The 144,179-nt window shown below is 48.4% G+C and overlaps 1 protein-coding gene across 2 annotated transcripts; it reads left to right on the plus strand.

Moving 5' to 3' along the window:
* The first annotated feature begins 32,890 nt into the window (after nucleotides 1-32,890).
* Nucleotides 32,891-113,746, plus strand: LOC140409169 (coiled-coil domain-containing protein 68-like). 2 transcript variants are annotated; one of them, XM_072497394.1, is made up of 11 exons: nucleotides 32,891-33,124; nucleotides 47,092-47,230; nucleotides 48,224-48,310; nucleotides 63,700-63,849; nucleotides 78,302-78,427; nucleotides 79,830-79,958; nucleotides 83,838-83,932; nucleotides 108,446-108,551; nucleotides 110,407-110,490; nucleotides 112,634-112,710; nucleotides 113,144-113,746. In XM_072497394.1, exons 2-11 carry the CDS (start codon nucleotides 47,114-47,116, stop codon nucleotides 113,205-113,207), a joined length of 1,035 nt encoding a protein of 344 aa, XP_072353495.1. In that variant the 5' UTR covers nucleotides 32,891-33,124; nucleotides 47,092-47,113; the 3' UTR covers nucleotides 113,208-113,746. The 2 variants fall into 2 exon arrangements, with proteins under 2 accessions (XP_072353495.1, XP_072353496.1); XM_072497395.1 differs by having other exon boundaries at nucleotides 32,891-33,085.
* The last annotated feature ends 30,433 nt before the right edge of the window (nucleotides 113,747-144,179 follow it).

Consider the following 144,179-nt stretch of genomic DNA (forward strand, 5'->3'; position numbering starts at 1 on the left):
CAGCTAGCGTCGAACATTAGGCACCTGCTGAACGTGATAATGACCCCCATCCAGAGAGCGATCACCATAGGTGATCATCTTATTGGAGGCAGAAAAGGCCTTCGACAGAGTCGAGTGGAAGTACCTCATAGAGGTAATGGAACATTTTGGGCTTGGGACAGGATTCACCACCTGGGTTAAACGACTGTACAGTGCTCCCATAGCACTAACTGCACCAGCTCTAAATACTTCCAGCTGCACAGGGGTATGAGACAGGAATGTCCCCTATCCCTGCTGCTGTTCGCTCTGGCAATTGAGCCACGTGCAATCGCCCTCAGAGCGGAGAAGGGTGGAGAGCTATCCATAGGGGAGGCAGAAAGCACAGAGTCTCACTCTATGCAGATGACCTGCTCCTCTACATCTCAAACCCCCCGAGCAGCGTGGAAGGGATAACGAAGCTCCTAAAGGGGTTTGGAGCCTTCTTGAGCTACAAACTCAAACTAAGCAAAACTGAAATCTTCCCGGTGAACCTGCAATGGGGAGGGACAGAGTTGGAGGAACTGCGATCCAAATAGCCCACGACTGGACACAGGTCCACAAATGGACCCTGCTGGAGGAAGTCAAAAGGAACCTACAGACGTGGGGCACACCACCACTCTCACTGGCGGGGAGAGTGCAGATGATCAAAATGAACGTACTGCCCAGGTTCCTCTTCCTGTTCAGATCCCTCCCGATCTACATCCCCAAGGCCCTCTTCAACAAGGTAGAGAAACTAATCATGGTGTTTGTGTGGGGGGTGAGGAGGGAGAACCCGTGGATTCAAAAAATACCCTACAGGGAGGAGAAACATGGGAGGCCTGGCCCTCCAAAACCTATAGTTCTACAACTGGGCAGCCACAGCAAAAAGAGTGAGGGGATGGGTGAAGGAACCAGTAGCAGAATAGTTGAAGATGGAGGAGAGTTCCGACATAGGGACATCGCTCTGAGCTCTAGTCACAAATGCATTCCCAACCCCCTTCGCCCCCACCCCCCCACCCTCACCGACCAAGTACTCAAGAAGCCCACTGGTGGTAGCCACACTCCGAACGTGATACCAGATGACACAAAAATGTCTACTATGGCCCCCATCTGCAACAACCACAGGTTTACTCCCACAATAATGGATGCCACCTTCAAAAGGTAGAGACAGAATGAGGGAACTCTGACGGTTAGGACATGTACACAGATGACGGAGCAGCAACCCTGGAGGAACTCAACTACCAAAGGAAACAAACTGAGGCACATACAGGCCAAAAATGTTCTCTGCAATGAAACAATGACGTACCCACAAATATCAGTTGAGGAACTGTTGGACGTGGGCAAACTCGGGAGGGGGACCTTTGGGAACTTGTACGGGCGACTCTTGGATGTGGTGCGCTACCCCCTGGATGAAACAAGGGAAAAATGGGAGGAAGAACTATGCATAGAAGTAGGGGGAGGACTCTGGATCAAAGCACTGCACAGGGCAAACTCCAGCTCCACATGCGCAGGATTGAACCTAACGCAGCTAAAGGTGCGCAAATATCCAGAAGCCGAATGAGGAGGCTCTTTCTGGAGGTGGAGAACAAATGCAAACGATGCCAGGGAATACCATCCACCCACAGCCACCTGTTTTGGGTCTAACCCAGACTTGTTGGGTTCCAGACAACCTTCTTTGAGGCAATGCCCAAGATTGTGGAGGTGAGGGTGGGGCCCTGTACAAAAGTGGCGGTCTTTGGGACTTCAGAGCAGCTAGAACTCTTTATGGGAGGGGTGTCAGTGCCCTAGCCTTTACCTCCTTAATTGCCCACCGGAGAATCCTGCTCAGCTAGTGATCGGCAGCACCACCCAAAGCTGTAGACTGGCCATCCGACCTGATGGAATTTCTCAGGCTGGAATAGCTAAATTTTAGCATTGGGGGGGTCAGAAGAGAGCTTTCACAGGGCATGGAAGCCGTTCACCAACTTGTTCTAAGATCTGTTCGTAGCCAGCAACCGGGGAGCCGCAACAAGCCACGGGACAAATGGAAGAAGGGGAGGGGGGTGGAAATGGCGGGGGGAGGGGAGCGAAAGCACACTAAGTAGGCGAGAGAGACAAGAGACAAAACCGCAGGGGGTGGGCCCACGGGCACGCTGAAAACCAAAGTAAACGGTAAAGATGCATCTGTAAGTAGGCGCTCGGGTCATGCACGGAAGCATAACTGAGGCAGACCAGCGAAAGGCGGACTACGGCTGCAGCGGGAGGGGAGACAATGACCGGTGAATATATGTGAGGATTTCTGCTTGTCTTTGTCTTCCCTTTTATCTTAGTTTTCGAGGGGCTGGTTTAGCACAGCGGGCTAAACAGCTGACGTGCAATGCAGAAAAAGGCCAGCAGCGCATGTTGAATTCCCGCACCAGCCTCCCCGAACAGACGGCGGAATGTGGCGACTAGGGTCTTTTCACAGTAACTTCATTGAAGCCTACTTCTGACAATAAGCAATTATTATTATTTTGTGGTCTTTGTTCTTGTTTCATAACTTCAATATGTTCCCTTTTTTTGGTCGGTGGGGGGGGAGGGGTGTAGGGTTAGGGGTGTGTCATTCAGTTCAGGAAGGTGTTGTTCGGGTCATGGGGGTGTTGGGTCGGGGGGATCTGTTGTTTGGGTCGGGGGATATAGTTCAGGTAGGGACAGATCAGGGTGTTCGGGTCTGAGGGATTGGGCTTGAGGTGTGGGGGGGGGGGGGTGGATCAGGTCTGTGAGGGGTCAGGTCGGGCGGCAGGGGTTTGGGCCAGGCCGGTTCAGGGGGTCGGGCCCGAGGATGGGGAGCGTGGAGAATCCAAAGAGAGTGGGGTGGGGTGCGGGTCGGGAATATTGTGGAGGCGGCGTGCTTACTTGTCAGCGGGGGGTCCCTGGGGAGTTCATGGATGCGGGGGTGGGGTCCCTGGGGAGGTCATGGATGCGGGGGGTATATCATGCGGCACTCACTCTGGGTGTTTAAAATAGTCAGTCTGAAGTTAGAAGTGCTCTTTTGTCCTTCTAACTCTTCCAGTGTAACTGTATTTATAAAACTGACAGAACCATCAAGTTAGCGATTTAAATCGGTTTGTCAGATAGCTTCCAGCCCAGTGCAATAGTCTATGGGTAGTTCGCACATCTGGGCAATTGCCAGGTGAACCCTTTTGTGGGAACTTCCAAGAGGACTCCCCAGCGTATCATTGGGATGCTCGCTTAGATCCAACACTGGGAAACCAGAAAGTTATAGCCCAGCATTTCAGAGAAAAAAAACCTATTAGAGCTGCTGGCACTCGAAAGGTTAATTGAATCAATTGGCTGCACCCAGCCACAGCCTGACCTAACTGAGTATACAAAACAGACAAAATGTCCTCGAGCCTATTAGTATTCATCTGTAAGGGTGTGTTAGAAGTGTTGGAACTTTGTACAGGGAGTTCACCCTTGCCTATTCATTCGCACTTGTTACAGGCAAGATTACATCTTTGATGTTTTTTCAAGTTTATACCCCGGTCTTCCACAAATAATACAAAATAACCTTTCATGAAATGGCAGTAATAACCTTGAATATCACTGTAACTCTTAAGTTAAAGCTTTATCTGGTAATTACCCCGTCCTGTGGAAAACTGAACTGAACAGACAGGAAAGATGAGTAAAACCATTCTAGATGGAAGAGGAAATACAGAACTTTGGGTGTGAGCAGGGGCTGAGAGATTAGATTGGAAAGGCTCCACGAAAGAGGCAGAGCAAAATGCTTCCTTCTGTGTTGCTGATCTCGCTGCCTCTACTGTGTGTACTGAGTTACTTGTTTCTAGTCATGGTATTGGGACAGAATCTACTATTCATTTCAGCCCCCCTCAGCTACAGGAGGATAAACATCTTCCAAAGTTTCCATCGCGATTATTACCGATGAACCCTGGTGATAGTGCAATTCCGTGGATGACAGGTGATGATCCCTGTGCCTCTCCCCCAGTGGACAAAACAGCCTGCAATGCATGCGCAACCATCAAGCTTGGGTGAGATTCTCGGTGGTTTATTGCACTGTTAAAGTTTCAGGGGAAAGCTTATAGAAAATTTCAGCAAGAGATTGTGAAAATATCACAACAGTGGCAAAAAATGTGCAACAGCATAAAAAAAACCAATGGTTTGGGTCAGCCATGCTCCCACTGCAAGCTAAAACGGATATCTAAGGGAAGAATCTTTCCATTTAAGTTCCATTGAGAAAACAACAGTGGTACCAAGAACAATGATCAAAAAGGAAGTTCTGAAATAGGTCCATCTCGTACCTGAAATGAAGAATGTTAATTCTCATCATTGTGTGTTTAGTTAGATTGCTCTCTGGGTGGGCAGCAGAGCCAGCTTCCATATTAGGGAGAAGAACTCTTGGCAGCATTCAGGTTTCACCCTGGAACTTTTCCATTGGAAAGGTGCCAACTGACCACATGCAGAAACCCAAATAGTGCGCATTTTCAGGGAGAGAAATTATTCCCAATTTTGTGGCTAATCCTTCCAATAGCAGAGAAGAATTGTTCTGGCCACCATGCATACAGCAACTTAAAGGCTTTGAAAAATAATGCATTTCTGATATCAATTACAATATCGCAAACTGCAGTGGATGGCAGCTGCAAAAGAGAGAGCAGCAAAAGCAGCAAAATATGAGTCAAAGGTAGTTACTCAGCCTGCCAAATGGTGGGAAGAGTGTTCGACAAGAAACGGTGCTCGGAGGACAGGGCCGGGATTCTCCCCTACCCAGCGGGGCAGAGGGTCCCGACAGGATGGGGTGGCGGGAACCACTCCGGCGTCGGGCTGCCCCAAAGATGCGGAGAATCCGCACCTTTAGGGGCCAAGCCCTCACCTTGAGGCGCTAGGCCCGCGCCGGAGTGGTTGGCGCGCCGCCGACCGGCGGGAAAGGCCTTTGGCACTACGCCAGCCGGGGCCGAAAGGATTCCGCTAGCCGGCAGAAGTCCGTGCATGCGCGGGAGCGTCAGCGGCTGCTGACATCATCCCCGCGCATGCGCAGGGGGGGTCACTTCCGCATCGGCCATCGCGGAGGCTATGGCCAAGGCGGAAGGAAAAGAATGCCCCCACGGCACAGGCCCGCCCGCGGATCGGTGGGCCCTGATCGCGGGCCAGGCCACCTTGGGGGCACCCACCGGGGCCAGATCACCCCGTGGCCGCCCCCCCCCCCCCCCCCCAGGACCCCGGAGCCCGCCCGCGCCACCAGTCCCGCCAGTAAGGTAGGTGGTTTGCTTCACTCCGGCAGGACTGGCATGACAGCAGCAGGACTTCAGCCATTGCGGGCTGAAGAATCGCCGGGGGGGGGGAGAATTCGGCGTCCGGCGGCGGGATTCACGCCGCCCCCCCCGGCGATTCTCCGACCCGGCGGGGGGTCGGAGAATCCCGCCCCAGTTGTTCACCATTTACATTAATGATTCTGACTCAGGGATCAGAAGTACAATTTCAAAATTTACTGATGACACTAACATTGTGAGGCATGTTTAATACAAAAGAAGGCTGAAACAAAAATGCAGAAGGTCATTAATAAATTTGCAGAGTGGGCATGCAATTGGCAGATTAATACAGATAAGCATGAGTGGCACATTTTGGTAGGAAGAATAATGGGGTCACATAGTCCTTGGAAAACAAATGTCTAACTGGGAAAGGAAAGTAGGAGGCTGGGTGGTGGGTTGGGGGAGTGGATAGAGGAATACAAATCGATAAAAGTAGCGATGCAGTTTAATGAGGTCATAAAGCATTTCTAGAGGGATAGCTCTGGAAAGCTGGGAAGTTATTACAGACTAGTGTAGAATCTTGGTCAGATCACACCTGGAGTACTGTGAACAGCTATGGTCTCCAAACTATACGAAAGAAACTAAGGCACTAGAGAATGTGCAAAAAAGGATTTACTAGAATGATAGCAGAGCAGAGAGGCTACTGCTGTCAGGAAAGATCGAAATAGCTTGAAAAAATGGAAGACTGAGGGGTGACTTAATAGAAATATTTAAGTTCATGAATGGTTAGAGAGAGTGAGATGTTTCACTTGGAGGCAAACCATTCTGTTTAAACAATCCCAGTATTGGCCATGTCACCAAAAGTGATTGGAGATAATTGGTTTTGATCTAAAGATCCAGAAAAGTCCCGGGTAGTCTGCAGAAAAACACTGAAGAGTGTTCCAAACAGGAGAGAGTTAAACAAAGTGCACTGACTTCCTCTTACCACCTGTCCATAAGCAGAGGGTGCCTTGAATTAAAAAAAAAAATGCAATGGCATGTTTTTCAAATCCCTTAGTTTTTGTGATCCAATTTATGTATAGTCCACATCAATTTTGAGTGAGGATTAACTCAGAAGTTTACGTTTATTTCACATTCAAAAACATGGTAAGGAGTGTCCATAACATTGTGGCGCACAAAGACTCCGTGAGACAAACAGAGTGAAGTCGATGAGGCTTTATTAAGCGTGTCTGTTCCCCAGCAGCCCGATAGTAAACTGGCATGCGGGGGAAGGCACCGGCTTCTTATACTTCGCCTTCAGGGCGGAGTATGAGGTCAACGGCCAACCAGGACCCGGGATCTGTCAGCCAATGACATTAGGGCTTCCAGTCCCACATGACCCCCAATACATACTACCACATTATCGGGCTGCTGGGGAACAGACACGCTTAATAAATTGTGGCGCACAAAGACTCCGTGAGACAAACAGAGTGAAGTCGATGAGGCTTTATTAAGCGTGTCTGTTCCCCAGCAGCCCGATAGTAAACTGGCATGCGGGGGAAGGCACCGGCTTCTTATACTTCGCCTTCAGGGCGGAGTATGAGGTCAACGGCCAACCAGGACCCGGGATCTGTCAGCCAATGACATTAGGGCTTCCAGTCCCACATGACCCCCAATACATACTACCACAAACATCCCACTCCAAACATCACACGGTCAGTGAGAGAGATGTTTTCACTTGGAGGCAGACCAGAATTAGGGACCAGTGATGTAAGATGGTTACAAGATCGGGAGGTTGGAGGGTGGAGTAAAGAAAATTTGTTTGACAGTTAAAGGACCACAGAGATTAATATTAGTTCACGTGACTTCCAGAGTGTCAAGTCAGAGGGCGCGATTCAGTGAAATAAATTAAATGTCCCGTTTAGGGTGTAGTTAGCGGAGTATTTTTTGGCGCAAGACTCCACTATTCAACGGCACTTTGCCGGGTGTTTTTGGCCTCGGCGAGGAATGCCCGTTGAGATGCACTTTTGTTATTTCCTGCACTGACGAGTTCAGCTTGCCAGTGCTGAAAAACTACTCTCAGATCGGGCCACCATTTTTAAAGGCAGCCCCGATCTTTCAACCCCCTCTCAGCACCCCTACCGCAGCCTCTCACGAGATTCCGTTGAATCTCGCAAAATGTTTTGAGTGTCGTGAATATCCTGAGAGGCCTCTCGGGAGATTCAACAGCGTGGTGCCTCGTCCCGACACCAAGCCGTGTGCGGCAGGCCATTGAATTGTGCCCAGAGTCTGAAGAGCAATTCCTTCACATAGGAGTTCAAATTCAGCTGGCTGAAGACCGGCGTTGTCGAATTTGCTTCTTAGTTGATGCTGACTGGAAGATCAAGTATGTACACAGAGACTGTGTTGGTTTTGTAAGTGGAGGACAGAATCTTCCAGCAGAGACAGGCTTCAAGGTAGTATTTGTCATAATATACACCAGTATATCATGATACAGACCCACACTGATGGACACACAGTGGGACCAATCAACATACACAACACCGCAGCCAATCACCAGTGAGAGCACACGCACTATCAAGACAGGGGACATCAGAGTTCCCGCCCATTCGAGTAGCAGCTAGCTAGGAGCACAGAGCTCACAGCCTGCAATACAGACATTCACCATGTGCTGAGTGCACCAACTGGTTAGGACAAGGCAAAGGTCTTTAGTTAAGGATGGTATCGTATTTACCCACAGTTCAAGAATGTTTAAATAGTTAATCTTTTAATAAAATAGTGTTGCACTACTTCAAGTGTTGGTGACCTGTATGTGATCCAGAACACCCTACACATCAGTATTCAGCCTGGACGGACCTGCTTCTTGGTGGCTCAGCAGTCGGATGTTCAAACAGCAGACTCACTCGTTCGAGGTTCTCAAAGGCATATAGGGATTTCAAAATGATCACCTGCATCATGTAATCTCCCTTGTCAAATGTCTTCAAAAGGAATGTTTATCTAGTGCCTGGTATTGGCTTTGATTTCAGGACTAATAATGTCCCAGTTATTAGCAGTTGAAAGAGCTCCTATCACCCTGGAAGAAGAGACAGCAGCTGCAGAAAAGGCAGTGTCACCTTTACCTTTTAAGCACCTGGAGTTGTAAAGTCTTTAAAACTCTTTAGTCTTTCAAGTCTTTAAAAAGTCCAGAATCAGGAGTCACAGTAGACCATTTAGGACAGAGATGAGGAGAAATTTCTTCACCCAGAGAGCAGTCGTCCTGTGGAATTTGCTGATAAGAGAATGCAGTTGAGGCAAAAACACTGTGGTATGTTTTCAAGAAGCAGTTAAATGCATCACTTGGGGCGAAGGGGATCAAAGGATATGGGGGACGGCGGGAACAGGCTATTGAGTTGGATGATCAGCCATGATCATAATGAATGGCGGAGCAGTCTTGAAGGACCAAATGACCTCCTTCTGATCCTATTTTCTATGTTTCTATATAAAAGCTTCCCAGCCAGGTTCCTAAATCCATGTCCAACTGTAAATAAATTGGGCCTCCTGATACAAAAGACATCAGCGCCTAGCTTCATGATCTGCTGAACATTCCTCTCTTCAAGGGAATTCTACAATAACCTGATATCCAACTCCAGCTATCTGAGCTCATCTGAACTACAATTCAAGAGTGGAAAAGACTCCCTTCTTCATCGGGCCCCGAAAAACTATTTTCCTACAATGAACTAGACATGTGAACTATGAACTATTCTTTTTAACTGTATTGTTCTTGGGTCCGTCTACAAGCAAGACCCAGACCTCCCTGTCTCTTGACATTTTAACTCACCGCCCTGCTCTCATATCACATGTCCATCCTTGGCCTGCTGCAATGTTCCAATGAAGTCCTACAGAAACTGAAGGAACAGCACCTCATCTTCCGATTAGGCATGTTACAACCTTCTGGACTAAACATTGAGTTCAAGAACTTCAGATTAGGAATTCTCTCCTCCATCTTCACCCCATTTTTATTTCCTTTATTTAAAAGAATTTTTATTCTAATTTTTCAACATTTTTACAATTTACAACAAGCACAAAAAAACCCCAATCCATTACGCCCCCCTAACCTCCCTCCCTCCCCTCTCCTACCCCTCCTTCAGCAGTCAACGGTAACCAACTCTCCAAAATACAAAATGAACAAATCCCAACTATTGTAGAACCAATCACTCGCCGCCACCGCCCCCCCCCCCCCCGCAGTACCTGACACCACAGTCCCTACTCCAGCGTCGCCTCCAGCTCTTCCTCTCACTTCACCTTAACCCCCTCCATAGACACCCTATTCTCCTCCAAAATCCTCCCATAAATCGGCGAGATGATCCCCATATTCAACCGCGCCCTCTGACAGCACCACCTCCAACAGCAAGGAGGCAGGTGCTATCGGGAAGTTGGGGAAGAACTTCTTCGCAAAGTCACGCACCTGCATATACCTGCAGCTTTCACCCCACACCAACCCAAACTTCTCACGCAGCACCTCCGAGCTTGCAAACCGCCCTCACAGAAACAGATCCTTACCCCATTTTTATTTCTATCAATTTATTTCCATTTCTTCCATCGATCCCTTTCCCCTCACCATTGACACTCCACCCCAGCCTACCTCACTAGGGCCATCTATTCCCTGTTCCAAGTTGTCCTTTGACACACTGCTTATCTCTGTTTTGCCATTAACGCATTTTGATCTTTTAATGTGCCACTATCAGCACCCTTCTTAGCCTTGTTCACAACCATTCCCATTGTCTTTCCGTCCACGATATCCTTGTCAATCTTCACCTAATAATCTTTTATTATTGTCACCAGTAGGCTTACATTGACACCGCAATGAAGTTACTGTAAAAATCCCTTAGTCGCCATAGTCCGTCGCCTGTTCGGGTACACGGGGAGAATTCAGAATGTCCAAATTACCTAACAGCACATCTTTCGGGACTATCGCTGGCCCTCTATTCAGCCCCACTGCTCCACCCCCCTCCCCCACCAACAACAGAATAAATTTCATCCTATTTCCAGTTCTCTCTAGCTTTGACAAAGATTAATCCAGATTCAAAATGTTAGCTCTGTTTTTTCTGTTGAGATTATCCAGCATTTTCATTTTTTGTTTCAGATTCCAGAGGGGCTGGTTTAGCACAGGGCTAAATAGCTGGCTTTTAAAGCAGACAAAGGCAGGCCAGCAGCGCGGGTTCAATTCCCGTACCAGCCTCCCCGAACAGGCGCCGGAATGTGGCGACTAGGGGCTTTTCACAGTAACTTCATTTGAAGCCTACTTGTGACAATAAGCGATTTTCATTTCATTTCATCTGCTTTTATAATAAGGGAAGGGGATTGGGGGTTTCAATTTATCTTTCCTCGCCTGTCCGTGGCAGTACATGTATGGAACTGTTGAGCCAAATGGACTGTTTCTGTGTTGGAAATGCTTGGTAATACTGCGTAATATAGAGCGTAGAGACATTCTCTCCATTTCCCTTTTAAATAAAATATGTTGGGCGAGGAAGGGAATTTTATATTGAATGGCTTTTGTTCCCAATTATCTCAATAATCCTTTCCTGTTTGCATTCGCTGCTGTGATTATTTTGAATAATTTGCTTTGAATATGTAGGTGATGTCAGTGAGTGAATTATTTGCAAGAAATGATTGCGTACTGCAGCCTCAGGGATGAATTATTTTACCTAGTCAACAATCAAATGGCTAACATAAACTTGATTAGAGGCTGTGCACTGATAGGTTTGTTCCACACGGTCTGGTCTGGTATCACCTTTCTGTCAGAAGTGAAACGAAAAAAATCTGTAAGTCAATCATTGTTCGTATTCTTCAAAAAAACTATGCAGTGTTAGCCACTCTTTAAATATTGTAGTGACATTCCTTCTAGTAAATCTAGGATTTACCTGTCTTAAACCTTGGTTCTCAAAGTACCAATAGTGTATCCTTCCTTGTGCTGGCATCAGAGTACAGAAAGATGAAGAATGTTGATGGAAAATGTTCACCTCTGAGCCCCCTAGACCTGACCCATCAACACCCCACCATCCTGTTAGAAACAACTGATTATCAATAAAAATAAATAATCAGGTCAAGATTTGGTTGTCAACCCTCCAGAAACTGAAGATCAATCTCCAGGACACTGTTGTGCGCAAACCTAGAGAAATATTTATTATCATGACATGATTTTTTTTTTCATTTTATTTGAACATTTCCCTCTATCAAATATGAATTTTTTGAAAATGGAAAATAAAGAATATTTGGCTGACAATCAAGCTTCATCCAATTGGGTAATAAGTCTTTTGGCTTTCCATTTGGCATAGGAAGGCAGTGCATCACACAAATGGACGTGTTGGCCGACTAATGGCTGGAGCGTAAGGAAAGTCATGTGGTGAAACCTCCTGGAATACATTTAGACCCAGTTAGATCGAGAACCCTGCCAAAATTCTTTGGGAGTACACACACTGCTTCAGGCAATGTTGCCAGCCGAGACTTGCAGTCTGGTTTTGAAACCAGCATTATCATTCCAGTACCTCTGTTTTTGGTCTGCCACTCTGATTGGTTGCTGTGAAGCATATGATTGTGAAATTCAGAATTTGCAATTAGACAGACAGGAGGAAGGAATTCTATTATTTATTGATTTGCACAGGAACATTTCATAGACTAACTCAGTACAAAAGGAGATCATTTGGCCCATATATTTCCATGTCAGCTCTTTGAAAATTCTTAATCCGTTCTTAGCCATAACCTAGAAAAAAATTCAACTTTAAGTATTCATCTAATTTTCTTTTGAAAGTTAGTATTGCACTTGTTTTAGCACATTTCATGCACTGTATTCCAGTGACTATTCGCTACAACTTTTTTTTCCAGATGTTGCCTCTGGCCCTTTTGCCAAAGTCGGTCCTTCGGTTATTGACCCTTCTGCAATGGAATTTCTTTTGGCTTTTTTACTCTGTCAAAAGTCTTTATAAGTTTGAACATTTTTATTAAATCCTCCCTTAACCTCCTCTACTCCAATTTCTCTAGTCTCTCTACATAACTGAAGTCTCACATCTCTGGTACTATTCCAGTAAACCATTCAGCTAGATGTCAATATTATGACAATGGCGAGATGAACCATTAGCTCAAACAACCTTCACCCATGGGGAGAGAAACAGAATTAATGGGCCATATTTTACCTGGCGGCCTGGGAGGTGGGGAAGGGATGCCAGGTGAAATGGTGAGAGAAGGTGGGGTAGGGTGCCCATCGTCCTCCGGCCGCCATGCCATTCTGTCAATGGCGACGAAGGTGGAGAACAATGGTATCACTTAAATGGCTAATTAATGGCCTTTACCACCGTCAGCATTTTACCAGTGTAAAGGTGGAGAGCGGGAAAACTAGTGCCCCCTGGTTATATAGTGGCTGAGTCCTGCCTGGTGATTGGCTGCTGTGTTCTGTATGTTCATTGGTCATCCTTTGTGTCACTCAATGTCTGTGTGTGCGCCATCATATACTTGTGTGTACATTGTGACATCTCCCCCCCTTTCAAAAAATGTGTGCATGTGTCAATAAATAGTGGGTGTGTGTATGAGCCTGACTATGTACAAAGTATCTGAGCGTATTTACATGAGTAGGAGCTGAACTATATACAAAATAAGTGAACGTATTTACATGGGAAGGTGTCTAGTGCAGATCGAGTGCATACAACAAATTAGGAAGAAACAATATGTACAGATGTGTAAACTAAGCACAAGGCAATGCAACATTCAGTCTATAAGTTCAGTCTCTGTGGCGGGCGATAAATTCTAGTTGACCATAAGGGTGGCACACCACTCGTCGTCCGGATAAGTGCTCAGCACTGGGAGTGGATTAGCCTTTATTTTGGAAAGCATCGTATGCTTGGTGATGATTCCCACCCGGACGGAATGGGCATCCACCGTGAGATCCTCGGTGTCGGGATCAGGAACCATGTCGGAGTCGGAGTCTGCAACGGGTTGCTGCACTGACCGGATGTTCCTGCGCTGCGGCTGGGATCGCTGTGTGGTGGGCAGTTGAGCAGATCTGCACAGGGCTGCGTAGTGGCCAAGCTTGCCACACTGGAGACAGCATCGAGATTTCGCGGAACATTACTGCTTTAAGTGGGCGGAACCACAGTTGTTGCATGTCATGACGCCAACGTCAGGAGGTTCCGTGCGCCACCGCGCATGCGCGGTGCGATCAAAAGATGTGCGCACCTGCGCAGTTCGATCCTCGGCCTCGCCGTCCCCTCGGTCGTTGTGCGCGTGTGCAGGAGCCCGGGAAAAGCGCGCAAAATGGCTGCCCTCATCCAGACTCAGGCCCTGGAGCTGTTTTACGGCCTGCACCCGCTCCGCATCGTGGGGGCCTTGCCGTGCCGTCTCTGCCGCCTTGATATGGGAGTACCGGTCAATAGCGTGCTCATGTAGGACGCAGGTTTCGATGGCGATGGTGAGGGTGAGCTGTTAACTTTGAGGAGTTGCTGGTGAAGGGGCTCGGAATGGACCCCGAAAACGATCTGGTCACGGATCATGGAGTCGGAAGTGCTGCTCGTTTTAGCCTTAGTTTAATTGCTCTTATTCTACACCTTTGCTCTTGAGTCGCCAGGTATCTTTCTGATACCGCCACGTGGTTCAAGTCCGAGTAATGATTAATAATCCAACACACCGCTTCGTAAGAGTTAAATCAACGCTCATTTATTATACACAGCAATTAATACTTATACATTAATTCTACTTCTAAGCTACTTCCTACAACTAACAGGCCAATACTTAACTTTGGAAATGGCCCACCAGGTCAGGGAAACGAATGGCCTTTCGAATGGGTTCTGAGCCTGCGGGATTCAAAAGCTGGTACAGGTTGATAGTCAGGAGTGCCTACCTCGTAGAGATCGTTGGAGTAAAACTTACGTTGTCTGCAGAAGGGTCGCGAAGGGTGCGGAGAGGAGAAGAAGGGTCGAGTTGAACTTGGCCCCTATTCTTATAGTCCCCAGGGGCTTCCCGCCTCTCGGGGCGGACCTTGTACCTGGTTCCAAGTGATTGGACTTGGTCCCAATTACTTGGTTCGATATTCTCCAATGCTGGAGTGATTCCTTGATCGAGGGGTGGTTGTTTACCTCTCTTTGTGTCAGCTCCTGCTGGCGCCGAAAGGTCTGTTGGCTTTGTGTGTCTATTTTGTATCAATTGTTCCCGGGGATTGCTGATTAACATGCAGATGGCTGGGGTGTTGTTATGTTGATGGCTGCAGGTATCGATTCGGTTTGGCTTCCCCAGAGACGAATACACTGTTTTACCTGCAGCTGTCTGTTTGAGTCCTGTTGGCTGATTTTCCCATCAGCCTCTTCCGTTCGCCATTTTAAATCGGGGTTTGGCCATTCTAATCAGGAGTTAGCCATTTTACATGGCTACATTAGTGGAGCAGCAGTTGCAGGATTACGCGAGGATACAGAGATGGGTTAAGAAGGACTGAAAAGGTTCAACCTTACCATGAAGCCTCTGATGGAACACATAGCGTTCAAAGCTCTTGTTGACTTCGATGTCACAGTGGCTGTCGAACTTCAGCAGGACTGTTTTGAACTTTGTCTTGTCCTCACATTCAGCAAAGGTGAGGGAGTTAAAAATGTGGATAGCGTGGTCCCCGGCTGTAGAGAGGAAGAGGGCAATCTTTCTGCCATCCGATGCAGCCTCGCGGTCGATGGCTTCAAGATACAGCTGAAACTTCTGCTTAAAAATCTTCCAGTTCGCACCGAGGTTGCCGGCGATGCGGAGCTGCGGGGAGGGCGGACACTGTCCTTGTTACCAGATGGCTGATCGCTGGTCAAAGGCAGACTATCTCAAGGTGGGTCCGTCAAACTCAAACATAACTCACTGGTACCATGATGTGTTGGGTCAGCTGGGTCTGCGAGAACTGCGTTTACTGTAGCAGAGAGAGAGACAGGCTTACAACACTTGAGGAAATGCAACTCTATTTTATTAAACTCTTAACTACTAAACATGCTTGAACTGTGGATTGACACTATGCTGAGTTGACTGGGGACCTGAGGCTAACCTGACCAGACTATCTTATTACCACATGATGTATGTTCTAGTTGTTGCTCACAGGCTCTGACTGTCTCAGAGTCTGCATCCCAAGAGAGCGGGAAAACTAATGCCCCCTGGTTATATAGTGGTTGTGTCCTGTCTGGTGATTGGCTGCTGTGTTCTGTATGTTCATTGGTCATCCTTTGTGTCACTCATTGTCTGTCTGTGCACCATCATATACTTGTGTGTATATTATGACAGCCTCCTCCTTCCACCTCTCAGCATCAGAACATCCATCCGTTATTGCCTCCACCAGGATTAGGAAGCAGTCACCAGAGAAATGAGGTGCCTGCTGGCTGCTGGATATCTCCTCCCACCTGCTGTGTCCTCCTGCAGTTGCTGCCAGGGATTATTCAACGGCCTGTGGATGCTGCTTTGAAAATTTGTGGAGGGCTGCCATTGGACACAGCACCTGCCGCTCACCTGTCCCCTGCCTGCCCCACTCACACTATACGGATGTAATAAGTGGCAAGTCAGCGAAATGTTATCAGTTTTAATTGGAGTCGGGTGGAACTGGGATTCGTGGACACTTCCAGTACCACCTGCCAATCCAGCACGGTAACCATTAAATTCTACCCTTGGATTATAACATGCATGTGATGGTGCATGTTGCCACAGCACTTTAGACTTTTTGAGCGGATAGCGATGAGGACTGTCAGAGGATACAGCAGGATTTAGATTGTGTGGAGACTTGGGCGGAGAAATGGCAGATGGAGTTTAATCTGGAAAAATGTGAGGTAATGCATTTTCAAAGGTCTAATACAGGTAGGGAATATACAAAGAATGGTGGAACGCTCAAGAGTATTGACAGCCAGAGAGATCTAGGTGTACAGGTACAACGGAGATTGAGGGGTGACCTGATAGAAGTCTACAAAATTATGAGGGGCATAGACATGGTGGATAGTCAGAGACTTTTTCCCAGGGTAGAGGGGTCAATTACTAGGGAGCATAGGTTTAAGGTGCGAGGGGCAAGGTATAGAGGAGATGTACGAAGCAAGTTTTTTACACAGAGGGTAGTGGGTGCCTGCCGGAGGAGGTGGTGGAAACAGGGACGATAGTGACGTTTAAGGGGCAACTTGACAAATACATGGATAGGATCGGAATAGAGGGATACGGAACCCGGAAGTGTAGAAGATTTTAGTTTAGACGGCATAGTCGGCGCAGGCTTGGAGGGCCTGTTCCTGCGCTGTACTTTTCTTTGTTCTTTGTATCCCACCATTACCACTGCATTATTACAGATTTTAGGACAATCTAAGGCACAGACTGTGTAATTACATCCTTTCAAGGAAATGTTGTTGAGGGAGGCTGAAGGAGATAGAGCTTCGAACTTATCAATCTTTATCTAGCAGAGCAAAATGATAAAATAATGGCAATTCTGTTCCACGTTTCAGTCAATTTGCATACTGGAATTAGATACTGACATTTCCCACCTTGTCTCTCGGACACCACGTGTGATGGATGGGCGCCGCCATCTTGTGCACCCCCAGCCATGTGCGACCAGTGGGCGCCGTCATCTTGGCTGGACTCTCAGGACCCCGACTCGGATGACCACACACCGCCCGAGGAGAACATCCAACTTCTGCCACGACTAGCCTCGGTGACCCTGGACCAGTCTCGGCCCCGAACACTCTCGACTGCAACGACTACCGTGCTCATCAATGGGCATGAAACATCCTGTCTGATCGACTCTGAGAGCACGGAGAGCTTCACACACCCCAACACGGTAAGGCGCTGTTCTCTCCCCGTTCACCCAGTTAACCAAAAAATCTCCCTGGCCTCCGGATCTCATTCAGTGGAGATCAAGGGGTTCTGCATAGCGAACCTCACGGTCCAAGGAAGGGAGTTTAAAAATTACTGGCTCTACGTCCTTCCCCACCTCTGCACTGCCACTCTCCTAGGGTAGATTTCAATGCAACCGCCAAAGCTTAACCTTTAAATTCGGCGTCCCTATACCCCACTTCACTGTCTGCAGCCTTGCGACCCTCAAGGTCGATCCTCTATCCCTGTTTGCGAACCTCACCCCGGATTGCAAACCCGTCGCCACCAGGAGCAGACGGTACAGTGCCCAGGACTGGACCTTTATTAGGTCGGAGGTCCAGCGCTTACTGAGGGAAGTTGTCATTGAGGCTAGCAACAGTCCCTGGAGAGCTAAAGTAGTGGTTGTAAAGACCGGGGAGAAGCATAGCATGGTCATCGATTATAGCCAGACCATCAACAGGTATACGGAGCTTGACGCGTATCCTCTCCCCCGCATATCCGATCTGGTCAACAGGATCGCACAATACAAGGTCTTTTCCATGGTGGATCTAAAGTCCGCCTACCACCAGCTCCCCATCCACCCTAGCGACTGCAAATACACTGCTTTTGAAGCAGAAGGGCGGCTCTACCACTTCCTAAGGGTTCCCTTCGGTGTCACTAATGGAGTCTCGGTCTTCCAACGAGAGATGGACCGAATGGTTGACCGGTACGGTTTGCGGGCCACGTTTCCGTACCTCGATAATGTCACCATCTGCGGCCATGACCAGCAGGACCACCACACCAACCTCCGAAAATTCCTCCAGACCGCAAAAATCCTTAATCTCACGTATAACAAGGATAAATGCGTGTTCAGCACCGACCGTCTAGCCATCCTCGGCTACGTAGTGCATGATGGAGTTATAGGCCCAGACCTTGAACGCATGCGCCTCCTCATGGAGTACCCCCTCCCTCACTGCTCCAAGGCCCTGAAACGCTGCCTGGGATTTTTGTCTTATTATGCGCAGTGGGTCCCCAACTATGCGGACAAGGCCCGCCTGCTTATCCAATCCACGTTTTTTCCCCTGTCGACAGAGGCCCGCCAGGCCTTCAGACGCATCAAAGCGGACATCGCAAAGGCCACAATGCATGCCATCGATGAGTCCCTCCCCTTCCAAGTCGAGAGCGACGCGTCCGACGTAGCTCTGGCGGCCACCCTCAACCAAGCGGGCAGACCCGTGGCCTTCTCCTCACGCACCCTCCACGCTTCAGAAATCCAGCATTCCTCAGTTGAAAAGGAGGCCCAGGCCATAGTAGAAGCTGTGCGGCATTGGAGGCATTACCTGGCCAGCAGGAGATTCACTCTCCTCACTGACCAACGGTCAGTGGCCTTCATGTTCGATAATGCACAGCGGGGCAAGATAAAGAACGCCAAGGTCTTACGGTGGAGGATCGAACTCTCCACCTACAACTATGAGATCTTATATCGTCCCGGGAAGTTAAATGAGCCTCCTGATGCCCTATCCCGCGGCACATGTGCCAATGCAGAAGTGGACCGACTCCGAGCCCTCAACGAGGATCTCTGCCACCCGGGGGTCACTTGATTCTTCCATTTCATTAAAACCCGCAATCTGCCCTACTCCATCGAGGAGGTCAGAACAGCCACCAGGAACTGGCAAATCTGCACAGAGTGCAAGGCGCACTTCTACAGGCCAGAGAAAGCGCACCTGACAAAGGCTTCCCGTCCCTTTGAACACCTCAGTATGGATTTCAAAGGGACCCTCCCCTCCACCGACCGCAACACGTACTTCCTGGACGTGATTGACGAGTACTCCCGGTTCTCATTCGCCATTCCCTGCCCCGACATGACCGCAGCCACCGTCATAAAAGCCCTCCACAGTACCTTTACGCTGTTCGGTTTCCCCGCCTACATACACAACAATGGGGGTCCTCCTTTATGAGCGACGAACTGCGTCAATTCCTGTTCAGCAAGGGCATTGCCTCGAGCAGGACGACCAGTTACAACCCCCGGGGTAACGGACAGGTAGAGAGGGAGAACGGAACGGTCTGGAAGACCTTCCTACTGGCCCTACGGTCCAGGTATCTCCCAGTCTCCCGCTGGCAAGAGGTCCACCCGGATGCCCTCCACTCCATCCGGTCACTGCTGTGTACCACAACCAACCAAACCCCTCACGAACGTCTCCTTGTCTTCCCTAGGAAGTCCTCCTCTGGGACATCGCTCCTAACCTGGCTGGCAGCTCCTGGACCCATCCTGCTCCTCAAACACGTGTGGGCGCACAAGTTGGACCCAATCGGGTCCATCTCCTCCACGCTAACCCTCAGTACGCCTACGTGACGTACCCCGACGGCCGACAGGATACGGTCTCTCTACGGGACCTGGCGCCCGCTGGATCCCCACACACACCCCCACCACCAATCCCACCCTCCCTCCCACCGGCGCACCCCACAGCTGCCCCCTTCCCAGGTGGATCGGTCCTCCCACATGTCCCGTCTATTGGTGATGAAGCTGCTGAAGAAGCCGAAGCCACGCTCCCAGAGCCACAGATGCCCGAGCCGGCGCCTGCATCACCACCGAAGCTACGACGATCGCAGAGGACGACCAGGGCCCCCGATCGACTAATTGCTTAATTCTGAACTGTAAATAAATTTTGTAAATAGTTGCGATGTAGCGAGGCAAAACCACTGTACTGATGTATACCGGGTACCTCCATAACCTTAATCTCTACCACTGTGTAATGCGAGGCCACCACCTCCGCTGGAATCTTGTTTAACAGGGGGTGAATGTGGTAGTCGGTATTAGAGGTATTAAAGTACCCTGTAATGCTGTAAGACCATTGGTGTAGGAGGTACTGTTTTCATTGATTAAGCCTATCTGCTGGTTCCACCCAGTAAGGCGGAGCATAAGAGCCTGTGTCTCCCCAGCAGCTGCCTTCTGTACCTGCACTGCTGGGGGAAACATCTAATGTAATAAAGCCTTCAATTGTCTCCAATCTCGCTTCTGGAGTTATTGGTCGAGCATCAGCCCTCTCTACCTTTCTAGTTATATGGCCCACAAGAACACTTGTCCTACCTGGTTCAGATGTAGGCCATCCCCAATGGTACAGCCCTCACTTTCCCCAGTGGGAGTATGTCCCACACACCAATACCCACTTCTTCCACACCAGTCTTTGTGCCACGTATTCATCTCTCGAATTTTATGTACACTTTGCAAAGTTGTTCAGGTAAAATCCAAACATAATAACCTTGGAGGTTCTTTCCTTTAATTTAGCCCCTAACTCCTCAAGCTGCCTACACAGAACCTCCTTCCTCGCTCATTCTCCCTCCAGTCTGTAATATAAAATTGGAGAAATATGACATTTGAAACATGAAAGTAACACTGAGAATACCTGAGACTTTTAATGAAAGGGAGGAGTCCCACAAGGGGTTAACAGCAGCAGCTTGTTGAAATGCAGACAGCTTCACAGACGGGAAGGAAAACAGGAACAATTCATTCTGATTTACAAGCTAAAAAAGTCATTTGATTGACTTAAATTCTTAAGTTATATGAAAGGGAACAGTATTTTACAATTCTTTAAGCAATGAATTGTTTTATTGAACAATTAAGAAAAACAGCCCGAATTTAAAGTTTAAAATAACGAACAACTGTTAAGCATGAAAACTTGCTGACACCAGTAATAAGATGGTAGCCATGATGTGGAGATGCCGGCGTTGGACTGGGGTGAGCACAGTACGAAGTCTTACAACACCAGGTTAAAGTCCAACAGGTTTGTTTCGATGTCACTAGCTTTCGGAGCGCTGCTCCTTCCTCAGGTGAATGAAGAGGTCTGTTCCAGAAACACATATATAGACAAATTCAAAGATGCCAGACAATGCTCGGAATGTGAGCATTAGCAGGTGATTAAATCTTTACAGATCCAGAGATGGGGTAACCCCAGGTTAAATTCTGGACAGGCTTAAAATAGATAAGTCCCCGGGACCTGATGGGATTTATCCTAGGATTCTCTGGGAGGCCAGGGAAGAGATTGCTGGACCTTTGGCTTTGATTTTTATGTCATCATTGGCTACAGGAATAGTGCCAGAGGACTGGAGGACAGCAAATGTGGTCCCTTTGTTCAAAAAGGGGAGCAGAGACAACCCCGGCAACTATAGACCGGTGAGCCTCACGTCTGTAGTGGGTAAAGTCTTGGAGGGGATTTTAAGAGACAAGATTTATAATCATCTAGATAGGAATAATATGATCAGGGATAGTCAGCGTGGCTTTGTGAAGGGTAGGTCATGCGTCACAAACCTTATTGAGTTCTTTGAGAAGGTGACTGAACAGGTAGACGAGGGTAGAGCAGTTGATGTGGTGTATATGGATTTCAGCAAAGCGTTTGATAAGGTTCCCCACGGTAGGCTATTGCAAAAAATACGGAGGCTGGGGATTGAGGGTGATTTAGAGATGTGGATCAGAAATTGGCTAGCTGAAAGAAGACAGAGGGTGGTGGTTGATGGGAAATGTTCAGAATGGAGTACAGTCACAAGTGGAGTACCACAAGGATCTGTTCTGGGGCCGTTGCTGTTTGTCATTTTTATCAATGACCTAGAGGAAGGCGCAGAAGGGTGGGTGAGTAAATTTGCAGACGATACTAAAGTCGGTAGTGTTGTCGATAGTGTGGAAGGATGTAGCAGGTTACAGAGGGATATAGATAAGCTGCAGAGCTGGGCTGAGAGGTGGCAAATGGAGTTTAATGTAGAGAAGTGTGAGGTGATTCACTTTGGAAGGAATAACAGGAATGCGGAATATTTGGCTAATGGTAAAGTTCTTGAAAGTGTGGATGAGCAGAGGGATCAAGGTGTCCATGTACATAGATCCCTGAAAGTTGCCACCCAGGTTGATAGGGTTGTGAAGAAGGCCTATGGAGTGTTGGCCTTTATTGGTAGAGGGATTGAGTTCCGGAGTTGGGAGGTCATGTTGCAGCTGTACAGAACTCTGGTACGGCCGCATTTGGAGTATTGCGTACAGTTCTGGTCACCGCACTATAGGAAGGACGTGGAGGCTTTGGAGCGGGTGCAGAGGAGATTTACCAGGATGTTGCCTGGTATGGAGGGAAAATCTTATGAGGAAAGGCTGATGGACTTGAGGTTGTTTTCGTTGGAGAGAAGAAGGTTAAGAGGAGACTTAATAGAGGCATACAAAATGATCAGGGGGTTGGATAGGGTGGACAGTGAGAGCCTTCTCCCGCGGATGGATATGGCTGGCACGAGGGGACATAACTTTAAACTGAGGGGTAATAGATATAGGACAGAGGTCAGAGGTAGGTTCTTTACGCAAAGAGTAGTGAGGCCGTGGAATGCCCTACCTGCTACAGTAGTGAACTCGCCAACATTGAGGGCATTTAAAAGTTTATTGGATAAACATATGGATGATAATGGCATAGTGTAGGTTAGATGGCTTTTGTTTCGGTGCAACATCGTGGGCCGAAGGGCCTGTACTGCGCTGTATTGTTCTATGTTCTATGTATGTTCTAAAGAGGTGTGAATTGTATCAAGCCAGGACAGTTGGTAGGATTTTGCAGGCCAGATGGTGGGGGATGAATGTAATGTGACATGAATCCCAGGTCCCGGTTGAGGCCGCACTCATGTGTGCGGAACTTGGCTATAAGTCTCTGCTCGGCGATTCTGCGTTGTCGCGGGTCCTGAAGGCCGCCTTGGAGAATGCTTACCCGGAGATCAGAGGCTGAATGCCCTTGACTGCTGAAGTGTTCCCCGACTGGAAGGGAACATTCCTGCCTGGTGATTGTTGCACGATGTCCGTTCATTCGTTGTCGCAGCGTCTGCATGGTCTCGCCAATGTACCACGCTTCGGGACATCCTTTCCTGCAGCGTATGAGGTAGACAACGTTGGCCGAGTCGCACGAGTATGTACCGCGTACCTGGTGGGTGGTGTTCTCATGTGTAATAGTGGTATCCATGTCGATGATCTGGCACGTCTTGCAGAGATTGCCATGGCAGGGTTGTGTGGTGTCGTGGTCACTGTTCTGAAGACTGGGTAGTTTGCTGCAAACAATGGTTCGTTTGAGGTTGCGCGGTTGTTTGAAGGCAAGTAGTGGGGGTGTGGGGATGACCTTGGCAAGATGTTCATCGTCATCAATGACGTGTTGAAGGCTGTGAAGAAGATGACGTAGTTTCTCCGCTCCGGGGAAGTACTGGACGACGAAGGGTATTCTGTCGGTTGTGTCCCATGTTTGTCTTCTGAGGATGTTGGTCCGGTTTTTCGCTGTGGCGCGTTGGAACTGTCGATGGATGAGTCGAGTGCCATATCCCGTTCGTACGAGGGCATCTTTCAACGTCTGTAGATGTCTGTTACGCTCCTCCTCGTCTGAGCAGATCCTGTGTATACGGAGTGCTTGTCCATAGGCGCTGGCTTATTTAATGTGTTTAGGGTGGAAGCTGGAGAAGTGGAGCATCATGAGGTTATCCGTGGGTTTGCGGTAAAGCGAAGTGCTGAGGTGACCGTCCTTGATGGAGACGAGTGTGTCCAAGAATGCAACTGATTTTGGAGAGTAGTGCATGGTGAGTCTGATGGTTGGATGGAACTTATTAATGTCATCGTGTAGTCGTTTCAGTGATTCTTCGCCATGGGTCCAAAGGAAAAAAATGTCATTGATGTATCTGGTGTATAACGTCGGTTAAAGGTCCTGTGCGGTGAGTAGGTCCTGTTCAAACTTGTGCATGAAGATGTTGGCGTATTGGGGTGCGAATTTGGTCCCCATGGCTGTTCCGTGCGTCTGGATGAAGAACTTGTTGTCGAAGGTGAAGACGTTGTGATCCAGAATGAAGCGGATGAGTTGCAGAATTGCGTCTGGAGATTGGCAGTTGTCGGTGTTGAGTACTGAGGCTGTTGCAGCAATGCCGTCGTCATGGGGGATGCTGGTGTAGAGTGCCGAGTCGTCCATTGTGACGAGGAATGTTCCTGGTTCAACTGGTCCATGGGTGCTGAGTTTCTGTAGGAAGTCCGTCGTGTCGCGACAGAAGCTGGGTGTACCTTGTACGATGGGTTTCAAGATGCCCTCGATGTAGCCAGAGAGGTTCTCACACAGGGTCCCATTGCCTGAAACGATAGGGCGGCCTGGTGTGTTGGCCTTATGTATTTTCGGGAGGCAGTAGAGATCTCCAATGCGGGGAGTACGTGGGATGAAAGCACGTAGGGACCTGGGATTCATGTCGCATTACATTCATCCCCCACCATCTGGCCTGCAAAACCCTACCAACTGTCCTGGCTTGATACAATTCACACCTCTTTAACCTGGGGTTACCCCATCTCTGGATCTGTAAAGATTTAATCACCTGCTAATGCTCACATTCCGAGCATTGTCTGGCATCTTTGAATTTGTCTATATATGTGTTTCTGGAACAGACCTCTGCATTCACCTGAGGAAGGAGCAGCGCTCCGAAAGCTAGTGACATCGAAACAAACCTGTTGGACTTTAACCTGGTGTTGTAAGACTTCGTATCAGTAATAAGATGAGACAACTGATTTACAAATAAAGAAAACTAGAAGGTGACAAGGTTACACAATAACATACACCATTTTGACGTTAAAACCTTTTAGAAAATGGCCGAGCCAGATAAGGATAGAGTCAAAGGGGGTAACCTGAACATGACATTAGCTTAACCCAAAGATGACCCAGACTGAGACTGAAAGAATCATTATAAAAGACATAAATCTGAAAGGGTACTGACGAAGACACAGACAAATTTATTACATGTCAAGCAAAGTGAGCAAGTTCAAAGTAAGTAATGGCGCGCTGGTGGAATGAAGCCGCGCTGTTGTAAAGGTGCCACGTTTCTAACCAATAGAAACTAACCTTCAGCTGTTAGGCTCAAACAGCAGAAGGATGTCATTTGTAAAGGTCAGGCTGCACAAATTGCTATAAAAACTCTGAAAAGTGAGCAGAAACACACATTCTTCCTCGGTGATAGCTAAAAAGTTGTGGTTGTTGGAGGTCAATCGTCTCAGCTTCAGGACAGCACTGCAGGAGTTCCTCAGGTTAGGCCCAACCATCTTCAGCTGCTTCATCAATGACCTTCTTACCATTATAAGGACAGAAGTGGTGATGTTAGCTGATGACTGCACAATGTTCAGCACTGACTCCTTAAATACTAAAGCAGTCCATGTCCAAATGCAGCAAGAACTAGAAAATATTCAGGCTTGGGCTGACAAGTAACATGCATGCCACACAAGTGTCAGGCAATCACCATCTCCACAAGAGAGAATCCAACCAAAACTCCTTGACATTCAATAGCAGTACCATCACTGAATCTCCCATTATCAACATCCTGGGGGGGTTACCATCGACCATAAATTGAACTGGACGAGCCATATAAATACTGTGGCTACAGGAATAAGTCAGGGGCTAGGAATCCTGCAACAGATATTTCCCCTCCTCATTCCTCAAAGCCTGTCCACCGTCTACAAGTCACAAGTCAGCAGTGTGATGGAATTCTCTCCACTTGCCTGGGTGAGCACAGCTCTAACAACACTCTAGCGGCTTGATACCATCCAGGACAATGCAGCCCACTTGTTGGACATCCCTTCCTCAAAAATTCACTCCCTCCATCCCTGACACAGTGGCAGCCATGTGTCCATATTACAAGATGCACTGCAGGAAATCAGCAAGGTTCCTTAGGCAGCACTTTCCAAACCCACAACCATTATCATCGAAAAGAGAAAGGGCAGCAGACACTTGGGAACACCACGAACTCCAAATTCCCCATCAAGCCACTCACCATTCTGACTTGGTAAAAAAGCACTGTCATGGCGCTCCCTCCCTGACCCTCCATATTGGGGCTGGTTTAGCACAGTGGGCTAAATAGCTGGCTTGTAGTGTGGGTTCAATTCCCGTACCAGCCTCTGCAAACAGGCACTGCAATATGGCCACCAGGCGCTTTTCACAGTAACTTCATTGAAACTTACTTGTGACAATAAGTGATTATTATTATTATTGCTCATACCACCCCATTTTTCAGTAGAAAATTTGCTCAGCAGCTCACCGACATTCAAAAGAGCAGCCCCATCTCAATAATAGGCTGGCGCTGGCTTAACAAGTTGAGAGTGCGACTTCCACCCCTCATGAACAGGAAGTCCTACCTTTGAGTGCAGCCAGCCAATCTGATTGACCAGCAACTGACTGACAAGTTCCTACAGCACCAGAACATAGAACATTACAGCACAGCACAGGCCCTTCGGCCCTCGATGTTGCGCCGACCTGTGAAACCACTCTAAAGTCCATCTACACTATTCCCTTATCGTCCAGATGTCTATCCAATGACCATTTGAATGCCCTTAGTGTTGGCGAGTCCACTACTGTTGCAGGCAGGGCATTCCACGCCCTTACTACTCTCTGAGTAAAGAACCTACCTCTGACATCTGTCCTATATCTATCTCCCCTCAATTTAAAGCTATGTCCCCTCGTGCTAGACATCACCATCCGAGGAAAAAGGCTCTCACTGTCCACCCTATCCAATCCTCTGATCATCTTGTATGCCTCAATTAAGTCACCTCTTAACCTTCTTCTCTCGAACAAAAACAGCCTCAAGTCCCTCAGCCTTTCCTCATAAGATCTTCCCTCCATACCAGGCAACATTCTGGTAAATCTCCTCTGCACCCTTCCAATGCTTCCACATCCTTCCTATAATGCGGCGACCAGAATTGCACGCAATACTCCAAATGCGGCCGCACCAGAGTTTTGTACAGCTGCAACATGACCTCATGGCTCCGAAACTCAATCCCTCTACCAATAAAACCTAACACACCGAACGCCTTCTTAACAACCTTCTGAACCTGGGTGGCAACTTTCAGGGATCTATGTACATGGATACCGAGATCTCTCTGCTCATCCACACTGCCAAGAATCTTACCATTAGCCCAGTACTCTGTCTTCCTGTTATTCCTTCCAAAATGAATCACCTCACACTTTTCTGCATTAAACTCCATTTGCCACCTCTCAGCCCAGCGCTGCAGCTTATCTATGTCCCTTTGTAACTTGTAACATCCTTCCGCACTGTCCACAACTCCACCTACTTTAGTGTCATCTGCAAATTTACTCACCCATCCTTCTACGGCCTCCTCCAGGTCATTTATAAAAATAACAAACAGCAGTGGCCCCAAAACAGATCCTTGTAGTACACCACTAGTAACTGGACTCCAGTCTGAACATTTCCCATCAACCACCACCCTTTGACTTCTTCCAGCTAGCCAATTTCTGATCCAAACTGCTAAATCACCCTGAATCCCATGCCTCCGTATTTTCTGCAGTAGCCTACCGTGGGGAACCTTATCAAACGCTTTGCTGAAATCCATATACACCACATCAACTGTTTTACCCTCATCCACCTGTTTGGTCACCTTCTCAAAGAACTCAATAAGGTTTGTGAGGCACGACCTACCCTTCACAAAACCATGTTGACTATCTCTAATCAAATTATTCCTTTCCAGATGATAATACATCCTATCTCTTATAAACCTTTTTGCCCACAACAGAAGTAAGACTCACTGGTCAATAGTTACCGGGGTTGTCTCTACTCCCCTTCTTGAACAAGGGGACAACATTTGCTATCCTCCAGTCTTCTGGCACTATTCCTGTAGACAAAGATGACTTAAAGATCAAAGCCAAAGGCTCAGCAACCTCCTCCCTAGCTTCCCAGAGAATCCGAGGATAAATCCCATCTGGCCCAGGGGACTTGTCTATTTTCACACTTTCCAGAATTGCTAACACCTCCTCCTTATGAACCTCAAGCCCTTCTAGTCTAGTAGCCTGAATCTCAGTATTCTCCTCGACAACATTGTCTTTTTCCTGTGTGAATACTGACAAAAAAAAATTCATTTAGCACCTCGCCTATCTCCTCGGACTCCAAGCACAACTTTCCACTACTCTTACCCTAGTCATTCGTTTATTCCTGACATATCTATAGAAAGCTTTAGGGTTATCCTTGATCCTACCTGCCAAAGACTTCTCATGTCCCTTCCTGGCTCTTCTTAGCTCTCTCTTTAGGTCCTTCCTAGCTAATTTGTATACTCGAGTGCCCTAACTGAACCTTCATGTCTCATCTTTACATAAGCCTCCTTCTTCCTCTTGACAAGTTTTTCAACTGATTTAGTAAACCACGGTGCCCTTGCTCGACCACTTCCTCCCTGCCCGACAGATACATACTTATCAAGGACACGCAGTAGCTGTTCCTTGAACAAGCTCCACATTTCCATTTTGCCCATCCCCTGCAGTTTTGCTCTCTACCCGATGCATCCTAAGTCTTGCCTCATCATATCATAATTGCCTTACCCCCAGATATAACTCTTGCCCTGTGGTATATATCTATCCCTTTCCATCACTAAAGTAAACGTAATCAAATTGTGGTCACTATCACCAAAGTGCTCACCTACCTCCAGATCTAACACCTGTCCTGGTTCATTGCCCAGTACCAAATCCAATATGGCCTCGCCTCTCGTTGGCCTATCTACATACTGTGTCAGGAAACCCTCCTGCACACATTGGACAAAAACTGACCCATCTAAAGTACTCAAACTATAGCGTTTCCAGTCAATATTTGGAAAGTTAAAGTCCCCCATAACAACTACCCTGTTGCTTTCGTTCCTATCCAGAATCATCTTTGCAATCCTTTCCTCTACATCTCTGGAACTTTTTGGAGGCCTATAGAAAACCCCTAACAGGGTGACCTCTCCTTTCCTGTTTCTAACCTCAGCCCATACTACCTCAGTAGACGAGTCCTCATCAAACGTCCTTTCTGGCACCGTAATACTGTCCTTGACTAACAATGCCACCCCTCCCCCTCTTTTACCACCTTCCCTGAGCTTACTGAAATATCTAAACCTTAGCACCTGCAACAACCATTCCTGTCCCTGCTCTATCCATGTTTCCAAAATGGCCACAACATCAAAGTCCCAGGTACCAACCCATGCCGCAAGTTCACCCACCTTATTCCGGATGCTCCTGGCATTGAAGAAGACACACTTTAAACCACCTTCCTGCCTGCCGGTACACTCCTGCAACTTTGAAACCTTACTCATGACCTCACTACTCTCAACCTACTGTATACTGGAGCTACAATTCAGGTTACCAAGGCCCTGCTGAACTAGTTTAAACCCTCCCGAAGAGCATTAGCAAATTTCCCCCCCAGGATATTGGTACCCCTCTGGTCCAGGTGTAGACCATCCCGTTTGTAGAGGTCCCACTGACCCCAGAATGAGTCCCAATTATCCAAAAATCTGAAACCCTCCCTCCTGCACCATCCCTGTAGCCACGTGTTCAACTCCTCTCTCTCCCTATTCCTCGTCTCACTATCACGTGGCACGGGTAACAACCCAGAGATAATAACTCTGTCCTAGACCTAAGTTTCCACCCTAGCTCCCTGAATTCCTGCCTTACATCCCTATCCCTTTTCCTACCTATGTTGTTGGTACCTATGTGGACCACGACTTGGGGCTACTCCCCCTCCCCCTTAAGGATCCCGAAAACTCGATCCGAGACATCATGCACCCTGGCACCTGGGAGGCAACACACCAACCGCGAGTCTCTCTCAATCCCACAGAATCTCCTATCTACCCCCCCTAACTATGGAGTCTCCAATGACTAATGCTCTACTCCTCTCCCCCCTTCCCTTCTGAGCAACAGGGACTGACACTGTGCCAGAGACCTGTACCCCATGGCTTACCCCTGGTAAGTCACCCCCCCAACAGTATCCAAATCGGTATACTTGTTACTAAGGGGAATGACCACAGGGGATCCCTGTACTGACTGCTTCCTCCCAGCCCCTCTCACTGTCACGCATCTATCTTTATTCTTCGGAGTAACTACATCCCTGAAGCTTCTATCTATGACCACTCTGTCTCCGGAATGATCCGAAGTTCATCCAGCTCCAGTTCCCTAATGCGATTTCTGAGGAGTTGGAGATGGGTGCACTTCCCCAGATGAAATCAGCAGGGACACTGATGGCGCCCCTCACGTCAAACATTCTGCAGGAGGAACATTGTACTACCTTCCCTGCCATCCCCTCTGGATAAAAAAAGAAAAAGAAAGAAAGAGCTTACCTGTTATTCACTCCCCTTCTCAGCAAGCACTCACTCAGCAACCTCTGCGCCCCGCACGATAACACCCGAGGGAAAAGAATAGAAAAACTACTTACCAGTCACCAGCCAATCCCTTACCTGCAGGCTGTGACATCATGGTTCAACTTCTTTCTATTTCTACCTGTCCTCAAACCTTCCTCTTGATCTTTACAGTGTTTTTTTTGGGTCAGAGGAGGGGGTAGGGAGGGAAACACTGAAGAAGTGTTTTGGGTTTAAGTGTCACTTGACAACAGCTCCTCCACAAACCACCTTCAAGTTAGGGTGAGCACACATACGTATGCAAATTTCCCCCGCAACAGCCAATCAGCAGCTCCACTCTACTGCCCTCTGCTGGATGCTTGTCTTCACTTGAACAGCTAGGGTCTCTTGCTCAGATACACCTTCAAGTTAGGGTGAGCACACGGACATATGCAAACTTCCCCCGCAACAGCCAATCAGCAGCTCCACTCTACTGCCCTCTGCTGGATGCTTGTCTTCACTTGAACAGCTCGGGAATCTTGCTCAGGTACACTTTCAAATTAGGGTGAGCACACGGACGTATGCAAATCTCCCCCGCAACAGCCAATCAGCATCTCCGCTCTACTGCCCTCTGCTGGATGCTTGTCTTCACTTGAACAGCTAGGGTATCTTGCTCAGGTACACCTTCAAGTTAGGGTGAGCTCACGGACGTATGCAAATTTCCCACGCAACAGCCGATCAGCAACTCCGCTCTACTTCCCTCTGCTGGATGCTTGTCTTCACTTGAACAGCTAGGGTCTCTTGCTCAGGTACACCTTCAAGTTAGGGTGAGCACACAGATGTGTGCAAATTTCCCCCGCAACAGCCAATCAGCAGCTCTGCTCTACTGCCCTCTGCTGGATGGTACATGGTAGTGGCCACTGCTGGGACTACAAGGGAGCCAAAGAAGAAGGTCGCACATACTGGAGTGAAAGTTGAATCCGTTTTTTTTGGTCGGGGAGGGATCAGGGACCCTAGTGGGGGCTCAGCTTCAAGAGGCAAGGGAGGAGGCACTAAAAGTGGTGCCATCTGGAGGGGGTGCACCAATGGGCACAGGGAACTCTCTCCCAAAGGAGTTACCTCCTTTTTTTCGGCCCTTTACCTCAAGTTGGAAGAGTAGTGGGCTGTCCACCTTCCTTCAGCCTTCCACGTCAATAAATTATGGTAGTGGAGGCCGAAAGAGCGGCCTAAATCGGCCTAAGTGGTGGTGGCTGGCTGACACATTACTGTAATTTTGCAGGGCATTTTGTGGGCGAGCAGGTAGGTGGAGGGCTGGCCACCCACTTTGTTTTATCTGCTCCCCCTCCCCCATATCCTCAAATACGTTTGTGGGAGACCCTAAAATTCCCTAATTAAGTCTGAAACAGAGTTGATGGTTTTGAGTTTTACAAATGTGGTCATCAGCCGAACTGAGATCGGCAGTCTGAGGCACGCCACAGACAAGTGACAATATTGGAGGGAAGAGAGGTGCTTTCAGCAATTGCTTGGAGCAACTTTGGTAATGTCTTGGTGACGATTCCATGGAGGCAATAGCACTAGTTGAATGAGTAGACATGTAAAAGAAAACTTCAATAAATGCAGGTGGTATGCTGCGAACTTAATAAGATCATAGATCATAGAATTTACAGTGCAGAAGGGGGCCATTCGGCCCATTGAGTCTGCACCAGCTCTTGGGAAGAGCACCCCACCCAAGGTCAACACCTCCACCCTATCCCCATAACCCAGTAACCCCACCCAACACTAAGGGCAATTTTGGACACTAAGGGCAATTTATCATGGCCAATCCACCTAACCTGCACATCTTTGGACTGTGGGAGGAAACCGGAGGACCCAGAGGAAACCCACGCACACACAGGGAGGATGTGCAGACTCCGCACAGACAGTGACCCAAGCCGGAATCGAACCTGGGACCCTGGAGCTCTGAAACAATTGTGCTATCCACAATGCTACTGTGCTGCCCTATCATTATCATTAATATAATTCATTGAGTAAACATATATACATAGCTCAATATTTGACCCTTTAAAATTCACGAATGAGATAGTATATTGGAGTCACGGTTGGCTTCCTTCATTGCCACAGGCTGTTAGGTGGCTTTGGGTTTCAGAGACTGAATATTGTGCGCAGGTCTGATTTAAATGTCATTTTCCCAATAGGTTTATTGGACAGTGGGTCTTACCAAAATGGTTTTGCTTGATAACAGCATCCTAGTGCACAATATCAGAGGAATGAAGATGCTCTGATCTTTTAATTCTGTGTCTGGAGCATTATCATAAAAGTGAGGGGTGGAGTCAGTGATGCTGTGTTTAAATTAACCTGACACAGGGAGTACAGAAGTTGTTGCCATGTGAACATAAATTTAAAAACAAATAGTGTGCAGAGGATTGAGTCATCTTCCTTGTTGTCTATGTACACCTTAATTATACTTGCAGTTTTTTTTCATTCATGTGGCAACTCTGTGCTGGTCATGATTGTAATATTAAAACATCACATGCTGTTATGCTAATATTAACTAGGATACAGTAGTTAAATTACCCCAGGATGTCTTAAATCATGACCTTCAGAGTTGAATTTGGATACCATTGTGATGGCCACATTATTTTCTCAAAGATACTTGCCAGTGGGAGGGCAATTCTATCTTTTCAATCCAATTATTGGAGAAGGTAATTTTTTATGTGTTAACCATGCTACCTGTACGACAGTCTACCTTTAAGTAATGTCACAGGTGGCAGAGTGCCAATAAGGAAGTACAAAAATACAGCTTTGAGTTTCAGGGACAATTAACAAGCTGTGCAGCCTGGACCGGAACTAATGGGTCTCTACAGATCATCAACTGAAAAATACTCCAACTAACTGCATTGATAAATATGACCATGCTGCTTGGTTTGGATAATCTGCCTTCAAACGTTTTATGTCGGTAGCACCTCATTGCGAGGAATTACAGGTATATCTGGTTTACAAAGCTTTCATCCACCTTAGAAAGGTGAGTGAGACGTCCGTTTTAGTTATTTTTTTCTGAAAAAGCTAACAATCGTTGCACATACATAAATTTTCCCCCTAAAGAGCATGGCTTGTGTTTTGTGGCTTAAATGAAACATTAAGAAAAGAAGAAAGCTATCAAGTGTAATTTTAATTCCTGTTAGAAAATAGCTACAATTTATTTTTTTAATCAGCAGGAATTTCTGAATTGGAATTCAAACACTCCAGTGCACAATAGGGTATATCTGCAAAACAAACCATTAGAAGCTGGGACATTGTGTTGCTGTCCAGGTGTAGCTTTGGGTCTGGTCTTACATGCCGTTCAATTAAACTCTTGTGGCCAAAGGGTAAGTGGGTGGATGAGGGAGGGCACACGAGTACGGCCTCCCTAATGTTTCTGACACAGGTCTGGTGCTTAAGGGCTCCTGATGTGGCTGGGGTTGACTGTGCAGAGCAAGGTTTGCCAGCACAACTGGCTCGCTGAAATACACTCTGAGAGAAGGCGGGAGAGTCCTGGTAGGAATGGGGGTGACTGGGGGGTGTTTGGGGGTCCCGGGATGGAAACCTTAACTGATTGTTGGTCTCTCTCCTTCTCCAATTCTGTCCAGGTAAAACAATATTTCCTGCTGGTGATCCCACAGAGGCTGCCCTCAGTTGTCTTGTGGCAGCCAAGGCAGGCAGATGCTGTAGAAGGCAGCAACACAACTCAGGCTGGAGGCAGCATCCCGTGTTCAGGGGGCCGGCCACCTGTCAGGCTGAGGATGGACCCAGAGGGGGGTCCAGTGACAGCCAAGGTGTACAGGTGCCTGTGGTCATTCCATGAACTGATGGACAGCATATGCCGGAGAACCGGCAGCACGGCAGCACAAGTGGATAGCACAGTTGCTTCACAGCGCCAGGGTCCCAGGTTCGATTCCCCACTGGGTCACTGTCTGTGCGGAGTCTGCACGTTCTCCCCGTGTCTGCATGGGTTTCCTCCGGGTGCTCCGGTTTCCTCCCACAGTCCAAAGATGTGCAGGTTAGGCGGATTGGCCATGATAAATTGCCCTTAGTGACCAAAAATGTGAGGAGGGGTTATTGTTTTACGGGGATAGGGTGGAAGTGAGGGCTGAAGCGGGTCGGTGCAGACTCGATGGGCTGAATGACCTCCTTCTGCACTGTTTGTTCTATGTTCTATAACCTCATAGAGGAGGAGGACACCCGATCCCAGCCCTGAACCTCCATCGTCGGGATGCCCCAGGCCCATGGGGCAATCAATGGCATGCATGTAGCCATGGAAGCACCGAGTCATCAGGGAGTATTCTATATTAACCAGAAGGGGTTCCACTCCCTGAATGTTCAGATCGTGTGCGAACACCGCCTCACCGCGAACATGTGTGCCCGCTACTCTGGTGACGTGCATGACAGCGACATCCTGGGGCACTTGGAGCTCCCAGGTGTCTTCGAGGGCCACCCCAGGATGATGCGATGGCTCGTGGGGGACAAGGGATACCCACTGAGGACATGGCTAATGATGCAGGTCGGAAGCCTGAGACTGAGACAGAGACCCGATACCCATGAGGCCCATGTTTGCTCCCATGCAGTCATTGAGTAGTGCATCGCTCTGCTCAAGATGTGGTTCCGATACTGTGACCACTCTGGTGGCGCCCTGCAGTATACCCCTGTAGTACCCTCAATAACGACACAAGAGTGTGGAATGGTAAATGAAGGCTTTAATAAGCAGAGAACTAGCCAGCTACAGAGACGTGTGCTTACTGAGTGCCACCTACAGGGCGTCACCTTATATACGGCTCCCTGGTGGGCAGAACCGCAGGCGGAGTCCCCCAGGGTTCCAAACCCGGTCTTAAAGGGTCATCACCTACATTCATCACATTCACCCCCTGTTTAAAAACAACGCAAAGTCCGTCAGGGGTGAAGTGGAATTACATGCCTATTCTTTTCGGCGGCCTGATCGTCCTCGTCGACCTTCTCAGGTCGGGCGGTAGTGCGGAGACACGGACGTCTTTGGTGAGGGTACATCCGGGAGCACGGTGGTCGGAGCTTTCATCCGGGTCGGGGAAGGGGGTCGGGGGGCAGGGGGGATAGCTGGGGGAAGAGCTGGGGCTGGGGGTAGCAGTGCCGGCGCCGGCAGGGAATGTCGAGGGGGGGACGCTAGGGGGGTCGCAGTCGGTCTCTACCGACGGAGTGGGGGTCCAGGGGGGGGGGCATCAGTGGGGGAACCAGCGGGTGCCAGGTCCCATAGGGAAACAGCGAGGGGGGGCATCAGTGGGGGAGCCAGCGGGTGCCAGATACCGGAGGGAAACCGTGTCTTGCCTGCCTTCGGGGTGCGCGATGTAGGCGTATCGGGGGTTCGCATGTAGCAGTTGGACCCTCTCCACCAGGGGGTCCGTTTTATGGCTCCACGAGTTTCTCCGGAGAAGAACAGGTCCCGGAGTCGTCAGCCAAGGTGGAAGCGAGACCCCAGAGGTGGACTTCCTGGGGAAGACAAACAAGCGGTTGTGAGGGGTTCATTCGTGGCCGTGCAGAAGAGCGACCTAATAGAGTGGAGGGCATCGGGTAAGACCTCCTGCCAGCGGGTGGTTGGGAGACTTCTTGACCGTAGGGCCAGAAGGACAGTCTTCCAAACTGTCGCGTTCTCCCTCTCCACCTGCCTGTTTCTCCGCGGGTTATAACTGGTCGCTCTGCTCGAGGCGATGCCCTTGCTGAGCAGATACTGACGCAGCTCATCGCTCATGAACGATGTACCCCGGTCGCTGTGGATATTAGGAGGGAAACAAAACAGGGTGAAGATGCTGTGCAGTGCCTTTATCATGGTGGCCGAGGTCATGTCGGGACAGGGAACGGCGAATGGGAAGCGGGAGAACTCGTCGATGACGGTTAGGAAGTAGATATTGCGGTTGGTGGACGGGAGGGGACCTTTGAAGTCCACGCTTAGTCACTCAAAGGGCCCCGAGGCCTTTATAAGGCGAGCCTTGTCTGGCCGGTAGAAGTGCAGTTTGCACTCTGCGCAGATCTGGCAAGGCGTGGTCATGGCCTTGACCTCCTTGGTGGAGTAAGGTAGGTTGTGGGACTTGATAAAGTGGGCGAGCCGGATAACCTCCGGGAGACAGAGGTCATTGTGGATGGCCTGCAGGTGATCCTCCTGCGCGTTGGCGCATGTGCTGCTGGACAGGGCATCTGGGGGCTCGTTGAGCTCCCCTGGACGAAACTTAATATCGTACGCGTAGGTGGAGAGTTCAATCCTCCACCTCACGATTTTATCATTTTTAATTTTGCGCCGTTGTGCATTATCAAACATGAAGGCTACCGACCGTTGGTCGGTAACGAGGGTGAACCTCCTACCAGCTAGGTAGTGCCTCCAGTGCCGCACAGCCTTCGCAATGGCTTGTGCCTCCTGTTCGACTGCAGAGTGCCGAATCTCGGAGGCGGTGAGGGTCCGGAAGAAGAACGCTACTGGCCTGCCTGCCTGGTTGAGGGTAGCAGCCAAGGCGATATCTGATGCATCGCTCTCTACCTGGAAAGGGATGGTTTTGTCCACCGCGTGCATAGCGGCCTTGATGATGTCGGTCTTGATGTGACTGAAGGCCGACCGGGCCTCAGCCGTCAGGGGAATTGTCGTGGTCTTTATGAGTGGGTGGGCTTTGTCCGCATATCTGGGGACCCACTGGGCGTAATAGGAGAAAAGCCCCAAGCACCGTTTGAGGGCCTTGAGGCGACGGGGGAGGGGGAGTTCCTTAAGGGGGCGCATGCAGTCGGGATTTAGGACCCCGGTTTCCACGACGTAGCCGAGGGTGGCTAGTCGGGTTGTGTGGGAAACGCATTTTTCCTTCCTGTAGGTCAGGTTAAGGGCTCGGGCGGTCTGGCGGAACCTTTCAAGGTTCGGGTCATGGTCCTGCTGATCATGGCCGCAGATGGTGACATTGCCCAAGTACGGGTAAGTAGCCCGCAGGCTGTACTGGTCCATCATTTGGTCCATCGCCCTCTGGAAGACGGAGACCCCATTTGTGACGCCGAAGGGGACCCTGAGGAAGTGGAAAAGCCGGCCGGCTGCTTCGAAAGCAGTATAGAGGCGGTCTTTCGGTCAGATAGGGAGCTGATGGTAGGTGGATTTTAGGTATTGAGCAATCCAATTGACCATCTCTGCTATGCGGGGAAGGGGGTACGCATCGAGCTGCGTGAAGCGGTTTATGGTCTGGCTATAGTCCACGACCATCCGTTTCTTTTCCCCGGACCGTACTACCACCATTTGTGCTCTCCAGGGGCTGTTGCTAGCCTCGATGACCCCCTCTCCCAGTAAACGCTGGACCTCTGACTTGATAAAAGTCATATCTTGGGCACTGTACCGCCGGCCCCTAGTGGCGACGGGCTTACTGTCGGGGGTGAGGTTCGCGAATAGTGAGGGGGGTGCAACTTTCATTGTTGCAAGGCTGCATACCGTGAGGGGGGGCAAGGGTCCGCCGAACTTCAGGGTCAGCCTTTGGTGACTGCATTGGAAATCCATAACGAGCAGCAGGGGGGCGCAGAGGTGAGGGAGGATATAGAGTTTGAAACGTGCGTATTCGGCGCCCTGGATCACAAAATTTGCAATACAATGCCCCTTGATTTGGACCGAGTGGGACCCGGAGGCGAGGGCTATGGTTTGGGAAGCTGGATAGATGCGCAAGGAGCAGCGCCTTACCGTTTCTGGGTGGACAAAGCTCTCCGTGCTTCCAGAGTCAAAGAGGCAGGGAGTGTGTGGTGGTATGTATTAGGGGTAATACGGTACACCATGAATGCCGAGGAGCTATTGGAGGACAGATGCTGGGTCCCGATTAGATCTGCCGCCTACTGGGCTCCACCCAGATAGGCAGGGTATAAGAACCCGGTTTACTCCCCACAGCTGCATTCTGTGACTGAGCTGCTGGGGAACAAGTCTGAACAAGTCTGCTCAATAAAGCCTCGATTGAAGTTCTCTACGTCTCGCCTCGTGTGTGAGCGATGGTGCTACAGAGTGTCGCGCCCGTTGATCTGGACCTGCACCATGGAGTTCCACAGGTGCTTTGGCCGCGATTGTTGGTCGAGGGTGATCGCTCCCAGTTGCGGGGTAGTCCGAGTCCTCAGCCGAGTCGGATTCACAAAATGGCTGCCGCTGTCGGTCACATGTGTCGGGTCTAGAAGATGGCCACCACCAAATGGCCGCCCCCATGACTCGCACAAGGCCCTTGACGCGTGAGAAAGGGGCGTGTCCGGCCAGTGCGCAGCCGCGTTGTGGGGCCTGCGGGCCTGTGAGCTCGATTTTCGGGCCTGGTGACCTTTTTGTTTCTGGGCCTTGGGCCTGGCCAGGCAGACCCTCATGAAATGCCTCTTCTTTCCGCAGTTGCTGCAGATGGCGGAGCGGACTGGGCAGCATTGACGTGGATGCTGGCCCTGCCCACAGAAATAGCACGTTGTGCCCCCGGTCTGGGCGGGTCACCGCGTGGCACAGGCCCGTAGCGTGGCCGAGTCTGGGGAAGTCCGAGGGGGGCTCACAGGGTCCGCGGGGTACGTGCCTAGGTTGTGGAGGGCCACTTCCAGTGAGGTAGCGAGCTTTACCTTGTCCTGAAGGTCTTTAGCTCCATTTTCGAGGAGTCGCTGCCTGATATAGGTCGGACGGATGCCGGACACGAAGATGTCTCAGATGTGAAGGTTAATGTGGACTTCCCCCGTCACATCCTGATGGTTGCAGTTCCTGGCGAGCGCGGTGAGCTTTTCCACGTACTCGTCCAGCGTTTCCCCTGATCGCTGCCGGCAGGTAGAGAGCAGGTACCGTGCATGTACCTCATTTATGAGTTTGACGCAACGCTTTCACAGGATCTCGATCGCCTCGTCGTAAGTGGTCGCCTTCTCGATCATGGCGGAGATTCTATGGCTCACCCGGGCGTGGAGTAGGCGCAGCTTGCGAGGCCCTAGGACGGGAGCTTCTGAAGATTCCAGGTAGGCCTCAAAGCAGCGGAGCCAGTACTTAAAAATGTCTTTGGCCTCCGGTGTCTGTGCTTCCAGGTTGAGCTTTTCTGGCTTGAGACCGGCGTCCATCCTAACGTAGTCTGCTTATTAAATTGTAGTACCCTCAATAACAACACGAGAGTGTGGAATGGTGAATGAAGACTTTAATAAGCAGAGAACTAGCCAGCTACAGAGATGTGTGCTTACTGAGTGCCGCCTACAGGGCGTCACCTTATATACGGCTCTCTGGTGGGTGGAGCCGGAGGTGGAGTCCCCCAGGGTTCCAAACCCGGTCTTAAAGGGGCATCACCTACATGGTGTTAAGGGTACAGTAACCATTCATCACAACCCCTGAGAGGGCCCCCCTGCCCCTTCTTTGTGGTGGTCTGCTGTGCCCTCCACAGTGTGTTTTGGGGAATAAGCTGAGAAGGAAGGTTGCTCTGTGTAGCGCACAAAGACTCCGAGAGACGAATAGAGTGAAGTCGATGAGGCTTTGTTAAGCGTGACTGTTTCCCCCGCAGTTCAGTAGTAGACTACCTGCGGGGGAGGGCTCCAGGTACTTATACTCCGCCTTCAGGGCGGAGCTAGAGGTCAACGTCCAACCAGGACCCGGGATCTGTCAGCCAATGACATCATGGCTTCACAGTCCCACATGACCCCTAATGCATACTACCACATTCACCCCTTGTTAAAAATGAACCCGGCGGGGTGATGCTTCGCATGGTGGTAAGGGTTTACAAGGCTGGTCCTGGGACGAAAACTTTCACATGTTATAACAGTATGTACAAGGTTTTTTTTTTGTGTCAAACTATTTACAGTAATCGTCAGGAAAAGACAAAATGTTCTCGTTAAAAGTCCACATTGTACTGTTAGATCGACGCCACGAGTCGGTTGGGCGGTCTGGTCGTCCGTGTCGATCGCCTCGGCCCCGGTGGTGGTGGTGCTTGTTCCGGTGTTGTCTTCTCCGGGAGCCTTACGGTTTCAGCTTGGGCTTTATTCCTGGTCGGGCCTGGGAGGAGGACTGATCCTCCTGGGAAGGGGGCGGTCGCGGGGTGCAGCGGTGGCAGGAAGGGGGGGGTTGGGTGATTGGTGTCGGGGTGGTGTGTGTGTTGCCGGCGGGCGCCAGATCTCGCAGGGAGACCGTGTCCTGTCGGCCGTCGGGGTACTCCACGTAGGCGTACTGCGGGTTCGCGTGAAGGAGGTGAACCCTTTCGACCAACGGATCCGACTTGTGCGCCCGCACGTGCTTTCGGAGCAAGATGGGTCCTGGGGCCGCCAGCCAGGTCGGCAGCGACTTTCCAGAGGAGGACTTCCTGGGGAAGACAAGGAGGCGCTCATGAGGCGTTTGATTAGTGCTAGTACACAGTAGTGACCGGATGGAGTGGAGGGCGTCCGGAAGGACCTCCTGCCACAGGGATACTGGGAGGTCCCTGGACCGTAGGGCCAGTAGGACGGTCTTCCAGACCGTGCCGTTCTCCCTCTCTAATTGCCCGTTCCCCCGGGGGTTGTAGCTGGTCGTCCTGCTCGAGGCTATCCCGTTGCTGAGCAGGAACTGGCGCAGCTCGTCACTCATGAAAGAGGACCCCCGTCGCTGTGGACTTATGCGGGGCAACCGAACAGTGTGAATATGGTGTTCAGGGCTTTAATGACTGTGGCCGCGGTCATGTCAGAACAGGGGATGGCGAATGGGAAGCGGGAGTACTCGTCCACCACATTAAGGAAGTATATGTTGCGGTCGGTGGAGGGGAGGGGTCCTTTGAAATCCAGACTAAGGCGTTCAAAGGGGCGGGAAGCCTTAATGAGGTGCGCACCATCCGGCCTGAAAAAATGCGGTTTGCACTCTGCGCAGATGTGGCAGTTCCTTGTGACTGTACGGACCTCCTCTAAGGAGTATGGGAGGTTGCGGGACTTGATAAAGTGGAAAAACCGAGTGACCCCCGGGTGGCAGAGGTCCTCGTGGAGGGCTTGGAGGCAGTTAATTTGTGCGTTGGCACATGTGCCGCGGGATAGGGCATCGGACGGCTCGTTCAGCTTTCCGGGACGATACAAGATCTCGGAGTTGAAGGTGGAGAGCTCGATCCTCCATCTTAAGATCTTGTCGTTTTTGATTTTGCCCCGCTGTGCATTATCGAACATGAAGGCTACCGACCGTTGGTCCGTGAGGAGAGTGAATCTCCTGCCGGCCAGATAATGCCTCCAATGTCGCACAGCTTCCACTATGGCTTGGGCTTCCTTTTCCACTGAGGAGTGCCAGATTTCTGAAGCGTGGAGGGTTCGGGAGAAAAAGGCCACGGGTCTGCCCGTTTGGTTAAGGGTGGCCGCTAGAGCTACGTCGGAGGCGTCGCTCTCGACCTGGAAGGGGAGGGACTCGTCGATGGCGCACATCGTGGCCTTTGCGATATCCGCTTTGATGCGGCTGAAGGCCTGGCAAGCCTCTGTCGACAGCGGGAAGGTCGTGGTCTGTATTAGGGGGCGGGCCTTGTCTGCGTACTGGGGGACCCATTGGGCGTAGTATGAAAAAAACCCCAGGCAGCGTTTCAGGGCTTTTGAGCAGTGCGGGAGGGGAAATTCCATGAGGGCGCGCATACGTTCGGGGTCGGGGCCTATTATCCCATTGCGCACTACGTAGCCCAGGATGGCTAGCCGGTTGGTGCTAAAAACGCACTTGTCCTCGTTGTACGTGAGGTTCAAGGCTTTAGCGGTCTGGAGGAATTTTTGGAGGTTGGCGTCGTGGTCCTGCTGATCGTGGCCGCAGATGGTTACATTGTCGAGATACGGGAACGTGGCCCGCAACCCGTGTTGATCAACCATTCGGTCCATCTCTCGTTGGAAGACCGAGACCCCGTTTGTGACGCCAAATGGGACCCTTAGGAAATGGTATAATCGCCCGTCTGCCTCGAAGGCTGTGTACTTGCGGTCACTTGGGCGGATGGGGAGCTGATGGTAGGCGGACTTGAGGTCCACGGTGGAGAAGACTTTATATTGGGCAATCCGATTGACCATGTCGGATATGCGGGGGAGAGGGTACGCGTCTAGTTGTGTGTACTTGTTGATGGTCTGGCTATAGTCTATGACCATCCTTTGCTTCTCCCCTGTCTTTACTACTACCACCTGTGCTCTCCAGGGATTATTGCTGGCCTGGATTATGCCTTCCTTTAGTAGCCACTGGACTTCGGACCGAATGAAGGTCCGGTCCTGGGCGCTGTACCGTCTGCTCCTAGTGGCGACGGGTTTGCAATCCGGGGTGAGGTTTGCAAACAAGGCCGGGGGTTGCACCTTGAGGGTTGCAAGGCCGCAGATAGTGAGTGGGGGTATTGGGCCGCCGAATTTGAAGGTAAGGCTCTGTAGATTGCACTGGAAGTCTAATCCCAGTAATGTGGGGGCGCAGAGTTGGGGAAGGACGTAGAGCCTGTAGTTTTTGAACTCCCTCCCCTGCACCGTTAGGGTAACTATGCAGAAGCCTTTGATCTGTACGGAGTGGGATCCTGCAGCTACGGAAATCTTTTGTGCGCTGGGGTGGGTGGTCAAAGAACAGCGTCTTACCGTGTCGGGGTGGATAAAGCTCTCCGTGCGACTAGGCATGGTGTCTCGTGCCCGTTTATCAGCACCGTTGTCGTCGTCGTCTGGAGTGTCCGGGGCAGAGTTTGGTCCAGCGTTATTGAAGTGAGACGTGGTTGGAGTAGTTGAGCATCTTCTTCGAAACCCGTGGAGCCGTCGACACTGGGGTCCGTAGTTGCCATCCAAGATGGCGTCGGGGTTGAACAAAATGGCTGCCCCCATGCATCGCACATGGCTGGGGGGCTCACAAGATGGCGGCGGGGGTGGACAAAATGGCCGCCCCCATGCGTCGTACAGGTCTGGGGTGGTCCAAGATGGTGGCGCCCTTCCTCCCCTCGTGGTGGCCGGGACCCAAAATGGCTGCGCCTGTGGGTCGCACATGGGGTGCTGGGGGGGTTGGGGAGCGTTAAGAACGCGCGGGGCTCCCTCATCTCTGGGGACAGCGGTGGTCGGGACCCAAATTGGTAGCGCCGGCGGGTCATACGTGGGGCGCGGGGGGGGGTTTGGGGGGCGTTAGAGCCGCGCAGAACTCCCTCTTCTCCGGGGAGAGCGGTGGTCGGGACCCAAAGTGGTAGCGCCGGCGGGTCATACATGGGGCGCGGGGGGGGGGTTGGGGAACGTAAGCGGCGTGCAGGGCTCCCTGTTCTCCCGGGACTGCGGTGGTCGGGACCCAGAGTGGCTGCGCCTGCGGGTCGTACATGGGGCGCAGGGGGGGTTGGGGAGCGTAAGCGGCGTGCAGGGCTCCCTGTTCTCCCGGGACAGCGGCGACCTCGCGGGACCGGCACACAACCGCGAAATGGCCCATTTTCCCGCAGCTCTTGCAGATCGCTGTGCGGGCCGGGCAGCGCTGCCTGGGGTGTTTCGCCTGGCCGCAGAAATAGCAGCGGGCGCCCCCGGTGCGACTTGGCGTTTGGACCGCGCAAGCCTGTGGGGTGTCCGGGGGGGGGGTGGGTTTGTCGCGACGGGTACGTACGGAGCCCAATGGGCTGCCGCGCGGTCGGGGCCGTAGGCGCGGGTATTTCACGCGGCCACGTCTAGGGAGGCTGCTAGGGCCCGTGCCTCTGAGAGTCCTAGCGACTCTTTTTCTAGAAGTCTTTGGCGGATTTGGGAGGAAAAGCATCGCGCATTAACATGTCCGTGTGTTCAATTGTGTTCACCGACGGGCAGCTGCAGGCTCGTCCCAAAATTAGTAGCGCGGCGTAGAATTCATCTATCGATTCTCCGGGACTTTGCCGTCTCGTTGCGAGTTGATAGCGAGCGTAGATCTGGTTTACTGGGCGGACATAGAGACTTTTCAGTGCTGTGAACGCCGTCTGGAAATCCTCTGCGTCTTCGATGAAAGAGAAAATCTCCGTGCTTAACCTCGAGTGCAGGACCTGTAGTTTTTGGTCTTCTGTGACCCGGCCGGTGGCCGTTCTGAGGTAGGCCTCGAAACAAGTCTGCCAGTGCTTGAAAGCTGCTGCCGCGTTCACTGCGTGGGGGCTGATCCTCAGGCATTCCGGGATGATCCTGAGCTCCATAGTCCTTTTTAGTCACGCTTAATAAATTGTAGCGCACAAAGACTCCGAGAGACGAATAGAGTGAAGTCGATGAGGCTTTATTAAGCGTGACTGTTTCCCCCGCAGTTCAGTAGTAGACTACCTGCGGGGGAGGGCTCCAGGTACTTATACTCCGCCTTCAGGGCGGAGCTAGAGGTCAACGTCCAACCAGGACCCGGGATCTGTCAGCCAATGACATCATGGCTTCACAGTCCCACATGACCCCTAATGCATACTACCTCAGTCTGACTCGCTCTCTTCCTGTCATGCCTGAAATTCAGAGTGTGGTTCTTAACCTGCAGCCAGAGAATCCTCACCTGGGTAAAATCTGTCTGCAATTAAAAACCTGGAAAGCTGAGATGAGAGAATTGATCCAGTTCTATATTCTCCTCCACACCAAGACACGATTGTCGAGGGCCTCCAGGCATCTACTGGGACCAGTGGCCCAGCCTCACATGAGGGATCTCCAGATCGACAGCATCGAAACCCTGCAAATTTCATCCTCCATTTTATAAAGCCTATCCTCCAACATCGATCCCTGCAGAGACCCCGGGCGAGTTCTCCGTCACCCCAGCCCCGTTTTCTGATGCGCCGGTAGCGGCATCCTCCGTTCCAACAGCCGGTCAATGGGGTTTTCCATTGCAGCCATCCCACTCCATCAGGAAACCCACGGGTGTGGGTGTGCTGTCAGTGAAGCGGAGGATCCTACTGACGGAGAATCTCGCAGCCTATGTGTTTGGCCTTTGATTGTCTGTTTGTGTGTGTATGCATTCTGGTTTTTCATTTTTAAGAAGGAATAGGCAGTTATACTTCCAGAGTACAATTGTAGTCATATGCCAGCTCATGTAACCTGTTTTCAAAAAGACATTTAATTTTATAATACATCAATCATTCAGAGTTTATTGAAAGAAGCCAGGTCAAATTTTCTTTTATTGTGGTTCGAACAGTGGTGAACGTAAATAATTGGCCATATTGGTAATTAAATTAAACTTTTAGACTAATGGTGTGACCTGCATAGTCGTGGGGCAAGATCAACTGTGCATTCCTCCCATCCCAGTCATAACAAGATTGATAAGCTTCATATTTTTAATTTGTTCTTGGTATATGGGCAGCACTTGCATGTGCTGCCTTTATTGTCCTTCTCCAATTGGCCATGAGAAGACGATGGTGAGCTGTATTCTTTAAGAGCTGCAGCAAGTGTGGTCAACTTGCCCCCACTGTGCTCTTAGAGAGGGAGGTACATGATTTTGACTCAATGATGATGCAGGAACATTGATATATTTCCAAATCAGGATAGTGTGTGATTTGCAGGCGATGGTGTTCCCATTCGTCTGCTGCCCCCTTGCAGATGGTACAACTTTTGGTGATACGTCTGTGAATAAGATTGTATGCAGATGGCAATGCGATTTCCAACCAGCTGGTGGCGCCAGACCTTGGTCACATGATGTGGCAGACTCATCAGTTGGTAGTAAGACGTACACAAGGACAGTCGCACATCGGGCAGCTCTAGAGCAATCTAGTTTGTATAGCATTCTGCATGTTATCCTGCCAAGTGTTAAATAATAAATTATCAATCCAAGTAACTCATTAACAGTTCTGGATTTGGATTTGGATTTTGTTTATTGTCACGTGTACCGGGGTACAGTGAAAAGTATTTTTCTGCGAGCAGCTCAACAGATCATTAAGTACATGAAAATAAAAGAAAATACAAAGTAGGGCAACACAAGGTACACAATGTAACTACATAGCACTGGCATCAGGTGAAGCATACAGCGGTGTAGTGTTAATCAGGCCAGTCCATAAGAGGGTCGTTTAGGAGTCTGGTAACAGCGGGGAAGAAGCTGTTTTTGAGTCTGTTTGTGCATGTTCTCAGACTTTGTATCTCCCGCCCAATGGAAGAAGTTGGAAGACTGAGTAAGCCGGGTGGGAGGGATCTTTGATTATGCTGCCCGCTTTCCCCAGGTAGCGGGAGGTATAGATGGAGTCAATAGATGGGAGGCAGGTTTGTGCGATGGGCTGGGCGGTGTTCACGATCTCTGAAGTTTCTTGCGGTCCTGGGCCGAGTAGTTGCCATACCAGGCTGTGATACAGCCAGATAGGATGCTTTCTATGGTGCATCTGTAAAAGTTGGTCAGAGTTAATGTGGACATGCTGAAATTCCTTAGTTTCCTGAGGTAGTAGAGGCGCTGTTGTGCTTTCTTAGTGATAGCGTCGACGTGGGTGGACCAGGACAGATTTTTGGAGATGTGTACCCCTAAGAATTTGAAGCTGCTAACCATCTCCACCTCGGCCCTATTAATGCTGACAGGGATGTGTACAGTACTTTGCTTCCTGAAGTCAATGATCAGCTCCTTAGTTTTACTGGCATTGAGGGATAGATTGCTGTCGCTGCACCACTCCACTAGGTTCTCTATCTCCCTCCTGTTTTCTGACTCGTCGTTATTCGAGATCCGTGAGTTTTCTGTGATTATGTGAGTATCATTGCGGCAAGGCCACAGAACACAACTCAGCTTGTAGGTTTAAAAAGTATTGCCAAAGGTGCCTTGGTGAGTTGTTGCAATGCATCTTATAGATTGGACACACTGCAGCCAATGTGCACCTGTGCTGGAAGGAGGGGATGATTGAGGTATAGGTGGATTGCAGAACAAGTGTGCTGCTTAGTTCTAGTTGGCGTTGAGCTTCTTCTGTGTTGTTCCAACTGCATTTGTCCAGGCAAGTAGAAAATATTCAAAGAAGCTGCAAGATTTCCCAGTGATGGGATAAAAAGTGGACTAAACATTTCCTGTGTGAGAAAATAATTTCTATTAACCTGAACAAACACAAGCACTAGTTACGCTTATAAAACAACAAACTAATTAAGGAATCATATAACAAAACGATGATAAAAATTTTCCTTTCTTTGTCATCTAAAAAGGTTACATCTTTATTGCACTACAATGTACTGCACCAAACCTAGAATGGTGGAAAGCAACAGCCATGAAGAAGGAGGAAGAAAACTGTACTATGGTTCTGCCACGGCTCAAATTAAAGAAGAGACAGAATATATAAAAAAGGTGAAATAATAATCGTAATGACTCAAACTACTGTGTGCAGATGTACTGATTTCTCATCACTTAAAACATCCAATTGCGACTCCTATGATGATTTATTTGGTTAATCCATGGAACATCAACATTGCCCACCACAATGAAACTGATGTGCAAGAAGATCAGGCAAAAATTGTCCCTCTTACGCCTTCAGGGCCTGACTGTATGAAAGTCAGCTGCTGTACGTTTGGGAGCAGTGTGGAGATTTGGGAGCAGGGGAGTGGCGGGGGATCAGCAAGAGTAAAGTTACTGCAACACAGGCAGCGCATGCGACAGTCAGTCTCACTTCACTATCTCGAAGGGGCTTCAAATGGGCCTATTGGCGCTCCATAGCCTGAGTGCATTGGAGGCACTCCACTGATGGGCTGCGGAATAAAGGCACTAGGTACATTTCTCCCTTAGAGGACCAGCACAGACGCAATGGGCTGAATTACCTCCTACTGTGCCGTAATCATTCTATGATTCCACGATTTTCATAAACAAGAGTTTTGGGTTGGCACCCTAGTAGATCTAGAATGTAATGCTCTCCCAAGTCCAAGACCAATGTGCCTGCCTTTAAATAATGGCTGCTGAATGTTCCAATTTCTAGGGGCACATCTCCACAGATTTGTGGGTACTGTGCTACTGCAATATTGAACTGATAAGCATCTTCCATTTAGTAACATGTTCTGCTCAGGCAACAATTGAAATCTGAATAACCTCAGGGTATTGTAGCCATTAGATTTGATTGTCTTGAAAGGAAAGGCTACCTTAACAACAAATTATTATAAAATAATACATTGTTCAATGCATAGTGCAGTACTCCTACATTAGAAAACAATGCATTGCCTCAGGAGGTCTGCTTATTCTAACTGAAATATTTAATATGAATGCGTGAGACCACGTCAAGGCAAAGGCCCCCAGAAAAACCTGGAGCTTAATTTATGTGTCAGTTGTTCAGACTTTGCTCTTTCTATCTAGATGCGAATTACATTACAAAAAATGCGACAACAACTCTTTGGGAATGAGGATGGAGTGATTGACAGCCAACAAACTCAAGAGATTAAGGTACTCTGAGCTACATTATTTGCATTTTCTGGTTTAAATGTTACTAAGTGTGAATCTCTGGACTGAGCACTATCCATAGACCATAAGATACAGGAGTAGGATTTGGCCACTTGGTCCATCACGTCTGCTCCGCCGTTCGATCATGGCTGATATGTTTCTCATCCCCACTCTCCTGCCATAACTCCTGATCTCCATATTAATCAAGAAATCTACTGTAAACAATTACCAGTGGGTTCCCGTACCGGTCTCCTCGAACAGGTACCGGAATGTGGTGACTATACGCTTTTCACAGTAACTTGTGACAATAAGCAATTATTATTATTATTTGTTCATATAAGAGCTTATTTTTAATCAAGCCACCTGGACAGTCAAATGGGTAATTGAGTTTTAACACGTGGCCAGCAGATTGGATTTCTCTTCATTGCAAATATGGCGGATGTAAGGTTGTTGGGGGCAGGCTTTGTAGCCACCTGCCCAGTCGCTTGCAAATTATTTTGGCGTTCCCCCAGTGATGGTTCCACCTGTACTATGGATTGTGTCATAGTATATGGGGTAGGATGATAGCTACAACAACAGTGTCGTGCCAACTGTTACCCAGGTGTAGGGCCTTGAAGGCTGACCGACCAAACCTGCAGGTGGAGGAGAGCGAGTCTGCCCCTTCAATTGAAGCCTCTTCCCTCAGTTCTAGCAAAGAATGGGTGCCAGCAAAACACGAGTGGAAGTAATATCCATCACCTTCTCAAGGTGGTCAACACAGAACTTGTGATGAATGATCCCATTCTGGTATTTATTAACTTATTTGAATGTGCTTTCAATGGCATCGCTTCCAGAGGGAAATGCAACATATGCAAAAACAGGCAGAAATCCAGCATAGACACATAGAAAATAGAAGCAGGGGGAGCCCATTCGGCCCTTCAAACTTGCTCCACCATTCATTGTGATCATGGCCAATCATCCAACTGAATAACCTAATCCTGCCTCCGCCCATATCCTTTGATCGCCTTCACCCCAAGTGCTGTATCTAACTGTTTCTTGCAAACATACCATGTTGTGGCCTCAACTACTTTCTGTGATAATGAATTCCACAGGCTTACCACTCTCTGAGTGTAGAGGTTTCTCCTCATCTCTGTCCTGAATGGTGTACCCCGTATCCTCGACCGAATCCCTGGTTCTGGACACACCCACCATCGGGAGCATTCTTCCTGCATCTAGCCTGTCTCGTCCTGTTCGAATTTTATCGGTTTCTATGAGATCCACCCTCATTCTTCTGAACTCCAGTGAATATACAATCCTAAACGACTCAATCTCTCCTCATATGTCCGTCCTGCCCTCCCAGGAATCAGTCTGGTAAATCTTCGCTGTGCTCCCTCTAGAGCAAGAACATCCTTCCTTAGATAAGGAGAGCAAAACTGCACATAATATTCCAGATGTGGTCTCACCAAGGCCCTGTATAATTCCAGCAAGACATCGCTGCTCCAGTACTCAAATCCTCTCGCGATGAAGGCCAACAAACTATTTGCCTCCTTTTTAAAAAAATGTATTTTATTCCATACTTATTCAAAAATATAAAAGCATATATAAATCAAAGAACATTCTCCACATCTCACAGTTCATGTCCCAAAGCCCTCCGCTGATCCCCTCAATTCTAACTTAATCTTCCCCAGCCGGAGAAAGTCGTACAGGTCCCCCAGCTAGGCCGCCATTCCAGCAGAGTCATCCGCTGGGCAACTAGAGAGGCGAAGGCCACAACGTTGGCCTTCCTTCCCTCCATTAGCTCCGGCATTTCTGACACCCCAAAAATCGCCACCATTGGGTCCGGCCGGGCCTCTACCCCCACAATCTTTGATAAAATCCCAAACACCTCCTCCCAGCATCTCTCCAATTTCTCACAGCCCAGAATATATGCGCGTGATTTGCTGGCCCTCGCCCACACTTCTCATACTCCTCTGCCACCCCCGGGAAGAGCCCACTCATCCTCGCCCGGGTCATATGCACCCTGTGCACCACCTTAAACTAAATCAAACTCATCCTCGCTCACGAGGAGGTTGAAATCACCCGGTGCATCGCCTCACTCCACACTCCCCATCCTATCTCCTCCCCCAGCTCCTCCTCCCATTTCTCCTTAATCCTCACCACCTGCGCTCCTCCCTGCTCCCCCAGCCACCCAGGGCAGTACGGTGGCGCAGTGGGTTAGCCCTGCTGCCTCACGGCGCTGAGGTCCCAGGTTCGATCCCGGCTCTGGGTCACTGTCCGTGTGGAGTTTAGGGGCTGGTTTAGCACACTGGGCTAAATAGCTGGCTTTTAAAGCAGACTAAGGCAGGCCAGCAGCACGGTTCAATTTCCGTACCAGCCTCCCCGAACAGGCGCCGGAATGTGGCGACTAGGGGCTTTTCACAGTAACTTCATTGAAGCCGACTTGTGACAATAAGCAATTTTCATTTTCATTTTCATATATATTCCCGATCTTACCCTTCCCTTCCATGTCCAGGAGCAGCAACAGCTCCAATAGGGTGTATTCTGGCAGCTTGGAAAACCCTCTCCATTACTTTCACACAAAGACCCTTACTTGCATATACCTGAACTCGCTTCCCTTCAGCAGCTCCACCCTCTCCCGCAGCTCTTCCAGACTTGTAAACCTCTTCCAGGTATAGACCCCTCGCCCTCACCAGCCTCACCTAACTCCACTTCCTATACATGTCACACGTCTCCCCTGGTTTGAACCCATGTTTCTCACACAACAGTCCATCCTGGAGTGTCTCCTCAACTAGTTCCAACCCTAATCGTGGACTGTACCACCGGGCTCTCCGTGTATCTCCTCGGTGCCAGCGGTATTAGCACCATCACCATGACACTCAGGCTGGACCCCGTACAGGATTACTCCTCCATCCTAACCCATTTTACCCCCTCTCCTTCCTACTATTGCCTCACCTTCTCCACATTTGCCGCCCAATAATAATGCAGTAGATTTGGTAATGCCAACACCCCCTTTCTGCCTCTGCCTCTGTAGCAGGGCCCTCTTCACCCTAGGTTACTTTAAAAAAAAATAATCTTTATTGTCACAAGTAGGCTTACATTAACACTGCGATGAAGTTACACCCCCCATATAAACTCCAAAATTGCTGCATCCAGTTTCCGGAAAAAGGTCTTCGGAATGAAGATCAGGAGGATCTGGAATACAAATAGGAACCTTGGCAGTACATCTATTTTTACCACCTGGACCCTTCCCGCCAGTGTCAGGTGTAATGTATCCCATCTCCTAATGTCCTCCCTTACCTCCTCCACCAACTTTGTTAGATTCCAGTTGTGCATCGTCACCGACTCCCCCGTCACCTAAACCCCCAAATACCTGAACTTGTCCCTGGAAACTCTAAATGGCACCACGCCCCAATTGGCTGCCCGACCTGCCTCATTCACCGGAAACACCTCACTTTTTCTGACATTCCGCTTATAGCCTGAGAAGCCCAAGACCTCGCTAGCATCTACATAATTCTCTCTATACTCTCCAATGGATATGAACAGCAGCAGGTCGTCTGCATACAGTGACACCCGGTGTTCCCTACTCCCCCTCACAATCTCCTGCCACTCCTAAGGGCCTTTGGCAAGGGCTCTATCGCCAGGGCGAACAGCAGCAGTGACAGCAGTCAGCTCGAAGCTCCGTGCACTCTAGTTTATCCGTACGCTCGCCAGCGAGGCCACGTATAGCAGACGCACCCATGCCACAAACATTGGCCCAACCCAAAACATTCCCAGAACCTCGAACAGGTACCTCCACTCCACCCCGTCGAAAGCGTTCTCCGCATCCATAGAGACCACTACCTCTGGTACCTGTCCCTTCGATGGGGTTATGATCACATTTAACAACCTGTTGCTGCGACACATCAGGGAGGGGGAGAGGTACCTGGACACTGTGTCGCAGGAGACAGTCACACCCGTTCGATTAACTACATTGAAATTGGCCAGTGGTCAGGGACAGGAGGGTGTAGCTGTGAGTGAGGTAGGTAGAGGGATCTAGCAGGAAGGGTTGCAGGAGCCTCAGCCCTTGACCCTGTCCAACAGGTTTGAGATTCTTGCTCCCTGTGTGGAAGGGAACGGAACTGCAGGGAGGATCAGCAAACTGAACAAGATGCCGTGGTACAGGAAGCCGTTCAAGTTGGGGGGAGAGAAACAAAATGTTGTCCTAACTGGGGTGTGATGAATGATATCTGAATACATATGTGCCTTTAATGCGTAGGCCCCTTTAAGACTGGCTTTGGAACCCTGGGGGACTCCGCCTCCGGCACTGCCCCCAGGAAGCTGTATATAAGGTTACGTTCAGTAGGCAGCGTGCAGTGAGCACACTTCTCAGCAGCTGTCTGGTTTTCTGGTTATTAAAGCCTTTGTATTATCAAACTCCTCTCCTGAGCCGTAATTGAGGGTATCTCATGGGGGCAGTATTGTTAGGAGTACTGACACAGTTCTCTCAGACCAGGATTGAGAGTCCCAAATGTTCTGTTGCCTACCTGGTGCTTGGATTTGGAATTTCTCACCTGGGCTGCAGCAGAACTTGGATTGGGAGGATAAAGATCCAGTTGTTGTTTTCCACATGGGTACATCGACATAGGTAGAACAAAGACAGAGGTTCTGCTAAGGGTGTATAAACAGCTAGGAGCTAAATTAAAAAGCAGAACCTGAGCCACAAACAAATTGGCATAACATCAATAAGATTAATAATCTTGTGTCACAAGTAAGTTTACATTACACTGCAATGAAGTTACTGTGAAAATCCACTAGTCACCACACTCCGGCACCTGTTCGGGTACACTGAGGGAGAATTCAGAATGTCTAATTCACCTAACAAGCACATCTGTCTGGACTTGTGTGGGAAAACCAGAGCACATGGAGGAAACGCACGCAGACACAGGGAGAACGTGCAGACTCCGCACAGATAGACCCAAGCCAGGAATCGAACCTGGGTCTCAGGCACTGTAAAGCAACAGTGCTAAGGCAAGGCTCAAAGAGTGATGTGGGAGAAATGTGTTTGAATTCATGGGACATTGGCACCAGTAGTGGGGAAGTGGGGACATGTTTCGATGGGGCGATCTTCATCTGAATCATGCTGGGACCAGAGTCCTGGTGAATCGCATAACTATGGTTGTAGATAGGGCTTTAAACTAATTAGTGGGGGGGGGGGGGATTCAGTTGCATGGAAAATTAGAAAATCCAAGTTAAAGGAGAAGGTAGAAGTGCAGGTTAATGACGAGGACTTTAAATTAGTTAAAGGGATCGAGGGCTCAGGAAAGTTTAGTGAAGTTTCCAGAACAAGTAATAGAACAGAGAGTCTGGAAGGTGGCAAGAATCTAACATTTAAGCAGAGCAAAAAAGGTGGCAAATATGAAAAGGGAGGTCAATGCAGGACTGAGCGTGTTGTACCTTAATGCACGCAGTGCACAAAACAAGCTAAATGAGCTTGTTGCGCATCTTGAAATTGGCCAGTACGATGTTGTGGCCGTCACAGAGATGTGGCTTCAAGGGGATCAGGGCTGGATCTAAATATCCAAGGATATGTGTGCTATCGAAAGAACAGACAGATAGGCAGAGGGGGCAGGGTTGCATTGTTAGTAGGGAATTAAGTTAAATCGATAGCAAGGAGCGATATAGGATCAAAAGGCATAGAATCTGTGTGGGTAGCGTTGAAGAATCACAAAGGAAAAAAGGCCCTGATAGTAGTTAAGCACAGGGCCCCTAGCAGTAGTCCCGCACCCAACATTTTTCACTGTGGCCCTGTTTGGATTTGGCTCTTGGTTTCTTTGCCTATCACTTTTCTTATTCCCTTCTCTGCTTTTTTGTTTTTCTCCTTGATTCCCCCTCCTCTGACTCCTTGCATAGATTCCCATTCCCCTGCCTTTTTAGTTTAAACCCTCCCCAGCCACTCTAGCCAATACTTCCGCTAGGACATCAGCCTCTCTCCTACCCGGGTGTAATCCATCCAGTTTGTACTGGTCCCACCTCCCCCAGAACCGGTCCCAATGCTCCGGGAATCTGAAATCCTCCCCCTCACATCATCTCTTCAGCTACATATTCATCCAATGTATCCTGTTATTTTTACTCTGACTATCGCGTGGCACTGGTAGTAATCCGGAGATCACTAGCTTAGAGGTCTGACTTCTCAACTTTCTTCCTAACTCCCTATATTCTGCTTTTAGGACCTCATCCCATTTTTTACCTCTGCCATTTGTAGCAATGTATACCACCCTCCCCCTCCAGAATGTCCTGTAATCGCTCCGAGATATCCTTGACAATAGCACCCGGGAGGCAACATACCATCCTGGAGACCCGTTTGTGGCCACAGAAATGCCTGTCTATTCTCCTTACAATTAAATCCCTATAACTATTGCATTCTCACACTTCTTACTCCTCCCCTCTGCAGCAGAACCAACTGTGGTGCGATGAATTTGTCTGTTGCTGCTTTCCCTTGAGAGGTCATTCCCCTCAACAGTATCCAAGACAGTATATCTGTTTTGCAGGGGAATGGCCACAGGAGATTCCTCCACTGCCTGCCTAGCTCTCTTGCTCTGCGTTGTGGTCACCCATTCCCTGCCTACCTGTGGAATCTGAGCCTGCAATGTGACCACGTCTCTAGACGTGCTATCCACAACATTCTCCACCTCACAGATACTTACAGTGTCCCCAGCTTCCGCTCCAGCTCCAAAGCCTGGCTCCCAGGAGCTGCAGCTGGAGACACTTCCTGCACATATGCTGGCCCATGGGTACTGAAAATGTTCTTGGCTTCCTACATAGAACAAGAGGAGCAATCTATGCTTTGCGCTCTCCTGCCATGACTTACGTCTTTAAATTAAACCTTTGGAAGATGCTTGATATTAGATTATATTCAATTCTCTATGGCTCATCTTTCCTTGCCCTTGTTTTATAGCCCTTACAGGTTATAAACCACAAAAAGTATTTTCAAACAATAAGTGATAAAAGTTTTAAAGGCTTACCGACTTTATCCACCACTCACCAATCAGCGCTTGTAGACTCACCTGCTGCAGCAGGGCAAGACCACTCTGAAGATTTAAAAAGTTACAAAGCAAGGAGGAGAAGCAAAAAATATCTATTCCCGTTCTGTATCGAATTCTCACTCTTTCAAATAATAAATTTCCATCCAACTTTCCACCGCTTGTTGACACACTTCCATGCTACTGTAGACTAAACAGAGAGAAAACTTTTCGAATGTGCCATGGCTGGGCCATTAGTCTGTACGGAGTTAGCTGGTTTTAGTCAAAGCAGCAATAGGTGGGGTTATTGTTGACCACATATCCTGGGATAGGGGAAGGAAAAATCTGCCAAGATCCAGTTGATCATAACTCAATGACCTCTGTTGGAAAGGGTGTGTTTGCATGTAGACTTTGATTGAGGACATTTAGGTTGATATACTTCAGGGCAGAACAACCTACAGTACACCAACCCTATAGATGAAGAAAGATCGCTTGGTCAGTAAAGAATGAAATAACTTGCACTGATATAGCCTTACAGGAAACTTCAGTCAGACGTAGTATCTTTCAGATGAGACATTAGACTAAGGCGGTCTCAGGCAGAGGTAAATGATCCCTTGGCATTAATTTGCAGAGGAGCATAGGAGTGGCTCATGTTGTTCCCTTGAGTAACAACACTAAAATAGATTGAAATGAGAGCTGACTAGTGATGATTTAAATTGAGGCTCACCACACCTCAGGCGAGGGGCAAGATTGAGATGGCAGGGCCTTCATGAATAACCTCAGTGGGTATAGGAATTGAAGCTGTGCTGTTGGCATTGCTCCGGATCACAGGCCAGCAATCTAACAGGCAACTGGTCGAACCGACCCCCGAAATTATCTGCCCATTTTCGCACTTCTCGTTGTTGGAATTTGCTGTGTATACACTTTCAAAATACTGTATTGGCTGGAAAGTGTTTTGGGATGCCCTGAAGTTGTGAAAGGTGCTATACAAATGCAAGTCTTTCATTCTTTTGTTGGAACTATAATATCATTATTGTATGAAACCTTTTTTGAGTTGATACAGTGCTCTGGAACACATTCCAGAGCGTGACTGTACAAACACATTGTCTGACTCATTCACTGATACTGCCCAGTGATAACTTTACCCTGAGTGAGACATCAGTTGTTCACAATGCCCCACCTAACATGATACATTTTGTTATAATCCTTCAAGTGTTTCTTTATACTATTGTACTGTGATAATGGTAATATCACTAGCTATTTTGGTAGCGATTGCTCAGCCGTCTACTACATTTACTAAATAATTTTGATAGGAATTTCAAAAGGCTCTGACATTAAATCATGAACACTTAACACATTCACGTGAAATTCTTCCATCTTCTATTTTAGCAGAAGAATTTAACTCTTTAAAATAACTGGGTGAATCACTATTAAAATAGTGAACAGAGTGGAATTTGGAAAAACATGCAGTTCTCTTTTCCAGTTCAATGCTCGGGAAATTTTCAAGTAAAATTATGGTTCATTTTAGTGCTGTATTCTGATATTCCATGCGACAGGTTAATTATTTCAAATCTATTTTCCATGTCGATGTAATTGTTCATGTGATGTAAGATTTTATACATCAACAAAGTAGCAAGAGGGTGATTTTTAAAATTATTTTCACGGGGCATGGGTGTCACTGGTGAGGCCAGCATATATTTTTAATTGCCCATCTCTAATTGCCCCTTGTGAAAGTGACAGCCAGCTGCCTTCATAGAACCATATAATCATAGAAAGGTTACGGTGCAGAAAGAGGCCATTCAGCCCATCATATCTGTGTCGGCCAAAAAAAAGAAAAATGAAATGAGCCTCTCATTTTAATCCCACTTTCCAGCACATGGCCCACAGTAGTTTTGGTTTTATTGTCACATGTACCGAGGTACAGTGAAAAGTATTGTTTTGCATACAGTCCAGTTGGATCGTTCCATACATGAAAAATATAGGACATATGTTAGATACACAATGTAAATACAGAGACACAAATATTGGGTGAAGCACACAGGAGTGCAGTACTACTCAAAGAAGATGTGTGATTAGATCAGATCAGTCCATAAGAGGGTCATTTAGGAGTCTGGTAGCAGCCCACCACTGTGTTTCGGCCATTAGCACCATTAAGGGAGATTAAGACCTGTTGAGGCTTTCCTTTGTTAACTGGAACAAGCTCACTGTCCCTGACCACTGTTACTTTGAAATGGCTGCAAGGCATCATGTGACTATCTGAACCATTTTGTCATCTCAGCCATTGTCCATTTTGAAAAAGCACAAAAAGATTACTTTATAAAATAGTCCAGCTGATGAACTTAGAGATATTTTTATCTTTAATTTCTGGAGTGGGGAAAAATAAAACTTAAAAGCACAACAAGATTACATTTACACAGTTAACAGTATGTCTACAAACATTTCCTCCAAGATTTCTGCTTAATTAACTCAGAGCTAAACATCACTTTTAGGCAACAGTCCTCATATATTTTAATCTATAAAGATTCCAGTAACATTACCATAAATCTGACGTTGCTAAAGGGGAGGTCTTACACAGCTTTGCTATCTCTTTCATTCGATACTGGGAGCCAAAGCTTGTTTTAAAGCCTTGCAGACACGAACACTTTTCTCTGAGGTAGATGGCAGCTGCTTCTTTGCAGGTCTGTTTCCAGCACATGCTGCTTCAGAACCTTATAACTGCATCTACCAATACAATCTTCATCTCTCTTTAAATACAACTTTTCTCTTCCATTTTTAACTCAAAATTTGAAGATCATGAAGGTACAAGCAAATAAGGGCTTTATTGGAAAGATGTTCACTCTACAGGCTGTTAGGATAGACTGGACATTTGCTCATGCAAACTGCTGATGACATCATCAATACATCACGTGATTGGATTCTTAAAGTGACCTTGTTCCAATTAGGAACAACCATGAAACACAATATAATGTTAACGATCAAAATTTTCTATATGAACAATTAATAAACACAACATTCAATAAGTTAGATGTTTTGGATTACATTGATTTCTGTGTGGTTGTTGGCGAACCTCAGGGATTTGCTTTCTCGTGTTGACTGCATCCTTTGTTTCTTTTTGGTTCAGTTTGGACGTCGCCTGTAATTGTCACAACAAGAGTTGACATAATGTTCAGAGCTTGACTCGATGTTGAAGTGTCCTCAGCTGGGTACTGTCTTCCACAGTTGTTTCTCGTATTGTCAGGTTCTCAGGAATGTCTAGGTCTTCACTTGGCACAGTTTGTTGCAGACTCTCGGTTGACTCTGTCTCTGGCAAACTAGTTCTAGTTGCTAAAAGTTCATCAGCATGTCTTCGCAACACTACATTGTCCTGAGTTTGAATGGTGGAGGAGACCAGTCCTAACTGTGCTAAGACGATGGCAGATATCCAATCTCATGGGTGGTATAATTCCTTGCCAATACTCCCTGACCTTTCTGAAAAACACGACGTTTAGTCCTGTTGTCATGTCGCAAAACTTGGCTTTTCTGTTTCCTCCCCAACAATTTCTCTTGTCATAGAAGGCTTCAGCAAACCAAACTCTGTGCGTAACTGACATTTTACCATGAGTAATGCCGGAGGGCCTTGGGTTGTAGAATGTGTTGTATTCCTGAATATCATCAGGAATTAGCTCAGTCATTTAGACAATGATCCTTGCTCACGAGTTACCTTCAATGAATTCTTCATTGTCCTTTTTGTCAGTCCAATTGATTGACAATATTTTATCGTGTATGTCCTTGCTGACAACAGCAATGCCCATCTCTGCATCCAGCTCACTGCTAGAGATTAAATACCGGTATGCGGCCCAAGTATTGTTGTCAGTGGTCGATGACCCGTTAGTAAAGTAAATTTCCTTCCATGTAGGTATTGGTAAAAACATTTGATTTCAATGATGCCTAGAGCTTCCTTCTCTATCTGTGCATAGTTCGTTCTACTTTCATGGATCTTTATGCAAACGCTTTTGGCTTCACTTCACCATTGGGCATTATGTGTGAAAGCACTGCTTCCACCCCATAAGGCAATGTGTCACAACCCAATTGCAAGGGTAACTTCAGATCAAAGTGTGTCGGGACTTCTAACTTTAGACGTGCCTCTTTTGCTTTTATAGAGGTCTTGTTGCACTGATCCACCACTTACATTTTCTGTTTTGATAAAATAAGTTGTATAAAGGCTAGATGTGGGACACCTTCCATAATTGTTTAATAAACCCAATAATGATCGGAGTTGATTTACATTGTGAGGTACAGACGCCTCAGTTATGGCTTTTACTTTTGAAGGCAATTTGTGCAGTCCCTTTGCATCAATGATGTGCCCCCAGGTATTCAATAGAAGATTTGAAGAAATCACAATTATTCTTTTGTACTCGTAATCTGTAATCTGATCTTCTAGTCTCTGGAGTGTGGCATCTAAACTTTGAAGATGCTTTTCTTAATTCTTTCCAGTAATGAAGCTATTATCTAAATCAGTGTTTTTTTAAAAACAATTTCCCGGGACCCACATTTTCCAACTGGCTGACGTTTGGGACCTACATCACGTTCCCTTACCTGTAATGTGACAGGTGAGCCAACTTGAACCCCACAATCTCGCCCCAATCAGATTCATAGGAGGAGAGGGCAATCTGTATATCAGGTTCAGAATTCAGCTGGTTCCTTTGTACCATCTTCACCTTTGTGAGAATGGAAAATCCAACCGAGCACATTTGGGTCATTGTGAAGAGCAATAGCAACAAAATGCTTGCTTTACTCAGCACTCAATATTCCTGGGAGCTGACAGTCCAGAATGCTGCCAACCTCATGCACATCTGAAATGTTTTTAATGTTTGGTCACAGGTCAGATGGAGCAGCTCAGACTGCTCTTTGCACTCAGCTGTAAGTTAATAATTGACTCTGGCGTCTCAAACTCAAATGGACTTTTCACTCACCTCTCCCCTTTCAAAATCTGAATTTTCTCCTCTGGAAAATAGCGAAAGTTGATCAGCGCATTCAGATATGACTGAATAAGGCTTTTCGGTCTATTCACAGTTCCCTTACTAACATTCCCTTACTTTCTCACAGTGCCGAAAGTAATCACCATACTTTCCTTGCAATTTGAGTTCAGTTCGTGAGCCGTGTCTAATGTTGCAAGCAGAATAAATCCCTCTGCAACGGTGTGGGGCATTTTCTTTACAGCTACGCAGTAATCTACCATAGAAGAAGCTAATTGTACTTTGTCATTCAATATTAAATTTCTGCTGTGGACTTCAGCTGATGATTTCAGTTTTCTTTACATCCTTTGAAAAAAACTCAAGAGGTTTGTCCCTCAGCTTGCAATGCTTAGTCTTCAGAAGCCTTTGCAGTTTTTAGGGTGTTAAACTCCGATTCGCCAATGCTTTCCTGTATATAAAACACTATTGTCCCTCAGCTTGCCATGCTTAGTCATCAGAAGCCTTTACAGTTTTTAGGGTGTTAAACTCTTATTTGCCAATGCTTTCCTGCATATAAAATACTATTGGTTAACAGAATTATACTTCAAGAAATCATCTTTATACGGCTTTGTTCCAGATTTAAGTTTCCTCTTGTAGAATGTTCACCAGAGGACCTAGAGCTCTGTGCAGAGCTAACACCTTGCACTGATCTGTCCTGTTGTGGACTCTCCTGGGCAGCTCTGTCCAGCAGATTCCAATGTGAAATCCTATCTAGTAGTTAGACTGCCTATTTGCGGCTCTCGCTGTCTCTTTCTTGCAAGTGAAAGAATCCGCCCCAAAAGCCGGTACCTACGGGGTACTTGACACCAAGTAAACATGCAAGACGTGCTGACCTGCTCACTGTTGCCATTTATGGTCAGAGACGGCGCAGTTGATTATACAGCTGGTCTCAGTCTACGTACCATTAGCGACTGATGTGCACAGCGAGAAGCAACTCAATCAATCGGGAACACCGCAACCCTTAACTCCGTGACCCTTCTGACACCAGCCTGTGACCCACGGGTCACAACCCGTACTTTAAAAAACTCTGGTCTAAGAAGCACTAGATTCTTCCTAGTCCGCTTAGAATTTGATCCATGGCACATTAGAACAATACAGTTACGGACGTGATGCCTTTTACATTTGAATAGCCGTTGTGTGTCACAATTGTCAAATATTGTTGGGAATCTGGATCCACATTTATCTGGAACCAACCCAGCAATTAAAGGCAGAGTATGCTGCTCTGCACACGGTATTGGAATGATAGTGACTTTAAAATCGCCTCTTTTGCGTATTGAACCATCTTTCTTCAATACAGGTAGTATCGGCGTGGCACAATCACTTACATTAATGGATTTGAGGACTTCACTCACTTACATTAATGGATTTGAGGACCAACCTCTCTAATTTTGCCTTGACCTCAGGCCTGATGGCGTACAGTACTGACCTAGCCTTTAAGAATCTTGCTTGGCTTTCATTCTTAATCTTTAGCGTGACTGAGATCTTGCTCATGCTCTCCATTAAAGACAATGACTTGTTTCTTTAATAATCTTTGGCAGATTTGCTTCAGACTCTAACATGAGATTCACCTCAGCCCAGCTGGGCTTGATTCTTTCCAGCCAGGTTCTCCCTTTAGGACCTTTAACGATGTGCAGGGCCAAATATACGGTCTGTCTGTTTAGCTGTCATTTACCTCGATACGGCCCCTCAATGAAACCACTTCCCCAGTAGAGGTTTTTTGAATTACCTTTGCAGGTTTTAAGGCAATATGTTGATCATACATTCATAAGCTATAGGAGCAGAATTAGGCCATTCGGCCCATCGAGTCTACTCCGCCATTCTATCATGGCTGGTATGTTCCTCTTCTGTTATCTACAATACTACAGACCAAGGACTGGATTACAAAATCAGCCAGAGCATCTCCTCCATGGAACACATGACCCAGGAGCAAGAGTAAACAATTTAGCCTCCCGAGCCTAAATACCTTCAATGTGATCATGGCTGATCCAATCATGGCCTCAACTCCACTTTCCTGCCCATTCTCCATAACCCTTCAACCCATTACCAATTAAAAATCTGTCTAATTCCTCCTTAAATTTACTCACTGTCCCAGCATCCACCACACTCTGAAGTAGCGAATTCCACAGATTCACAACCATTTGGGAGAAGTAGTTCCTCCTCAAATCTGTTTTAAATTTGCTACCTCTTATTCTAAGATTATGACCTCTCATTTTAGAATGGCCTCATCTCCGAATCTATCTATATCCATTTGTCAGGTTCTTATTCCCTCATTGCAACCTGCTGTCCAACCTATTTTTATGTCATCCACAAATTTGGCTGTAGAACCTTCTATCCCTGTATCTAAGTTGTTAATAAAGATTGTAAATAGCTGGGGCCCAAGGACCGAACACCACGGCACCCCACTAATTACATCTTGCCATCCAGAAAAAGACCCATTTGTCCCAACTCTCTGACTCCTGTCTGTCAGTCAGTCTTCTATCCAAGCTAATAAGTTACTCCTAATCCCATGTGATCTCACCTTGTGAATTAACCTTCTGTCCAGCACCTTATCAAACGTCTTCTGGATGTCCAGCCATACTACACTTACAAGATCCCGATTATCCACCTTACTTGATACAGCCTCAATGAACTCTAGCAAATTAGTCAAACATAATTTTCCGTTTATAAAACCATGCTGACCCTGATGGGTAGTGCTTTGGCTTTCCAAATGTCCTGATATTATGTCCTTGATAATTGATTCTAACAATTTTCCAAAAACAGATGTTAAACTAACTGGTCTGTAATTTCCCGCATTATACCTCCCCCTCTTTTTGAATAAAGGTGTTACGTTAGCACTCCGTCTAAGTCCTTAACGGGAATCGCGCCATGCCGGTTGGCGCCCCCCCCCCGGCGATTCTCCGGCGCGGATGGGCCGAAGTCCCGCTGCTGGAATGCCTGTCCCGCCGGCGTGGATTAAACCACCCATTGTCTTCGATTAAGCCGGTCCGCTTTAACCGTGGTGTCACTTTTGAACTTAAGATGAGTTTCCCAGCTTATATTTGTGCCATTGCTAAACCTGCCCGTTTGCACTTTCTGGACATTGTCTGACTTTGCCCCTATTTTAGCTTCTCTGCTGCTGAAACCTTCATTCACACTAGACTTGACTAGCCTAACACACTTCTGGCTGGTCTCCCAAATGTCTCTTGTGCATCTCCAATCTTAATTGCTCCATCATCGGTGGCTGGATCTTCAGTTGCCTCGACCCCAAGCTCTGGAATTCCTTTCATGCACCTCTCTGCCCGTCTTTCTTTCTATAAGACATTCCTTAAAGCTATCTTTTTGGTGATTTGATCTAATATCTCTTTATGTGGCTCAGTATCATATTTTGGGATACATTATACATTTTAAAGGCACTATTTAAATACAAGTCGTTGTTTTATAGAGGCCAGCTATGGAATCATCTGAAGTTAATGAATCTGAGCCTTGTGTGGTCGACCTCTGTTCCAAGTATCGCCAGACCCTGGATCAGATCAAAGCAAAGGATGCCCAGCTCCGTGCTATTCAATGGGAAAACAAGGAACTATTAATAAAGGTATGGAATATTAATCATTTTGACAGACATTTTGTTGTAATGGAAAGCCAAGGTGACTGCAGGTCTAGAACACATAATCTAAATTGATTGCTGAGTGCAACATAGAGGAAGTGCAGTATTGTTGGATGGCTATCAAACTGTAGTCTTGTCTGCCTATGTATTTGGGAGTTAAAGATGCCATGGTTCTCGTACAGCCATGGTCAATTTTCCCTCCCAACCAACATCACCAAAAACAAAAAAATCAGACTAACCGTTCACAGTGATCAAACAAAATGCAATGTGGAAAAGTGTGAGGTTATGCACTTTGGAAGGAGGAATTTAGGCATAGACTATTTTCTAAATGGGGAAATGCTTCGGAAATCAGAAGTACAAAGGGACTTGGGAGTCCTTGTTCATGATTCTCTTAAGGTTAATGTGCAGGTTCAGTCAGAAGTTAAGAAGGCAAATGCAGTGTTGTCATTCATGTCAAGAGGGCTAGAATACAAGAGCAGGGATGTACTTCTGAGGCTGTATAAGGCTCTGGTCAGACCCCATTTGGAATATTGTGAGCAGTTTTGGGCCCCCTGTTTAGCACAGGGCTAAATCGCTGGCTTTGAAAGCAGACCAAGGCAGGCCAGCAGCACGGTTCGATTCCCGTAACAGCCTCCCTGAACAGGCGCTGGAATGTGGTGACTAGAGGCTTTTCACAGTAACTTCATTTGAAGCCTACTTGTGACAATAAGCAATTTTCATTTAATTTCATTTCATTTCTTATCTAAAGAAGGATGTGCTGGCCTTGGAAAGGGTCCAGAGGAGGTTCACAAGAATGATCCCTGGAATGAAGAACTTGTCGTATGAGGAACGGTTGAGGAGCCTGGGTCTGTACTCATTGGAGTTTAGAAGGATGAGGGGGGATCTTATTGAAACTTACAGGATACTGCGAGGCCTGGATAGAGTGGACGTGGAGAGGATGTTTCCACTTGTAGGAAAAACTAGAAGCAGAGGACACCATCTCAGACTAAAGGGACGATCCTTTAAAGCAGAGATGAGGAGGAATTTTTTCAGCCAGAGGGTGGTGAATCTGTGCCGCAGAAGGCTATGGAGGCCAAATCACTGAGTGTCTTTAAGACAGAGAAAGATAGGTTCTTGATTAATAAGGGGATCAGGGGTTATGGGGAGAAGGCAGGAGAATGGGGAAGAGAAAATATCTGTCATGATTGAATGGCGGAGCAGACCCGATGGGTCGAGTGGCCTAATTCTGCTCCTATATCTTTTACAGATTTTTTTTTAACAGATATCTTATGGTCTTATTTCATTAATTGTAAGAAGAACCTTGTGCAAAATGAGTGCATGCCTGCTATACTTCAGCATACTTTAAAGTAATTTATTGTATGAGAGACTTTTCTGAGATATGATAATATGCCAAATAAATATGTATTCCTTCCTGTATTATTCAACTAGGGGACAATCATATTATTGTTCCATAATTCTGCTGTTCTGCAAAAATTACAGGATCTTTTTATAATAACTATTTTAACTACAAATCTATTCTAGTTTGCACTGTGCCATTTGAAGTCAATGCACTCCACATATGCAATACAGCTTTGTTTTCAAAAGTATGACATGAATCTTTTGGATTCATTGCTAATTGCCCAGAATCAGTATCCATCAAATTTCCATTCTTAAGGTAAACCATACACACTTTTCAATCTGAAATAGAAACAGCATTTGCTGAAAACAAACAGCAGGTCAGCAAGCAGCTGAAAGAAGAAAAACAATTCTTGTTCAGAAACGGAAGGAGGTACACAGTGAATTTTTTGTTTCCCATTCTTAGATAATTTACTGCAAATCTCTGGTGCGAACCTCATGCAAGATATTGTAATAGGTCCACACCCAGAAGAATGGGAAAATATTATATGTGCATTGTGAGTGTCAATAGAAGTTATTGTAAAACATTTGTGAATTCAGCTGCCATAATCTATATCCAGATATGAAAATGTTAGACCTATCACTAATATCATATTTTTATGGCAGCCTAGAAATCGGAGACAATTTTCCAGGTATGTGGCTTCTGGTGGGAACCTTGTCTTCCATCTGTTCATAATTGAAAATTGCCCCTGTAGCCTCAGAGAAAACCTGATGGGGAATATCTCAATATGTTTGGTGGAAGATCTACCAACACCTGCCAGCTCAGGACTTGCTATATGTTGGCATGTGATTTTACACTGTCAGAGGAGTTGTTCATGGAGATGAAGATTATGAAATAGTCAGAGAATAGGCATATTTCTAATCTTATGGTTGGATGTTAATGAGGCAGAAAATGGTTGTGTTAGGCCTACCTCCCTGTGAAGGTGTTGGCGAGCCACCTCCTTGAACCTCTGCAGCCCACCTGATGTAGGTACACCCACAGTGCTGCTGGGGAGGGAGTTCCAGGAATTTGACCCAGTGACAGTGAAGGAACGGCGATGTACTTCCAAGTCAGGATGATGACTGACTTGGAGGGGAACTTGCAGGTGGTGGCGTTCCCTTGCACCTGCTTCCTTTGTCCTATTAGGTGGTAGAGGTCACGGGTTTGGAAAGTGCTGTCTTCATATCACAGACAGTGTCGCTTCCCCTCTGTCATTTAGCTCCTATGTCTATGCCTGGATTAACTTTCTGATGAGTTCTGGAGCTCAGTGATTCTGTTGGAATTTGAATTGAGCATATTGTGAGACAGGCGACATGTGTCAGCTGAACTGGGTAAATTGGGATTTTAGAATATTGAAGGAAGATAGGGACAGGACGGGCCCATTTAGCCTTCACACTTTTCTCCCATTCAGTTAGGTCGTGGCTGGTTTGTGTTGGAGCCTGCTCCCAGCCCCCTATTCTCCCGCCCCGGGGGGCTAGGAGCGGCGTCGCGTATTTTACGTGTGCTGGTCCTTGGCGCCGCGTAAAAAGCGACGCCACGTCAATGACGCGGCCGGCGTCGCGTAAGTGACGTCACCCGCGCATGCACGGTTGCCGTCCTCCCCGAGGCCGCCCCGCAAGAAGGTGGCGGATGGATCTTGCGGGGTGGCGGAGGAAAGGAGGTCCTCCTTTAGCGAGGCCGGCCCGCCAATCGGTGGGCACTGATCGCGGGCCAGACCCCATCGGAGGCCCCCCCGGTGCAGGAATGCCTCTCCCCCCCACAGGCCGCACCCCCAGCGTTCCCGCACAGATCCCGCTGGCAGCGACCAGGGGCGAGATTCTCCGACCCCCCGCCGGGTCGGAGAATCGCCGGGGGCTGGCGTGAATCCCGCCCCCGCCGGTTGCCGAATTCTCCGGCACCGGATATTCGGTGGGGGCGGGAATCGCGCCGCGCCGGTTGGCCCCGCGATTCTCCGGCCCGGATGGGCCGAAGTCCCGCTGCTAAAATGCCTGTCCCGCCGGCTTAGATTGAACCACCTACCTTACCGGTGGGACAAGGCGGCGCGGGCGGGCTCCGGGGTCCTGGGGGGGGCGCGGGGCGATCTGGCCCCGGTGGGTGCCCCCACAGTGGCCTGGCCCGCGATCGGGGCCCACCGATCCGCGGGTGGGTCTGTGCCGTGGGGGCACTCTTTCCCTTCCGCGTTCGCCATGGTCTCCACCATGGTGGAGGCGGAACAGACTCCCTCCACTGCGCATGCGTGGGAATGCCGTGAGTGGCCGCTAACGCTCACGCGCATGCGCCACCCGGAGATGTCATTGCCGCGCCAGCTGGCGGGGCACCAAAGGCCTTTTCCGCCAGCTGGCAGGGCGGAAATTCGTCCGGCACGGGCCTAGCCCCGTAAGGTTGGGGCTCGGCCCCCAAAGATGCGGAGCCTTCCGCTTTTGGGGCGGCACGATGCCCGACTGATTGCGCCGTTTTGGGCGCCAGTCGGCGGACATTGCGCCGATACCGGAGAATTTCGCCCTTGGTGTGGACAACGTTGTGTTGGGACGGCCGCTCGGCCCATCCGGGCCGGAGAATCGCCGCTCGCCTTTTGCAAACGGCGAGCAGCGATTCTCTGAGCGGACAGGCCTGATTCTCACAGCGCTGATTTGGGGGTGTGGGAGAATCGCATGCGGGTGTCAGGGCGGCGTGGCGGGACTCACGCGGCGCCCCGGCGATTCTCCCACCCTGCGTGGGGGGGGAGAATTCCGCCCGCTGTTTCCAATTCTGATCACCTCACTACCGGAAGGACATGGAGGCTTTGGAGAGAGGACAGAAAAGGTTTACCAGGATGTTGCCTGGTATGGAGGGTATTTGCTATAAGGAGAGATTGAATAAACTGGGATTGTTCTCCCTGGAGAGACGGAGGCTGAGGGGCGACCTGATCGAAGTTTAAAAAATTATTAATGGTATAGATCGGGTGAACAGGTGGAGGCTTTTTCCCAGGGCGGAAATGACAATTACAAGGAAGCGCAAGTTCATGGTGAGGGTGGAAAGATTCAGTGGAGATGTGCGGGGGACGTTTGTTACACAGAGGGTGTTGGTGGCCTGGAATGCACTACCAAGTGAGGTGGTTGAGGCAGATACATTAGCGACCTTTAAGACTTATCTAGATAGGCACATGAACAGACGAGGTATAGAAGGATACAGGCGGCTGGTCTAGATAGGACACATGATCGGCGCAGGCTTGGAGGGCCTATTCCTGTGCTGTATTGTTCTTTGTTTTTTGATACATACAGAACAGAATTGAAATGATGATTTATTGGCAAACAACAGATTATTGTATGGACAAAGTTACTCGAATTCCTCAGGAGCTACCCTAAGTGCAACTATCCTGTTGTACGTCCTACGACCAACTGGCAAGTCACTCCAGTCATGTGATAGATATCTGGCACCACCCGCTGGCCAGAGGTCATACCGATAGATACATGCACAGATATGCAACTATATACATTTATGTGTGCATGCATATCATCACATCCCTCTTCCTTTGGGGACATTGATATTTACAAATATAACTGTTCTTTAAGCAACGTGATATGCATGATGGTTTGAAATATGTTGTATGCATTTTGTTACAAGTTCAGTCTATCAGGCTTGCACCGTAATCAGGTCGACCTCCTGAGTCATGGCTGAATCGGCGAATGCGTCCAACCTTCATCTGTTGCAGATGTTTCTGCTCGTTCCACGTTCACTGCTGCGGATGCGCATTGATCACTGACTCTATTGAGTGGTCTGTGTCTTCTTCAAATTTGGGATTGCACCCCAGCTCTTCAACTGGACTCAGCACGTAAGGTCATTGCACTTTTAATAACGCTCTTCGGTTCCTTCGCAGGACTGACCCATCCTCAGTAATCACCATTAACGACTGTTTTATCCACCCATTGCCATTGGCATTCTCGAGCCTGATGGTGTTCCAGGTTGCAGTGGTTGGAGCTTCCTTGTAGACCTATCATATACCTCTTTCTCCCTCCTTTTTTGAAAAAGCAATTTCTGCTTTAGCCATCGATTTACAGGGGGAGCCATCATGGAAAGCAGTGTCGTCATACTGCCTGTTCATGAGCAGCAGTGCTGGTTTCAGACCATTGATGAGTGGCACCGAACAATAGCTTAGAAGCAGCAAATAGATATCTTCCCAGCTATCAATGGCCTTCTTTCGCAGCTGCTTTATGATATGCACAGCCTTTTCCACCTTCCCGTTTGACTGGGGATATAGAGGACTGGAGGTGATGTGCCTAATATCATAAGTGACGGGCAAATTTATCTATTCATGATTTTTGAAACAAGGCCCATTAACTGACATGACAATAGACGGTATACCATGTTGGGCAAAAATCGCTTTGGCATGCTGTATGTCGCACCGAGCAGTCGAGTTCACCAACTGTGCAACCTCTGGATAGTTCAAGAAGTAGTCAATAGCTACAAGATAGTCTCTCCCATTGAAGTGGAACAGATCCATGCCCACTTTCTGCCACGGACTTGCGATAATGTCACCCACATGCATCGGCTCTTTGCTTAGCCTGCAGCGGAATTTCTGACATGTATTCTGACCATACCTGCAATGTCATGGGTGATGCCTGGCCAATAGATCATCTCCCTGGCCGGCGCTTGCACTTCTCAATACCCAGATGCCCTTCATGAAGCTTCTTAAACGTGAGCGGCCTCAACGAATGTGAGATGACGATTCTGAGCTGCCGCAGAAGACCATTCACCTCACTCAGTTCTGACCGTACATTGTAGTACGCAGAGCAGGAACCTTTAGGCCAATCCTCTCTGAGACATTTGACTATTTTCTGCAGGACTTCGTCCTTGGCTGTTTCTGCCTTTATCAGACACGACTTCTCATCGGAGACTGGAAGCGACCCAGCGACAAGATTGACATGAAGTTGAACATCGTTATCAACCAGGCGTACCTCACTGATGCCCGAGGCTCGGGAAAGTGTGTCAGCTGTTGCAAGGTACTTGCCTGAGGCGTATAGATGAGGTCAAAGTCGTAGCGCTGGAGCTTCATCGTTAGGCATTGTATCCTCAGGGAAATTTGACACAAGCTCTTTTACACAATAGAAACAAATGGCCTATGGTCAGTCTCAACCAGAAACGGAGGCAGCCTGTACACATGGTCATGGAATTTGTCTGGACCCATGACTGGCCCAAGGCATTCCTTTTCAATCTGCGCATACCTGCGCTCTGTTTGAGACATCGCTCTGCAGTCACACGCCACCAGCAGCCAGCTGTCATCAGCACCCTGCTGCAGCAGTACCACACCAAGGCTATCCTGGGATGCAGCAGTCGAAATCTTCGTCTTTTTTGTCGGGTCAAAGAAGGCAAGGTCTGGCGCTGTCATCAGCGAGATACGTAGTACTTGCCACTCCTGCTCATGTTTGGGAGACCACCGAAACACTACGTCCTTTTTTATCGATTCTCGTAGCTGGGACGTTTTGGAGGCCAGGTTGGGAGTAAACTTGCCCACAAAGTTGATCATCCCAGGTATGCGTAAGACGCATTTTTTGCCTGTGGGTCGCGGCATCGTTAGAATGGCTTTAATCTTTTCGTCATCCGGCTGCACACCTTTTGCCAAGAGCCTGACCCCTAAAAAGGTGATGGTATCAACTCTGATTTGACATTTTGTTTAATTGAGCTTGAGGCCATTTTCTCTTACCCATTGTAGGACTCGAAGAAGCCTTTCATCATGTTCCTCACGTGTGGACCCCCAGATATATCATCGACATAAACGCGGACGCCTGGTAATCCTTCCACTACGTGCTCCATGGCACGATGAAAATTTTCAGATGCCAAAATTATGCCGAACGGCATTCTCAGGGAGATGTAGCGCCCAAGGAGTATGTTGAAGGTACACAACCTTGTGCTCGATTTGTCGAGCTTAAGCTGCCAGAAGCCTTGCAACTTGCTGAAACACGTCACTCCAGCCATCTCACATGCTATCTCTTCCCTCTTCGGAATTGGGTAGTGCTCTCTTTTGATGTTCAGGTTGAGATCCTTGGGGTTCCTACACATCCTCAGGTCACCGTTCCTCCTTTTCACACACACCATGGAGTTAACCCAGTCGGTGGGTTCCTCTATGTGCCTGATGACTCCTAGAGCCATCATTGTGTGTAACTCAGCCTTCAGTTTGTCCTTCAGGAGCAGGCACATGTCTGGGCATTGGCACAATTGGATTTTCATTCTCCTTCAGCTGGATGCAATATGTAAAAGGCAGAGTGCCAAATCCTTAAAACACCTCCAGATAGTCCTTCATGATTGATTCAGCAGACATATACCCGTGGGGTGCGTTGCTTTCTGCAATGTACACCCGCTTGACGAGCTCACCTCTTCACACACCTCCAGCCCAATGAGCGATTCACGCTCTGTCTCCACTATAGAGAATATTATCCTGCACCTTCTGTCCCTGACAGTAACTTGGAGCTCGCATGCTCCTAAGGTCGTGATCTGATGACCATTGTAATCCTTCAGGAGTACTGCTCCTGGGTCCATTTTTGGCTTGATTTTTGTCGTCCCACCATTGACAATGTGATCAGATTGGTCCTTGCTCCCATGTCAAGCTTACAGTTGATCGGCGTACCATTAACCATTAACGGGATTATCCATCTGTCCTCTATTGTCCCCGCATTCACCTCACTGTGGCTGCTAATTTTCAGAATTATTTTTTCGATTTGGCTGGTCGGACTATTTGTGTCCCTTTTTGAGATCATGCTCACAGCAGCCCAGTCGTCGATGCATCTATCCTTATCCACACTCATTGATTCTGTTCGGTCAACTGTTGGACGTAAGGTGCATTGCCTAGCAAAATGACCCGTCATGCCACATGACAAACTTTTCCAAGTGCAAGACATTGTTGTGGCAAATGTCTATCGCTGCATTTCTGGCACAAAATGGTGGATCGGATCGGTCGCACAAAATAGTTGGCACTGGGACCATGTTTCTTTTTTGACTGCGCACAATGCTCTCAAAATGGCCGCTCATACTGAGACCACGTTCCTTTATCAACTGCTCACAATGCTTATGGCGCCAGCGTCTTCTTCGAGATTGGCGCCAACATTTTAAAAATTGAGCATACCGATCTGCTGCACCTGGCAGATCTTGATAGCATTTTCTAATGTGGGGTTGTCTTCCCGCAACAATCTCTCACGGAGTTTATCATTCGGTGTCCCAAACACTATCTGGTCATGAATCATCGATGACTGCAGATTATCGAAATTACAAGACTGGACCTTCAACCTCAAGACTGTTGCAAAACTATCGAATGGTTCATCTGCTTTTTTGGATGGGGTACAAAATAGGTATCTTTCAAATGTTTCATTTTTTGTGGGGGAGCAATGCTAATCGAAGTAATTTATCATCTCCTTGTAGCTCTTGCTTTCCTCTTCACTATCAAAAGTGAAGGTATTGTAAATTTTGATTGCTTGAGGTCCTACTACCGTGAGCAGCATCGCAAAGTGCCTCTCATCTGCCTGCACCCGCAGGCCAAGGGCTGAAACATAGAGTCCAAACTGTTGTTTGCAAATGCGCCAGTTTTCATTTACGTTACCCGAGATTTGAGGCTGGTGGGGTGCCTTTAAATCTTCCATCTTGAACTTCACCGCCATTTGTCGTGTTGAGGTGCAAATAGTTGTATGTCGCCAGGTCGGTGGAAGAATTCCCTTTTTTTCATTCTTCGGCCTATTTCGTCTCATCTCTTCTGTTGTTGCCTCTTTATGTTCTGCACACCTGGTACCATGTTGTGTTCTGTGGTTTCACCGTTGCAATGATATACACAGAACATATAGGTGTTTAACTGAAACAATGATTTATTGCAAACACGTAGAAAGTAACTGACAGATTTCTGTACAGACAAAGATACTCAAATTTCTGGGGAGCTACTCTAAGTGCGACTATCCTGTTGAATATCCTACTGCCAACTTGCGAGTCACTCCCGTCATGTGATGGATATCTGGCACCACCCGCTGGCCGGAGGTCATACCGATAGTTACATGCACTGATATGCAATTATATACATTTCTGCAACCATATACATTTATGTGTGCATGCGTATCACCACAATCCACTTTGATAGGAAAAACAAGAAGGCAGACTATTATCTGAATGGCCATAAATTAGGAGAGGGGAATGTGCAACGAGACCTGGGTGTCCACATACACTAGTCACTGAAGGTAATCATGCAGGTACAGCGGGCGGTAAAGAAGGCAAATCGTATGTTGGCTTTCATAGCTAGAGGATTCAAGTACAGGAGCAGGGATGTGTTGCTGCAATTATACAGGGCCTTGGTGAGGCCACTCCTCAAATATGTGTGCAGTTTTGATCTCCTTATCTGACGAAGGATGTTCTAGCTATAGAGGGAGTGCAGCGAAAGTTTACCAGACTGATTCCTGAGATGGCAGGACTGACATGCGAGGAGAGATTGAATCAGTTAGGATTGCATTTGCTGGAGTTCAGAATAATGCGGAGGGATCTCATAGAAATGTATTAAATTCCAACAGCACTGGACAGGGTGGATGCAGGATGGATGTTGGTGAGTGTGTCCAGAACCAGGGATCACAGTCTGAGGATACAGGGTAGACCATTTAGGACGGAAATGAGGAGAACTTTCTTCACCCAAAGAGTGGTAAGCCTGTGGAATTCATTACCACAGGAACTGCTTCAAGAAGCAGTTAGATATAGCACTTAGGGTGAAGGGGATCAAAGGATATGTAGGGAAAGCGGGGTTAGGCTATTGAGTTGGATGATCAGCCACGATCATAATAAATGGTGGAGAGGGCTTGAAGGGTCGAAAGGCCTCCTTCTCCTCCTATTTTTTCCATGCTTCTATGAACCCTGATGGGTTACTGCAGTGCATCTTGTAGATGGTACACATAGCTGCCACTGTGCATTGGTGGTGGAGGGCTTGAATGTTTGTGGAAGGGGGAGCAATCAAGTGGGCTGCTTTGTCCTGGATGGTGTTGAGCTTCTTGAGTGTTGTTAGAGCTGCACTCATCCAGGCAAGTTGAAAGTATCCCATTATACTCCTGACTTGTGCCTTGTAGATGGTGGACAGGCTTTGGTGGGGGTCAGAAGGTGAGATACTTGCTGTAGGATTCCTAGCCTTTGACCTGCCCTGGTAGCCACAGTATTAATATGGCTAGTCCAGTTCAGTTTCTGAACAATGGTAACCCCCAGGATGTTGATTGTGGGTTCAGTGATGGTAATGCCATTGAATGTCAAGGGCCAATGGTTAGATCCTCCCTTGTAGGAGACGTTCACTGTGGCCTTAACAGCAACCACCAACTAATGTAATTTTAAAAAATATATATTTTAGCTCATGTTGCTTTGAAATCAAGTGTAGAAATGCTCCTGTCAATCCTCAGTATCCCATACGCTTTACCCATTATTGTCACTCAACCACCCTTGCCTGGTACTTAGCTTCTGTAGAGACAAACATCCCATTGTTCATTTTCTTCAACTGGGTGAACTCCCTGCTGGCATCTTGCCCAACTCACAGAATCATAGAATAATAGAACCAAAGAATTTACAGTGCAGAAGGAGGCCATTTGACCCATTAAGTCTGTACCGACCCATTGAAAGAATACCCCAGTTAAGCACACGCTTTCACCCTAACTCCGTAACCCAGTAACCCCACCTAACCTTTTGGACACTAAGGGGCAATTTAGCATAGAAAATCCACGTCACCTGCACATCTTTGGACTGTGGGTAGATAGCAGAGCACCCTGAGGAAACCCACGCAGACACGGGGAGAAAGTGCAAACTCCACACAGACAGTCGTCCGAGGTTGGAATTGAACCCAAGTCTCTGGAGTGCTAACCATTGTGCCACTGTGCCACCCCATTAATGCCTTTGCGATCGTCTCCCCAATTTCAGGCTGGCATTGTGCTGCCCTTTTCAGACAGATCATCACCTCCGCACACAGAATTGAACACCAGCAAATTTGTCCTCCAGTACATTTTGGACAATAAACCAGGTCATCCTTTTAAAAAATGGCTGGAGGCAGCTTCACATATTTGTTGTCTATTGCACATGGAACAAACACTTGGGTTCGTTACCATTCTGTAGAATGCACTTTTAAAAATACCTACAAATTAACCTGCATATGTGGCATTCTACATGATTTATTTGGTTACAATTTACTCAGAAATAAAGCATACAGCCAAAATACATGAAATGCAAGGGGATGATTTAACCCTATCCGTCTGATGGAAACTGGTGAGTAGTTAAAATCATTCTGGTTACTCACCTGCTAGAGAAGAACTAGTGCCAAAAAAAAACACTGAAAGCTGGTGAGGTCCTTTTTTAAACAGAAATGTGGTGTTCCACAGGTATCATGCAGGCTGTACTGCCATTTCAGCTGGTATTTTGAGCAGGGTAGTCATTGTACCTTTTCCCACAAAGATGATGATATTGGAAAATAAGACCAAGTTGCAGAATAGGCCCAAACAAGTGGGTTCATTTAATCTTTTCTTCCAGGACTGCTGGACCAGGACCCCCCCCCCCCCCCCCCCCCGTCGAACCCCAATGCCACATCTCCTGAAGCTGATCCTATCATCTACCTGGTATCCATGGGTGATCTTTGCTGCTTTGTTTTGTTGATTTCTTGCTCAGACGTTATATTGACCAGGCTCCTTTGCAGAAGCAGCAGCTGAGTTTTCAGCTTACCTTGTCACCCACCTCTAAAGTTAAAGTCAGGGACATTGTGTAGATAATCGACGAGATTTTCCGATCCTGCCCACCCAAAGTCAGTGGACTATTGGCCGCTCTCCAAGCCACTGGCAGGATTTGGATACACGCCCAATGTATTTGGATGTTTGAGAAGGACAAGGCAGTGTGCTTACATCTAAAATGGCTAATCAATTAGTCGTGATCAAGCTTAGGAAGTATCTGAGTTCCCAGCAAGTGCAAAATTATAATTATAACAGTGTGAAATGTAAGTGATGAAGCAATATATAAATTATGAATCTTTTCACTAATTTTATTTTAACCCATTTCACTTCCTCTTTAATTAATTTAAACCCATGAATATAAGATGAACCAGAGTTATAAGCCAGAGAACTTTTCTCTAAGATTTTAAATTATTTAGGAGAAACAAAATCTCATGTTTGATAATGGTAAATCTAACCCAAAAACTCTTTAAATTTGGTGGTCAAAGTTAATTTGCTCTTGAGTGATTCATTGTAGGTTTAGCTCTCAACCTAGAATAGTTCATAAATTTGCATTGCGGCATGCATGTCATCTCTATTAGGCTTACATGAACACAAGTAGGCTTACATTAACACTGCAATGAAGTTACTGGGAAAATCCCCTAGTCGTCACATTTCGGCGCCTGTTCGGGTACACTGAGGGAGAATTCAGAATGTCCAATTCACCTAACAAGCATGTCTATAACCACTTGTAGCTGTCAATCAAACTGTGAAATGGCAGGCACCTACTGTGTAAATGGATAGTTGTGAAATCAGTCATGCAGCACTAATTCAGAAATGGAAACCCTCGGAGAATCGCCACGAATCGCGAATGTGCCGGATTTCGCCGTCAACGCCCATTCTCCGCCCCCGCGCTGATTGCGATTTCGGCGTGGAAGCTCGGAGAATCCCGCCCCATGTGTGGACATCTGCTGAGGTCAGCATGCCTATCGATCTCGAAACTGACATTGACACAGTTATTGTATAATGCTGTAACTTGTAACTGCTCTGAGCACCCTTTGTATGTCATTGACGTCTGCAGAGAAAAACAGCATTTTAAAAAAGAGAAAATATTGATTTCCATAATCCTCCAGAAACAAATGCAAGTAATTAAATAACAGTTGAACAGTAGGTTGGTAAATGAATGTAGCAGTACCAGTGAAAGACCTAATACACAGTTTCAGCCTTCTATCACGCCTGCTACAGCCAGAGTTCTCTCTTTACCCAGGTGTGCATTTTTATTTAAATACATCCACTTTGAAGTCCTGTCATTCATCATAACCCATTTCGAGTGTCAAGCTCAGCTCTCACAGACATTATTCCTTGACTCACTATGAATCAGAAGAGCATTCCACCCACGACTCTAAAAGCAGATTCATGACCTGCATTTTAAAAAAATGGTTTTCCAACACCATGCATTTTCTCTTTCAATCTCGACGACATGTTGATTAAAGGGGCACTCGATTCGCTACAAATAATTACAAACTTTTTTTTTTGCTTAAACACAAACTCATTGGCCCCAATCACCTGGAAGGTGATGAGAAGGATGGATAGCTATTCTTCTTAAAAGCCGCTTCGAAGCAGGCCTGGTTTAAAAAAAAAATCTTCTTGTCTGCCAGCTGTATTAGTCCAATGTGGAATGGATTTTGGCCGTGTCAACCCAGTTGCTTATCAGCAGAGCAGCACAGTGGTTAGCACAGTTGCTTCACAGCTACAGGGTCCCGGGTTCGATTCCCGGCTTGGGTTACTGTCTGTGCGGAGTCTGCACGTTATCCCCGTGTCTGCATGGGTTTCCTCCGGGTGCTCCGGTTTCCTCCCACAGTCCAAATACGTGCAGGCTTGGTGGATTGGCCATGGTAAATTGCCCTTAGTGTCCAAAAACGTTTAGCTGGGGTTACTGGGTGCGGGGATAGGGTGGAGGCGTGGGCTTAAGTAGGGTGCTCTTTCCAAGAGCCAATGCAGACTCGATGGGCCGAATGGCCACCTTCTGCACTGTAAATTCTATGATTGTCAGAACATATGCCCAGGACGGCACCTGATTCAATATTAATTTGCATTTAATTGCCATCTCAGTTAGAGAGAATGGCCATTGTGGGAAGTGAAGAACATCACAGATGTGTAGAGGGAGCTGAAGAACATGGCTACAACACAGCAGAGAGAGGTACAGCCTCCATCTAACCAGGGTATGACCCAACCTAAGAACAGATGATGCTGCCAAAAGTGCTGAAAATGTAAAATATTCCAATTTCTAGCACTAACATCTGTCGCCTCGTATGGATTGAGGGGCATAGTGAGACGATGGGCCGTTGGTTATACATTTTCTTCCCTCTGGTTCTTATGTTTAATTCCTTCACATCTTTAGTTGGAGGCCACTCAAGAAGCAGGAACAGCAGCAATTCGGAATGCCTCTGAAAAACTCTTCAAACATTATCAAAAGCAGATGGATGAACTGAGACAACAGCATGAAGAAGAGAAGCAAAAACTACAGGTCAGTGCGATTAAGCATCAATCTAAATGTTACGAATTAAAAAGCATAGGCAGAATGAATACGACAAACCTCTGCCAGAATAGCATGTCTATAGAGGAAAGCAAGTTGTTAGTAATAGGCTCAGATAAGTTTCTATTCATCATCAAACCGTCAGATAAGGATATGCTGTAGATCAGGTACTCCCTACATAAAAGATGGATCACACTTGGATGGATCACAATTTGGGAAAACAGATCGAGAATTGGTTGATTGGAATGAAGCAGAGGGTGATAGTTAAGGTATGACTGGAAGTCTGTGTCCAGTGGAGTCCGCATGGATCAGTGCTGGGGCACTTGCTGTTTGTGGTTTTTTAAATGATTTAGATATGAATGTAGGAGGGTTGATCAGTATGTTTGCAGATGACAAAAATTGGTGGGGGTGGTAAATAGTGAGGAAGAATCACCTTCGATTACAGGAAGATATAGATGGGCTGGTCAGATGGGCTGATCAGTAGCAAATGGAATTCAATCTGGATAAGTGTGCCCCCGGAGGTTCTTATCAGTAGTTCCCCGTTTTGCAAAACGTGTTGTAAACACCCCAAGGTAACATCACCTTAGTGGGAGGCACCTTAGTGGGAGGGGGGGGGGATTCCTTATATTGGGGGAATGATACAGTGGGGAGGCCCACTAAGTAGAGGTAAATGTATGCTGTTGGGGTTCCCAATCTTTCATGGTGGGAACCCATAACATCATTAGTGGGGGATGGGGACAACCTCAACGGGAAATCACATTGGCGTAAATGCCATTTTGGGACTCTAGGACCATGGGACTTTGATACCAGTAATTCAGATGCCGAGGCTAATCCTCTCGGGACATGGGTTCACATCCCACCTTGGCAGCTGGTGAAATTTAAATTCAATTCACAAAAATATCTGAAATATAAAGTTAGCCGCAGTTATACTGAGCATGAAACTATCAGTGATTGTTGTCAAAACCCTACTGATTCACTCCTGTTCATTAAGGAAGGAAATCTGCCATTCTTACACAGTCTGGCCTACAAGTGATTCCAGACCCACAGCGATGTGGTTGGTTCTTAACTTCCCTCTGAAATGGCCAAGGAAACCATTCAGACCAAGGGCAATTAACAATAGGCAACAAATGCTGACCTTGCCAGTGATGTCCACATCCCATGAATGAATGGAGGAAAGAAATAATGGCCTGGGAGCAAGTTGCAGCTCATTGTGCATGTTGCAAGGTGAACTAAAATGACAAGGACAAGATCAGAGCCAGAGCCTCAAACCACATTGCTATTGAGATTACCCTCCACTAAACCATAAACTAAAGTTTTAAAAAGCCAGATTAGCAGAGCCAGTTTTCATGAGGATCAATTAAAAAAATAATTATGAATCAATTTTCTTTTGCAGACCTTTGCTGAGGAGCAGGGGAAGAATTTGGAGAGAAGTGTGGAAAATTACAATAACCTGGAATTGAGTCTTCAGCAAAAACAGAACAGAGCCATGGAACTGGAAAAGCTAATAGAAAGGATGGAAAAGGTAAATGAAATGAGACTGCAGGAGGAAATGATCTGACCAGTGTACATGAATCCACAAGATGCTCAGGTTTACTGAAAATGGGGTCTTGAATTTTCTGGGGGATCCCCTAAATTGCTGATCTGAACTGGAGCATAATTTCCACTTGCAAATGGCCATCTTACTGACCCGGTTTGAAATTCAAGGGTGAGACAAGTATTTCTGGTGGACTACAATGGAATTCCAAATGTTCCTGGGCACAACCTGACCCTGAGAATAAATATTTTCAGTGTATTTAAGAGGACGTGGAGCCATCCTAAGCAGGAGCCATCCTGCTTCAATATTATTTCATTGAACAGAACTTTAAGTTTTGGATTGGGATCAAATGCAGGTCCCAACATTGTACTGTGTCAGAAAAGTGCTTTTGCCTTAATTGACTAATTAGTGCTTGCTGTCCAATGGGTACGTTTGCAAAGCTGAAGAGCCAATTGGCGCTCTACAGCACAGAAGGATTTGCGCCCTCTCAGAAACTTTCAAGGTGTTAAATAAAAAATTACTCCAGGGCATCCTGCAGCAGGGGAGGGGAGGGAGGTATGCAGAGAAGGTCCTCAAAGTTTGCTTGGAGGTGGCCACGCTGTCAATGCCAAAGCGAGGTCCCAACTGGGAAATTCCAATCAGCCTCTGATAATTGGCCTTAATTGGTCTTGTGTTGACCTCAATTGGTTACCCACCACTGGTGGGCAGATAGTCATTCTGACCTTGATCTAGTCTCCAAGAAATTGGCCTGTGGAGAATGGTGCTGGCATGAGAGCCACATATCTGTTCTTGCTGCTGCAAATGTCCAATGAAGTCCAACGCAAATTGGGGGAACGGCACATCATCTTCAGGTTAGGCACTTTACAGCCTAGTGGACTCAATGGTGAATTCAACAACTCCAGACCATGAACTTTCACCTCCATCTTGACCCCCTTTCTTAAATCCAAATTTTGTCCCAACACAAACCTCCCCCCACAGGGCCATCTGTCACTTGATCTTAGTTTTGCTTTCACACACCACTGGCCATGGTTCTACCATTAATACATTCTGCTATCTTACCTCTATGTCATCATCAGCACCTTCATAGTTCATAAAACTACCATTCGCACTTTATTCGTCTTGTGGCCTGAACATCTTTGTGCAAGCTCTCCTAGCTCACACCTATCCCTGATCATTTACTTTTCTCCACCTGCTCACCCTTCTTAAACAATATAAAAGCCATCACATTTCTCCCTCTCTTTAGCTCTGAAGAAGAGTCACATGGATTCAAAACTTTAACAATGGCCGGGATTTTACATGCAACCTGGATGCGGCCCATCATTGGCTGGTGGCAGGATCTTCTTGTCTCGCCATTGTCAATGGGGCCTCCAGTTGACGCACCCCTTGCCGCCGGAAACGTGCAGCAGAGGTGAACCATCAGCGGGATCGGAAGATCCTGTCGGCGTGAACGGCTGGAAAACTCCAGCCTATGGTTTTCTCTCCACAGATGCTGCTAGGCCTGTTGAGTTTTTCCAGCATTTTCTGTGTTTATTTCAGATTTCCAGAATCTGCATTGTCTTTTTTTGATTTAAGAAGGCATGCATTTGGTCTTTGTGTTAACCTGACTGCAAAAGTTCAAATCCAGGTTACCCTTTGTGGCACACAATGAGAAAGGTGGTAATCCTTTTCTTGCGGAGTGCCTGGCACCAGTTACCCACTCAATGAGAATAAAAGTCAATGCTTGTAAGTATCTTAATAACTATCCTCTTTAGTTCAGAGTATTCTTTGTGGAGTTGGGATGTGTTATAACCCGCATGAGACCTACGGTTGGAACAATCAGTCTCCCCGTGAGTCTCGGCGACGACGGGTTCCCCTGCTAAGTGGGCGGGGAGCCCGAGGGCATTCATGTTGAGTTCTATCTAAAGTCGGTCAGGTATGGAACCGACAGGACAGACTTGGCTGGGATCTGGTGTATATTGTAAATCTGATTGCTCTGCAATAAACCTAAGTTGCTTCTTACTAACTTGGTTCAGACTGATTTGTAGCCTACTAAAGGATGACTCTTGATTGATTATAATAATAATCTTTATTAGTGTCACAAGTAGGCTTACATTAACACTGCAATGAAGTTACTGTGAAAACCCCCTAGTCGCCACACTCCGGCGCTGTGAAGCAATAGTGCTAACCTTTGTGTAACCTCCTGCTGCAAGCAACTTCACAGCACTCTAGGGCAAATGATGATTAATCAGTTGTCTGTCAGCCTGTCAACAGGGCTTGGGATTTTTCCAGTTTGACTCTAAGTAGCTGTAAAATTAATTCTCCTGTGGATACAGTGGCCTTTGCCGGACAAGCAATGGGATGTTCATCAACATCTTCTCGCTACGAAGTAGGGTCCATGGGGAAAATTGTGCTAAAGCGAAACTCCACCTGTGTGGATCAGAAGCTGAGGCACAAACCTATTAATGATAATAATAATTATTGTCACAAGTAGCTTACATTAACACTGCAATGAGGTTACTGTGTAAAGACCCTAGTCGCCACATTCCGGCACCTGTTCGGGTACACGGAGGGAGAATTCAGAATGGCCAAATTACCTAACAAGCACGTCTTTTGGAACTTGTGGGAGGAAACTGGAGCACCCGGAGGAAACTCACGCAGACACAGGGAGAACGTGCAGACTCCGCTCAGACAGTGACCCAAGCCGGGAATCGAACCTGGGACCCTGGTGCTGTGAAGCCACAGTGCTAACCACTGTGTTACCCTGCCGCCCACCTGATATTGGGTTTGAACCTACATCAGGTATCCAGCTAATGAAAGGAACTTACTACATTGCTCCAGAGAGGGAATCTTCACAACCAGGCATATTGGATTGCATATATACAACACAAAGAGGAATATTGCAGCAGTTCTTGCCAATTTTCCATCCATACACATTTTGCTCTCTTTGCTATACCTAGGTTATCCAATATACTCAGGTATGGTAATAGGAAAATCTTTCTCAGGGTCTATAATTGTATTCCTGCGAGTCTTTCACCCATTCACACTTGCAGTTCAAAAGTCTCACTCTTTACAGAAATACTGATGGCAATGATGAAATTACATATTTGAAATTGAATATTCTATCACTGAAGATGAAATAGAGACTGAGAAAGAAGCAAGATGAGAACATGTGTGAGGTTTAATTTCCTCTGGCAGTGCACTGGTTAGTACATTCACATACAATCCTTTTGTGATCTTTCTGTGTTCTAATTTAACACAATCTGTTTTATGCATTGCCATCGGATTTAAAATAGCATGCAAAGGAAAGTTAAAGGGATATTTTAACAAATGCACTACCAGAGAAAATGAACCTCTCTTCCCGATCTTGAACAAAGGCCTGAGCAAAGAGGCAGAGAGGATAGTGTCATACTATACACCAGTATATCATGGTGCAGACATACACTGATGGACACACAGTGGGACCAATCAACACACACAACACCGCAGCCAATCACCAGTTAGAGCACACGCACTATAAAGACAGGGGGCATCAGAGTTCCCGCTCATTCGAGCTGCAGCTAGCTAGGAGGACAGAGCTCACAGCCTGCAACACAGACATTCACCATGTGCTGAGTGCATCGACTGGTTAGGACAAGGCAAAGGTCTTTAGTTAAAGCTAGTATCGTGTTAACCCACAGTCAGAGTATGTTCAATAAAATAGTGTTGCACTATTTCAAGTGTTGGTGACCTGTATGTGTTCCATGGATCCAGAGCACCCAACACAATAGATAGGTTGAATGGTGTTTTCTCACGCCTATTTTCTTATATCGATATAAAAATTAATGTTCGCTCTGATATTCTTTTAAACATACTGGATTCCTGAAGATGTCATTCAAATATTTTATGTAGGAGAAGAAAGAGTTGGTAGAAAGGAAACAGTCTGTGGAAAAAAAGATGGAATTTGAGGAGTCTACTTCTATGGATGTTCCAGACAACAGAATGAGGTAGTAACTTTATTACAACAGATTGCCATCAATATTTCAGCTTGTCTATCATTGTCTAATGCCTTTCATCTCATGTCTGTGGAGGTCATTTTTATCCACACCACTTTGTCCACATTTGATGGATCCTGCCCAGTTTTCACATCAAATTGAAATCGGATTGGTTCCATCATGAGCACATGGGTTGCTGCATCAGGTTACTGCGCAAAGAATGAATGTAAAAATAATCCACTTTGTTGCTTTTTTTTTGCTTTTCCCAGTCTTGCCATCTCAGTTTCATTCTCAGAACTTTTCAGACTATCTGCAACTCTTTGTTTCCCCTGTATTCTCACAATTGGTTCCACTGGTTGCGTTTTCTCAATGTTTTTTATGGTTTGTTTCTTACTACAGGAGTCAGTCAGCTTAGATGGCTAGATTGTGATGTACAATTACACCAACAGCATGGGTTCAATGACTGTACTGACAATGGTGGTTCATAGAGACCTGGGGCTGGATTCTCCGATTTTGAGGCTATCTCCTGACGCCGGCGTGGGAACGGTGGCGTTTTATGACTGCAAATTCAGCCCAATACGGCCACCGATCCTCCATTTGTCTGGGGTCTAGCAGCCGAGCAGCGTAAAGCACCCAGCTCTAGTTGCCGATACGGCCCGGAGAATTGCCGGGTCCGTGCTCACTGATGCGCATGGTGGCGGCTTGCAGTGGCCGCGCCTTGCAACGTGGCGGCGGCCGCATGTGGACCCGGCCTGCAAAATAGAGGCCCCCCTTTGGCTACCTCGTGAGCCCCAGACCAACCCCCAACAGTGCCCCCAGCCCCTGCTAAAGTCTCCCCTGCCCACGGATTGGCCCTCCCCTGACTGTGGTAGCGCTGGACTGAGTCCACAGCCGCCACGCCGAGTTTCCGATGGATGATAGCACACGCAACCGACGCCGTCGGGAACTCGGCTGGTCGGGGGCGGAGCATCGGGGTGTGGGCCTCAGGCAACGTCCTGAGGCCGCCGATATGGCGTGCAGCAAACTCCTAGAATACGCTGTTTGGAGGGGGTGGACCATTGCGAAAGCGGCACCGCCCCCGATTTTGTCGGAAACCGGTATTCTCCGGCCGATCGCCGAACAAGATTTCAGCATCGGCGACCAAAGATTCCCGCCCCTTGTCTTCTCACCTTACTTACACAGTCATGCCTCTCAAGTTGTATATAACCAACTTTCTCTCTCTAATTCATTCTGTTACCGAAGCTGCTGGGGAACAGTTCTAGTCTATTAAAGCCTTCAGTTATGTTACTACCTCGTCTTTAATTGTAATTGATCGTGCATCATGTACAATGGCTAATCATCTTATCGTAACGTTTCTTACTCTATCATCAGTCAGTCTCTTTAAAAAAATGAATTTAATAAGGGTGGATGCGTAACAAATAAATGGTTTGCTGCAGGTACAAAATTATGAATAAAACTAAAATCACCGATGACCATAGGCTACTTTCCCCATTGAGGGGGAGAGTTGACTGGTGGTGATTTAACCTGAGGATCACCACACCTGAAGCAAGGTTGAGAAGGCAGGGCTTTCAGAATAACTTCAGCTGGTATAGGGAGTGAACCTGCACTACTGGCCTTGCTCTGCATCACAAACCAGCCAACTGAGCGAAACCAGCCCGATTATGAATAGTTGCACTGTGGCTGCATATGAACATGAAAAAATAAAGCACAGGAAATAGTTAATCAAGTCATCCTCTACTGTCAGGCTGCAATTCATGGTACCACCCCTGCCTCTCCACAGGCCAGTAATACAACTCCTGGGTGAGACGAAAGAGCAGAGAAAAACCCCAGGCTAATTAAGGAAACAAAAATCAAGGAAATAATTCTTTGATCCCAAAGGAGAAATCACAAGAGCTGGAAGTGAGTGGGAGATTTATCTCCTGCACATTGTGATGTCAGCCACAGTTAGGAACTCATTCATCTCACTTTGAAAATAAACCAGTAAAAATCTTGGTGAGACATGCCAACAAAAGTCACAGGTGCTCCGGAAATGATGAGATTCAAAAATTAATGTCCTTCCATTTCTTGAAAAAGACAAATATATTAGTTGGGTAAAATTGGTTCTTTATTACCTATTACATTGCCACTGATTAACCCTTCAGATATTTAACTATGCTAAAGGTGCTGTAAAAATACAAATCGTAATTACAGTACTTCACCTCTTTCTAAGTAGTTGCTTGGTGGTACAGAACTTGAGTATTGCTGAAAGAAAGCGAGACACCGTTGAAGAGTTTAATCTTGCACTCATGATGTGGTCTGATGAGTGCAAGATAAAAAACTTTGACTGAATGCCTCTTTTGTTTCTGCAATTCTTCTGAGTGGTCACTCATTTCATCCTATATCATGGACTCCAGAGGGGCATCTTTCTGATGTTGCACACTTGTAGAGACTCTTTCCTGCCAGCTGTGCATGTGGGAAACAGAAGCCACGCACCTAAATTTCTCAAATCATTCTGACTGATCAAAGCTCCAACCAGCAGTGAAAAATATCTCTTGCAGGTTTACCCCCAGTTAGAGTAGGGGTAACCGGGTCATAATGTTTGTGAAACATTGGACTTAGGAGAGGAATGGATAGTTCACAGTAACTTCATTGCAGTGTTAATGTTAGCCTACCTGTGACACTAAGAACAATTATATAATATAAGTCATTTGATCCTGCTCTGCCATTCAATAAGGCCATGGGCGATCTGATTGTGGCTTCAATTCCACTTTGCTCTCTACCCTTTCAGAGCCCTTGACTCTCTTGTTAATCAAAGTTCTATCTAATAAATTCAATGACCCAGCCCCCATTGCTGTCTGGGGAAGTGAATTCCGCAGACGATTGACCATCAAAAAATCCTCCTCACCTCAGTCTTAAATGGGAGACATATTCTTAAACTGTGTCCTCTAGTTCTAGACTCCTCACAAATGCAAACATCTTCCTGGTATCTACCATATCAAATCATTGACCTGTTCCCGCTCTCCCCCTATATCCTTTGATCCCTTTAACCTCAAGAGCTATATTGAACTCCTTGAAAACATACAAGGCAAGATTCTCTAGCCTCCCAGTGTGTTTCTCGGGGGAGGGAGGCGGTCTGCCATTGGCCAGTGGCGGGATCTTCTGTCCCGCCGCTCTCATCGGGACTGGAAGATCCCACTGGCGTGAACAGCTGGAAAATCTCACCTTATGGTCAGGACCAACCCGCCACTTGTTTTTCAGTGGCGGAGGCAGCCCATCAGTGGGATTTACCGACCGCACCGTTGTCAACAGGATTTACCGGTGTCTGCACCCTTTGTCGCCAGGGAACCCGTGCACCGGTGGAATATCCCGCCTGTGTGAACAGCCAGTAGACCGCGCCCATAATGATTTGATCTCAACTGTGGTAGAGAATTCCACAGGCTCACCACTCTCAGGGTGCAGGGATTTCTCACCATCCCAGTCCTAAATGGTCTACTCATTTCCTCAGACTGTGAACCCTGATTCTGGACTCCCCTACATGTGGGAACATCCTTCCTGTATCTCCCCTGTCCAGTCCGGTTTGAACTTTATAAGTTTCTATGAGATCCCTCCTCATTCTTCTGAACTCCTGCAAATATAATCCTAACCGATTTAATTTCTCCTCGTACATCAGTCCCGCCATCCCAGGAATCAGTCTGGTAAAATTTTGCTGCACTCCCTCCATAGAAAGAACATCCTTCCTCAGCAAAGGAGACTAAAATTGCACACAATGGGCGCGATTCTCCACTCCCACGCCGGTTGGGAGAATCGCCTGGGCCGCCAAAATTTCCGGGGACGCCGGTCCGACGCCCTCCCACGATTCTCCCAAGCGGCGGGAACGGCCCGGTCGAGTTTCACGGGCCGCAGGCCGGAGAATCGCCGGAGACACCGAAAATGGCGATTCTCCGGCACCCCCGCTATTCTGAGGCCCGGATGGGCCGAGTGGCCAGGCCAAAACGGCGGGTTCCCCCCGGCGCCGTCCACACCTGGTCGTTGCAGTCGTGGGCGGTGCGTGAACGCTGGGAGGGCGGCCTGTGGGGGGGGCGAGGGGGGATCCTGCACCGGGCTTCACCTGGAATGTGGGGTGGCCCGCGATCGGTGCCCACCAATCGTCGGGCCGTCCTCTCTGAAGGAGGACCTCCTTCCTTCCGCGGCCCCGCAAGATCCATCCCCCATCTTCTTGCGGGGCGGACTTAGAGAGGACGGCAACCACGCATGCGCAGGTTGGCGCCGGCCAACCCGCGCATGCGCGGATGACGTCCGTTATGCGGCGCCGGCCGCGTCATCTATGCGGCGCCGCTTTTACGCGGGCGACAAGGCCTGGCGCGTGTAGATGACGCAGCCCCGATACTGGCCCATTGTCAGGGCCTGAATCGGTTGGGACCGGGGCCGTTTCGCGCCGTCGTGAACCTCGACGGCGTTCACGACGGCGCGGCCACTTCGGCGTGGGAGTGGAGAATCCCGCTCCATATTCCTGGTGTGCTCTCACCAAAGCCTTGTATAATTGCAGCAAGACATCCCTGCTCCTATGAAGACCAACATATCTGCCTTCTTCACCTCATATAACTTTCAGCATCTGGTGTACAAGAACACGCAGGTCTCATTGAACAGCTTCATGTCTCTCAATCTCTTTCAATTTATAGCTATTCAGATATTAGTCCACTACCAAAGTGGATAACTTCACATTTATCCACATTATACTGCATTTGCTATACATTTGCCACTCACTCAAATTATCAAAATCAGGGGCAGCACGGTGGCGAGATCCCAGGTTCGATCTCGACCCTTGGTCATTGTCCGTGTGGAGTTTACACATTCTCCCCATGTTTACGTGGGTTTCGCCCCCACAACCCAAAGATGTGCAGGGTAGGTGGATTGGTCATGCTAAATAGCCCCTTAATTGGAAAAAATTAATTGAGTACTCAAAATTTATTTTTAAAAACCTTATCCAAATCACACTGAAGTATCTCTGCATCCTCCTCAGAGCTCACCCTCTCACACAATTTTAGGTCATCTGCAAGTCGGAGGTATTTGGCGGGATTCTCCATTGGCAGATGCTAAAATCAAGAATTGTGCGGAGAATAGGTTCCGACGGCAAAATCGCAGTGGACGCCGATTTAGCGCCAAATCGCAATTCTCCATCAACTCGACAGCCGTGTCAATTCAGTCCTGAACGCACATACAGTAGACACTGTTTGCATATCATCAACGGACCTGACCTGGTATTCCTCGGGACCTCCACGATTCTCCGCCTCTGATCGGCAAGTTCCCGATGGCATGGTTCACTTTTGCTTTCAAAAATTGTGACACCGTCATCGTCGCTGCTGAAAGAGAGAGAAGGGGTATGGAAAGTGTCCAACATCCCCATAGTTTGCTGACAGTCGTGCCGCTGACCATTGGGCTTCTGCCAGGGCCGGGGGAGTAGCGGAGGCTGGCCAGGAGGTGGGCTGTGGAGTCGGGGTGGACGGGCAGAGAACACCATTGCCGCATCCGAAAAATCAACCATGTATTTAAATGGAGTATTTACCAGCCATCACTTCTTTGGCACAATTCCTAGTTCTAAAGAATGTTAGAAAATGACGATTGGTACCTCCTTTATCTTTGCCACAGCTTTCTTCATTGTTCTAGGTTAAAAGAAATCTATTTTTAGTCCCATTAAATCAATCAACACTACCCCCCCACCACCACCCTCGTCTCACACACTAATTAGTGTCTCTCAGTTCCCAACTTGTAATATTTACACATAAACATTGCACGGATACTATTCTTCAAGTCTTGTTTTTAGCTTTCTCTTAAATCATTAGATTCTTATGCAAAAACCCTTCCTCCGTCCTACCAAATCAACAGATATTGCATAAAATTAACAATTTACCTACTCCCTAAATCTTTCCTAAAGTTTTAAAACATGAGCTTTGATGTTTTTCACCTCGTTACTGCGGAGGGAACATTGTCTGGACCTTAATTCACACCCACAAGATACCTGTCTGCAAGAACACATAATGTAGATGTAGGAGTAATTCATACAGCCCCTCGAGCCTTCTCCACCATTCAGTAAGATCAAAGGCTGAATTTTTATATCAAATCCGTTTTCCCAACCAATTCCCAAATTTCTTAATGCCCAAAAATCTATCATTCTCAGTTTTGAATATAAACGACAAATGAGGATCAACGGGCTGAATTTTACATTGGATTGGATTGGATTTGTTTATTGTCACGTGTACCGAGGTACAGTGAAAAGTATTTTTCTGCGAGCAGCTCAACAGATCATTAAGTACATGAGAAGAAAAGGGAATAAAAGAAAATACATAATAGGGCAACACAACATATACAATGTAACTACATAAGCACTGGCATCGGATGAAGCATACAGGGTGTAGTGTTAATGAAGTCAGTCCATAAGAGGGTCATTTAGGAGTCTGGTGACAGTGGGGAAGAAGTTGTTTTTGAGTTTGTTCGTGCGTGTTCTCAGACTTCTGTATCCCCTGCCCGATGGAAGAAGTTGGAAGAGTGAGTAAGCCGGGTGGGAGGGATCTTTGATTATACTGCCCGCTTTCCCCAGGCAGCGGGAGGTGTAGATGGAGTCAATGGATGGGAGGCAGGTTTGTGAGATGGACAGGGCAGTGTTCAGGACTCTCTGAAGTTTCTTGCGGTCTTGGGCCGAGCAGTTGCCATACCAGGCTGTGATGCAGCCCGATAGGATGCTTTCTATGGTGCATCTGTAAAAAAAAAGGTCCGGATAAAAAAAAGGTGCATTCCCCCTGAGGGTGTGTTTCCTGTAGTGGGGGGGGGGGGGGGGGGGGGGGTGGCGAGGGCATGTGAAATAGGCCAGGCACCAATTCCACCAGCAACCCACCTGCCCCTGGCTCACACTCATTTTATGGGGGTTAACGGGGGATGCACTGAAATTGGCAGCCTGTCCGCCATATTCCAATGAACAATTAAGGGTCAATTAGGCCAGTAATCAAGCCAAATGATCCTGAAACTCTGCTGTCCATGCCTTAAAATATTTGGGGAGAGCAGCTGGGCAAGAATCAGAATTGTTCAAAGAAGAACAATGAACAAAGAAAATTACAGCACAGGAACAGGCCCTTCGGCCTCCCAGCCTGCACCGATCCAGATCCTTTATCTAAACCTGTCACCTATTTTCCAAGGATCTACTTCCCTCTGTTTCCCGCCCGTTCATATATCTGTCTAGATGCATCTTAAATGATGCTATCGTGCCCGCCTCTACCAACTCCGCTGGCAAAGCGTTCCAGGCACCCACCACCCTCTGCTTAAAAAACGTTCCACGCATATCTCCCTTAAACATTCCCCCTCTCACCTTGAAATCGGGACCCCTTGTAATTGACATCCCCACTCTTGGAAAAAGCTTGTTGCTATCCACCCTGTCCATACCTCTCATAATTTTGTAGACCTCAATCAGGTCCCCCCTCAATCCGTCTTTCCAAAGAAAACAATCCTAATCTTTCTTCATAGCCAGCACCCTCCATACCAGGCAATATCCTGGTGAACCTCCTCTGCACCCTCTCTAACGCATCCACATCCTTCTGGTAATGTGGCGACCAGAACTGCACGCAGTATTCCAAATGTGGCCTAAACAAAGTCCTGTACAACTGTAACATGTCCTGCCGACTCTTGTACTCAATACCTGTGGTAGTATGCATTAGGGGTCATGTGGGACTGTGAAGCCGTGATGTCATTGGCTGACAGATCCCGGGTCCTGGTTGGACGTTGACCTCTAGCTCCGCCCTGAAGGCGGAGTATAAGTACCTGGAGTCCTCCCCCGCAGGCAGTCTACTACTGAACTGCGGGGGAACAGTCACGCTTAATAAAGCCTCATCGACTTCACTCTATTCGTCTCTCGGAGTCTTTGTGCGCTACAATTTATTAAGCGTGCCTAAATGACTATGGAGCTCAGGATCATCCCGGAATGCCTGAGGATCAGCCCCCACGCAATGAACGCAGCAGCAGCTTTCAAACACTGGCAGACTTGTTTCGAGGCCTACCTCAGAACGGCCACCGGCCGGGTCACAGAAGACCAAAAACTACAGGTCCTGCACTCGAGGTTAAGCACGGAGATTTTCTCTCTCATCGAAGACTCAGAGGATTTCCAGACGGCGTTCGCAGCACTAAAAAGTCTCTATGTTCGCCCAGTAAACCAGATCTACGCTCGCTATCAACTCGCAACGAGACGGCAAAGTCCCGGAGAATCGATAGATGAATTCTACGCCGCGCTACTAATTTTGGGACGAGCCTGCAGCTGCCCGCCGGTGAACGCAAATGAACACACGGACATGTTAATGCGCGATGCTTTTGTGGCAGGTATGAACTCCTCCCAAATCCGCCAAAGACTTCTAGAAAAAGAGTCGCTAGGACTCTCAGAGGCATGGGCCCTAGCAGCCTCCCTAGACGTGGCCGCGCGAAATACCCGCGCCTACGGCCCCGACTGCGCGGCAGCCCATTGGGCTCCGTACGCACCCGTCGCGACAAACCCCCCCCCCCTCCGGACACCCCACAGGCTTGCGCGGTCCAAACGCCAAGTCGCACCGGGGGAGCCCGCTGCTATTTCTGCCTTGAACCTCACGTACAACGAGGACAAGTGCGTTTTTAACACAAACCGGCTAGCCATCCTGGGCTACGTAGTGCGCAATGGGATAATAGGCCCCGACCCCGAACGTATGCGCGCCCTCATGGAATTTCCCCTCCCGCACTGCTCAAAAGCCCTAAAACGCTGCCTGGGGTTCTTTTCATATTACGCCCAGTGGGTCCCCCAGTACGCAGACAAGGCCCGCCCCCTAATACAGACCACGACCTTCCCGCTGTCGACAGAGGCTTGCCAGGCCTTCAGCCGCATCAAAGCGGATATCGCAAAGGCCACAATGCGCGCCATCGACGAGTCCCTCCCCTTCCAGGTCGAGAGCGACGCCTCCGACGTAGCTCTAGCGGCCACCCTTAACCAAGCGGGCAGACCCGTGGCCTTTTTCTCCCGAACCCTCCACGCTTCAGAAATCCGCCACTCCTCAGTGGAAAAGGAAGCCCAAGCCATAGTGGAAGCTATGCGACATTGGAGGCATTACCTGGCCGGCAGGAGATTCACTCTCCTCACGGACCAACGGTCAGTAGCCTTCATGTTCGATAATGCACAGCGGGGCAAAATCAAAAACGACAAGATCTTAAGGTGGAGGATCGAGCTCTCCACCTTCAACTACGAGATCTTGTATCGTCCCGGAAAGCTGAACGAGCCGTCCGATGCCCTATCCCGCAGCACATGTGCCAACGCACAAATTAACCGCCTCCAAACCCTCCACGTGGACCTCTGCCACCCGGGGGTCACTCGGTTCTACCACTTTATTAAGTCCCGCAACCTCCCATACTCTTTAGAGGAGGTCCGTACAGTCACAAGGGACTGCCACATCTGCGCAGAGTGCAAACCACATTTTTTCAGGCCGGATGGTGCGCACCTGATTAAGGCTTCCCGCCCCTTTGAACGCCTTAGTCTGGATTTCAAAGGACCCCTCCCCTCCACCGACCGCAACATATACTTCCTTAATGTGGTGGACGAGTACTCCCGCTTCCCATTCGCCATCCCCTGCTCTGACATGACCGCGGCCACAGTCATTAAAGCCCTGAACACCATATTCACACTGTTCGGCTGCCCCGCATACGTCCACAGCGACAGGGGGTCCTCCTTCATGAGTGACGAGCTGCGCCAGTTCCTGCTCAGCAATGGTATAGCCTCGAGCAGGACGACCAGCTACAACCCCCGGGGGAACGGGCAAGTAGAGAGGGAGAACGGCACGGTCTGGAAGACCGTCCTACTGGCCCTACAGTCCAGGGACCTCCCAGTTTCACGGTGGCAGGAGGTCCTCCCGGACGCCCTCCACTCCATCCGGTCACTACTGTGCACTAGCACTAACCAAACGCCTCATGAGCGCCTCCTGGTCTTCCCCAGGAAGTCCTCCTCTGGAACATCGCTGCCGACCTGGCTGGCGGCCCCAGGACCCATCTTGCTCCGAAAACATGTGCGGGCGCACAAGTCGGACCCGTTGGTCGAAAGGGTTCACCTCCTTCACGCGAACCCACAGTACGCTTACGTGGAGTACCCCGCGGCCGACAGGACACGGTCGCCCTGCGAGATCTGGCGCCCGCCGGCAACACACACACACCCCCGACACCAATCACCCAACCCCCCCCCCTTCCTGCCACCGCCGCACCCCGCGACCGCCCCCTTCCCAGGAGGATCGGTCCTCCTCCCAGGCCCGACCAGGAATGAAGCCCAAGCTGAAACCGTAAGGCTCCCGGAGACGACAACACCGGAACAAGCACCACCACCACCACCGGGGCCGAGGCGATCGACACGGACGACCAGACCGCCCGACCGACTCGTGGCGTCGATCTAACAGTACAATATGTGGACTTTTAACGAGAACATTTTGTCTTTTCCTGACGATTACTGTAAATAGTTTGAAACAAAAAAAAACCTTGTACATACTGTAATAACATGTGAAAGTTTTCCTCCCAGGACCAGCCTTGTAAACCCTTACCACCATGCGAAGCATCACCCCGCCGGGTTCATTTTTAACAAGGGGTGAATGTGGTAGTATGCATTAGGGGTCATGTGGGACTGTGAAGCCGTGATGTCATTGGCTGACAGATCCCGGGTCCTGGTTGGACGTTGACCGCTAGCTCCGCCCTGAAGGCGGAGTATAAGTACCTGGAGTCCTCCCCCGCAGGCAGTCTACTACTGAACTGCGGGGGAACAGTCACGCTTAATAAAGCCTCATCGACTTCACTCTATTCGTCTCTCGGAGTCTTTGTGCGCTACAATACCCCGTCTGATGAAGGCAAGCATGCTGTATGCCTTCTTGACCACTCTATCGACCTGCGTTGCCACCTTCAGGGTACAATGGACCTCCCAGATCTCTCTGTACATCAATTTTCCACAGGTCTCTTCCATTGACTGTACAGACCTCTCTTGAATTAGATCTTCCAAAATGCATCACCTCACATTTGCCTGGATTGAACTCCATCTGCCATTTCTCTGCCTAACTCTCCAATCTATTTATATTTTGCTGTATTCTCTGACAGTCCTCCTCGCTATCTGCAACTCCACCAATCTTAGTATCATCTGCAAACTTGCTAATCAGGCCACCTAGACCTTCATCCAGACCATTTATGTATATCACAAACAACAGTGGTCCAAGTACGGATCCCTGTGGAACACCACTAGTCACCTTTCTCCATCTTGAGACACTCCCTTCTACCACTACTCTCTGTCTCCTGTTGCCCAGCCAGTTCTTTATCCATCTAGCTAGTACACCCTGAACTCCATACGACTTCACTTTTTCCATCAACCTGCCATGGGAAACTTTATCAAACGCCTTACTGAAGTCCATGTATATGACATCTACAGCCCTTCCCTCATCAATTAACGTTGTCACTTCCTCAAAGAATTCCATTAGGTTTGTAAGACATGACCTTCCCTGCACAAAACCACCATGCTGCCTATCACTGATAAGTCTATTTTCTTCCAAATGTGGATAGATCCTATCCCTCAGTATCTTCTCCAACAGTTTGCCTACCACTGACATCAAGCTCGCAGGTCTATAATTCCCTGGATTATCCCTGCTACCCTTCTTAAACAAAGGGACAACATTAGCAATTCTCCAGTCCTCCGGGACCTCACCCGTGCTCAAGGATGCTGCAAAGATATCTGTTAAGACCCCTGCTATTTCTTCCCTCGCTTCCCTCAGTAACCTGGGATAGATCCCATCCGGACCTGGGGACTTGTCCACCTTAATGCCTTTTAGAATACCCAAAACTTCCCCCTTCCTTATGCCGACTTGACCTAGAGTATCTAAACATCCATCCTTAGCCTCAACATCCGTCATGTCCCTCTCCTTGGTGAATACCGATACAAAGTACTCATTAAGAATCTCACCCATTTCCTCTGACTCCACGCATAAATTCCCTCTTTTGTCTTTGAGTGGGCCAATCCTTTCTCTAGTTACCCTCTTGCTCCTTATATATGAATAAAAGGCTTTGGGATTTTCCTTAACCCTGTTAGCCAAAGATATTTCATGACCCCTTTTTGCCCTCTTTATTGTGCGTTTGAGATTTGTCATACTTTCCCGATATTCCTCCAAAGCTTCATCAGATTTAAGTCTCCTAGATCTTATGTATGCTTCCTTTTTCATCTTAGCTAGTCTCACAATTCCACCCGTCATCCATGGTTCCCTAATCTTGCCATTTCTATCCCTCATTTTCACAGGGACATGTCTGTCCTGCACTCTAATCAACCTTTCCTTAAAAGACTCCCACATTTCAAATGTGGATTTACCCTTAAACAGATGCTCCCAATCCACATTCCCTAGCTCCTGCCGAATTTTGTTATACTTGGTCTTTCCCCAATTTAGCACTCTTTCTTTAGGACCACTCTCGTCTTTGTCCATGAGTATTCTAAAACTTACGGAATTGTGATCGCTATTCCCAAAGTAATCACTGCCTGAAACTTCAACCACCTGGCCGGGATCATTCCCCAATACCAGGTCCAATATGGCCCTTTCCCGAGTTGGACTATTTACATACTGCTCTAAAAAACTCTCCTGGATGCCCTTACAAATTCTGCTCCATCTACGCCTCCAACACTACATGAGTCCCATTCAATTTTGGGGAAGTTAAAATCTCCCATCACGACCACCCTATTGCTCCTACATTTTTCTATAAACTGTCTACATATTTGTACCTCTACTTCACGCTCGCTTTTGGGAGGCCTGTAGTAAAGCCCCAACAATGTTACTGCACCCTTCTTATTTCGTAGCTCTACCCATATTGCCTCAGTGCTCGAATCCTCCATCGTGCCCTCCTTAATCACAGCTGTGATATCATCTCTGACCTGTAATGCAACTCCTCCACCCCTTTTACCTCCCTCTCTATCCCTCCTGAAGCATCTATACCCTGGGATATTTAGTTGCCAGTCTGGCCCTTCCCTCAATCAAGTCTCCATAATACCAATAACATCATATTCCCAGGTACTAATCCAAGCCCTAAGTTCATCTGCCTTACCTGCTACACTTCTCGCATTGAAACAAATGTACCTCAGACCACCTGTCCCTTTGCGTTCATCATCTCTTCCGTGTCTACTCTTCCCCTTAGTCACATTGAGTTTATTATCTAGTACCTTACTGGCTTTAGTTGCTGCCTCTTTACTGACTTCTAACATCCTAATCTGGTTCCCATCCCCCTGCCACATTAGTTTAAAATCTCCCCAACAGTGTTAGCAAAAGCACCCCCTAGGACATTGGTTCCAGTCCTGCCCAGGTGCAGACCATCCGGTTTGTAATGGTCCCACCGCCCCCAGAACGGGTTCCAATGTCCCAACAATCTGAACTCCTCCCTCCTGCACCATCTCTCAAGCCACGTATTAATTCTGAATATTCTTGAATTTATACTCTGACTGTCTCGTGGCACTGGTAGCAATCCTGAGATTACTCCTTTGAGGTCCTACTTTTTAACTTATCTCCTAACTCCCTAAATTCTGATTGTAGGACCTCATCCCATTTTTTTACCTATATCGTTGGTTCCTATATGCACCACGACAACTGGCTGTTAACCCTCCCCCTTCAGAATGTCCTGCAGCCGATCTGAGTCATCTCTGACCCGTGCACCCGGGAGGCAACATACCATTCGGGAGTCTGGTTTTCGACCACAGAAACGCCTGTCTACTCCCCTTACGATTGCATCCCCTATGACTATAGCCCTGCCAGTCTTTTTCCCGCCCTTCTGTGCAGCAGAGCCAGCCACGGTGCCATGAGCCTGGTTACTACTGCCTTCCCCTAGTGAGTCATCTCCCCTAACAGTATCCAAAACGGTATACCTGTTTTGGATGGAGATGACCGCAGGGGACACCTGCACTGCCTTCCTGCTCTTTCTCTGCCTTTTGGTCACCCATTCCCTGTCTCCCTCACCAACCCTAATCTGCAGTGTGACCAACTCACTGAACGTGCCATCCACGACCCCCTCAGCATCGCGGATGCTCCGAAGTGAAGTCCATCCGCAGCTCCAGATCCGTCATGCGGTCTAACAGGAGCTGCAGCTCGACACACTTCCCGCACATGAAGGAGTCAGGGGCATCGGGGGCGTCCCTGAACTCCCACATTGAGCACGAGGAGCATAACACGGGTCTGGGATCTCCTGCCATTTTTACACTTTACCTTAACTGATTACAAATATAATATCAAATAATGAATAAGTGAAAGGAATAAGGATTTTACTTACAAATCACAATACTTGCCAACCCAGGAAGAGTTAAATTTCTCCCAGCTACTTACCTTCCCAACAGACCCCTGGCCATTGCTCCCGTCAAAAATCTGAAGGCCGCTTCTCCTGCAAGGTAAGTTTTTAAAGGGTAAACTTACTAGAAAGCTTTTGACAAGGTGCCACACAAAAGGTTGCTGCATAAACTAAAGATGCATGGCATTGAGGGTAAAGTGGTAGCATGGGTAGAGGATTGGTTAACTAACAGAAAGCAGAGAGTGGTGATAAATGGGTGTTTCTCTGGTTGGCAACCTGTAACTAGTGGGGTCCCTCAAGGATCAGTGTTGGGCCCGCAGTTGTTCACAATTTACATAGACGATTTGGAGTTGGGGACCAAGTGCAATGTGTCAAAGTTTGCAGACGACACTAAGATGAGTGGTAAAGCAAAAAGTGCAGAGGATACCGGAAGTCTGCAGAAGGATTTGGATAGGTTAGGTGAATGGGCTAGGGTCTGGCAGATGGAATTCAATGTTGCCAAGTGTGAGGCTATCCATTTTGGGAGGAATAACAGCATAATGGATTATTATTTAAACGGTAAGATGTTAAAACATGCTGCTGTGCAGAGGGACCTGGGTGTGCTGGTGCACGAGTCGCAAAAAGTTGGTGTGCAGATGCAACAGGTGATTAAGAAGGCTAATCGAGTTTTGTCTTTCATTGCTAGAGGGATGGAGTTCAAGACTACTGAGGTTATGCTGCAATTGTATAGGATGTTGGTGAGGCTGCATCTGGAGTATTGTGTTCAGTTTTGGTCTCCTTACATGAGAAAGGACATATTGGCACTGGAGGGAGTGCAGAGGAGATTCACTAGGTTGATCCCAGAGTTGAGGGGATTAGATTATGTCGAGAGATTGAGTAGACTGGGACTGTACTCATTGGAGTTTAGAAGGATGCGGGGGGATCTTATTGAAACATATAAAATTATGAAGGGAATAGATAGGATAGATGCGGGCAGGTTGTTTCCACTGGCTGGGGAAAGCAGAACTAGGGGGCATAGCCTCAAAATAAGGGTAAGTAGATTTAGGACGGAGTGTAGGAGGAACTTCTTCACCCAAAGGGTTGTAAATCTCTGGAATTCCTTGCCCAGTGAAGCAGTTGAGGCTCCTTCTTTAAACGTTTTTAAGAAAAAGATAGATACCTTTCTAAAGAATAAAGGGATTCGGGGATATGGTGTACGGGCCGGAGAGTGGAGCTGAGTCCACAAAGATCAGCCATGATCTCATTAAATGGCGGAGCAGGCTCGAGGGGCCAGATGGTCTACTCCTGTTCCTAGTTCTTATGTTCTTATGTTCTTTCTGACAGACCCCTGGCCACTGCTCCTGCCGAAAATCTGAAGCTATAACTTGCGGATAAAAGAAAAAGAAAAGAGAGAGCTTACCTGATATTCACTCACCCCCTTCGGTTCGAGGAGGTGGAAGGGTGGGAGACACTACAAGTGTAGTGTTTTGGGTTTAGCAACTGCCCAACTTAAATAGAGGTAAAAATCAAACACTTAAGCACCTACCTGACTCCCAAGCTGCACTCCGGCTCCCCCTCTCTCTCCCGCTCCCGGAAATGAAGGCCACTGGAACCTGGGGGCAAGTTTAAAAACCTACCTGAATCCCAAGCTGCACTCGCTGTGCCCCGGCTCCCTCTCTCACTCCCGCTCCCTCCCGCTTAAATGTTTAAAGGGAAGGAAGGAAGGGGGAACGTGTTCTTCAGGGCTTCCCTTTGCCGATCGCTAGGTGGTACCATTAAGTCGGCCCCCCCCTTTCTTCGTTCCCGCTCATTTCCTTAAACCCACCCCACCGCTCTCCTAACCTATTCAAACCCTCTAGCCCCAAGATCCCGGCCTTATCGGGATCCAGGCCCTAGGTCGTCATCTTTTCCCGCAGAGTCAGCACCTTCCCGGTGCTGCCAGGACCGATGGAGCTGCCTGTTGATCCTACTGGCCGGCAGGTCTAGAAAGTGGGCGTTGCCCCACAAGGAGGGATAAAAGTCCGAATCGACTCCATGCAAATGTTGTTTCCAAGATTGTGGGAGAGGGGGGGGGGGAGGTGGAGTGATGGTGGTGGCGGCGAAGTCATGCCGTCCACATCCCCAGTAGTATTCAACTCTACATATTCTAAAACATGAGTCGAGTTTCCAGCCTCTCCATCCAGATGTCGGCATCTATCCTGTGAAGCCAATAAGAATTTTATTTTTTTCAATAAAATTACTTCCCACTCTTCTAAACTGCAGAGAATATAGACCCCTTCTCCTCAATCTCTCCACATAGGATGGCCTCTCATCGCTTCATTAAATTTTTATATGATTAATTCACTTAGCTTATTTTTAGTTTCTTTAAAGTATTTAAGTATCTTAAATTATTAATTTAATAAGGTATTAATTATTTAATCCCACTTCACTTTCGTAGCCAAGAGAGCATAAGAAACATATTCTCTGACCCCGCCGGGATTCTCCGCAATGCGGAGAATCAGCGCCATTGACGCTGACATAGTCGGCGCGGCGCCGATCGGGATATGCGCTGACTCTCCGGCCCGGATGGGCCGAGCGGCCGACAGCAAAAAGTCGAGTCCCGCCGGCGCCGTTCTAACATCTTCTGATCTGGCGGGACCTCGGCGTTGAATGGTCCGGGGACCCTGGTGGGTCCGTAGTGGCCTGGCCCGCAATCGGGGCCCACCGATCGGCCTCTCTGCCCGCCTGCCTCTTTTCCTCCGTGCCGGCTCCTGTAGCCCTGCGCCATTTGGCATCGGGGCCGCCGCAGTGAAGAAGGCCTCTGCGCATGCGCTAGTTGGCGCCAGCCCAACTGCGCATGCGCTAGTTGCCGCAGGCCCAACTATGCATGCGCAGACCCCGCGGCACCGGGTTCAGGCCGGGATCGGCAGTTGGAGTGGTGTAGGCCGCTCCAACGCCGTCCTAGCCCCCTGTAGGCCGCAGAATGGGGTCTCGGAACGGGCGCCGACGCCAGAGTAAAACACTCCTGTTTTTACTCCAGCGTCGACTCTTAGCTGCCCAATTCTCAACCAACCTGCTGCCCTGTGGGGTCACTGGATCTGGGAATTGTTTAGCCCAGCTGAATTTGAAACCTGGGACGCGATCTTCCCAAAAGGGAACAAAGTCCCCGAGCGAGCGTGTTTAGCCGCCTGTTTCCCGGCACTCGCAGTGCCGAGAAGAAAATTGCTATTTAACACGACTCACTTTAAATAAGGGGCCTGAATGGGGAATACGCGGCCGAGGCCCCACATAGCCCCATTTGGTACAGTGGGAAGTTCCGCTCGCCAGAACTCCCCATTGTAGCGAGAGATCGGGACATCATTAAAAAATGCATCTCAATCTCCGAGGCACGGAAACAATTCCTAACCACTCACCCCAGTCTGAATGTCACATGGGAGGGTCCCACGGCAATATCTCCATTCCACATTTATATTCTACAGCATATTTTCCACAGAATTGCAATATTTTCAGGAAACTCTCTAAAGTCACTCACAGCTTCATCTCCCTTTAGTCATGATGTTCAGTGGCCATCAAAGGTCCTTTCCCTCTGAGAATTCCCAACACAACTTTCAGCAGTAAGGCCTACTGCAGTGATGACTTCTCCCATTCTGGCCAAGAGGAATCTTCCTGTGTCCTTAGATCAATGCGCATTCCTTCACTTTGATCAGTTGGCAAGCTTTCCCCAGGATTCTGCCTGGTAGCTTGCACAGAAAACAGCTTCCCTCTGTAGGTCACAATGACTGCTGTTCTGTCTCACTCTCTCTATCTTTCTGTTCCTCTTCAAAATCTCTGGGAAGAACGTTGCGCCCTCCTCCATGATGAGTTTGGTGGCAGAGTGGACATTTAACCAGGTGGGAGGATGACAAATGGGAACCCTGCCACCTTCCTGCCTCCACTCTGATTGAGTCTGTGAAAGAAAGGCCCAATGACAGACCTCTCATCCCACCATTATTTGAAGCCAATCAGTTTCTGACCGCGGGACCCAGCACTGGGAAAGGGGGACCTGCTGAGAATCACCCTTGCCCTTGTTGCCAACCTTCCTCCCCATTTCACCCCCACCCATAGCCCTCCCCCTGCAAACACTCACCTCCAGCCTGGGATCCAGCAATGATCCTTGGGCCTTGGTTGGTGTCATACCAGCAGAAGCCATGGCCTCATTGGCAGCATCTGATTGGCTGGAGCTCGCGACAGGTGGAACTTCACCCTCAGGGCCCTTGATCCTGGGGGAAGGCCTGCAGTTGGCCTGTTAAGTGCTTGAGTGGATCAAGAAGTGATGGGCCTTCCTGAAAAACGATGTGGGCCCCTCGCCACCTGTCCAAGCAGCAGCTCCACAAGATTCTGCCCTCTGAGCCTTTGAGTTCAACATAGCACATACATTTTGATAGCACCTGACCTTGGTAACAAAGGCACACAGGCTTGTTGCTGGGCAGAATTCATAGCAGATTATGGGGCATTTCTCCGGCTCCGCCCATGCAGAAGCAGATCATGTTATGGTCGGAGAATCTCGCGAGAGGAGCCATAACCTGGGCCGTCATTCTCCGCCGGAGGGAGTCTCCGTTTTGCCGGCGCCCGGGGGTTTCCCGACGGCGTAGGGCTGCCCCACAATGGGAAACCCCATTGACCGGCCGGTGTTACGGAGACTCCCGCCGGCCGGTCGGGGCAGAAATGTGGCGGGGCGGGTAGGAGAATTTCGCCCCTGATTTGTAACAGGGAGAACCCATTTTGAGATTCTCCCCGTCCCCGGCTGCGACCTAATCTGGTTCATGCCCGCATTTAAAACACAATTTAAATATGCATTTTCAGTTGTAAACTGGATTCATCTGACTTCCAGTATTCATTGCCCCGCCCCCACCACCCCTTGATAGCACAAGGTGAAGCCAGTTGGAATCACTACTGCTCCCCAAAAGAGATAGTCAACACTTCTGCACTGTAAATTCTATGAACATGGTTTTGTGAAGGGTAGGTCGTGCCTCACAAACCTTATTGAGTTCTTTGAGAAGGTGACCAAACAGGTGGATGAGGGTAAAAAGTTGATGTGGTGTATATGGATTTCAGTAAAGCGTTTGATAAGGTTCCCCACGGTAGGCTACTGCAGAAAATACGGAGGCATGGGATTCAGGGTGATTTAGCAGTTTGGATCAGAAATTGGCTAGCTGGAAGAAGACAAAGGGTGGTGGTTGATGGGAAATATTCAGACTGGAGTCCAGTTACTAGTGGTGTACCACAAGGATCTGTTTTGGGGCCACTGCTGTTTGCCATTTTTATAAATGACCTGGAGGAGGGCGTAGAAGGATGGGTGAGTAAATTTGCAGATGACACTAAAGTCGGTGGAGTTGTGGACAGTGCAGAAGGATGTTACAAGTTACAGAGGGATATAGATAAGCTGCAGAGCTGGGCTGAGAGGTGGCAAATGGAGTTTAATGCAGAAAAGTGTGAGGTGATTCATTTTGGAAGGAATAACAGGAAGACAGAGTACTGGGCTAATGGTAAGATTCTTGGCAGTGTGGATGAGCAGAGAGATCTCGGTGTCCATGTACAGAGATCACTGAAAGTTGCCACCCAGGTTGTGAGGGTTGTTAAGAAGGCGTACGGTGTGTTAGCTTTTATTGGTTAAGGGATTGAGTTTCGGAGCCATGAGGTCATGTTGCAGTTGTACAAAACTCTGGTGCGGCCGCATTTGGAGTATTGCGTGCAATTCTGGTGGCCACATTATAGGAAGGATGTGGAAGCATTGGAAAGGGTGCAGAGGAGATTTACCAAAATGTTGCCTGGTATGGAGGGAAGATCTGATGAGGAAAGGCTGAGGGACTTGAGGCTGTTTTCATTAGAGAGAAGAAGGTTAAGAGGTGACTTAATTGAGGCATACAAGATGATCAGAGGATTGGATAGGGTGGACAGTGAGAGCCTTTTTCCTCAGATGGTGATGTCTAGCATGAGGGGGCATACCTTTAAATTGAGGGGAGATAGATATAAGACAGATGTCAGAGGTAGTTTCTTTACTCAGAGAGTAGTGAGGGCGTGGAATGCCCTACCTGCAACAGTAGTGGACTCGCCAACACTAAGTGCATTCAAATGGTCATTGGATAGGCATATGGACGATAAGGGAATAGTGTAGATGGGCTTTAGAGTGGTTTCACAGGTCGACGTAACATCGAGGGCCGAAGGGCCTGTACTGCGCTGTAATGTTCTATATTCTATGTTCTATGTTCCAAAAGCAGAGACCAGTGAGATGGTCACGCCGGGGTGGTCAGGACATGGTTGGGAAGTGCCCTGGAACTGCCCCTGGCACCATGGCATTGCCCCATCGCAGTGTTAACCTAGCAGCACCAACCTGGCAGTGCCAGGTTTGGAACTGCTAGGGGAAGAGCCTGAAAGGGGGCATAAAAAGATGCCTGAAGGGAGGGACATGAAGGGGGGGGAGGGGCCTGAATTTGGAAATGAAGGGGGGTGCCTGATGGGGTGGCAATGAGGGGGGGCATGGAGGGATGTCTCCTGAAGGGGGGCTTGAAAGAAGGGGAAGGCCTGAAAAGGTGGGAAGAGTCTGAGAGGGGGTTCTTCAGCTACCCGATAGTGGGGTATCAGTCACTTTGAGGGGGTGAGGGGCACACTGGTATCAGCGATGTGGGTTGGCCTGATGCCTATGGGTGGGGGGGGGGGGGGGTGGGGGGGGGCGCCTCACTGCCGGTGAAGGGCGGGGCTGGGTGTTGAATGCTGGAGGCTTCAATGGCAATCTAGCCAGCATCTTTAGGTTTTGCACATCTCTTTCCCAGTTGGAATGTCCCCAAGCTCCAAAGAAATGACTGAGGGCGCAATTTAACAGAAAGGAAACAGAGCCCCATGTCGGGAATGTTTAGCCGGGTGATTCCCGATGTTTGCAGCGCCGAGAACACGCCCGCTATTCAATGGGAGTTGGCTTCATATCCAGGCCTCGGGCAGGAATGCCCTGCCAAGGCCACACTTAGTTCTCCAAAAAACCTACTGCGGATTCCGGACCCCCCAAATGCTCCAACTTACCACTGAGGGGGTGCTCGAGCTCACGTACCCCACCTCATAAGGGCAGGATACCTCCAGACTCAATTCCCAGCATGGGCAAAATGCCACCTGGGCACCTTGCACTGCCACCCGACCACTCAAGGGCCCCCGATCGACTGGGAGATCCCCCCACCCCTCCAAAGTGTGTGTCATGATGTGCAGACATGTAGATAATGATATACAGACAGGCACAGACAGGCAGCTAATGAACACAGAGAACAGGACATGACCAATAAGCAGGCAGGCCACTCAGGGGTGGTACCTCACTATAAAAGGCACAAGACACTCACACTCCTCCTCTTTCCACTGATGAACATCTACAGAGTTAGTCAGGGTGTATGTACAGTATCACACCTCCGGCACATGGCTAAGAGCTAGTCTGGTTCAGTCAGACAAAGTAACCATATTTAGGTTAGCAGAGAGTCAAACTCATAGAGAACTGTGCTAACTGTGCTACTGTTTCAATAAATCAGATTGAACTAACTTCAAGGTCTGGAGTATATTTTGGTTAAAGCTGCATCCAGTTGCAGCCTGTGTTATCCCAGAGTACATAACACCACATGGTACCAGAATTGGGGTGCACATTGTGAAACAGCTCATCTGCAAGGCCGCGGATTCTGCTTCTGACATCTACCTTGCGCTGCTTGCGTACAGGGCAACCCCAGATTCCACTGGCATGTCGCTGGCTCAACTCTTGATTAACAGGGACCTGCGGACGACACTTCCAGCCATACACTTGCCCAATCTGGATCACCTCCCGGTGCTGCAGAAGGTGCAGCAGCTCCGAAACCAGCAAAAGCAGGGCTATGATGCTCATGCCACCAATTTGCCCGTGTTAGCCCCGGCAGACACTGTCAGGATCAAGATACCGGATGGTGGCTGGTCTGCTCCAGCTGTCGTTGTTTGGCAGGCTGCGCCCCGCTCGTATGTTGTACGTATGGCTGATGGTTCCGTTGTGCGACGAAACAGACGGGCACTGCGCAAAGTTGCCAGCCCGCAGCCGCTTTCTTCTCCGTTTCCGTCCGTTGTTTTGACACCTCCTGATACCTCGAACTACGAGGCCACCAGTCAGGCTTCCATCCCGCCTGTCAAGGCGCCATCGTCCCCACCACCACCTCTCCGGTGGTCGACGAGGATCAAACGCAAGCACCAGAGACTGGACTTATGAACATTTGTTTTGTTTGCTATGTTCTGTTTTCTCACATTAGACAGCTGTCTTCACATGTAAATACATTCACATATGCCACCGCTTGTAAATATGTTAATATATGCCGCCACACGTAAGTATGTTCCCATGTGCCAAGAAAATATTTTTAAAAAGGGAAGATGTCATGATATGCAGACATGCAGATAATGATATACAGACAGGCACAGACAGGCAGCTAATGAACACAGAGAACAGGACATGACCATGAGCAGGCAGGACACTCAGGGGTGGTATCTCACTATAAAAGGCACGAGACACTCACACTCCACCTCTTTCCACTGATGAACATCTACAGAGTGAGTCAGGGGGTGTCATTCTCCGACCCCCCGCCAGGTCGGAGAATGGCCGTTGGCCGCCGTGAATCCCGCCCCCGCCCCCGCCGAAGTCTCCAGTACCGGAGATTGGGCGGGGGCGGGAATCGGGCCGCGCTGGTTGGCGGGACCCCCCGCTCAATTCTCCGGTCCGGATGGGCCGAAGTCCCGCCCAGAAATTGCCTGTCTCGCCGGCGTAAATTAAACCTGGTATTTACCGGCGGGACCAGGCGGCGTGGGCGGGCTCCGGGGTCCTGGGGGGGGCACGGGGCGATCTGGCCCCGGGGGGTGCCCCCACGGTGGCCTGGCCCACGATCGGGGCCCACCGATCCGCGGGAGGGCCTGTGACGTGGGGGCACTCTTTCCCTTCCGCCTCCGCCACGGCCTCCACCATGGCGGAGGCGGAAGTGACTCTCCCCACTGCACATGCGCGGGAAACTTTCAGCGGCTGCTGACGCTCCCGCACATGTGCCGGGAAACTGTCAGCGGCCGCTGATGCTCCTGCGCATGCGCCGCATTTCCGCGCCAGCTGGCGGGGCAACAAACGCCATTTCCGCCAGCTGGCGGGGCAATAAACGCCATTTCCGCCAGCTGGCGGGGCGGAAATCCCTCCGTCGCCGGCCTAGCCCCTCAATGTTGGGGCTCGGCCCCCAAAGATGCGGAGCATTCCGCACCTTTGGGCCGGCGCGATGCCCGTCTGATTGGCACCGTTTCTGGCGCCAGTCGGCGGACATCGCGCCGTTGGGGGAGAATTTCGCCCAGGGTGTCTGTACTGTATCACACCTCCAGCAGGTGGCTAAGAGCTAGTCTGGTTCAGTCAGACAGAGTAACTATACTTAGGTTAGCAGAGAGTCAAACTCATAGTGAACTGTGCTAACTGTGCTACTGGTTCAATAAATCAGATGTGAACTAACTTCAAGGTCTGGAGTATCTTTTGGTTAAAGCTGCATCCAGTTGCAGCCTGTGTTATCCCAGAGTACATAACACGATAGTGTGATCCCACCCAGCGGAAATCTCGCTGCTTCTCCTGCGAGGGACAACACTGAGAAATGTTTGGGGAGAATTGTACCCTACATGACTCCCTTCATTACTCTATTTTACCTTAAATTAAAGCAGTGGTTTAAAACATAAGCACCTTATTCAAAACTCACATTCCTAACACCTTACATATCTTTGAAAATAGCCATTTCCCCAAAGTTGACAAGGGTTCAAAGGCAAAGGCCAACATTTTCTCGTCCCCTCTGTGGCGGGGGATTGTCACAGGCTGGATGGAAAATTGGACAGAGCAGCCAAAGGTCCATTGACTTCGGGTGGGAATTTCTGGTCCTGCAGCAGATGGGACCGGAAGGCCTGACAAACGATTATTTCATAGTGGGCGGGCGAGGTCGTTTGTAGTTTATTAAAGTTCATTGAAGGGCAAGGTACCATCCTGCCCAGAGGCCAACCATACAAGGGCCTCTGCCTCTTGTGAGATTTACTGGCCACGTCGTGTCCCAAGCCGGGCCCAGCAGTTCGATTGCCACCCTATATTTGTTAAATATCCATGTATCACTGCCTCACTGAATTCATTTTTATCTATTTGGTAATTGGAAGGGTGAAAGGGCATCCAATGAGGGATATTTTTATAAAGTTTTTTATTCATCAAATGAACCCAAAAGTGTTTGTTTGCAGGTTTCAGGATCATCAGCTGGAGGTTTCTACCCTACAGGAAAAGATCTTCCACCTGGACGCTGTTGTCATCCAACAACATCGAAACCTGTACAGTGTAATAAACACGGTGAGGTGCAAAACACGACGACAATGTAGACTGCCAGTATATTTCATAGTGCAGCAAAGTATCCAAACTACTAATACCATTCAGCACTCCTGGGTGTCTCACTGGGTAAATGTGCCACAAAATGTAATACCATGTTCTACAGAATGAAGTGCCGCAGGTGCAATCCACAATCTTTGTTGAGTTCATTGTCCTCAATTTGGATAGTTGAGATGAGACTGTGACTGATTAGCCTGCACTCAGTGCCTAAGCTTACCCATGAAGAAATTGGAACAACAGGAAGGAAACAGGGCTACTGATAACCGTACATCGAGCCCAGAGAGAATCAGCATCTTCATTACAGAGGCTACGAAAAGAGAGAAAATTGAGCTCAGGTACGAGGGTACTCGAGAATAGCAGGGTTCCGTACAGTGAAAAGGGATTCTGTGAAACCGCGCCGCCCCCCCCCCCCCCCTCTGAGGAGAAATTCAATCCTCTGGAGTTGCTGGTTAATCCAATCGGCTGGCGGCTCCATCAGTCCTGACAGGGTCAAGAGCATATCAACGTCAACTGCCAGGACTGCTGAACATAGAACATAGAAAATACAGCACAGAACAGGCCCTTCGGCCCACGATGTTGTGCCGAACCTTTGTCCCAGATTAATCATAGATTATCATTGAATTTACAGTGCAGAAGGAGGCCATTCGGCCCTTTGAGTCTGCACCAGCTCTTGGAAAGAGCACCATACCCAAACTCAACACCTCCACCCAACACCAAGGGCAATTTGGACATTAAGGGCAATTTATCATTGGCCAATTCACCTAACCCGCACATCTTTGGACTGTGGGAGGAAACCGGAGCACCCGGAGGAAACCCACGCAGACACGGGGAGGACGTGCAGACTCCGCACAGACAATGACCCAAGCTTGGAATTGAACCTGGCACCCTGGCGCTGTGAAGCCACGTGCTAACCATTGTGCGACCGTACTGCCCCTTTCGGTGGTGAAGTGCACAGTATCTGATTAGCATACTACACAATTAGAACTAACCCCTTATACTACACACATCAGCATTTTCTTTCCATTTACAAAGTTTAGGTAGTGAGTAAGTGCTGAAGAAATATTCCTTTAAGGTGGATAGATAGACAGACAGTCAGATGGATAGATAGGTGCATACATACTGTACATAAAAACATACTTGATTGGTAAAGATATTAAAGGATATGGAGCAAAAGTCGATAAATAGAGTTGGGGCAGATCAACCATGATTGAATTGAATGGTGGAGGAAGCCTGATGGGTTGAATGGTTTACACCTGCCACAAAGGTACATTGTTGAAAGGAGTATTCAGAATAACCAGGCATCCATCAACATGTCGTGTACGGTAAAAGTGGCCATTAGATATTCTACAGGATACTATGTGCCTGTTATTTCTGTTGAAGAGTATGGAAGGGCGGACGGCATGGTGGCATAGTGGTTAGCACTGCCGACTCACAGCGCCAAGGACCTGGGTTCAATCCAATCTCGGATGACTGTGCGGAGTCTGCACGTTCTCCCCGTGATGCGTGTGTTTCCTCCGGGCGATCCAGCTTCCTCCCACAGTCCAAAGATGTGCAGCTTAGGTGGTTTGGCCATGTTAAATTGCCCCTTAGGGTGGGGTTGGAGGAATAGGGCGGGGGAGTGCATCCAGGTAGAGTGGTCTTTCGAAGGGTCGGGGCAGGCTCGATGAGCCGAATGGCCCCTTTCTGCGTTGTTGAAATTCCGTGATGATTCTATGATTCTGTGAACCTACAGGACATTTCTCAGGTGTGAAGGAGGACTCTGCAAAGTCTTGTGTCACTATCGTTTACGTAACGGATTTCTTTTCTTTTCCCTTCACAGATTGAAAACTTAAAAACGGATTTGACAAAACAGGATCAAATTATACTCTCACTGAGGGAACAAGTTGGCCAACTTGAAGCAGAGGTGCTTATTTAGTTTTGTAACGCAACTCAAACATTGATTCAAATGCATTATAATTGTATTGTGCAAGCACCAGGAAAGTGAAAGGCAAATTAAATGGGTTCATTTCTCATCGCCCCATTCTTCTGATCTTCAAGAAAAGCTGCACCTAACAGGTTTTGAAAGCACACGATGGAACTAGAATGGGCAGCAGAATTGGTAAACAACATTGTAAAGCAACAATGTGAAATATTTCAAATGACACTCCGCAGAGTGCCGGGAAAATATATTCCACTAAAGGGAAGCCAAACATGAGTGAAAATCCATAAATAAATAAAGATATATCAGCGAACATTTGAGGTTTTGTTGATCCCAAAGACAGCAGAGGACTGTGTGACAGGAGAGAATACAAAGAGATTAGGAGAGAAGTAAACAACTATTGGGAAGGCAAAGAGGGGTAACGAAATTAAATTGTCTAGAAACATGAAACAAAATAGTAAAAGGTTTCACAGGCACATCGATGAAAAAGAAAGTTGTAAGGGGAATAGGATTATTGAAGGATGGACTGGTCAATCGCACAGGAAACAACAGAGAGATGGCAGAAATATTAAATAATGATTTTACTTTGGATTTGCCAGGGAGATAGAACAGGTAGACATGATTTGAATAAATGAAGCCAATAGTTGATGTAATTTTTATATTTCATAAAGGGGATGGAACATGCTCAGGGAAGTTGAACATGGATGGTGGGGAAAAGAATGGAATCCTTATGAAAGAAGGGAATCGAAGGCTCTCTAGGGTGGAATCTTCCCAACATTTGTCAGTTTCGACTGAAAATTGGCATGTAGCTCTCCAGCTTCACAGCCAAGTTTTTGCCACAGATTTTCTGGCACTCTGTGCACCGAGAATCTTGTGGCGTGGTTTGCACTGGCAACTTGCAGGGTGGGGCCTGATAGAGCTGGCAAAGCCAGCTGCACACAGATCAAATGGTTAACCTAATATATGTCTTTAAAATTCAGAAAGTTTTGATAGGATGGATACAGAGAGAATGTTTTCTCTTGTGGGGAAGAGAAGAGCTAGAGGCCATCAATATAAGATACTCACCAAGAAACCCAATAGGAAATTCAGAAGAAACTCAAATCTTGATTAATAAGGGGATCAGGGGTTCTGGGGAGAATGGGGATGAGAAACATATCAGCCATGATTGAATGGCAGAGCAGACTCAATGGGCCGAATGGCCTAATTCTCCTCATATGTCTAATGGACTTAAAAAGCTTTTTATCCAAAGAGTGAGGAGGCTTTCGAACTTTGTATTCCTGAATGATTGGAGCGAATAGTATGAATGCATTTAAAGTAAAATTAGATAAGCACAAGCAAGAAAGAATAGAGGGTTATAATGATAGATTCAGATCAGAGGAAGCTCGAGTGGAAAATAAACACTGGCAAAGACATGTTAGCCTGAATGAGGCCTGTTTCCCTGCCATATATCCGATGCATGTAATTCTATCTTTTTTTGTTTGATTAACTGCAAATATTTTTCATGCGCTAACCTCTTAAACTCTAACTGGTGACAATTTAGAATTAGAATTGGCTTTATCTGAAAAGGATTTCATCACTGGTGATGGGTGGATGGGAAATAACTTTCTTTTGCCATGGTTTTATGGCACAGATTTGAGTTCCTCTCTGACTAATAATGAACATATAATGTACCCTCTAAGTGTAGAGGTTTGAACTGGTTTCAACGCGTTTGTAGATAACAATTTTTAAATGAAAGATTTTGTAGAAGCTTTTCAAAATTAAAAAAAGGGATATTGTGATAAGGGTCAATCCACATTTGAATTACCTTTGCATTTCTATAAGAAGGTATAGCTTTTGGCCAAATCATGCCAAATGGGGAAAGTCAAAAATCTATGGCAGCTTTCCTATTATGTTTTACCATAAACGTTATACCTGTCCTCGTTATTTGTAAGTTTCTAATTTTTAACATAAACTTTAACCTTTCACCATGAACAATTTTCAACATTAATGTTGCCAACTTTCTTTATAATCCTGAAAACTTCAATGAATTAAGTGTGAGGAATTGACACTTGCATAGCCATTGACACACATTTAATGTAGTAGTAGAATATGGAAATATTAGTAAACGACTTACTTTATTTGCAAACAGAACAAGGAACTGAAATATAAAGCAGAACATTACGTTAACAAGCAAAGCAAGAATGCTTCACCAGTACCCTGCACCAGGTAAACTTTTGTGAGATTTTTTTGCATATGATGTCAGAAAGGGTGTTTTCACAGTGGACACACAAAGAGAGATAAAATAATTGTTATGTGTTTGTATTTTTCCTCCTCTTAAAAAAAAGGGTACAGTGCAATGACAGAAAAGTGTTCACCAAAAAATATAATAACAAATTTCACCTTCAAAAAGTCCCACGATAAACACAGTTAAATAATCCATATTGGAAAGCTAACTAAGTCTGAACAAAGGCACCAATTAATCATATATTCAGGGCCCCCTGATCTGAAGACACACTGTGACTTGTACTACTGAATAAGAAAATCAGATTATTTTATTAAATGCAATAAATTATAGGACAAGGCAATGATGGATGTCAAGCATTTCTTTTATATTTATCTGTGTTGCTCTTATTTCTCTCTCTACTGTCAAATCTTATAGTTATGAATCTCCGAGAAACAAAACCCCATACCAAATGCTGATGAAGTGGAAAAAAAGTACCTGATCTCAGATCGGCTTGTTCTGTACAACAGACTGTTTCCCACAGAAGACCTGCCAAAGAAGGAAGCTTAATGCCTCTGCACATGAAACGTGCCAACCAACTGCCCTGGGACCAACCAAGCCAGAAATCGGCAGAGGATAAAAGGCAAAATCAAATTCGTCTGAAACTAAACACGACCGGAAAGGTTTCATACCTTCTGAGTCTTTATTGGTCTTTAAAATACATTTCATGTTAAGGAATAAAGTGCTGTAGATATGAAAGAAACAAGGAAAACATTGAGGGAATTAAATGAAAGTGTTCTACAAGGTACAGCCCAGAGGCTTTAGGCTAATATAATTTTGTATATTTATAAAAGTGTTGTTCTGAAAACAAGATTTCTCTTTACTGGATCATTTGAAATGTCTTAGCATATTATATCATCTACTGGTTTACAGAACACAATATCATATGGTGCCAGCAGCACGCAGTATTAAACAGTGCTGCTTGCCCATTTTAATTTTTAATTGAGGGAGCATGGGCAGAATTAAAGATGTCTCGGGTAATTTTGCTTGTGTCAAATAAATCTTTTATTCTATTGTTTTAATTCTGAAAGATCACACTGGTACATGCTGGATTTGACACGCAGTGTGGTTCTATGTCATCATAGGCTTTGAGTATCAGTGAAGGGGATAGGGGGAGATGTCTCACTATATCATCACCCAGCTCTCTGCACCCACACCCATTCTTCATCCTTGCAAGGGCGCTGAGGTGCCGACACTTCCCCAAAACAAATCAGCTCATATGTCCACACTTTAACTGAGATCAATTAATGCAATATCTCCCCCACTGTCAGATCAAGAGGATCTTCCTGAGTTCTAATGGGTTTATACTAAGTGGTGAATTTACCCACTGAACTACCAGGGGGATCCACATCTTTCCTTTTGCCAGATTACTTTCAGGGTATTGGTTGTGATACATTTCTCCATGAAATATTGTGTGCAGTATTATTTAAATTCTCAAAAGCACACAAAACCTCCTGACATTTTATGTAATTACCCAAAAAAATGAAGATTGGTTTGTTCTTCGCACCAATAAAAAGCAACATAGTTAATACAACAGCAAACATTGAATATTTTTCTTTGTTTTTTGGACAAATTTCTTCATTCAGCAAAATTATTATCTATGACGAAAGTTCAAATACCAGGAGACACAAGATAAACATGGAAATAAAGTCACATGATTTACTTTCACCCAAAGGATAACATCCACATGGAACAAGATGTCAGGATAGGCTGCAGACAGTGACAATGAAATTTCACTCACCCAAAATATTGGGCTAGCGTCATTAGTTAGTTTATTAAATATTTCTTTATTCTCCTCCTTTTTTTGCATTTTCTCCCAAATTTACACCCACCAACAATAAACAATAATCAGTAATAAACAGTAATCAGTAACAAATATGTCAATCCCCATATCAATAACACCGATCCCATCCTCCCACCAAACCCAAAATATTCGCCCAAATGTTCACATAAACAACTGACAAAAAGGAATCAGGAATCACCCATGGCCACCATTAACCCCCATTGCCCCCCTCCCCCCATCCCTCCCACCCACCCCCCCCCCAACTAATGTTCGATGTTATCCAGTTCTTGAAAGTGCAAAATGAATAATGCCCATGAATTGTAGAACCCCTCCATCCTTCCCCTCAATTCAAACTTAACCTTCTCAAGAGTCAAGAATTCCAACACACACAAAGGTTTGTTTCAGTATATGTGCCTATCCTTTGGTGTGTCTATGGCATGCGCTGTTTTCTAGAGAACAATACAAAGTCTATGCAAGGTCTGCCACAAGTCGTATAATACCTGGATGATCATACAATCATAGACTTTACAGTGCAGAAGGAGGCCATTTGGCCCATCGGGTCTGCACCGGCCCTTACAAAGAGCACTCTACTCTAGCCCACTTCTCTACCCTATCCCCGTAATGTTTTGATAATTGAATTATATGGAATCAGTGTCCTGTTTGCTTACATAATGAGAAAGGGGAGCCTGCTTGGCCCTTATGATCTCACTCCAATCCGGTTCACAGGAGGAGAGGGCTATGCGCATACCAGATGCAGACTTCAGCCAGTTTCTTTGTGCCGTCCCCATCTTTGTGAGAATGGAATATCCAACTTTGCACATGTAGGTCGTTGTGAAGGACAATAGCAACAAAATGCTTGTTTTACTCAGCACTGGATACTCCTGGGAAATGCTACCACAGAATGCTGATAGCCTCATTGACTTTTGGCATGTTTTTAATGAGCTATCACATGTCAGGTACAGCAACGTAGTTTTTTCACTTGGAGACAGCTGTAAGTTAATAACTGAATCTGGGGTCTAAACCTCAAAATAAATTGTTCACCCACCACTTCTCTTTCAAAATCTGAAACTTCTCTCATTTTCCAATACTTCCCTGCATATAACGTTCATGGGCTTTGCATCCATATTTACATTGGCACCATTGACAAACCCATACTTCAAGAAATCATCTTTATACTGCTTTGTTCCTGAGGTAAGGTTCTTCTTTGTAAGCTGATAACCAGAGGCCTTGGTGCTCAGTTCAGAGCTAACACAAGCACTGCTCTGTGCTGCCCTGGACTCTTGCAAACATGATGGGCCAAATGGCCTCCTTCTGTGCTGTAAATAATAAAACAAAAATAAGGGCAGGCGGCAGGGAGCCGGTCCCGAAGCATTTCAGGACGTCCTAATGGGCTCGCACCAGCGCCACGTGAAACTAGTGCATTTCCAATGAACGCAGGCGTGTGATTTGCCAGGGTTGGGATTGGCACTCGAGAGCCTGACCAGGTGCAGCCGCATATAAGCATTCCACTTCCCAAGAAGATGCCACCCCGAAGACCTGCCCCGAGGTTCACAGATACTGAGCTGGAGACCCAGCTGGATGCAGTGGAGAGGAGGCGGAACACCCTGTTCCCCGGGTTGGGAGCATGCCACCCGCAGATGTCAACTGAGGCTGGATGCCAGGGCAGAGACCATGAGCGCCTAATGCTCAACACCAGGACCAGACAGCAGTGCTGGAAGAAGCTGCATGCCCCTCAGGGCGGCCAGGGTGAGTCACCAGCTTTTTGCCCCTGGCACCAACACTCATGGCCCATCACCTTCCCACCCCCCCTCACAATATTGCCCCTACCACTCACCGCCCCCAGCAATACTGCCCCTACCAGGCAGACAGTTAGGCAATGAGCGAGGATGGGCAACTGACCTCTCGGCATTACTGCCATTGACACCGTCCACCAGTCCAGAGACACCTCAGTTGGTCACGTAAGGTAAGAGGCTCCTGTGGCACTATCCACACACATGCTATGGTACATCAGGTGGAGGTAGACTGTTGAAGGGTGGCCAGTCCCAGATGGTCTTTGGCTTTTGGTAAGGGCAGTCCCATTCATGCTGGAGATGCAGATGCAGAGCCGGGGACTACAAGAGGTGATGTCAGCAACCTTCCAGTGTCTGCAGGTGCAGATGGAGGAGTCCAACTGCCGCTAGGGGCAGGAGGCGGTGTCGACCATGCGTGCTACCCAGGCCAACACTGCACAGATGACGTCCGCGGTGGAGGTCTTGGTTGTGACGATATCGGCCATGGGTCAAGGCCAAGATGGCAAAGGCCTGGGGCACTTTGTGCAGGTGGTGGCTGAGGCAAAAGATGAGAAACCATGTCACAGACAGCCATGTACCAGGCCATATGGACACTGCTGCGGCGCTCCAGTGCATGGACCGTACAAACAGGCTACGGCTGTGGGCATCGAGAGCATTGGCCTGGTGCTGGCTGACCTGAACTAGACATAGCGGGACTTCGCAAAGTCCTGGAGTGACTTGCATGGTCCCTGGGCAACGTGGCACAGCCCCAGAGGGACATGTCCCCGTCCCTGTGCTCCATGGCGGCGAGCAGGGAGACCCTGGACGAAACGAGAGCAGGACTCCAGGACTGGCAGCGCCAGGCAGCGGCGGAGTGCTTTCTGACTGCACTGCTGTCCCAGGGAGTACCTCAGGGGCCATCGGGCACCCTGAGGGAGGAAGAGGCGATGGGGTCCAAACTGGTGACCGGGGAGGTGCTGCAACACCTCCCTCCTGTCCCCAGCACAGCCAATGGGCAGTTGGCAGACCAGGGTGGTACCACCCCTCCTGAAACACCTGGATGACAGCCTGGACCGCCCATGCTGGGTCGCTCCAGAGAACGGCCGCCAAAGGAGATATGGGTCACAGGGTGGGAATCACAGAAAGCCGTTTCCACTCCTGATGTACGTTAAGGCCCGAAAAGGCCAGGAAGTTAGGCATTAGTTAAGTCGGCACAGGTGTAGCACATAGGTTAGCAACAGGGACTTGGGCATAATACTTGTAAATAGCACAATAAACACCTGTTTACCAACATTTCGAACTGCCTCGGTGCTCTAACTGAGGGGTGCGAGGTACGGGCTGGGCTGGGTGCAGAGGGTGTGCCGGGTGAGGGCCCAGTGGTGTGGGGTGCAGGTGTTGAAGGCGCGCATGGATCAGGACCCTTAGGGCATTCGGAGGCTACCCCCGGTGTCATCCCCGGAGACAGAATGGGATGGGCCTAGCTATGTGGGGGGCACCTTGTGGTAGGGCCTACCCGGTGAATGACCCACCACCGCATGCCACTCTGGTAACCTGCCCTGCCCCTCCCGGAGTCCGCCCACACGTCTGCCACCTCAGGGATTTGATGGGACCATTTGGTGGAATGGCCAGCATGCATGCTGGGATCACCCAGGCAGATGGTGGAAATTGCCACCGAAAGCAGGAGTCAGATGTTGTGAAATGATGCGGAGCACCAGAACTCATCACAGAGCGGGTTGTCATCATCCTCCAACCCATGGACTAGACCCACTGACACTGCCAACCAAGGGCCAGCACCCTATAGTGAAGCAGGTGAGAAGCACGGAGAGGGGTGCTGTGAGGGTGGATGGGGAGGGTGTGACTAGTCAGAGGGAGTGGGGGGCGGTGGGGGGTAGTGGAGGGGGACAGTGTGTGGGGACTGTGATGATATGCAAAAGCAATCATGTAAATAGTAATCTATATGACCTTCGACCAGCAGGTGGCAGTAGCAAACAACCACGTGAATCTGTTACCTCAGGGAGTCTGGAGATAGTCATCATAGTGGATAGCCACATTTGTAGAAGCTCTTGGATAATTTGTTATAGTTGGTAGTTTTTTGATATATTTCTATAGTTATCTAACCCATGCATTTATTTAATATTAAACATTTAACTAGTCAAGAACTAGACATTCTCTTTTGCATGATTCCTACTGGCCAAGCACCAGAACGTAACAGCAATGGTACATTCGAGCAGCTGCTGGCCAGGCCCCCTAGGCGGCAAACCTGGTGGCGGTTAGGACGTCCCCTGAGCTGGGCCCGGGTGCACACATTGTGCGGCTTCCTGTGCTTGCACGGGCCCCATGTCCTGCCCATCCTGGCCTTCCTCCACACCCTCCTTGCCAAAGGAGGTCTGGCATCCTTCCTCCCCCTCCCCCGGAAAGTCGCCCGTCTGCTGAGTGATGTTGTGGAGGACGCAGCAGGCCACCATGATGTGGGAGATCTCCGAGTTTTACACTGGAGGGTCTCTCCAGGGCGGTCCAGGCACCTGAACCATATCTTCAGGACGCCGATGCACCGCTCATTACGTTCCTGGCTGTTAAATGGGCATCGTTAGTATGTGTCTTCATGTATAGGGAGTATAGTATGGGGCTGAGTACACAGCATTGCGGGGCCCCAGTATTGAGGACTATTGTGGAGGAGGTGTTGTTGTTTATCCTTACTGATTGTCTGTACGTCAGGAAGTTGAGGACCCAGTTGCAGAGTGAGGAGACGAGTCCTAGGTTTTGGAGCTTTGATATGAGCTTGGCTGGGATTATGGTGTTGAAGGCAGATCTGTAGTCAATAAATAGGAGTCTGATATAGGAGTCCTTGTTGTTGAGATGCTCCAGGGATGAGTGCAGGGCCAAGGTAATGGCGTCTGCTGTGACCAGTTGTGGAAATGTGAGAATTGCAGTGGATCTAGGCATTCTGGGAGTATGGACTTGATGTGCTTCGTGACCAACCTCTCGAAGTACTTCATTACGATCAATGTCAAGGCCACTGGATGATAGTCGTTTAGACAAGTTGCCTGGTTCTTCTTTGGCACCGGTACGATGATGGTCTTCTTGAAAGGATGTCCCGAAGCGTGGTACATTGGCGAGACCATGCAGACGCTGCGACAACGAATGAACGGACATCGCGCAACAATCACCAGGCAGGAATGTTCCCTTCCAGTCGGGGAACACTTCAGCAGTCAAGGGCATTCAGCCTCTGTCCGGGTAAGCGTTCTCCAAGGCGGCCTTCAGGACCCGCGACAACGCAGAATCGCCGAGCAGAAACTTATAGCCAATTTCCGCACACATGAGTGCGGCCTCAACCGGGACCTGGGATTCATGTCACATTACATTCATCCCCCACCATCTGGCCTGCGAAATCCTACCAACTGTCCTGGCTTGAGACAATTCACACCTCTTTAACCTGGGGTTACCCCATCTCTGGATCTGTAAAGATTTAATCACCTGCTAATGCTCGCATTCCTAGCATTGTTTGGCATCTTTGAATTTCTCTATATATGTGTTTCTGGAACAGACCTCTTCATTCACCTGAGGAAGGAGCAGCGCTCCGAAAGCTAGTGACATCGAAACAAACCTGTTGGACTTTAACCTGGTGTTGTAAGACGTCGTACTGTGCTCACCCCAGTCCAACGCCGGCATCTCCACATCAGGTCTTCTTGAAGAAAGTGGGGACCTCGGAATGGAGTAGGGAGGGGTTGAAGATGTCCGCGAACATATCTGCCAGCTGGTGCACGCAGGATCTGAGTGCACGACTAGGGACCCCGTCCGGACCCGTATCCTTCCAAGGCCGATCAGACTTCGGAAGCTGTGTCGGTGGGTATAGGTGAGTCCAGGGCTGCTGGGGCAGTTGACAGGGGTTTGATGGTTTCCTGCTCGAACCGAGCATAGAATGCATTGAGTTCATCGGGGAGGGGTGCACTGCTGCCTGAGATTCTGCTCGGCTTCGCTTTGTAGCCCGTTATGTTGTTTAAGCCTTGCCATAACTGACGAGAGTCTGTGACGTTAGTCTGTGACTCTAGCTTGGTCTGATATTGTCTCTTGGCATCCCTGCTGATTTTGTGGCGGTCATACCTGGATTTCAGGGTCGCCTGACTTGAACGCCTCAGACCTGGCCTTCATTAGGCTGTCAATCTCCTGATTAAGCCATGGTTTCCGGTTGGGGACCATACACACTACTTTCTTTGGCAAGCAGTCTTCTACACGTAAGTGTGTGATGGTGGTGGCATACTCGTTTAGGTTGGTCGCTGAGTTCTTAAATATAGGCCAGTCCACTGACTCCAAGCAGTCACCTAGGAGCTCTTGTGTAGCCTTGGGCCAACACTGTACAACCTTCTGTAGCCATCTAAGATGGCCACGTGCAAAGGACCATGGGAATAATGGCCAACCCAGGACTCAGACAGATACAGAGCTTATGTGTATCTGAAACACAGCATGCTAGATCTGATCGAAACCCCCGCTCATTTGCATTCTTAATGGCCCATTCCCCAGAACAATAGGACTCCAATCAAGAAACCGGTACAGCCACAGACTGATCGACTCCACTCCCTTTACTCAGAGAGCCCAACTGCCAAGGCCAATGACTGCTAAGGACCCGCCTAGCCACCAAGGCACCCGCCCCTTTATTGGCCGAAATCGAAGGCAGTGATCAGAGCCCTGTCGAACTATCGGGTCCAAGATTAAGGACCACCCCAAAAAGCGCAAAATCCCAGAGGGATAAAAGGTGTGTTCAGCCATGTGTACTGCCTCCTTTGGACCCGGCCTGTGCCAGCCTCTTTTGTGACCGGCCTGTGTCCACATTAATTGTAGCATAACGACCAGCCAGCCAAGTTCAAGACCAACGATCGCTACCTGATGGATGAGCCCAGCAGAGACAGAGCCACTTCTTCGAACCAGCCACGTGAAATCAAGAGAAAGGCCTTATCCATTTGCACAGCGCCGGTCGCCCTGAAGTTAAGTATAGGTTATTGTAGCTGATAGGTGTAGTTTAACTCGTAGTAGATATTGTATTTGCATGTCGAAGTAATCCTTGTGTGTGTAAATAAACCATCTTTTGAACTGACTAACTGGTTGTGTGGTCATTTGACCGATATAAGGGAAAGACGTAGTTCACCGAGATAAATAGAAATACCCACAGTATTGGCGACGCTGTTGGGACATAACATCATATCATAGATAGAGTCTCATTCATTAAATGAGCAACACTTCTCAACTGGATTCTTCAGCTTAAGTTTCTGCTTGTATCCCGGGAGAAGGAGCACTGTCTTGTCGTCCGATTTTCCAAAATGCAGTCGAGGGATGGATCGGTAGGTGCCTTTGATTTAGCAGTGGTCGAGATTGTTCCCGTCCCTGGTGGAATTTTGGCTGTACACTCTTGAGGTTGGCCTGGTTGAAGCTCTCGGCCTCGATGAACAAGGCCTCCGGGTGTTCCGTTTCATTGTTATTTATAGTTGTCCAGCACCTTCTTCTCTTCCGCCTGGGGTGGGATGTAGACCACTGTGATAATGGCTGAAGTGAACTCCCGAGGAAGGTTGTAGGGGCGGCACTTCAGGGTCATGTACTCCAGGTCCGGGAAGCAGTAGGTCACCAGGGTCGCCAAATTTGAGTGCAAGGAGGAGTTGATGAGGAGGCAAATCCTTCCACCCTTTGCTTTGCCTGGTGACGCCGTGTGGTCCATCCGGTATTTCAGGTTGTACAGCTCTGTGAAACAGAGCACACAGCAGTCTCTTACTTCCTTCTGAGAGGTAAGTTTAGCTTTAAGTTCGTCCAGCTTGTTTTCGATCGCTTGGACATTTGCCAGGAGTATGCTGGGGAGAGGAAACTTGGAACCGGGTTGTTTTAGTCTCACCTGCAGACCACCACGTTTCCCTCGCTTCCTCGTTTGACGGCTGTTTCTGGATGGTCCCGGGATCCGATGGGATAAGTCTGACCTTGTGGAAGGTGGGTGGTTGACGGGGGCCGGGCCGCTGGTTTCGTTTCGGGGTCATGTCTGGCAGGACCCCATGCGCTGATTGCGATTTGGGGGTTGCAGTGGCGTATATTTGCGATCCGGTTAGGCGCCGGCATTCTGCGAGAACGGCTCTACCTTGCAGCGTGCTCACGTCCTCAACCGGGGTCTCCGCCATATCGGAGGTCTTTAATCCAGGTTTGGGTTGCAGGCCTGGGTCAGGCTGGGCCAGGTCCAGTGTTCTGGCCTAGCGCTGGTGGTCAGGTGCTCCAGGAATCGGACCTTGGAGGAGGCATGGTCGGGCCTCCACTTGGATTTTTCCTTCCGTCCTCCGGTAAGTCAGGTCGCAGGGCGGGCCTCTCTGGGTCAGGTCGCTGGGTGGGCTTCTCCAGGTCGAATTGGGCCTGGTCTCGTGGTCGGGGGCTGGGTCGGCTACTCCGGCGGCTGGATCGGGCGGTCCGGGGGCTGCTGTTGGTTCTCAGGTCTGGTCGGGCACTCTGAGGGCCGGGTCGAGTACTACGGGAGGTCGGGTTTGGGTCTCTTCAGCTTCCAGCTCAGGACTTTTGAGGCGTCCTGCCGGGTCAGGTTGGGTCATCTGGTCCAGTCCACCAGCCTCTGATGATCTTCAAACCTGCAAGAGAACATAAAAGAGAAAGGATACTGTGAGTGTTAGAATTAAGTTTGAAGAGATTAGTACAGTTATAGGAGATGTCGGAAGAGGATCTGTGTGTTATGGACCAGGGTTTAGAGAACCCCAAAGTGTATGATGGAGTTCACCTGACCCACAACTTTAAATAGATTTTGGTTATGGCGAGCTCAAGGGCCCACTTTACAGGTGTGATGCAACAGAGAACTAAGTGTATTTTTAAATTAAAACAATATTTATTTATGAAACCAGTTAACACTTTATAAACCCACAGTAAACATCTTAACAACTATAAACACCAATCATCCCCACAGATACAATATTCTATCAGTAACCCTTAATCTTTCCTTGCAACATCCATAAGATAAAACACCCTTTTTAACACAGAGATCAGGTTTAAATTCTCTACTGAGAGCAGTCAGCACTTTGAAATCACCCATATGATCTGGAGACAGTCTTTAGATTGCAGAGAGATCCTTATACATCTGCTTGCTTTCCCTGCAGCTCTCAAACCAAAACTAAACCACACAGATATACTGGGGGCTGTTTAGCACAGGGCTAAATCGCTGGCTTTGAAAGCAGACCAAGGCAGGCCAGCAGCACGGTTTGATTCCCGTAACAGCCTTCCCGAACAGGCACCAGAATGTGACGACTAGGGGCTTTTCACAGTAACTTCATTTGAAGCCTACTTGTGACAATAAGCAGTTTTCATTTTTCATTCATTTCACACCAGCTTTTGTTCAAAACGAAAGTGAAAGACAGACAGCCCAGCTCCACCCATACTCTGACATCATTGCAGCTATTTAATAAACACCCAGTTCTTAAAGGTACATCCACTACAGCTATTTAATAAACACCCAGTTCTTAAAGGTTCTCTCATATGACAGTGTATGAGAGAGCTTGTAGAGAGTTGCCACACTACGGCGCCATCTTTATTAATAATCTTTATTGTCACAAGTAGGCTTACATTAACACTACAATAAAGTTACTGTGAAAAGCTCCTAGTCGCCACATTCCGCCTCCTGTTCGGGTTCACAGAGGAAGAATTCAGAATGTCCAAATTACCTAACAGCATGTCTTTCGAAACTTGTGGGAGGAAACCGGAGCACCCGGAGGAAACCCACACAGTCACAGGGGGAACGTACAGACTCTGCACAGGCAGTGAAGCTGGGAATCGTACCTGGGACCCTGGCGCTGCAAAACAACAGTGCTAACCAATGTGCTTCCCTTATATGCCATGGTTTTGCCACTTTTCCATGTTTTAGTTTTGCTCCAGACAGGAATGAACAATTGTTGCATTCACCCATGCACTCTTTGAATGTTTGTCATTCCTATCCACTGTCTTCTATGGGCAGGATTCTCTGCACCCCGCCACTAAGATGGGGAACCCGATCAGGCAGAGAATCTCACATCGGCCCAAAATCAGGATTGGCACCAGGCAGCCCCAGTCTCCGGTTCCGCCCCACCAGCCATAGCGGGCTTCCCACCCCACGCCGGAGGGAACATGCAAACAGCTCGTATGCATTCATTTGAATGTGATTAATGGGCTGGAAGCCTGAATCGCTGGACTGATTTGGTGCAAGTATTTACAAATGGGTTACAAATCCTAGAAATGCTCTGAGTGTCACAATATGCAGACATGGACATAATGAGATACAGACAGGCAGCTAATGGGCACAGAGAGCAGGACATAACCAATCAGCAGGCAGAACACTTGGGGGTGGTTTCCCACTATAAAAGGCACGAGGCACTCACTCTCCGCCTCTTTCCACTGGGGACATCTACAGAGTGAGTCCGGTGTACATATCACATAACACCTACAGCACGTGGCTAAGAGCTAGTCTGGTTCAGTCAGACAGAGTAATCACAGTTAGGTTAGCAGAGAGTCGAACTCACAGAGAACTGTGCTAACTGTGTGACAGGTTCAATAAATCAAATTGAACTAACGTCAAGGTCTGGAGTATATTTTAGTTATGGCTGCATCCAGTTGCAGCCCGTGTTATCTCAATGTGCTTAAAACGACATGGTACCAGAAAAATGCTATCCCGAGGTGGTTTACCTCAATCTGTTCCGTGACGACCAGCAAATGTATCCCGGCACCATGGAGAGGATCCAGGTTCCTCAACAGCTGCGGACCTCCAGCAATCTCTGTGCCAACTGGCGGACTTTCAAGCAAAGGTTTCTGCTGTACATCAAAACCTCAGATCTCGTGGGTGCGTCTGATACAAGAAAGATCGTGCTCCCCCTCTCAACTGCAGGGCATCAAGCCATCCAACTCTTCAACTCGTTTAACTTCACCGAAGGCCAGGACAAGAGAAAGTTTCAGACCATCTTGGACAAGTTTGATAGTCATTGTGAAGTGGACACCAATGAAATCTTCGAGCGCTATATATTCAAACAACGCCTACAAGGTAAAGGTGAATCTTTCAACTCCTTCCTAACTAATCTCCATCTACTAGCGCTGTCCTGCAACTTTGGTGATATTGCTGACTCTATGATCAGAGACCAAATCGTTTTTGGAGTTCACTGTGATCCTCTGAGAGAGCAACTTTTAAAAATCAAGCATATGACCCGGTCGGTCACGATTGAAACATCTACAGTGAGATGGCCAGAAATCGGTATTCCCAATACAAATCGGCTGAAAATGAGAAACTTGCCTCACACGAGGCAGAGAGTGTGCAGGTCATCGCCCGGATACAGCGCCTCAGCATTGATGAAAGCGGCCATCTTGTGCGCTCTTCCTGGAGCCGCACGCACGTGCGATGCGAATGGGATAACAAACAGCCGATCACCACACTGCGCAGGTGCGAACGTCTGCCGACCGCACTGCCCATGTGCGACAACTCACGGAGCGTAATGACGTCATGGTGTGCCCGAACTGCGGCACCGCCCACTGAAAGAAACACTGCCCTGCAAGAGGCAGGCGCTGTTTAAATTGCGGAAAGCCTGGACATTATGCAGCCTTGTGCCGGTCTGCACCACCAGTCAAGGGCCAGTGCTCCCAATCCCAACGCAGGCGCCTTCGGAGTAAGCAAAAAGGTTTACAGGATTCTGATCCTGGCAGTATAACGGAGTGCAGCGGGTCTACACAATGACCTCCCCCAACGTGGATCTTCAAGCCGGCATTGACGACATCCTCGCTCAGTATCCGGATGTGTTTGACGGGATGGCCATTCCGCCATATCAGTACAAGATTCTGCTGCGGCTGATGCCACGCCTGTGGTCCACGCTCCACGCTGGGTCCCGGCTCCACTGAAGGAGTGCCTGAAGGCGCAGTTAAAGGATCTTCAGGACCAGGGCATCATCTCCAAAGTTACAGAACCGACTGACTGGATGGTATGTGTAAAGAAGCCTTCGAGGGAGCTGCGCATCTGCATTGATGCCAAGGATCTCAACCAGAATATAATGCGGGAACACTACCCCATCCTGAAGCGGGAGGGACTAACAAGTGAGATGGCACACGCCCGTTTTTTCACCAAGTTAGATGCGTCACACGGGTTCTGGCAAATCCAGCTGGATGAGTCCAGCAGAAGGCTCTGCACCTTCAACACACCGTTTGGCAGGTACTGCAATAATCGTATGCCGTTCAGCATTGTCTCGGCCTCGGAGATCTTCCACAGAATCATGGAGCAGATGATGGAGGGCATTGAAGGGGTCCATGTGTATGTGGACGGCGTTATCATATGGTCCGCAACCCCCCGAAGAGCACATCTCTCGGCTCCAGCAGGTATTCTGCCATGTCCATGCCAATGGCCTCAAGCTGAACAGGGCCAAGTGCTGCTTTGGCATGTCGACACTGATGTTCTTAGGTGACCAGATACCGCAGCAGGGTGTGCGCCCAGACACAGACAAGGACAAGGCCATCGAAGCCATGAAGACCCCTGAAGACAAGAAGGCGGTGCTGCGCTTCCTAGGCATGGTAAACTTTTTGGGCAAGTTTATCCCAAACCTGGCCTCACACACCACGGCCCTCAGACACCTGGTGAAAAAATCTACTGCCTTTGAGTGGCAGGCAGCTCATCAAGCAGAGTGGTTGGAGCTGAAAGCCAAGCTCACCACTGCACCTGTATTGGCATTTTTTGATCTTGACTGGGAAACAAAAATCTTGACAGATGCGAGCCAGGACGGCATCGGCGCGGTGTTGCTCCAGCGCGATGACACCGCATCCTGGACACCGGTTGCCTACGCATCACGGGCGATGACACCCACTGAGCGGCAGTATGCCCAAATTGTAAAGGAATGCCCTGGCCTTTGTAGCCACCTAAAATGGCTGATTCCCGATTAGAATGGTCAAACCCCGATCTAAAATGGCGAACGAAAGAGGCTGATGGGAAAATCAGCCAACAGGACTCAAACGAACAGCTGCAGGTAAAACAGTGTATTCAGCTCTGGGGAAGTCAGCACAGACCGATACCTGCAGCCATTAACATCACAACAACCCAGCCATCTGCATAGTAAGCAGTCATCCCGGGAACAATTGCTGCACATTAGCAACATAAAGCCGATCCAGACTTTTCGGCGCCAGCAGTGGCTGAGACAAAGAAAGGTGGACGACCACCCCCCAATCAAGGAATCGCCCCATTATTGGAGCATATCGAACCAAGTGATTGGGACCAAGTCCAATCACTTGGAACCAGGGTCAAGGTCCGCCCCGAGAGGCGGGAAGCCCCTAGGAACTATAAAAATAGGGGTCAAGTTCAGATCGACCCTTCTTCTCCTGCTCGCAACCTTCGAGACCCTTCGACAAAAAAACAAGTAAGTCTTACTCCAGCAATTGCTACCAGATAGGTGCTCCAGACTATCGACTCGTACCAGCCTTTTGAATCCCGCAGGCCAGACCCAATTCGATAGACCATTCGTTTCCCTGACCTAGTGGGCCATCACCAAAGTTAAGTATTGGCCTTTAGTGGTAGGTAGTAGTCTAGAAGTAGGATTATTGTATAAGTATTTATTGCTGTATATAATAAATGATCGTTGATTTAACTTTTACTAAGCGGTGTGCTGCATTATTAATCATTACTTGGACTTGAACCACGTGGCGGTATCAGAAAGATACCTGGCGACTCGTGAGCAAAGGTGACAGAATTAGAGCTAATAAAACTAAGGCTAATAAGAGCAACATTTTGGCGACTCCGCCGGGACCCGATCTAGAAGTGGAAAACCACTCCGGGAGAACCCAAGATATTTTGAATTAGAATCCAATTGGAAACAAAAAACCACAGTTCTGATTAATAGTCATAATTCGGAAGTGTGTGTATGCATGCGTAATTAACAGGGCTATAACGTAAAACTGATAGATTTTGTTGCGTCAAAACTGTCGGAAGTCTGTATTTTCGGACATTATCGCAAACCGTACCCGCGTCTACGACACCGCCTTAGCCCCCTGCTCCAAATTTAAACAAAGCAAGCGGATAGGAGAGATGGCCATGCAGGCAATGCCTCATGAACCCCGAGGAATTTGCGATCGCAGCGACCAGCAGCAGTAGAGTGGGACAGTGTGTCATTTGGGAAGAGGAAATCCGGAAATACCTCAAGGGCAAAGGATGGCCCATGTGGAATGATTTCTGCAATAATGAAGACTCAGGTCCCGGAAGTATAGGGCATACTTGGTGGGAGAACATGAGTGAGATCCATAAAAAGAACTGAGCAAAAGCTCGCAAGCCGATGGCAATTGTGTCCTGTCTGGCACAATTGCGAGGCACAGAGGAGGTCATCAAGACGCTCCGCAAAGAAGTAGAGGGCGTACATCGTATGAGTAAAGTCGATGTATGCGAGGTTGAGAAAGAGAATCTGGAATTAAGGAGGAAATTAGCAGCAAAGGTCGAAGAGGTGGCTGACGCCAAACAGGGTCACCAGTCTTGTCTGGCGCATTTGAGTAGTTTCCAGTCCCAGTATGAAAAGGCTTATCAGGACACGCAGTGTGCAATCCTGGTAAAGAAAGAAACAGAGAAGCAGCAGGAGACGCTACAGAAACAATGTAGTGATCTCAAGGCAGCCTTGAGAGCACTCCACGCTGCAACCACGGAACAAAGGCAGAGCACCACAGGACCATGCAAAGTGCCGGAAGCAAATTGCAGACCTGCAGTCACTGCTTTCTGTCCAGAAGGGATTTCAAGAAACCTTTGGGGAAAAATTAGACCAGGAAGACGGCCCTGATTGGGAAGAATTACAGGAACTGCGCAGAGATATGTTCAGGGAACATGTGTGCAGGGAAAGCCCCAAAGGTAAAAAGCACCCACACCCCCCACACAGCAGGGAGTCCTGTAACGACCCACCGCACAGCCACATCAGACGAGGCGGAATTCCTATATTCCACCCCCGTCACAGTGACCCAATTACGGGACGCGTGTGCAAAAATCACACCGTTCCTCCCCGCTTCAGACCCACACCATTTCTTTGCCACCGTCAAGCATCAGGCGACCATGTCCGGCCTGGATGAGAGAGAGCACGTAAAGCTCATGGTTCTAAGTTTGGAGCCATCGGTAGCAGCAGCCCTTCCCGACCCACAGAACGTAGGAGGAGGCACACTTGCAGAAATGCATACTGCGATCCTGGATGCGATCGGGTATAACCGGGGTGACCCCGTAGATAGCCTAAATAAGTGTAGGCAGAAGAAGTCTGAGCACCCCACAGCGTTCGCAGGACGCCTGTGGATTCACTTCGAAGCCGTTTTTGGAGACGGAGACCGTGCCCATTTGTCCCCAGACAGTATGGCCAAATGGACCCGCACCCTTATCTCCCATGCCACAGAGGCAGGACAGAATGCTTGCAATAGTTATGATCCCTCGGAGGAGGCTCATAACGAGAAGTGGGTGGTTAAAAGATTGTCCCGCGTTTGGGAGCAGTCTGTTCACAATAGACCCGCCGCTTAAACCACCGAGGAAAAGCAAGCCGCCGCAGACATGCAGGCAGTAAAAGCCACACCTGGGTAAATGAGGGAAAGAACAGACCCCCACCCAAATCACAAGAATGTTACAACTGCGGACAGTTGGGACATTTTGCAAAAGAGTGCAATGGCCCCAAAAAGCCACAGAGAGCCCAACAGACAGGCACTCTGATTATGAAAAAGGCAGAGCCCATTCATAGCGTTAGCGCCAGTTCGGATCAGACGGATTTGACCTGAACGGACTGACGGTGTACAGGCTCCCCCAGTTGGGTCTGCGATACCCTTTGGGCTAGGTCAGGACAACCCGTAGTCGCAGCGAAAATTCGGGGATAGCCGATCGAGTTTCTTTGGGACACAGGAGGGTCCCGCACCACCATAAATTCCTCCACCCTTTTTCAGGACACGTGGCCCACTACAGCCACTATCACCCTCAGCGGCTTTACAGGCCACTCACAGCAGGGACACATCACAGCCCCTGCACCCATTCAAATAGGAAACATAACCACAAAACACCCCGTAGTTTTAGTCGACCTGCCCCACACAGCAGAACACATTCTGGGAATCGACTTTATGAATTCCCACCACCTATCCTTCGATCCAATCAACCAGTGTGTCTGGAAGATGGCAAAATCCGCTAGAGCCCCCGCAACGCTCAACATAGGGGACTATATGAACAAATTAGCGCAGTAGGCGAGTTTTGGTTCAACCCCACCACGCTTAGCACGGACAAGCAGGTTAGGGCAGTCCTGCAAAAGAACCGGGCAGCATTCACGACCCACAAGCACGACTGTGGACGGATGACTGGCTCCGTACAATTAACAGGACCGGACCCTAGACCCCAAAACAGTACGGATTTCCCCTAGAGGCAGAGGGAGAAATCTTAAAAGTTATAGAGAGCTTATTAGAGCAGGGCGTACTAAGATCAGTAGCCTCTACTAATAATGCCCCGATTTGGCCAGTAAGAAAGCCCGATGGATCATGGCGCTTGACCATTGATTATCGGGAACTCAATAAAGTCACCCCCGCAGCAGCCCCCACCGTAGCAACAAGTCCTGAGACCATGCTCAAGCAGGGACTCAATTCCCGCTATTTCACGGTTTTGGACATCAGTAATGGATTCTGGTCCATTCCATTGGCAAAGGCGTGCCAGTACAAAGTTGCCTTCACTTTTAAAGCGCAGCAGTACACGTGGACATGCCTGCCACAAGGCTTCCACAGCTCCCCCTCCATTTTCCACCGACAGCTGGCAAATGGACGAGCAAAATTTTCTCGCCCCGAATGTCTGTTACAGTATGCAGACAGACACTAAGGAAGAGCACATTGAGCTTCTGTCCGAACTCCTGGAATTATTACATTCCATTGGCTGTAAAGTCAACCCCAAAAAGGCCCAGATATTGGAAGAAAAAGTGGTATATTTGGGTACAATTATCACACACGGCAAACGCGAGATCGAGCATAAAAGAATTACATCACAGTAAAACGGACAAAAACTCACACATACTTAGCGGACAATTTGCAGTACCCCGGAACCCCCCATGAATGTGAAATCATCTCTCCACACCACAACACAGGCCCCTTTATAGCAAAAACACCCCCCAGAAAAATAGGAAATCCATCTCTGAGCCCCCCTCACCCAGACACGTGTGAACCCGTTAGGATTTATGTGGATGGATCTTCCACAGTCTTAGATGGGCAATGCATAACAGGTTGCGGGATTTATGTTGAGGACGCACAGGGACGCGCCCTTGAGGAGATAGCATTAAAACTCCCCGGACACTTAGGTACGCAGGCAGCAGAGCTTGCGGCCATTGCATACATAGTAGATCACCCAGATTCCTTCCCCAGCCCAGCAGACATATACTCAGATAGCCTCTATGTCTGTAACAGCCTTACAGAATTTCTGCCCCTGTGGGAAACAAGAGGATTTGTTTCCGCGGACGGGAAGCCCCTCCCCTCAGCCCCATTACTCCGCCATATTTTACAAAAAGCCCAGAACAGGACTTTTGGCATCATAAAAGTCCGCAGCCACCATCGTTCCTCCCCCCCTGGAAATGTAAAAGCCAATGCACTGGCTAAGGCAGGATCCAGGCATGGGTACTTTTGGAAACCCCCCCGAAAGCGCGCCAGTGAGTGCACCAGTCAGTGCAGTTCAGGTCATGCAGACTAGGATCGAGGATCTAGTAGAGGCCCAGAAGCAGGATAGCGCTCTCACTGAGATCGCGAATGGGAAGTTTCCAGCCTCCTACGAGAGGTTCAGAAATACACTAACCACACATTGTTTATTCCATGATGGTCATGGACACCAGGCAATCGATCCCACTGCAGCCCACCTCAAACAGCTTTGTTGGTGGCCAAATCTCAAGGAAGATGTAAGCCATTACATTGAGAATTGCCTTATCTGTGTGCAGAACAACCCTGATAGATATGCCAAAAAGGCCCAACTCAGCCACACCCGACCCGTTAACGGCCCCTGGACTAACCTCCAGATTGATTTTATAGGTCCATTGTCCCCTTGCAGGAATGGCTATAAATATGTTCTGGTGGTCATAGACACTTGTACAAAGTGGGTGGAAGCATTTCCAGCCTGCACCAACACCGCGGAAACCACAGCCAAGATCCTAACCCACCACATCTTTACAAGATGGGGACTCCCCCGCAGTATTGAATCGGACCAAGGTTCTCACTTTACGGGACGGGTCATGCAGAACGTCCTCACGATATTTGGCATCACCCAAAAATTCCACATTGTGTACCACCCACAGTCGAGTGGTATAGTGGAGCGCATGAATCGGACCTTAAAAACCACCCTCAGAAAAATGGTCCAGCAGAACAATACCACTTGGGATTCAGTCCTCCCTTTTGCGCTGATGTTTCTGCGTAACACTGTTTCCACCTCCACAGGTTACACCCCACACACTCTTATGACCGGACGCCCCATGAAAGGGACAGAATACTTGTTAGGTTTAGACCTGACCAGCCCTGAAGTAATGGCCCTCACCCACGAGAAAGCCGTGGAGCAATTAGTTGCGAATGTAAAAACGGCTCAGTTAGCAGCCGCAGTTAAATTGGGCACCAAAAAGAAACAGAGCAAGGCCTGTTCCATACTCCATTGCGGATAAAGTAAGCCCATCAGTTTACAAAGTAAAATACCCAAATGGTAAGACTGCGTGGTTTCATATAAACCAGTTAAAGGCTTATGGAACACAGTCAAACCACGCCCACCATGTCATGTTTGACGCAGCAGACCACACCCCACCCACAGCCAACGTAACCCGACCAACCCCCACCACGTCCAGCCCAGCCACGGACTCGACCTCGACGCCACCCCCAAAATCTACACTCCGCCCCGGAATGCCCACAGACTGCAGCAGCAGAGACAGCGACTGTGACTCGGACGATAGCCACAGCACGCCTCCCTACTATCCCCATACAACCGGACCCACACCCAGCGACTCCGATTTCGACTCCAGTGATCCCTTCATGATCACTTTTCTAAATAAATCCCACCACCGACCACCGAACCAGACAGACAACCCCGACTTTGTTCCCACACAACTCGACACAACTCATTGGCACCGCGACAACTCCTACAGACTCGTCCGTAACGACGAGAGCAACCCCAACTGACACCAAGCAGCTCTTTCAGCCCTAATTCACTCCAGAGTTTGGCACCCGGGAGAAGGGGACGACCTCGAGTCTGACTCCCAAGCCGCCAACCCCTTTGCGACCCTGTTCGCAACAGAGAACTGAGGTGTCCACATGATGTTTAAAGGAAACGCTTGGGAGAAGTGTTGTCCTTCCTGATGGAACCTGCAGGATGTTTTATGTTGTTTGTACGTTTGTTTTATGTTGTTCGTCCGACAGGAGAATTTTTTTTCCAGCCGCTTGTTCAGTGGTACCAACTTATCTGCAGATACCTGGTCAACAGACCAGACGCTAGTTCAGTGGAACTAGCTTTTCAGCTGATACTGGTTCGGGTATCAGACGCCCGATCGTAGCTGCTCTTGTGATTCAAGGATAGAATCACTGTAGCAACCCCACCACGATGACTACATTTTTGCCCGTTCTTGTCGGTTGCTCAGGCAGTGGAGAAACGGCGTGAGACCCGCCCTGCCTCGGGACCCCCCCCCCCCCCATTGGTCAAACACGCTCGGGTAGGGGAGATACGGCATTGGTAGCCGTCCTACCCGGGGACTCCATCCAAATCTTACCCGTCGCGGCCCATACGCACCTCATTTGACATTTTTCATTTCAAAAAGTTTTTATTTGTTTAGGCGACCTTTAGGTTGCTGCCATCTGCTATTTACATCCTGGAACATTTGGATGGTAAATCAGCACTGGCCCCTCACTGGGAAGTGTGCCGTGTCCTAAAATTTGTTTTTGGAAAAAAAATGAGGGAGTCACACGTAGTGACCAATTATAAGGGTATAATTGGCCCCAAAGGACAGACACACTAGCATACCGGATATTAAACCAAGGTAGTTACAGATACTATGCTTGTTTTTACAGAACTCCAGAGGCTCCAGGACCGGAGAAAACAAAGAACACGAGAAGGAAAAGGAAACAGGACAGCCAGGACAGCCAGGAGGACTCCCTTCATCGTGCTCAACTTTCTTTTCATGGACACTTGGTTGCGCGGGACCGCGGACTCATTACTTCAAACCTCCCTGCCGTTAATGTTTCACTGCCCCGCAGTACCCAAAGCCCAGTCACCAGCAACACTGCATCTTCCTGGTGTGCCAGATTCATAACCTGGTACTCCCTGTCCTACGTGATCGAAGCACTGTTAGCGTTGGCGATACTCTGCTGTGTAGTCCAGACTATGCGCCTCCGCAAATGGAGAAGGAGAGTGTACCGTGCTCGAACCCCGGTATATAGGATCAGGTCCCCTATATTCGGTTACGACCAGACCCCCGACCCCCACGATCTATAACAAAATAATAAAGAGCATTCACTTGCGTTATTACTGTAAATAAAAAGATGTACAAAACTTTTCATGAAAAAAAAAGTATGATCCTGAGCTTGACTGCCAAGCCAGGAAAGAGTATATTAAATGTTGTGATTGTTGTTGTATGTTTTAGGAAGATAGGATAATGCAATGTTTAGTGTATTTAGGTTAAATTAGAGGTTCCATGTTTGTTATTTTGTAAATGCATGTTCCTGCCTGACACAGTGCCCTTAGAATTGGTTGGTAAAAAGTTTTTGTGCATAGCTAGGGTCAGAGCAGAGGCCATGTAGGAGGTGTCCCCCCCGGTCAGGGAATGGAAAGAACAAAATTTATGTGATCCCTCACGCTTCGCGTTAGGATCACAAGGAGGGAATGTAGCCACCTAAAATGGCTGATTCCCGATTAGAATGGTCAAACCCCGATCTAAAATGGCGAACGAAAGAGGCTGAGGTGAAAATCAGCCAACAGGACTCAAACGAACAGCTGGAGGTAGAACAGTGTATTCGGCTCTGGGGAAGTCAGCACAGACCGATACCTGCAGCCATTAACATCACAACAACCCAGCCATCTGCATAGTAAGCAGTCATCCCGGGAACAATTGCTACACATTAGCAACATAAAGCCGATCCAGACTTTTCGGCGCCAGCAGTGGCTGAGACAAAGAAAGGTGGACGACCACCCCCCAATCAAGGAATCGCCCCATTATTGGAGCATATCGAACCAAGTGATTGGGACCAAGTCCAATCACTTGGAACCAGGGTCAAGGTCCTCCCCGAGAGGCAGGAAGCCCCTAGGAACTATAAAAATAGGGGCCAAGTTCAGATCGACCCTTCTTCTCCTGCTCGCAACCTTCGAGACCCTGCGACAAAAAAACAAGTCAGTCTTACTCCAGCGATCGCTACCAGATAGGTGGTCCAGACTATCGACTCATACCAGCCTTTTGAATCCCGCAGGCCAGACCTAATTCGATAGACCATTCGTTTCCCTGACCTGGTGGGCCATCACCAAAGTTAAGTATTGGCCTTTAGTGGTAGGTAGTAGTCTAGAAGTAGGATTATTGTATAAGTATTTATTGCTGTATATAATAAATGATCGTTGATTTAACTTTTACTAAGCGGTGTGCTGCATTATTAATCATTACTTGGACTTGAACCACGTGGCGGTATCAGAAAGATACCTGGCGACTGGTGAGCAAAGGTGACAGAATTAGAGCTAATAAAACTAAGGCTAATAAGAGCAACACCTTCTCACTGCAAGTCTCAAATTTCACGATTATGTCTACGGCCTGCCGACGTTCACCGTCGAGATGGACCACAGGCCTCTGGTCCACATTATCAACAAGGTCCTGAACGACATGACGCCCCGGCTGCAGCGCATCCTCCTCAGACTCAGAAGGTACAACTTTGAGCTCGTGTACACGCCTGGCAAGAAGCTCATTATTGCGGATGCCTTGTCCCGCTCCATAACATTGCCTGCTGACTCGCCGGCATTCATCCAACAGATCGAATCACAGGTGCAGCTGTGGGCCAGCAACCTCCCGGCGTTGGATGAAAAGGTGATCTGCATTCGCGACCAGACAGCCAAAGACCGTCTTCTGCAGTGTGTCATGCGCCACCTCGCCAATGGCTGGCAAAAAGGGCAGTGCCCTCAATTCTTCAATGTGAAGTACGACCTGACGGTAATTGATGGTATCCTCCTCAAGCTGCACCGCATTGTCATTCCACTCAGTCTCCAGAGCTTGGTGCTCTGGCAAGTCCACAAGGGACATCTGGGTGTCGAGAAGTGCAGGCGCAGAGCCAGGCAAGCTGTCTACTGGCCTGGGATTAGTCAGGTCATCTCAAATATGGTCCTCAACTGTCCGACCTGTCAATGCTTCCAGCCAGCACAGAGCACGGAGACGCTGCAGCAGCATGAAATTGTGACCTCCCTGTGGTCCAAGGTGGGCACCGACCTCTTTAATGCCAACGGTCGTGATTATGTGCTAATCATATTTTTCCAACTACCCATAAGTCGTGAAGCTCTCGGACCTCACATCCAAGACCGTCATCAAGGCCTATAAGGAGACGTTGTCCAGGCATGGTATTCCACTCACTGTCATGAGTGACAACGGTCCTTGCTTCAGCAGCCAAGAGTGGTCAAGATTTGCCCAACTATATCAGTTTCATCGCGTCACTTCCAGCCCACATTACCCACAGTCCAATGGGAAGGTTGAGAACGGCGTGCACATAGTGAAGCAGCTTATCTGCAAGGCCGCGGATTCTGTTTCTGACATCTACCTCGCGCTGCTTGCGTACAGGGCAACCCTTCTGTCTACCGGCATGTCACCGGCTCAACTCCTGATGTACAGGGACATGCGGACAACTCTTCCAGCCATACACTTGCCTGATCTGGATCACCTCCCAGTGCTGCAGAAGGTGCAGAAACTCAGGGACCGGCAAAAACAAGGCTATGATGCTCATGCCACCGATTTGCCTGTGCTATCCCCGGCGGATGTTGTTCGGATCAAGCTACCTGATGGAGGCTGGTCAGCTCCAGCGGTTGTTCTTCGACAGGCTGCTCCTCGATCGTATGTTGTGCGTATGGCTGATGGCTCTGTTGTGCGGCGAAACAGACGGGCACTGCGCACAGTTGCCCGCCCGCAACCACATTCTTCATTGTTGCCATCTGTTATTTAAAAAAAAAAAAATTTAGAGTACCCAATTAATTTTTTTCCAATTAAGGGCAATTTAGCGTGTTCAATCCACCTACCTTGCACAACGTTGGATTGTGGGGGCGAAACCCATGGAAAAAGGGGAGAATGTGCAAACTCCACACAGACAGTGACCCAGAGCTGGGATCAAACCTGGGACTTCGGCGCCGTGAGGTAGCAGGGCTAACACACTGCGCCACTGTGCTGCCCTCATTTCCATCTGTTATTGTTCCACCTCCTGACACCTCGAACCATGAGGCCACCAGTCCGGCTGCAATCCCGCCCATCAAGGCGCCGTCGTCCCCACCACCACCTCTCCGGCGGTCGACCAGGATCAGACGCAAGGCCCAGAGACTGGACTTATGAACATTGGTGTTGTTTGCTATGTTCTGTTTTTGCACATTAGACAGCTGTCTTCACATGTACATATGTTCCCTTCTGCCATTTTATGTAAATAAGTTAGTTTTTTTGGCTTACACATGTAAATACTTTCACAAATGCTACAGAAAAATATTTCAAAAGGGGAGATGTCATGATATGCAGACATGCACATAATGAGATACAGACAGGCAGCACAGAGAACAGTGATGTGTTAGGCAGGTTGGTTCGAAGTGGACTGCACTCGATGCAGGGAAGCTAGAAACAGACGTCTAACATAGGAGAAGATCCAACACTGTTTTATTCAACTAGATGAACTGCTGTACATATTCAGCTGTGGGTCGACACTATACTGATCTGACTAGTGACTGACCAGACTTACTAGTTACCGCATGGTGTTTGTGCTTGCTAGCTCATGGACTCTGACTGTCTCAGTAGCTGAGTCCCGAGAGCACGGGAAACCTAGTGCCCTCTGGCTTTATAGTGGTAGTGTCCTGTCTGGTGATTGGCTGTGCTGTGTTGTATGCTTACTGGTCATCCTATGTGTCAATCACTGCCTGTCTGCATCTCATTATATACATGAGTGGATATTATGACATCTCCGCCGCTTTTTTTTTAGTTCAATAAATACTGAGGTGTATATATATATATACATATATGCCTGACTATATACAAACGGTGATTGAACAAACGTATATACATGGGAAGGTGTCGATAGTGCAGATACATGGAAAACGAAGCAATATTTACAAGAGTTAAGTCGATGGATTCAGACACAAAAATTTACAAAAGTTAAGTCTACAGATTCAGTCTTTGTGGCGGGCGACAAATTCTTGTCAATCGCCGCAGAGGTGGATCAGGAGCCGCGTGCACGTGGAGAGGTGGGATCGCTGCCATTGCGGTGGTGGCATGGGCCGGCAGGAGCGCTGGCAGATCTGTGGCCTCGCGGCAGGGTACGTCCGGAGGAAGCATGATAGCTGGCGGAGCACTGCGGTCAGGTGATTGGCGTGGAACTCTTCGCAATGCCCGTCTATTGCGCCGTAGTAGGGAGCCATCAGCCTTGCAAACAATGAAAGACCTCGAGGCAACTTGTTTGACAACAACAGCTGTGGCTGACCAACTGCCCTCAGGCAACTGGACGTGAACATGATCGGCTGGAGGCAGCTCAGGTAAATCAGTGGCATGAGCATCATATGTGGCCTTCTGTTGGGCCCAGGTCTGCTGCACTTTTTGTAGTACCATGAGGTGGTCAAGGTCTGGAACAAGGATGGCTGGAACTGTGGCCCTCAGAGTGCGATTCATGAGCATCTGCGCTGGAGACAACCCAGTGGACAGTGGGGTTGCTCTGTATGCCAGCATCGCCAGGTTAAAATCGGAGCCTGAGTCTGCAGCTTTGCACCGCAACCGCTTGACAATATGGACCCCTTTCTTGCCTTCCCGTTCGATTGCGGGTAGTGAGGACTGGAGGTAACGTGACGGAAGTTGTAGGACTGTGCAAAATCAGGCCATTCTTGGCTGTAAAAGCATGGACCGTTGTCGCTCATTACCGTAAGCGGTATCCCGTGCCTGGCGAACGTTTCTTTGCAGGATTTGATGACCGCCTTCGACATGAGGTCGGACAGTTTCATCACTTCTGGATAACTGGAGAAGTAGTCGACCAGGAGTACGTAGTCACGCCCCTTGGCGTGAATAAGGTCTACACCTACTTTGGACCACGGAGAGGTCACGATTTCGTGCTGTTGCAGTGTTTCCTTGGGTTGAGCCGGTTGAAACTTCTGACAGGTGGGGCAGTTGAGGACGGTGTTGGCAATATCCTGGTTAATGCCTGGCCAGTAAACCGCCTCCCGAGCTCTGCGTCGGCATTTCTCGACTCCAAGGTGACCTTCATGGAGTTGACCCAGCACCATAGCCTGCATGCTTTGAGGAATAACGATCCTGTCGCGTTTCAGAAGGATTCCCTCCACAACCGTCAGCTAGTCTTTAACATTAAAGAATTGGGGACATTGTCCCTTCTGCCAGCCATGGCTAAGGTGCTGCATCACACGCTGCAGTAAAGGATCCTTGGCCGTTTCCTCATGAATTTGGACCACCTGTTCGTCAGAGGCTGGGAGGTTGGTGGCACACAATAGCACTTGCGCTTCTATGTGGCAGATGAAGTCACCTTGTTAACACGGTGTGGTGATGGACCGGGATAGGGAATCTGCAATGATAAGCTCTTTGCCTGGCGTGTAGACAAGTTCGAAGTCATAGCGGCGGAGTCGAAGAAGAATTCGCTGTAACCGAGGTTTCATGTCATTTAAATCCTTCTGGATTATGTGGACTAGAGGCCTGTGGTCCGTTTCCACCGTGAATTTCGGCAGGCCATATATGTAGTCATGAAACTTGACTATTCCTGTCAGGAGACCCAGACACTCCTTTTCAATCTGGGCATACCGTTGCTCAGTGGGCGTCATGGCCCTGGAGGCATATGCCACTGGAGCCCAGGACAAGGAGTCATCTCGCTGGAGAAGCACTGCCCCAGTGCCGTCCTGGCTTGCATCAGTTAATATCTTGGTTTCCTTGGTTGGGTCAAAGAACACTAGAACTGGGGCTGTGGTGAGCTTTGCCTTCAGCTCACGCCATTCCGCTTCATGTGTGGGGAGCCACTGGAATTCCGTTGGCTTCTTGACGAGATGGTGGAGGGCCGTGGTGTGGGATGCCATATTGGGAATGAATTTCCCGAGAACGTTGACCATCCCGAGGAAGCGGAGGACCACCTTCTTGTCCTCCGGGGTCTTCATGGCGTTGATCGCCAAGACCTTGTCGGCGCCTGGCCGCACTCAGATTGACCAAATGAGCACTTGGCCCTGTTGAGCTGGAGACCTTGTTCATGAATTCGCTGCAAGACCTGCTTGAGGCGAGCGATGTGTTCCTGGGGCATTGTGGACCAGATGATCACGTCGTCCACGTATACTCATACCCCCTCGATGCCCTCCATCATCTGATCCATGATGCGATGAAACACTTTGGAGGCAGATATGATACCGAAAGGCATGCAGTTGTAACAGTAGCGGCCGAACGGGGTGTTGAACGTACACAGCTTGCGACTGGACACGTCCAGCTGTATTTGCCAAAAACCTCGGGAGGCGTCCAGCTTAGTGAAGAATTTGGCATGAGCCATCTCACTGGTTAACTCTTCACACTTCAGGATCGGGTAGTGCTCCCGCATGATGTTGCAGTTTAGATCCTTGGGATCAATGCAAATGCGGAGCTCCCCTGATGGCTTCTTTATGCAGACCATGGAGCTGACCCAGTCTGTTGGCTCCGTGACCTTCGAGATGATGCCCTGATCTTGGAGGTCCCGTGGTTGCTTTTTCAGACAATCCTTGAGGGACGCCGGCACCCGGCGTGGTGCATGGATTACAGGGGTGGCGTTCAGCTTGAACAGTATTTTGTATCGGTACTGGAGCATACCCATTCCATTGAATACACTGTGGTACTGAGCGATAATGTCGTCTATGTCGGCTTGCAAATTTCCATCGGGCGAGGCCGTCGCCGGTGACGGTGACATGGTGTGGACTCGCTGAACCAGGTTCAGGAGCTTGCAGGCACGAGCACCGAGCAGGGACACCCTGTCAGTCCTGATGATTTCATATCGTAATGTTGCCTTGATCGCCTTGTTGGATACCCCTAGTTGACACAAGCCACTGGCAGCTATGGCATTGCCATTGTAGTCAAGGAGCTGGCAGGCCGGTGGAAGAATGCTTGGTCGGACCCGGATGGTGTCGTGGTCGGATTGTGAGATGAGGTTCACAGACGAGCCGGTGTCCAGTTTAAATCGGATGCGAGCCTTGTTAACTGTGAGGACAGCACACCACTTGTCATCGGGATCCACACTGAGGATCGAGAGGTGTTGCGCAGGTGTGGTGGAGGCCAGATCATGTGTGGTTATGATGCCCACACGATATGGAGACTTGAGGCAGTCAGCATCAGGGTCCGTTGGGCTGTCGGGATCAGAATCTGGCATGCGTTGTTGTATTGAGCGGATACTTCTGCGCCGCAGCTGGGATCGCTGGCTGCTGAGCGGTGGAGCGGATCTGCAGAGGGCTGCGTAGTGGCCAAGCTTGCCACACTGGAGACATTGGCGTTCTCTTGCCGGACATTGCCGCTTTAAATGGATGGAGCCACAATTCGGACATATCATGAGACTGATGTCAGCGCGATCCGTGCGCCATCGCGCATGCACAGTGCGGTCGGCCGACGTACGCACCCGCGCAGTCGGGTTTTCGGTCTCGTCGTCCACTCGGTTGTGGCGCGCATGCGCAGGGATCCGAGAAAAGCACGCGAATCGGCCACTCTCCTCGATGCTCAGGCCCTGCACCTGTGTAATGGCGTGCACCCTTTCTGCCTCGTGTGAGGCCAGCTTTTCAGTTTCTGCCGCCCTGATGTGAGAGTAACGAATCTTGGCATGCTCATGGACAACGCACGTCTCGATAGTGGCAGAGAGGGTCAACTGTTTGATTTTAAAGAGCTGCTCCCGCAGGGAGTCGGAGTGGACCCCGAAAACGATCTGATCCCGGATCATGGAATCAGCCGTCGAGCCACAGTTATTTGACTGCGCTAAGATGCAGAGATGCGTCAAGAAGGACGGAAAAGGTTCATCCTTACCCTGAAGCCTCTGCTGGAAGATGTACCGTTCAAAGCTCTCATTCACCTCAATGTTGCAGTGGCTGTCAAACTTCAGCAGGACTGTTTTGAATTTTGTTTTGTCTTCGCCGTCTGCGAACGGAAGTGAATTGTAGATATGAATGGCGTGGTCCCCTGCAGTGGAGAGAAATAGCGCGATCTTCCTGGCATCCAATGCTGCCTTGAGGTTGGAGGCCACGATGTACAAAAGGAACTTTTGCTTGAAGATTTTCCAGTTGGCTCCAAGGTTGCCGGAGATGCGGAGTTGCGGAGGAGGCTGGATGTTTTCTATTTCGCTGGGTAGCTGCTTGCTGGTCGATGCTGATTCACTCAAGGTATGTCTGTCAAGATCAATATCATTCTGGTACCGTGATGTGTTAGGCAGGTTGGTTCGATGTGGACTGCACTCGATGCAGGGAAGTTAGAAACAGACGTCTAACACAGGAGAACTGCTGTACATATTGAGCTGTGGGTCGACACTATAGTTTTTTGGGTTATTTTTAAATTTCGAGTACCCAATTCATTTTTTCCAATTAAGGGGCAATTTAGCATGGTCAATTCACCTACCCTGCACATCTTTGGGTTGTGGGGGCGAAACCCATGCAAACACGGGGAGAATGTGCAAACTCCACACGGACAGTGACCCAGAGCCGGGATCGAACCTGGGACCTCGGCGCCGTGAGGCAGCAGGGCTAACCCACTGCGCCATCGTGTTGCCCTGGTCGACACTATAGTGATCTGACTAGTAACCTTATAGTAGCCTGACCAGACTTACTAGCCACCGCATGGTGTTTGTGCTTGCTAGCTCTTGGGCTCTGACTGTCTCAGTAGCTGGGTCCCGAGAGAGCGGGAAACCTAGTGGCTCTGGCTTTATAGTGGTAGTGCCCTGCCTGGTGATTGGCTGTGCTGTGTTGTATGCTTACTGGTCATCCTATGTGTCAATCACTGCCTGTCTGCATCTCATTATATACATGAGTGGATATTATGACAAACAGGACATAACCAATCAGCAGGCAGAACACTTGGGGGTGGTTTCCCACTATAAAAGGCACGAGGCACTCACTCTCCGCCTCTTTCCACTGGGGACATCTACAGAGTGAGTCTGGTGTATATATCACATAACACCTACAGCACATGGCTAAGAGCTAGTCTGGTTCAGTCAGGCAGAGTAACCACACTTAGGTTAGCAGAGAGTCGAACTTACAGAGAACTGTGCTAACTGTGTGACAGGTTCAATAAATCAAATTGAACTAACGTCAAGGTCTGGAGTATATTTTAGTTATAGCTGCATCCAGTTGCAGCCCGTGTTATGTCAGTGTGCTGAACACAACACTGAGGTTTCCTGATCATACGATATCCATCCACCCCGCCCGTCTGGAAACCTTCATGTATCAGCAATATAATCAGGGGGATGGGCATGGCCATAATCAACCGCTGGGCCACCAGGTGTTGGGACTCCTAATTGCACTCCTTAGATGCACAGCTCCACAGCAGGGGAAGGAGGGGGTTAATAGAACTGACCCCACACAAAGGACACTTGCACTAGTGGCCACTGGAACCATCCCCGGCACACAGCCCATCTCAGAGTAACAGCCTCATCAGTGAGACTTTCAGACAACCCACTTCTAAGGATCAGGTAAATTCTCCAGACCCTGCAGGTCAACCGCGCTCCATTG

The sequence above is a fragment of the Scyliorhinus torazame genome, chromosome 3, assembly GCF_047496885.1.
Source record: "Scyliorhinus torazame isolate Kashiwa2021f chromosome 3, sScyTor2.1, whole genome shotgun sequence".
In the NCBI taxonomy this organism is placed as follows: Eukaryota; Metazoa; Chordata; class Chondrichthyes; order Carcharhiniformes; family Scyliorhinidae; genus Scyliorhinus; species Scyliorhinus torazame.

Coding starts and splice junctions, on each gene's coding strand:
- LOC140409169 (XM_072497394.1), top strand. CDS start 47,114: ATGTACTGCACCAAACCTAGAATGGTGGAAAGCAACAGCCATGAAGAA. Junction 48,311..63,699: donor AACAAACTCAAGAGATTAAG/GTACTCTGAGCT, acceptor GTTGTTTTATAG/AGGCCAGCTATGGAATCATC. Junction 110,491..112,633: donor TTGGCCAACTTGAAGCAGAG/GTGCTTATTTAG, acceptor ATTTGCAAACAG/AACAAGGAACTGAAATATAA.